Source organism: Ammospiza caudacuta, chromosome 7 (assembly GCF_027887145.1).
Source record: "Ammospiza caudacuta isolate bAmmCau1 chromosome 7, bAmmCau1.pri, whole genome shotgun sequence".
NCBI classification, from domain to species: Eukaryota; Metazoa; Chordata; class Aves; order Passeriformes; family Passerellidae; genus Ammospiza; species Ammospiza caudacuta.
In genome coordinates this window covers 24,094,913-24,238,165 of record NC_080599.1, presented here as the reverse complement: position 1 = coordinate 24,238,165, position 143,253 = coordinate 24,094,913, and the positions used below count along the sequence as shown (strand labels likewise).

The following is a 143,253-nucleotide window of genomic DNA, read 5'->3' as shown; positions in this document are numbered from 1 at the left end:
GTATTTCATTTCAGCCTGTGAGATGAACACACAGATGCTGTGCTAATACCAGTGAAATAAGGTTTTCCATCAGGAATGAGAGAAGGAATGTTTGAACAGGCTTCAGGCTTTGGATCCAGGCTTGCCTCATTGTGCTAAACTTGCTTACGCACACCTAAGCTGTCTGCTGGACAGCCCTGCTGTCTGCTTCTGGTCAAAGCAAGATTTGGGGTTGATGATTCACAGCAGGCAGAGAAATCAGTCGTGAAGGTGAAGCTTCTCTTAATTCCGGCTATTGATGCATGTAATCCATTGACTCAAAACAGGTCAGGAGCAATGGATGACATTTACATGTGTAATTACATTATACACATAATCCACTGCTCTCAGAAACCTTTCAGGTGGCATTGTTAGCAGTCTTTTGTTTGGATTTAAATTGAGTTTATAACATGCCCATATTCTCCATGATACATAGCGTTACTGCGCTCCTCATTTACAGTACTTCAGGTGGGGTGGTAATTGGTAAAAGTAAAGCAGAAAAATCACATTTTTCCAGGCAGCCACGATCAGCTGGGGTCACTACAGGCTTTCATTTTCTTGGGCGGAAGGAAAATCCTTGTGTGGAGCGTGAGCTGAGTCTGGGCGTGCTGCACTAGCACCACGTCACCGAGCAGAGCAGCGCATGGAAAACCCAACCGGCTGCATGCCTGTCTTTCCCAGGAACTCACACTTCTTCACCAACCAGGGCCAGGCGATGTCAGAGTCCAGGAATTGGGGAAAAAAAGGCAACAAAAGAAATCATTGGTGCTGTTCCAAAGTGCTGGAACAAGAGCGGAGTTACACCACTCCTCCGGAGCTGGACAAAGAGGGATGGGGCTGCGAGAAGTTTTCCAAGCACTGTGAAACAAATCCTGGCTCTTTAAACCTTTCACAAGGTCCTCCTAAACTCGCTCTCGTAGCATTTTGGCTGCAAACTGCAGCGATTTCACTTTATTGGGATTCTCTCAGTACTTCTGGCTTGCAATGAGGTGATTATGCTCTTCTTCTTTATTTACCCCATAAAATATTTCACTCTGGGTACTTTCTCCTGGCATGAGTGACAGCATGAGAGCACAAAAACAGTTTCTGCCTTCATAATTTCTGTCTTTTTTTGGTTATTTTATAAATTCAAATCTCTCTAAAAGCCAGGAAAGTTACAATTCCCCATTACGTAGAATCATAGAATCACAGAATATCCTGAGTTGGAAGAGACCAAAAAAGCTCATAGAAGTCCAGATTTGATGTAATTCAATGTAATGTAAGGAGGAACCATGAAATTTTCATTGTATTCTGTCACTACCAAGTGCTTCAGTCGATATTTCTCCCTCTGCTTTAGTGTAAGTCACAAATGATTTAGGCAGCCATAGGGAGCTTTACAATTTCAGACGATTTCAGAAAATTTTCCAAAAATTGCAAGGTTTTACACATCCAAGTTGGTCTGAATCATCCTCCGTAGGTGCACAGCTCTGTCCACTGACTACACTGGGGACAAAAGACTCTTTTTTTGTCTTCTGAGTCACAGCTCAGTTGTCTTTGCAAAGCAACCGGAGAAGGATCAGACAGGAGGTGGGCCGTGGGTTTGCCTCCTTCCTCAGGGGGAAGAAATTCCTGGGATTTGTCAAAAGGAGCCATGCTGGCCCTGACAGACAAATCTCTTTGAGAGAGCCACCAGAACCAAGGGCTGTTCCGTAAAAGGGAAAGTAAAAGAAAATAAAGAGCAAGGAAGAGCTGGAAAGCAGAGGCGGTGAAGCGAGGGCGGGAAGCTCCACAGTGGCTCTGCAGATGTGCCAGGTGAGCCGGCCCAAGGGGGCTGTCCTTGGGGCAGCTGGAGCTCCTGGGGGGACAGCTGAATGTCCACGTCATATCTGCCAGCCCTTTCTGCCCCCTTTCCTAATGGCCTTGCCCAGCTGGCAGTGTGCACATGGTGTGATGTCCACTGCTGACTGTTCCTGCTTGGTGACTGTTTGCCCACTCTCAAATGCCAAATGCCTCTGCTGTTTATTCCTTCCCAGAGCCTTCCCCTTCCTCCATTGCCCTTCCTCCTTTGCTGTCAGCATCTCCTTTTTTCTCTTCTTCCTATGCTTTCTCTTCATTGCTCCTGTTCCTCTTCTTTCTTTGCTCCATATTCGACTCTGTCTCCTTGTAATGTTTTTTTTTTCCTACTCAAGGAAAGCCACCACACTTTGGATGCTTTGTTTCTCTGCTGAGTTGTGTCTTTCTGAAAAGGAAGCCCTTCACATGAAGGTCTGTGTCGCTACTTATTGTTTCTGGACCACAAGAGCCGCTGTCCATGGAGGCCTCTGGGCACCATGAGAATATGAACAATGATAAATAATGGAGCATGCATGGAAGAGATGGAAGAACTGATGACACAGGGCTGATGCTTGAGCCCCTTAAGGAAAGGCTGCTGAGAGATGTTTCTCCAACAGTTGTGGAGCAGTTCTCAATGCGATGCCCTTTCCTATATCCTGCTTCTAGAATATCCCCACCTCAGAGATCTGGGGGTCATCCCCACACTGTAGTGATGGGTCTTGAGCTCAACTAAGTGAGCTCGTGGAGCTCATCCAAAGGCACTGAGCCAAGCAGTGAATGCTGGCCACTAAAATGTGTGTCTGATCAGCACAGCCTTTCCAGGAAACTTCTCCAGGTCTTTGTGCCTGCAGATAGCCCTGATAGAGGAGAGGGGAGTGAGGAACCACTGGAAAAGGCAGGAGGGAGCAAGGAGCTCTTCTGCCCTCATCCAGGAGGTGCCTCCTTTGTCCAGGGTCTTGGAGCAGTAGTCAATAATTCAAATAATTCAATTTCAAGCTCCACAGCAGTTGGACTGCCAGTCTTGCTGCCAGGACACCTGAGGACAGCCCTGCTGACTTTAGGCATCTGCAGGGCTTTTATCTGTGCTTCTCCCCCACTTTGCTGTTGTTCATGAACCCCTGGGTGATGTGCTTAACTAGGTGCCCTGTAGGGGTGACCTTTGAGAGGTGCATAGAAGGTGCCAGGGGTTTCCTCACACTTGGAATGTGCTGGGGTGACCCTCCCACTGTGCTGTTCCCAGCACCCACTGCCCTGTGGTGGGAATCCCAGGGACCATGGCATCATACAAAGGGCTGGGTTTGGTTAATATTCCCAAGGGTCTCATAACTCTGAGATCTTTTCTGACCCCACAGGCAGCTCGAGTCTCCCTTTCCTGTCACACCACAGACTGCCCTGATCCCTGTGCAGGGACCACTCTGTGACCAGGCTCTGCTTGGTGACTCCAGGGTTGGGCCCATGATTGGCTGCATCCCCCCAGCATTCCAGGGCTCTGGGAAGGAGGAGAGGAGGGAGCCGTGGTGCCATAGTAGAGCCTGCACCCCTCACGTCCTGCCCTCCTGGAGTGCGTCAGATGCGCCACGTAGGGCTCGAAAGTATGAACAGGTTGGTGTCTCTATCTTCACACGCCTTCACAGGCTGACATCAGAGTCAGAACAAACAAATAGGTAGGGTTTTCCCTACCCAATTTAAATTAATTTGGGTTACTTCCCAGAGGCAGTTTTGCTGTGCTCTAGCATGACTTTTTGTGCTTGACAATGGTTCCACTTTGCATATAGGGGGAATTTTAAAACTTTTCTCCTTGTCCCAGTTCATTTGAGGGCAGAATTAAATATCTTAATTTTCCTTAGGCTTTCAAACCCCAAACAGCTTATACATACCATGTTAAACATCTTTTTTTTCTATGATAATGGATGAAATATAATCCAAGTGGTGCAATCATAGTTTGGCCTTTTGTTTCCTTTTACAGCATCATGGTGCTGGGAATACATTGCCCAGGTGATGCTCTCTCTGCCAACTGGGCCAAAGAACTCTGCTCCAGGACTAGTGGTAAGCAGAAGATCTGTCACCCTACAAAAATGTTCCTATTTTATGATGGAAGAGAAATGGAAACCTAAAGTTGTGGGGTTTTTAAATGAAAGAAAGGAATTGATGGTGAAAGAGTGACTCTGCAACAGTGATTTTATTGGGAGTTAACGTACTTACCTGGAGGATTGAGGTGTCATAAAAGCTTATCCCAAGCACTGGCCCAGGAGAGGTTAAACCTCTCTGCTCTCTCTGGAAGATGGAGGGGAAGGGGAAGGCCTCAACTGTGTTTTGACCAGCACATTCCTTGCTAGACCTGAGAAACACTTCCCAAGGACACTTTAGTTGAACTTGGCTTTTCTCCAAAGTATTACATTCCAACAAAAGACAGATTTGTCTGAAAAATTCATGGGCTCAAGCTGAGAGGTTTCCTTGCTTCCCAGGACACAAAGGAGATGGAAATGAGCTCCTGTTTGCTCTGGCGGGGCGGGGGCAAAAGGGGATTCCAGCTCTGGGTGAATGCGGCTCCACACGTCCGCTCCTTACTCATCCTGAGGCCACTTGAGATGCATAATGCCAGAGCAAAATAAACTTCACCTTAAAGATGCTTTTGTTGGAGATCAGGAAAAGTCCAGGGCGCAGCTTGAGCCCTAAGGAGTTTCCTCAGCACTGGCTGTGGCCTACGACATCTGAACAGAGAACAGAGCAATTCTGTCCTTGTGTCTGCAGACAGTGCAGGGGATGGAACAAGAAGATCCAAATCATTCCATGATCCTATGACTTTGTGTTTAGGGATGGGAAGGTTAAGATTTTGGCTGGACATGCAGGGACATTTTTAAGGAGATAGTAAATATTTTTTTTACACAAAGGAAAAAATTAATTTGAGAGTAAAATTCCACATTGCTTTTCTCAAAGCTGCACTCAGGCAGGGGAACCTCAGCACTGCCCTCCCATGGATTTTTCCTATTGTGTTCCCCCATTATAATTTATGTATTTATTTATTTTAAAATTGGTTTCATTGCACCTCTTCTGATTTCTGATATCATTGTGAAGTAGGGCTTAAGCTGTTTATTGCCTGACATGCAGTTCCTTGTCTCAGTAGGTCTGCATTTCCTTCAAACTTAACTTTCATTCATTGCAAGATCTCCATGTTATATTCTATTCTAAATAAAAAATGTTCTTTTTCTTATAATATAGTCCTACTTAAGTTCTAAATATATGTTCTTGTTTAAATACTAAGCAAGAAGCCTAAAAGAGGTAATATCATAATCTGCAGAAGAGTATTTTACATTATGACGATCAAAACTTGGAAGATGTTTATTATAACTTTTAATACTGGATTTGGAGACACGCTCCAGCTCTTACCTAAAAAAGCAATAAACACAAAGCAGCTCTCCCTTTCCCCTGGGAATGGTCCCCATATTCCTCCTTTAAGAATAGATCTGAGGATAGAACTGGAAAAGTATTGTCTGGAAAAAAAAAAAAAAAAGAGGGGCTCCAAGTCCAAATTTTCACATTTTCAAGCTTTTAGATAGATTTTAGATTGGTGAAAATTAACTCAATAAAATTAGAAAGCAAAATTTGCAGAAAATTTGACTTGTGTGAACTTATTTTACAAGTAAATGCACTTTTTTCTTATCCCCTTGGAGTCTGTGCCCTGTCAGGGTAATGAGAAGCAGGGAGGAGAAATGAGCAGGGGGCTTGTTAGGGGAATCAAAGTGTGCAGTCATAATTTTTGATTAAACATCACCAGTGGAGTAAGAAGAGCTTGATTTGAGGAGAATTGAACCTGGCTGTGAACTGGAAGGTGGGGCTGGCTTTGTGCAAGTCAGGCAATGATGGATTGCTCTGTCAAAGTGTGTGCATTTATGGCCCTTTAGTAATAAAGAACCTTAATCATAACCTCCCATGTTGCCTACCCATTCAGGTGCTGTTCATGAGTAATGTAGCTTCTTTTTTAAAGGATGGATCTTCCTGTGAAAATGGGGCTAGAGGCAAATAAATAAAAATTTTATTAGTCACTCAAGATGATTTACCTGACTTCCAGTTCCCCCAGTAAATTTTGTAGTTACTGAGGATGAGCAAACAAATTTAATGTGATGGGGAACGGCACATCCTTCCCTCAATGTATTTTTTTCTCAGACAAACTATTATGAAATCATTCCTCCTTCTGTCTTCTTGTTCCTGGTTTCTAAGTGAAGAGGACAAAAAAGTTTAAAAATAATTAAAATTCTATTTTGGAGTTTATTCTTGAAGTATCTGTCTGAAATCAGAAGTGACAGAAATCTCATGGGAACCTTTTCTAGGGAGCTTCCCTGTTCATTTTTGCAACGTCAGGAGATGCAGACAAGCTCTTGAGTTTTTCAGAAGTCAGTTCTAAATCTGATACACAGCTGCAGAAGAGTTTTTCAGGTTGGTTCAGAGCACCGAGTGTCCCAAGGTGCTGGTTTGTGTCAAAACAAAATGGCACATTTTCAGTCTATAACAAATTCCATAGGGAAAAGGCTTTGCATCTCTCTTGCCATTGCATTCGCTGAAGAAGGAGGGTGGGAAGTGCAAATTATGTTTACAACGGGCCAATGTCATGCAAATCATGTGCAGGTTCACCAATGCCACCTCGAACAGCTGAAGGCACTGGAGAGCTGGCTGTGGAATAAACAAATATTAAGGAAAATGGTGGTAAATGTTTACTAATTTGCAGAGAAGTTTTAAAGGGATTTACGAGAAATATTTGCAACAAAGGGTGAATGAGGAAGTGACTTCAAAGAGGAAATCAACTTCCTAAAAACAAAAAAGGAACCCTGGGGATTTTTATTCTCGATTCACATGAGAAACGGTTTTATTTTTGCTGCTGCTTTTAAAAACATGGCTTGCTATGAACCATTGCCTGCCCTAATTTTTCTTCTATTTAAAGGGATATTTTAACTGAAAAGCCTTACACATTTGGCACCTCCTTCCTAAGGGATCCAGAAAACCTGCCTGTGCTCTGGGGGCGCTGTGGACTTCACTGTCAGACAGAAAATTTCCAGAGATGCTTTCAGGAGTTGCCTGGAGTTGCAGAAACCAAACCCCTGGGCTCTGCTGAAGCAGAGTCATTTTTCAAAGTCTCATGTCTCCTTGAGTGTTCTGATATTTGTTCTGCAGTTATGGGAGACATTAACTTCATGGATGATGTTCATATGTCCCTCAAATTTTCCTCAAAATGAGATAAGGATCCTTTTTCTTTCTTCAGACTGAGGAAAAACACACAGAAACTTTGGATCAGTGTTTTATCCATGTCCACCTACTGAGCTGGAGATTCAATTTATAATAGAATGAAAGTCATTCCTGATACAGAGTGAAGACTACGTAGAACATACAAGGTTTCTTACTATACAATTATGTCATCTTCCCTTTGGAATGATGCTAAATCCTTTTATTCATTTATAAATAGGTCTTCCTCTTCATGATTAGGTTGGGAAATCATTTTTCCCCATCCAGCCTGGGTCAGTTATGATGACTAATACTCAAACACTTGACCTAGCAAGCAGTGAAAAGATGGTTCACTGACCCACTGCCAGAAACACATCCTGAATTTGCCTGAAATTCTACCAATTCATTGGACACTCAGAAAACTCAGTCCATTTCTAATTTTAAAATGTTTTCTTTTTTCATGCCTTCACTGAAATTCTCCATGCTATAAAAATCCCAGCCCTGATTTAGTTGTAATGGTGTCTCCCTCCCTGCCTCTCTGGACGTAATAGCTCTGGATGTGATGGCATCACCGCATGGAATATCCCTGCCTTGTGTAAGAGCTGCTATTTCACCTCTGCGCCAGCTCAGCCACGATTTGCTTTAATGAGTACCCACCACTGCTACTTAGAAACTCTGCCATTATTTGTTAGGCAGGATTAATTAATCTCGTCTAGGCAACAAGCTGTAAAGCCACAACTGCAAGGACACTGAGCTGTCTCAGCTCTCAGGGCAGGGTTTTGGAGCTGCTGGAGAACAGCTGTGTTTTGTTTCTCTGTCATGGCTCACTGGAAAGTTTCAGTGCTTAAAATCATATTAAAAAATCCTTTTACTGGGTTTTTACCACAAAGTCCTGGTGCTTCTTGTGGTATTGGCTTCTCCTCCCACCTCTAAGGATATTCCAGCATAAATCTGGGGATATCCCTGTTAGCTGAAGCCTGTGTGGTTTGCACAGTGTTCCCTTGATGAATGCCTATGGAATAATTTCCTTGGGTAGATTTTCTAAAGGGGAAAGGAAGATGAGACTATTTGGGGAAAAGGCTTTCCCATCTCCACTGCTGCTCAATGTCCTCGGCATTGCTTTCAGTCTTTTAGCAATTTGGGGGGTGTGTGTGTGTGTGTGTGTGTGTGTGTGTGTGTGTTTCAAAGGTTTCAGGTGCTCTCAGAGGAAAATCAACCTCAAAAGCGGTGCTTTTGGGGCAAAAGAATGGGTGTTAAAGTTCCCTGTCAGCAGGGCAGGTTTGGACAGGGATGCTCGCACACACCTACATCCACCACGGAGTAAGCCTGGGCTACACCTGGTTACTATGAGAAAATAAAATACAGAGCAGGAATGCAGCTCCCACAGTGCCTTGGAAGGATTGTGGGCTTTGTCCTGAGACACAAGCATGAGCTACTACTTTGATCTTGGATGTCTTTTCCAACCTTACTGATTCTGTGATTCTATTATGTAAAGATCTGAGGCACTTGCAAGCAAAGCAGGATGCTCCTGGTTGTGTGACACTTTGTGTTTTGTCAGTGGCCTTCTGGTAACTGTTAAGTAATTTAACATAAAAAAAATTTTATATATATATATATATATATATATATATATATATATATATATTAGGGTTGCAGTTGGTTAGAAGATGCAAAGTATTTTCAGGTTTTTGTAGATGTGCCCTGCTATGGGCTGGGCAGAATCATAGAAACTCAGACTGGCTGGGGTTGGAAGGGACATCAAAGATCATCTCTACCCCCTGCTGCTTCCAGGTGTCCAGGTTGTTCCAAATCTCATTCAGCCTGGCCTTGGAAACTTCCAGGGATGAGGCATTGATGCAGAGATCCTCAGTCAGTATGCAGTGGGTTAGTTTGAAAGCAGATGTTTTGAACATTATTTGCCTTCTCCCCCCAGGTTTAGGGTTTCCCTGCCTTGCTTTCTCTCCAATGAGGAATGCCTGCTGGATGAAAAGTAACCAGCATGAGTCAAATTCAGAGTGCTCTGTACCCTGCCCTCTCCAATGGCAAACTGGTGAGATCTCACTAGCTTTAACAGGTTCCCTCTCCCAAAGCTGCTCAGCTCCCAACTTGCCCAGGCCACCTCTGGTTCTGCTTTCCTGAGCTTTAGCTGCACGTGATTGCTGAGATTTTCAGTGAGGACTCAGGATATTCAGACAAGAAAATCACAGAATGGAAAATTGGGTTGGGTTTGATTTTGGTTTTGATCTGTATCTTGCCAATATTAATAAAAATATCTAGACTTATTCTGTAAGTAAGCATGGAACTCCCAGGTTTTATGCTAATAGGAAAAAAAAACCCCAGAGGATCAGCAGAAAGAATTACAAATTGAATCCAATTCTGCTGCTCCTCAGTATGTTATTTACAAACTGAAATCCCAGATTAAAGGAAGAGGAGCACTCAGCTCTTCCCAAGGAGGGCTTTTTCCCTATGATATTCCTTTGGGATACTGCTTCATTTCTGCCTTGTGTGGCCCTTTTCATGCATTTTAGCAAAGGGGGTAAGATGTCTCAGATCACCTAATTTTCCACATTTAGAGCATAGAGCTACAGCCAGCTCTTTTCTGTCCTATATGTGCATTCCTACAACATTTTTGTGTTTTTCTTCCCAGTCTTCCAAAGAGAAGAGCACAGATTTGCAATTTCCAGAATTGTTCACTTATTTCATTGGCTGTGGACAGGCAGGGAACACATGACAGATCCATTCCCTCTCTCCAGCCAAGACATCTGTTGACTTCTCTGGATTGATGCTGAAAATCAAAGGATTATTTTCTTGCAGCTTCTTGTTACAGGAAGATCCCCTGGAATCTGGAAATTGGAATCTGCAAAGGAATCTGCCTTGGGAGCTCAGCTCAGGTGCAGAACCCAACCTGGTCAGGTGCCTGCAGGGCTCCAACTCAGCGCATGCAAGGAATTCCTACGCAGTGGGCGAGAGGGAGTGATGCTGGGGAAAGCCCTTGGCAGGGATGAGAGGTGGTGACCTGCTCCCAAAGCACGGAGCTCTCCTGAGCCTGGATGGGCTTCCTGCTGAGCCCCGTTCCTTTATCACACTTCCTAGGGTGCAACAGTTCCCTCAACCCAGGCTGGGGAGCAAGAATTTGGCAGGGCAGGGAGGGAATGTTCCTCTGGGGAACATTCTTGTCTTTTGTGTCATCAGGACATGCCCCTGCTCAGAGGGAAGGAGGAGCTCCTCCTTGATCAAACTATCTCAGCCATTGTGTTTGAATCCATTCGGGCTGGCCCTTCCCTAATTAGGGCAGCAGTCACCCAAACCATCTTCTCCATGGATGATCCTGCAGCCTCCTGATCCCTGCTCGTCATCTCCCACTGAAACCACCGGCCTTGTCTTCCATCCTCCCTTGCTCAGCTTCTCCCCAAACAGGGAAGTGGCAATTCACCTGTGGGGAAAATTAGCTGACTGGTGTCAAAGGAAAAGAGCCCCACATGTGGTCTGAACCTGCCCCCATTCACCCACAGCTTGGAGAGGCAACTGAAGTGATGCTTTTGCAAGGGTCCTCAGGATGTTTAGTTTCTGGGACTGAAGATGGTCACTGAAATGATGAGGAGTGAGCGGTGAGGAGAATTGCTGGAAGAGTTTAGGTGCCTGGGTACAGGAGAAATGCAAAGGAACTGCACATCTGTGGAGATGGAAGCGAGCTCCAAAGCAGAGGCAGAACTGTCACACTCTCAGGGCTGGAGAGCTGTTGGGAATATTGACCTGTGGGACACTGGGATGAGCCTGGACCAGAGAGGACTTTGGGTAGCTAGAAGGAAGGTGACTCTAGGTAAAGTACTGTGTCTCGGGGGTTGGTCTCTAGGCAGAAGCTGTGAGAGGACAGGGCACCAGTACTGTGATGGGGGAGTACTGGGGACAGTCAGCAGTGGGATGATTGAGGGGGACTGAGGTGACATTTGCTCAGAGGCTGGTGCAGGTGGTGACTGACAGGCAGTACAGTGATCCTCTGGGATGTCTCCTTCTCAGCTTCCCCTCGATTCTCACCAGAGGTGAAAATGTAGGGAAGAGGCTGGGTGGCCTCAAAGGTGCTTTCACTGCAAGAGAGGGACACATTGTCCACGCTCCTGCTCCAGATTTCAGGAAGCACAGCCCTGCTCTGGTCTAGTGGTCACTTGCATCCCAAAGCAGTTTCCCCTTCTGAAGAATGCCAAGCATGAAAGGAAACAGCTCTAGGCTGTTCTAGCCTGGGAAAAGGGAAGAGAGGAAGGGAAGTCAGTTACACCAAAGTGGTGTTGTGCAACTCCAGTATTGTACTTTCCCTTTGAAGCTGCCAGGGCTGTGCTGGCATCTCGAATGTAGATAAGAGGAGCTGGCTACTCCAGGGATGGAATAGTGACATCCCTTTTCATTGAGGCCAAAGAGAAAAAAATTACTGCATCTGGGTAATTTAAGCTACAGGCATCTTGGGTTTGACACATCAGAGCATTTAGTGCTGCTGGTAATGCTCTGTAATTCTCCATGTAATCAATTAAAGAACTGTTCCACCCTAAATACTGCTGAAGGAAAACACAAACAAAGGAGCACATAAAGGTAAAGTTTTCAATTTATTTATATAAACAATTGCATTTTAACAACATTGTTGTCCTACAAAAATAAAGTGAAAAACAATTCACAGAATTTTAAATAAATAATCTCAAACATCCACATTTAGCGGCTGCAGAGTACGGAACACAGAGTGCACAGGAATCCTTGCTGAAGCAGCCTGTAACTTAATTCAAGTGAGATGGTCTGAGGAATTCCTCTGTGCCTACCCCAAAATAACTCAGTCTGTCCAGACTTGTCTCCCTTTGACTCTGCCAAACCCTGCTCCTGGGTTGATGGCAGAAGGGTGCCCAGAGCTGGGTCTGATGGACAATTTGCATGAGGAACAAACGTCCAAGCAGTGTTCACTCGTTAGCACGTACAGTACTGACCACCTTTGGATACAAGGGGAGAGAAGGTTTTCCCTTCTTCGTGCTTCCAACACAGAAAGGAAAACAAATGCCCGTCCTGCTCCCACAGCATCCATACCAAGGACCACTCCAGATGAGTCACTGGTATCAATGGCTGCAGGAGAACTCGGTTCTGCTGTTCATGGCCACAACTACAGCCCTACCCAGCACGAGGCATGGCTTCCTCTACACAAATCCATGGAAACAGAAGCCACAGACAAACTACTCTGCTGCCAGAGCTGGTACAATGCACAAGCCTCTACAAGTGCTTAAGAGTTCAGATGAAATAGAAAACTCAAGTCCTTTTCCACAAGTAGTCAAGTAATTTTGGGCAGGGGCACAGAATACCCGGTTGCTGCTCTATTCCAGTCTGAAGTGACATTTTCTTTTTCCCTATAGTTCCCCAGCTGCTTTTTTGGGAGGATCATCTTCTATATTTCCTCTCTAGAAATTAAAAAAAGATACCCTTACATGCAAAGTCTGAAGTCCTATACAAGATCCTGTGTAACCTATGTGCCCAGATGAGACTAGATATTTTACTGCTGGATTAGGACAAATATGTCTAGAAGATTTTGCGCTGGCCAGTTTTAAAGAAGCTTAAGACACGTAACTTAAAATAACTCTGTTTATAAATTATAAATAAAATATTATCCCTCCTCCCCCCCCAATAAATAGAAGTATAAATTATATGTACAGCTTGTGCACACAGGCAGAGCTACCTCCTGTGCCTGGAAGTGCTGCTGAAGCTCTTGTGTTCAGTTCTCTGTGTATTTACAGAGCTGCTCAGTTTACAGCCCCCCTGTTTTTGGGAGCACAAAGCCACAACACACTCTAACCCCAGCTATACTGTCCTCCTGTCCTTGGAGTAACAGACATTAAAATTACATTTTCAAGTAGACCAGAGAACTGTAGCTATGAAAAGAATCTCAGTGCCTTTGGCCAAGTTTAAGACCTCCCCAGAGTTACATAATAAAAACATCCCTATCCAAATGCAAACAGCCTTGTATTGCAGCCTGAGAGTCAGTTACTGCTAAGCTCAGTATCTCATTTTCACCCCCTTACACAACAAATACATCTGTCACACTTCCTTCAAAAAGAAGTAGAATCCAGGAAAAGTACTATTTTCTTAAATATTTAAAACATTATAAATATTTTTTAAAAAAACTTGTAAAAAATTTTACTTTAAATACTTAAAACATTAAAAACATATTTTTTAAAAGCTGTAAAAAATTTACTTTCATCTAAATCCAGAAGTGGATTTGTACATAAGAGACAATAAGTTATGATACAAAGTGCCCTCTCTGCAGTGAGGGAGAGGTAGTATCAACAACAAATGCAATGCATTTTCTGACCTTATATAAAGAAGTGAATCTCAAGTATTTCTTTGTTAATTTTTGAGTGCTCATATGAAATCCATAATCTTTTCTGGCAGTTTTCATTAAGTCAGATTTTTTCTTGTACTTTTAGGTCAATAGCTGCTTTCAACTTGCTGAGAAAAAAAGTTGTTTTTGTAGTGTTATGTGACCTATGAAAACTGCCAGACAGAATCACCACCAGCCCCCTTCATCAAGTATTAAAACAAAAAGAAGTTGGAACCTTTATCCACTTTGGAATACATCATTCTGTTACAGAAGATTTTAAACAAGGGATTCACCACTGTCAAGCTGAAACACAGAAAATCCCTTTCGTAAATGGAAGCCTTACTTCAGTAAGGAATTTAAGGCAACCCCCACAATGAAGATGCTCAAGTTGTTTTTTTAAATACTAAGCCATAAATAGAATAAATAACACAGTTAAATAAATAAATAAATAGAGAGATAGCTGGATTCCTACAGCTCGGCAGAGCGCTCTTTCAGCAGGAGTGTGGGGTTGATATCTTCCATGGCAGTTTTTGAGGTACTAACGTTAATGGTGGCCTCGGTGGGCTCGGGAGGCAGGATGTGGAAGGCGGTGAAGGGACAGCCCTTCACGTTGTTGCAGATGAGCTTCTGCAGGGAGGCCGTGTTGACGATGTCGAAGCCCACCTTGCCCCCGAAGGTGCTGGGCTTCCAGTACTCGGGGGAGCAGATGGCGTTGCCCATCAGGCCCTTCAGGGAGAACGGGGCCCCCATCTCCACCATGGTCTCGCCAAAGATGGCCCCGGGCCGGGGCTTCTCCACCAGCAGGCCTGGGTACAGCTCCATGGCATCGATGTCCCCGTACAGCTCCTCCAGCTCTGCTGCCATCTCTTTTTCTCCTGCAATGATTAAAATCTGTAAGTGAAAAATCCCCATTTTCTGTGCAAGACTGTCCTGCTCAAGCCTAGCAATGACACTGCAGGACTCTGTGGGCATGTTAAGGCAATGTCTCTCATTTGCTGGGAGGGATGAGGACTGTTACCTGTAAGCTCTTCGAAGGATCGGAATGGTTTCAGCATGAAGCGTTTCCGATACTCGTTCAAGGACTGGTACCTCATCTGCCTGCTTTGGTCAATGGAGGCCTTAGCCACTTTCTGCACTGCAGCAGGAACATTCTTCCCACCAGCAACCTGTACATTAAAGAGGAAAATCTGTAAGATCTCCTGATATGAGTCACGAGGAAGTTGTGCCTTTCCAGTGATTAGTTTTGAATTGCTTTATCCCATTCCCTTGTCCCACCCACAGAGGCTCATGCCTGTCAGTTCACCATCAACTTGAGGAAGGACCTACCCTGCCAGCACTTTGCTTGGAGAAAGATTTGACCATATGGGAGAGTCCATGCTCCAGCATGATGGAGTTGTTGTAGAGGAACTGCTGGAAGGTGTACTCCTGGTCATGGATCTGGAAGGTGTCAGGCAGCAGCGGGTGCCAGTGGTACAGAGTGTTGAACTCGGCTGCAATGCGGTTCTGGTACTGGAACTTCTGGTTGAACAGCAGCTCAGGGTCAAACTTCAGCTTGAAGTGGTACCCACTCAGGTGCTGCACATAGTCCTCTATAACGATCTTGATTGTCTCTCCTGTTGGGCAAAGGAACAGGAGAGAATGTTGGCACTGTTTCTCCTCAGTGGCAGGGAAAACACCATTTCTGAACTGTTCTAAAATCTACTACAGTGATAAGGACAACAAACACTTTTCTGTAATCTCTCCTAGAAAGCAATTCGTGTATTTTATGTGACTAAGGGGTGGAATAGTACTTCAGATCCCAAGAGTTCCTGGCTGTGTGTAGTGAGGTATTTTCTACAGCCTGCTTTCCCCTCCCAAGACACAATTCCTTGCACCCTCCACAGAACAGCACACACCAGTATTTACACTGTGTTTAGCTATACAATATCTCTAGGACAGAGGGAAGGGATAATGAAGAAAGTTGATGTCTTAAAACAGATCTCAGCTTCTGAACTACGTAATACAATTGTCTTGGTTTCTGGTTTCAGCTGGGGCAAGGTTTTTTACAGCTTAGAGGACATCACCACTTACGTAAGATGAAATATCACTGGGCATGCAATTAAGACTGGAGAACTATGCAGAGTTACATTTTACATAACCTTCTGAACTTCAGCCTTAATCACAGCCTTTCTTTTAAAGCATACCTGAGCTGACCCAACCCTAGGGGAAAAAAAAACAAAACCCCAGATCAGGGAGCCTGAGGTCATCCAGCCTCCCAGGCTTTCTCTGAGAAAGGAACCTGAGCTTCCTATCTTTTCACTGCTTTCAGTTCTGCTTCCCTCATGAGGGAACTGACTATCCCTGAGTTTTCTTCAGTTCCATCTTTAGCAGAGCTGGGGCAAACTGCGCCTCAGCACAACCCCAGCGACAGGCCACGAAGGAGCCACTCACACCCCAGTTTAGGGGATAGCTTCCCCCTCACTCCAGCCATGCAGGCTGGAGCTGGAGCTGCACCTGGCAGCAGGGCTCTCACCGATGAGAATGAGCCGGGCGGTCTGGAAGAGCTGCTCGTCATCCCACTCGGGGTGCTGGTGCTTGAGCACGTCGCAGACGCGGTTGTGCTCGCGCAGCCAGATCGTGGCGTACATCATGAGCCCTGGCACCAGCCCGAACACCTCCTGGCCCACGGAGAAGCGCAGGTGCTCGGGCACGTGGGGTGGGTACAGCATCTCTGCCTGCGTGTCCCGCACCGTCGGAGGGTACATTTCTCCATCGATCATCTGTGCCAGGGGGAAACAGCAGGAGCTGTGAGCGACCATACTTTGGTAAAGCTCTGTCCACTCTCTCAGCTCTGATTCACACTTTAGATCACCACACCATTCACACAGCACTAATTTAGGAAATCTATGCCATCCAGTAAGAAGGTAGGAATTCTGAGCTAAGACATACCTGGTATTTTAGCTTTCCATCCTTTCGAAGCCTCAGTTTAAGTTGTCTCTCCAGAGTCTCTCCATAAATGTGGTTCAAGTCAACCTATAAAATAAAAGCATTTGGGACATGAAGCCAATCTGCATTTTTTGCTATTTTAGGATAAGTTCCTGTTCTATGGATACCAATAGGAGTCCACCTCCTAGATGTTTACCTTTCAATTATATTACTGCTACCTTATAAGTATCATGCACCGATATTTAAGATGAAGCCAAATTATTTCCTGGCAACTGGAGCCATCTCTGCATAAGAGGAGGTTGTTACATCAGCAGTATAAAAGGACTCTGTTTAAAGTGTCAGCAATTTTTTATTATGCAGACAGCTTTCTATATATAAACACACAATTTATAGCTTTGGTTTGGACATAAGAGTGACACTTACAGTACTCTTTGTCCAAAGGATGCCAATCTTGTAGGTAAAGATCTTAAATCCAAGTCTGCTTGTGAAGTTCTTTGTAAACTAAGGCTATTGGCAGTGCATAAGCAATACTTAAGTGCTGGATACAGCTCTTTGGAACTGACAGAGTCCAGAGAAGTTTTGGATACTCACTACACCTAACATGCTTTAGATGAAAGCAGATTTTTGGGAAGGATAAGAGATCACTGGGCAGGTATTTTAAACAGAACCACTTGTGCAGAGCATGTGGTTCCAACTCGGGAAGAGATGCTGCTGAACACTGGAATTTGGCCTGAGGAGCAGTTACAGGAGGGGTAATCCCATGGACTGTGACACAGTATGTGCACAGGTGTCCCCCGGATGCCATTCTGGCCACTCCAGGTGCTCAGCAGCTCCCGAAGAGCACGAGCCGTGTCCCCAGCTGTGACCGTACCCCGTGGCCGAGTGCTCTGGTGAAGGCAGGGCCCCGCTTCTGGTCCGTCTTGAAGAACTGGTGGGTGAAGTGCTGGGCAAAGAAGGTGAACATCACGTTTGTGCCTTGTGGGTCGGGAATAAACTTTCTCCTCAGCAAAAACTTCTCCACAATCAGCTTTGAATCTGGGAGCTCTTTCTTCCCTGTGGGAGAAACAGACAGTGAGATACTCAAGACAACTCTTTATGCAATACTGAAGTTTATTCCTAACAAAATGGCATAAGACTTTCAGTGGAATATAATACAGCAGCATACAAACAAAGAGAATTACCTACTCTTCTATGCTCACTTTCTTGATTTTATCAGAAATTTCTAAATTCCCTGCTTTTAGCATCTAACTCAATAGCAAGAACCAGAATAATCTCTTTTAGATCTTTAAACAATATATCCAAAACACAGTTATTCCTAAAGTCAACTACACTGAAAAAAGGCTACAGACAAGCAGGTTTCATAGGAACTACTACTTATTTTTTCCTCTTAGAAAAGACCAAGCAATCATTACGTGTCTGGTTTATTCCTCACCTTTAACACCCATTGGTGTTGGGCAGTCAAGTCCTACTGGTGGAAGGCTTCTTGTGTAGTAGGAAAGATTGGAATAAGCTTCCCAGGTTTTGTAATTGTAGTCACTATTGTAAGTTGGTGGGCTGTCAATCAAATGTGATCTTGCTGAAAGACAAATAAATATTTGGTTATTTTTAACTGTACATATTAGGCTCAAAGAGTAAATCACAAAGCCAGATCTTTTGCATATATTTGGCAGCAGTTGTAAATTCCAAACATACCAGTTACTGATGGTAAATCTGATTACAGTAACTGAATAACAGGACTGGATCCTGGCTGATCAGCTGGATCTCACTATTAACACAAGCAATGGGGCGCCAAGTTCACGCCAGCAAAATCCTGGACTCTTGCAGAAAGCAGAATCAAGCTGTACTTCAGCATGTTTCATACAAGCCTGCATCATGCAGAAGTCTTAAATTTTTATGTTTTCACTTCAGTGCAATTTAGGCTTCTTGGTTTGTCAACAGATCAATTCATTGCAATATTCTGGAGTAAGCTTTAAGAGGACTGGAAGAGACAACTGACACTTACATGTTAGTACATATCTCATAATAGTGTCCCTTAAGAAGGGAATGTTGTTGATGATATTCCAGACTCCTTCGAAGTGGGTGAGGATGTAGTGGACAGTGTTTGGTGATGGTTTCAATGTTAGCTTCAGCCACGTGAAGAATTCCGCTGCAAACGACAATGGGAAGGTTGTTATCAATTTGCTTATGGAAGATAACCTGCAATGCTGGAACTGGACTATGTGTTTCATCTGGGAGAGGGGTGTGGGACACTCACGTGTGGCACAGCTCTGCCCGTAGAAGCCTGTCCTGGTGCAGTCGCACTCGTAGCTATCTGGCCCTGTGGTCATGCAGACGCCTCTGTTCTGGCAGGGGTTCGAGCAGCAAGGGTTGGCTGCGGGGGAACCAGAGCTGGGGTTAGCATCTCTGCAATACAGTCCCACCTTCCCATGGCTTTAGACAAAGAACGAGAACGCCCTGGGAGTTTAAGGCTGATCAGGCATCACAGCGACCATCCATCCATCCATCCATCCATCCATCCATCCATCCATCCATCCATCCATCCATCCATCCATCCATCCATCCATCCATCCATCCATCCATCCATCCACAGAACCCCCTGGGCTACCAGGGAGCAGCTTGAAAAGCGCAGGAATTCACCTCTTGCGTGTTGCCAGCAATAACACCCCTCAGAAGGGGAGATCATCCCTCACAGGCCAGCGGGGACCTGGCACCCACAGACAGCAGAGAAATGCCAAGAGAGCGAGGAGCAGGAGAAGCAGAAAGGCAAAGCGCGCGTTAATCCGGAGCGCGGCGCGGACTCACCGGCGCGGCCGGCGGCCAGCAGCGCGGCCAGCAGGGCCAGGGGCAGCAGCGGCATGGCTGGGTTTGGCTGGGCTGTGCTGTGCTGGGCTGGCGGTGCTGGCTCGGCAGCTCCAAGTGTGCCGGCCCCTGCCGCACATCCCGTATTTATGGCAGTGCGGAGCGGAGCCGGCTGAGTCACAGCCGGAAGCATGAACGGAGAGGGAATTTCTCCGCCCGTCCCGCCCACCCCGGGCTGGCCCCTCGCGGGCAGGTGCGAGAGACGGCTGAGGGCACGGCACGGGGCTGCTGGCAGCGCCGGGCTCCGCTGAGTGACGCCTCACTGTTGGTTTAATTAATTTAATTCATTCCGCGGCAGCTCGCAGGGCTGCGGCGCGCACGGGCTGCAGAGCACCGCGCTGCGGAGCGCCCCGCGCAGCGGGAAGGAAGGAAGGAATGCTGGAGGGAATTAAATTCTAGTTTAGTTTTAGGGAATTCAGTGTGTGTGATAAGACCAAATTCTGTTATTTGGCATCTTTGGGACAAATAGTGGCTTTCCCCCCAGCACTTTTCTGTTAAATTCTCCATCACCATCCACCCCTAACCACCCACCCACCCCCCATTGGCTGCACTGTAAACAGATTTCCCCTCATTTCTTTGAGAGTACTTTATCTTTTGGTCATAGATTATTTACGCTTTGGTACTATTTTTAGTGCCTTAGTGCGTGAGGAGCGACAATGAAAACAGGAGGTTGTCATACGGTTGTGCAACCCAGTGTGGAGCTGCACTTTCGCCCTCGATGGATGCCAGCATTAAACACCAAAACCCCATAGTGGCATTTGCTGAACTACATAGTGGCATTTGTTTGAACTACAAATCTGTGACTTGACAGAAAATGGATTCAGACCGATTTAAAAATAATCTTATTTGTGGCCCCAAAGTATATTGTAGTTAGTGAGTAACTAGTGTGCATCAGTGGTGGGTCTGTCTGGATGTTTTAAGACTGGTACACAAAAAGTTGCATAATCAAGAGAAGGCAGATAATATTTCTTTATACATTTGCATGCAGAAACCACAGGCTGGGTCATACACTTCAGCAGAGGGTGTCTCTGTCAGCCCAGCTGAACCAGGGGCCTGTGGCCACAGCCACGTCTTGCTCAGTTTTATCAAGTGTAAAAAAAGTGATTTTTTTCTTCCATAAGCCAAATCAATTAAATATGGAATGTTGGTTATCCAGTGGATCAGGCTATGGCATGCATAGCACCAAGGGTCTACACACATGTTCATACATTTCATTTGTCCATCTCATGCTGATTTTGTTCCATCTCACAAAGCTTTCTTGGATGCTGTCACACGATAACTGCAAACAGCAGGCAAGTGAGACCTTGTGTTTAAATAACATGAATAGGAAAATGTTTCCAGAGTTGTTTCCAGCAACATTAAGGGGAAAACTGAATCGAGACAATTGCCCCTAAAATAATAATACAAAGGTAACTGTGCTATGATGTAGAGGACCATGGAGATAGAGATAACTGATGATGCCTAAAGTTTTCAATTATTATAATTAATCAATACGTAAACCAAGAAACAGGGCAGAACTCCAGGCTTTGGAGAGGATGTTTCCCCTTGAGAAGCAGTACTTCTGGAGCTGAAAAACCAGTCAGCACCCCTCACTTTCCACTCAATGCTGCAGTCAGTGTGACGTGAGCTCTCTCAAGTCTGATTTTGGCTGGGAAAGGTCACTCATGTCACTGTCAGCTGCAGTAGAATTGAAGAGGTCGTTCAGCTTTTCAAAATAATGAAAAGTCAGGGAAATACAATGGTGCTGCTTCCCAGAAGGCTGCCCTTATGTACTTTTTTCTTTGGGATTATCTCAGGAAAAGAACTGGTTATATGTTGGAAAGGGAATTTTTCTCAGAAATGAAAGTTTGCTGTGGCAGGATTCACCACCAGGTGGAGATTTTATGCATCAACAAAGTGCTCTTTTCGTTTTTAGCACATAAACCATCTTTGCTAAAAATTAATGTTATTTTTTTTCTGTTACTTGAAGTACCTTTTGGCCCAGGTCAGAGCAGCCTGTGGAATAGAGAACCTTCGTCAACCTCAGCCTTTTTGCATTTGCTGACATTTCTGCAGGAGGCAATTCCCTGAAGCTATTCCTGTTTCTGTTTTAGGTTTAACTGCATAAATTCACACTTTTCCAAGGCAAGGGTTCAGGACAGAGGATGCAGTGGCCTGTAAGGATTGACATGCTTCAGTAATGCCAACAAAAGAAAGGGAGATGGAGTGGCAGCAAGGAAAACATTGTCTCTTGGCACTGGTGCTGCTCTATTTTGCAGTGGGTCAGCTGAACCCAACTGAATTAGCTCTGAATTTATCCTTGAGCCTTTTTAATCTGTTTGAAATATTTTCCCTCCCTTTGTGACTGTGGCAATCTCATGTTTTACAGCGCAGTAGTTTCCTGGGATGTGAATCAGTTTCATTTGCCCTGTGCCTTTTTGCTGCTCTTTCATGGCAGAAGGAGCTCAATCTGAAGTTTGCTGTCAGCTTGGATACGCTGTTCCCAATGCAAGCACACTCCGAGGCTGATCGGACACGGATAGGACAACAATCCTGATGTTCCAACAATGTTCTTGAGAACTGAAGGACCTCCAGGGGAAGTTGGTGTCTTTAAGCTCCTGTTCTGTGTCTTTTGCAGTATTAGAACTCTATTAACAGAAGGGTTTGATTATGAAATTCCTTTGTGCTTTCATGGGATCACCCTGGCTAGACAGCTAGGCTCTACTTTCCTGTGTCTTCCTGCTGTGTCCTCATCGAGCACTCTGATCATTTGGCTCCCTGTTTCATTGGCACCCTGGGTTGTGCTGGAAAACAAAAGTACTCCTTACCTGGTTTGGAGACAAGGGAGGTTTGCTTCTTTTCCCCAGGAAAATTTCAGTAAAAAGGTGCCTTGTTTATGGGGTTTCCAGGCTACCACAATTTTGGAATTGTTTGGAACACAATTCCAGGCAAAAGTACGTATGAAAATAGAGGGTGTGAGAGCTGGGAGCTGGACTGCCTTGCCCTCAGGAGAAATCCCATGGACAGAGATTGGCAAGAAATGCTTGTGCATGGGCTGGGGCTGCTGGCACACACCTGTTGCAGGGAGACCAGGAGGGTGAGCTGGGAACTCACCTCAGGGGGACATCAGTCATTGTTTAGGGAAATGGAGCATACCTTGTTATTCAAATCAGCTTCAGTTGGGGTTGTTTTTATTCCTAGAATTATATTTTTAAAAAAATGTGTAAAAAAAAAGTGGGTGGCATAAAAATCTACATCTGACTTAGGCAAGACATAAGCAAGTTTGAGTCTCCCCTTTTTTTTTTTCCTTTTTAAGAGCAGCTTGCCTTTGGACTTCAGCTGCTAGAAAACCACATAAATCCACAGCTTGTGTTTTATTTGCAAGCCAGTAAGAGTTTTGAGGAATGCTTTCCAATATGATAGATTTTATTTTACCATTAACATCTGCATAGAGTAAACCCTGCTCAACAAACCCTTTCCAAGCCTCTGTTTTTAATAACATCTCTGAGTTCTTGTTTTAATTCCCTGGCATTCTTGACAGACTCAGTTACGAGTCAAAGGCTGTAATGAAACAGGTGAGAAGAGTGACTTTACATCAGATTTACCTGCAGAGATGAGATGTGAAATGAGATACCTGTGCAGTCATGTGTGGTGCCCAGGTTTCTCCCAGGTCTGTTTGCTTTGCAAATTCTTTGCCAGGTACCTGTATGATATCATGACTACAGGGCATCTGCACACTGCCTGAGACACATCAGTTTGAGAGGAAAAGAACACAAAAATTGCTCCCTTTTGCTCAGCCTAAATGCAGATCTCCACCTGATCCAAAGCAAGGCTGAGCTCTTTCCTTGGGAGGTGCCCAGACACTGAATCCCCATGATTTTAAATGAAAGGGAATGAATGAAGCCCCTGCAGAAATGGCTTTCAGAACTGTGTTTTGTTTGTTCAGATGAAATGTATTAGATGATTCCTTTCCTCATTGGCACTCTTGGTAGTCACAACTTCAGTCCTGCCTGACTAGTTCCTGACAAATAAGCCCTAAATGACTTAAACTCAGCTTGAAGCTCTCTAGGATGACCTTTTTCCAAGGAGTGTAGATGAATGGAGGATGAAGCATAACCTTTTTATCCTATATGGTAGTTTGAGGCAGAGACTGACTGAAAATTTCATCCCGGCTACAATCTGTCCCATTTTTAATTTTTTTTTTTAGGTCACAAGACTTTAAATTCCTTTTTATGGTGAATTTAAAGGGGAAGGCCATAAACATGAACTATTGGATAAACATAACATTTTTGGCAGCCACACTCTGGATTAGAGTTGTATGTTTTTTAAAACTTTTTTTAAAATTTCAAATAATTTTTCAGAGACCTTGTTTGGTTACACTAATCTATGGGTTTCTTTTTTTTCCTATATAAGCTGTACCTATTAAAATGGAAAATATTTTTGGTCATTTCTTGACTGAAGAAAAGGATGTTTTCTTTATTGGCAATTGTTATTGGTAATTGTTACCAAAGTTAAGCCATGAACCTCCCATGATCCTGTTGTTTGTTTTTTTTTTTTTGCAGAGCCCATTTTTCCCCACGCAGCCTCCATGTGTTTCTGATGTGGACATTTGATCACAGGCAGATCTGAAATACGTCATGAGATTTTGTAACTGCCTTACATAAAGAAACGTCAGCTGACATTTTATCTGCTTTTGGTCACCAGCTGCAACTCACATTAAGGTAATTGCTTCTGCTGTTCCATTTTTAGTAAGCATTGTATATTGAAAGGCTATCTTTCTGTGGGAAACCTGCACAGAATAACCCGTCTTAGAGAGATTTCCAAATACTTCCCTCCTCAATGCAGATGCTTGAATTTTCTTTTAGCAACTTCCTGCTTAATGTTAGTGAAATCTGTCATCCAGCCTCATGCTCTTTTGTTGTGCAAATACAATCATGTGGAATTTTCCTTTGCTTCAAGCACATGGACATTAAAGTGGATAAGGGAAATGGAGATAGGTTTTGTTGAGTGGAAAATTATTTCACTGTAATGCTTTCTTATATAAAACATGCCTTTGGGTATTGAAATGTATTTAGCTTTATTCATTAAGATTTTTTTCTAGAAGAGCATTTACCAGACCAGTTTACAACAGTGCAAAACCTGCTGTTCTACTAAGTAAGCTCTGCTCTGCAGGCTTTTGTAAGTTTGTCTGTGAATTCAAGGTTTCGTGGAATTACAAAATCGCAGAATGGTTTGGGTTGAAAGGGACCTTAAAGCCCATCTAGTGCCATGGACAGGGACACCTTCCACTGTCCCAGGTTGCTCCTGTCCAGCCTGGCCTTGAACACTTCCAGGGATCCAGGGGCAGCCACAGCTTCTCTGGGCACCCTGTGCCAGGGCCTGCCCACCTTCACAGAGAACAGTTCCTTCCCAATATCCCATCTAACCCATCTTGCTGTCTGGCAGTGGGAAGCCATTCCCTGTGTCCTGTCCCTCCATCCCTTGTCCCAGGTCCCCCTCCAGCTCTCCTGGAGCCCCTTTAGGCACTGGAAGGGGCTCCAGGGTCTCCCCAGAACAAGGCCATCCAGTGCTTTGAGAAGGGGGACTCTGCAGCTCCTTGTTGTGACCCTTCCCTCAGTGCCCACAGGGAAGGTGCCACCAAAGTACCCCATGGCCCAAAGGGGATTCAGATATTGATACTGAGACACTGAGTTCCTTAAAACTGACTCTGTCTCTTCCCAGCTGGAGGCTGGAGGAGTCATCTGGTGTCAGCCAGAGAAGAATGTTCCATGACACAGCTCCCGTGGCGGCCTTTGGATGGACAGTGCCCGCACAAATTATGGCTTTGGCTTGCACCAGGGTGGGGAGGCTCCTGTGCAGGCTCTGCCCACTGCAGCATACCCAAACTCCCAGGGCTCCTCTCTACTCATCTTCACTAACAGAATTAAATCAGGACTGTTTTCCAATGGCTTGTCAGTTTGCCACACTTCCGGCATACCCTTACAATTTAAAAAAAAGAATAGGAAGAAATTAAGAAGTAAAAGGGATGAAATTATTCTGAATGACTTGGTTACTTGTGAGGGAAAAGGACTCAGTCCTCAGATTAAAACTATGCCCCGTGATCCTTTTCCATAACAGCCCTCCAGAAGCTCAAATTATTTGTACTTACCAGTGGGAATTGAAAGCGCCTGAAGATATACTGTGAATTAAACTACTCAGGTCAGAACAAGATCAAGACAATGTACATCTCAGGAGATACAAACTGGAGAAATTCCTGCTTTATTCAAAATTAAATTAGATTACTGGGAAGGAGACATCACATCATATTTTGTCTTGCCAAGACATATGACTCTAAGCAAAAGCAAATCATCTGGAAGTTCTTCAAATACTTTTCTACTTTTTGAGATGGCCAGTTACTCAATGGCATAAAAACCTGGCCAGCCCACTGGGCTTAAAATCCAGCCTCCAAGGAAAACTGTGCCCTGGGGATGCTCATCAGGAGATAAAGCCTTGCTGGCTTTGACTCCTCTCCCTAGAATATGCAGTTAGGGAAAATGTATAATGATCAAAATTACAGAAATAGAAAATAATTAGGGATCTACAAGCCCTGCAGTGGTTGTTAGAGGTCAGACTCACAGCCTGTGTTTTTCCTTATATCTGTAAGGAAAAACATCTCATGTCTCTTTTTGCTGCTGGAGCTGTGTCAGTCATCCTTCTTCAGGAATGTAATCCATTTATTGTTGCTGTCTGGATGTCTTGGGGAATCTGAAGCCAGCCAGGTGCTACGTGTGCCTGCAGAAACAGCCCTTATGCAAAGAGCAGAACTGGCCATCACAGGATCCTTAAAGCTGGAAAAGACCTTGGAGACCATCAACTCCAACCATGGGGATGTGTTCTCACACAAGAGTGTTTGTTCCTGGAGATGAAGTGTCCAGGTTAGGGACTAACTCATGGCTAGATGAATTACTGTTTTTACAAGTAAAGTGTGTGAATTTATGGTTGTTATTATTGTCCTTCACACAACTCATCCTATATCATGAATTTTGATGGTGTTTCTTTGTGGAGTGGTTGTAAATTTGGTTTAATATTGATGAGTCTCTCTTCTACTATTTTTCTGTTTATCCAGAGGCAGTCCTGAGTATACTTTGGGATTTATTTCTCATCCTGACCTCCGGTGCAGAAGAGATAAGTCATAAAAGCCCAACAGAAAAGATCAGCTTGTCTGGTTCTGTGGTTTCTCTGGAAACTCTGTGCTGGTTGCCTCTCTGTTCATTAGGTAAATGAGGGCTTTGCAACGTTCTGGCCATGTGTTATTTTGGGGTTTCGTTTCAGGTGGCATTCTTCCAGGGATTGTTGTGGAGAGAGTTGCCAGCAACCTAGGGCCAGTGGGCTGGAGGCCAGGTTTAGGTGGAAATAGCAGGGTTTATATCACCAGCACAGAGCTCTGTCTGGGCAGCTAATTTTGGGCTGGTGCTTCTTTGAGGCATCGGCAGTTCCTGCGTGTCTGGTTCCAGCCATCACAAAGGCTGCCACAGCCTTGGCCAGGCCAGCAGGGGTGCCCAGGCCAGCAGCCAGTGGCAGGGCTGGTGGGAATCACAATTGCCTGCTGCTCCAGGGAGCTTTTCTGTGCCTGCAGCTCTGTGAGGGGTCCTGCTCTTCCTGGGGAAAGAACACCTGACTCTGTGCAATGCCTGTGTTTCGTCTTGATTAGATTTCTGTGGGAAGGGCCTGAGCTGCCACGCAAACCACTCCCCGTGGCTCCTCTCACCACAAACACCCTCCTCCACCCTCTGTCCTGGACCCCATGAACTGGGATCATCTGGGGTCGGGCCTGTGTGGGGTGGCTGGCAATAGAAGTGTGGATGTGGCAAGAGAGACCTTGTGAACTTCCACTGGCTGAACTCCTCTGAAAGGCTGGAGTTCTTGCCCAGATCAATGAAATATGGGTTGCTCCACACACTTCAGAATAATTCTGAAGTGTTGCAACTTAGTTCCTGGGGATTTTAAATGTTTATAGACTTTCCAGAGGGTAGGAAAGAGGGGAAATATTTATGTGTAGATAATTTCTGTTATACTTGAGCAATAAAAAATGCTGGGCCCCTTGCCCAAGGCTCCTTGCTCCCTGCTCTGCAGCACTAATGAATGTAAATGAATAAAGGCAGGCCTGTGAGCAATGCTGAGTGGAGAAAAAGCTCCCAACAAATGCAAAGCACAGTGGGAATCACGAGATAACCACCTTACATCCTTTTCTGTGTGCTGCACCCACTGAGCGTGCAATATTTTCATATCAGGTGATTTGTTAGCTGCCCCAAAACAAGTCTCTGCAGCCCCGTGGAGATTTACATTGCAACGATTTGGATGCTCTATTTATCCTTGGGCTGGAATATTTTAGTGATTGCCAATTACCTAGAAGTCCTCCTTAGCACAAGGCACTGCAAGATCAGTGTGAAATAAAGAACTTAGGCAGAGCATCAGGAACTGGACAGTTAAAATGTTCATGGTGGGCAGGAGTGAGACAAGCCTGTCTGCAGAACTCCTCAGATCCAGTGGTTTCATACACTGCTGGATAACACTTACCTAGCTAACTTGGAACCACTTCCTATGCAAAAAACCATATACAACTTCAGGCTTGCAGCCATCAAAAATGGTGTTGATTGAGATAACGTGTTTCATTCCATACCCTAAGGCTTTTGGATTTCATACAGCTGAACATTTCAAAACATCTCCTTCCCAGGTGTTCTGGTTCAAACTTAATTAGGAGGGTGATTTTAATTTTACTCTTTCTCAGCTGTTCCATTTTGCTCTGATACTTAACCAAAATATTCATAAAATCTTCACCTCCTCTGCATTAAAAATTGGCTTTTCCACCTGATACAGCTCTATCCTTGAGGTGAATCTTTTTCTCTCACTTTGAATTTCACATTTGATATAGCCATTTCTAACCTTCTTTTTAAATTACCAGTATGTGGAATCAGTCCTGATTTTGGGACTTCAAATACACTACTCCACACCTGGAAATGGATATGGATATGCCTGTTGTGCCTGGGATCAGGCATTCATAAACAGGAGCACTGCTAGAGAACATGTCTTTAAATACAGTCACTCCAGGCATATCCATATCCATTTCCAGGTGTGGAGTAGTGTATTTGAAGCTTGTGGCAAACAACGTATTCCATATTTGCAGAATTTTTGTTTAAAATACAATGTTTTTTCCTGAGGATATGCAAAGTGCTTTGTTTTGACAAGAGCTGAAATTATTAGGGGACTCACCCCTCTGCCCTTTCCATGCACCTGGGGTGGGTTAGAAGTGTGGCTTCCTAGAGAGGTTTTAGAATCACAGAATCTTTCAGGTTGGAAAATACCTCCAGGATCATCCAGTCCAACCTGTGACTGATCACCAGAGCACTCAGCCCAATGAGCCTTTATCAGGCAGACCACAGCCCTGAGTGCCACATCCAGTCATTCCTTGAACACTTCCAGGAATGGGGACTGGGCAGCTCCTTCCAATGCCTGCCCACACACAGTTTTGAGTTAGTAAACTTGCTGGGTACTGTGGCTAGGGAGAGATGCAGATAAAAACCTCTGGGGGAAAAAAAACCCACACGGAAAAATACTTAATTTTGCTACCCTCAAAACTGAAAGGTAATAATTAACATGAAGGTAACCAATGCTAACAGAAAAAAATAGTTTGTTTAGTTACTGAATAAAGTGTCATTAGGCAAATGAGATGACAAATTTGAATTGACGTGCATCCTAAAATAATCCATACAAATTTTGCAGGAGTGATAGCCACTGCTGTCGTTCTCTGAGGTCACACCTCCTCCTTTTATCCACATGACGTAACGTGGGCTGGGAGCTGTGTGAGCCTTGTTTGCCTTCCTGTTACAGGAGCTGTTCTGCTCCCCGAGTTCGTCATAAACCCCTGAAGCCTCCTGAAAAGTTTTTGGGGGATTTTGAGGAGCTGCAAGCTCTGGAGCGCCAGGCTATCCCTGTGTCACTGAGACTGTGTGTTCAGTTCAGAGACTGGTTTTAAGGAATAATGGCCATGGCTAGGTGATCATTTTTGGCTTCATGTTGTTCTTTTGTTTGACCAGAGAATAAAGGTGAAAATGTAGCAAGACCAAAAATAATCATCTATCTTTAGATTCTTACTCCCGTTGTCCTCCCACTTTGTTATCAAAAAGGAAAAATGTTGGTTTTCAAAATAATTGCCAACTGAAAATGCCTGGCAAGTTGCTCTCAGCTGGGTGTGGACACTCGTGTGATTCAGTCCATTTTCAGAACCCCAGAATCCCAGAATGTTTTAGCCTGGGAAGGACCTTAAAGCCCATCCAGTTAAAGCCCCTGCCCCTTCCACTATCCCAGGCTGCTCCAAGCCCCATTCAGCCTGGCCCTGGACACCTCCACAGATGGGGAGTCCAAAACCTTTTCCTGATGATGATGAGACAGTGTGCAAGCCATGGATAGTGATGTGCATTATGTGCCCTGTTCTGTCTCCTCTCCCTGACTCTCACCTCAGCATTCTCCTGGCCAGGTTTCCAGTATTTTTGTTTTATGAACTTTACTAGATAAATATGTTTAAGGCATAATAAAATTCATTTAAACAGAAAATAATACTAAACAGATCAACATTTTGAAGACACAAAATTTATCCACATATCTGGTGAAATAGGGACTCTTTTTGGGCTGTCTCCTTACAACTTCAAAAATGGGAAAGGTGAAGCAAAAACAATGTTGGGCTTACAAAGGATTTTGATTTAATCCTGTCTGATGAATATCTATATTGCAAGTGGCACAACCTTGTGCCCATCCTTTAAGGCATAGAATTATGATGAGGAAAAGTGGACTCTGATGTAGTCACCTCTAAAGAGCCATGCTGAGGAGGGGTCTGCAAGTGAATTATTTTTCACCTGTGGAAATATTGTACTCGTGTTTGTTCAGGTCTATCCATGCTCAGCCCCAGCTTATTGGGTTTCCAGACATGAATCCATGACCCCCTTCTCCAGGATGAGTCTTGCCCATGTGCTCTTAGTTGCTTGGCATGTCGTTGGCTGACTATGACCTCAATTCTCTCAATGCCAGCCTATTTCCAGCTGAAGTTTCAGGATCCTGATCCCATTCATTGATCCCTAACCATCCACCTAGCATGTTTTAGCTGTATCTTGTACCTCCTTTAGTAAAAACCACCACACAGTGTCATTTGTGTCTTATGTTTCTTTCTGTCACTACTCAGAAGATCAAATTTCCCAGTCTTTCCAGCAAGCAGAGACACAGGATTGGCTGAGCAGAATCACAGTTGTGAGTTGTCAAGATAAATCAGCAGATAAATCATCTGAGAAGAGCAGAGAATTAGAGCTGATGATTTAGTCAAGTTGGGTTTTTTTTTTTTTTTTTCACAGAGGGAAGACTTGGGCAGGTCCTGTGAAAATACCCAAGAATTACAGCTTTTGGTTAGCAAGGTGAAATTAAATCTGGAATCAACAACGATGCAGGGACATTTTTGCTGCATAGAGGAGCATCTGGCTCTGGAGTCCTGCCACAGGGTGCCCAGAGAAGCTGTGGCTGCCCCTGGATCCCTGGCAGTGTCCAAGGCCAGGCTGGATGGGGCTCGGAGTGACATGGGATAGTGGGAGGTGTCCCTGCCCATAGCAGAGGGTGGGACTGGATGGGCTTTGGGGACCCTTCCAACCCAAACCATTCTAGGATTCTGTGAATTTGTTAAACATGAGCATGTCCAATTGTATAGAGGAAACCTCAGTAGGTTGGTATTTCTGCTTTGGTTTCTTTTGCCTTTCTCGGTTGGCAGTAATGGATATTACCCCAGTGTGATGCAGGTTGTGTTTGCCTTGCTTTTTGTGCCTGTTTGTGGCTCATACCATCCTGGACTGATACATTTATATAGACACAGAGTGTGTGGAGGTATGCTTGCATATATGACACATCCAACCATATAAACCTTTATTCAAAGGGTTTTCTGAGAGCCCACTGTGAACAATTTATTTGAAGGTCTAGACTTAATTCCAATCAAGTTAGAAATGTATAGCATGTTCATTTAGAGATAAAATGTAGATAAAATTTTAGATAAAATGTAGATAAAATCTTACTTAACCAATATAAGAACTTGCAGACTCGCAGTCTTGATTTAGATGTAGATTATGTCAAGTGGATGGCATGGCTGCAGAGGCTTTGTGTGGTGCTGGTAAGTTCAGAATTTCACCATGCTCTGTGCACCCTGTTTGCACCAGGGGCCTGTTGCACTCAAAGAAGGTAAAAATAATAATGGCAGATGGAATTCCTGGTCTTCCTTCTCACCCTTTGCTCCTGCATTCCCATCCAATCACTTGAGGCTGTGGATGGGGAAAAGACAGGGATATTTCTCTAATATGGGAAGGGAGTTGTGGACTATTTGTGTGCCAGGCACAATCCTTGGGATTGCATAACTGCAGGAAAAACACGGAGCTGTTCTGGCACTGTCAGAGTTGGCATGGAGGACGAGCAGAGTCCTTTGCTAGAACAAACAGTTCCCAAGTCCGCCTCAGTACAGGGATCTCCTACTTGGGATCCTTTCAGTTTTGTGGAGATTTTTTTAACTGTGCTGAGTTGAAACTGGAAATCATTTCTCTCAGGGAAGGAGTAGTTAGTTTTTTCTACCCAATCTTTCCTTGCTAATGGCCCTCTGTGTCTGCTGGACTACTTGGGATTTTCTGAGCATTATTAACCTGGATTTTTGAACCTGAGCTCAGTTTGAACTGCAAGCACTGGGACCTTCAAGAATGTTAGAATTGCTGCTCACTTTTTAGAAACAATAAAGCATCTGGATGTTTTACACTGAAGGATAAAAATTTCAAAAAGAAAAGGTCTGGATCCAAGACAACATTTTTAGGACTTCCAAAGTGAATCAAACTTTCAAAACTTCAGGAGTTTCGTTCAATTTGGGATAAAAACAACTCTTTATACCCAGGAATAGCAATGTGCCCTTTCAAAATTCCAACATCCGTTCCTAGGAGAGTTTTACAAAACTAATGGCTGAAGGGATGGCAGCTTAGTAACAGACTTTGAGTGAAAGCATTGTCAAAAGGGGAAAAAATGAAATTCTGCCATCTCAAGTGCAAAACTCCTTGAAATTTCCAGCAGGCTGATAATGGGTTGATTAGCAGTAAATCAAAGATGCTCAATAATTATGGTTTCCTTACAGAAGTAACTTCCCAGTTATTAGGATGTTAACCCAGTATGATATTGAGGCTGGTCCTGTACCAGAGTGGGATGTAATGTTTTTTAGTGCAATTCCACCTAGATCCTGTCATTCCCTTCTGAGTATAGAAGAGCTGGAAGAAGTTCAGACCCAGAAATAAACCAGGTAAGTGCCTGGAAGTCTGGAGTTACGAGAGTAATAAAGTAGGTAAATATACAGCACAACTTGGCTCCATGACAGTTCACCTTCTATGGACACAGTGTTGGGGTGAGTCCATAGAAGAGTTTCAGGTGTCTTTAAAAATAGCAGATGAAGTAATGGAGGAAATATTCATCTGGATACAGGGAACAGAATCCTTAGAAATCCTTAGATCTTGCAGATCATCCCATTCTCTCTCTGAGAAGTGATAGAAAGTTTGGAGAGTGCTGAGCAGCACATGAGGAATGGGGAGGGGGTAGTAAGAAGCAAAGCAGGCACAAACTGCTTTGTGAGAGGCAGGAGAGATTGTAAAAACCCCTGTCCTGTTCTCTCCTTCTCCCAGGCACACTGGGCCAGTCCCCCCAGTGCTGTGCTGGGAGTGGCAGCTGGAGGACAGCATCCCCCTGAGGAGCTGGGGCTGTTCCTTGTGCCAGAGCCTCTCCAAGCACAGCTGCTCTCAGGGCTTTAGCTCAGCGCCTGAGAATCCCTGTCTGGAACGCACATTCCATCCCAATGACAATGGGATTGTAGGTAGCAGGACACACTTTAATTCCCTTTTCTTGCATGGTTGGTAGCAGAGAGTTTTGATATGAGAGCTTGAGTTCAGGGCTGGTCTAGGAGCAGAGGGGGATGTGTCCATCCAGAGGAGCCACAGCAAGGAATTCCCATTGTCTGCAGTGGCTCCCACAAACTGGGGAGTCACGCCCTGACAGGAGCCAGCCTGGGAGAGCTGGGGCTGTTCACCTGGAGAAGGCTCTGGGGAGACCTCAGAGCTCTTCCAGCTCCCAAAGGGGCTTCAGGAGAGCTGGACTTGGGACAAGGGATGGAGAGACAGGACAAGAGGCTTCCCAGTGCTAGAAGGCAGGGACAGATGGGATATTGGGGAGAAAGCCTTCCCTGTGAGGGTGGGCAGGCCCTGGCACAGGGTGCCCACAAAGCTGTGGCTGCTCCTGGATCCCTGGCAGTGTCCAAGGCCAGATTCGATGGGGTTTTGAGCAACCTGGGAGAGTGGAAGGTGTCTGTACCCATAGCAGGGTGTGGAACAGGATGAATTTTTAGATACCTTCCAACCCAAACCATTCCCTGATTCTGTATATTCCATAACTGTTAACATTCCATGTCTATTCTTTACTGATGGGTGTTGGGGGTTTTGTTTCTTTTTACTTTGGGAATTTTTTACCATAAGTTGCTCAGAAACGCTAACAAGTGGGTACTTAAGAGAAACAAAAGTGGTGGCCAAGCTGAGGGGAGGAGAACATCTGGTTGCACTTCTCTTATGTGGGAGTTTCTTTCCGAAGGGTAGAGATAGCTAGAGATTTGGGCTGGTAAAAGACAGGGCTGGGCCAGCTGCTCTCTCTGTCTGTTTTGGAGGAGCACGGTTGGAGCTGTGCTGAGAACCACACTGGAGAGGTGGAGTATGGGTGGAAAAGGCTTCTGGCATCAGGACTTTTTTGGTGACCTTTACCTCTCAGTAGTGTTATAATAAATCCTTAGGAAACACATAGGAAATTGGATGTTTGTAGCAAGTAATGGCCTGGAAGAACAGCCTGCAGCCTTAGGCAAAGCTGAAAACCAAAGACGTAGCAAATTAATCATTAAGCACAGTAATGGTTTGTTTCCAACACTTTATTGTAAGAAATGTAGGTTTTCATTGTCAGGTACTCGTGCTTTAGGATTTTCTCCTGGTTAGGCTTAGGATGGTTTTTACGTAGAGAATGCCGAAAGGATTTGGGCTTGGACAAATGAATGCGTTAATGAGAATTATTTCCCCTGATGGAAATGATCCCATAGAATTCAGAACAAATAGAGAAAATGGCCATTCGTGACCCATTTCAGACCAGCCTATAAGCATACAATTAAAATTAAGCATATGTTTGTATTTCTTTGACGTCAGTGGGACTTCAACAGGGCTTAAGCGATGTCCTGACTAGAGAAGCTTCCATCACCTCATTGTTCTGTTGATTTAAACCTGGACTGAAACAGATGTCCTTAAAGCTTCCATGCATTTTTATGTGATGTTCAATCCCACTGGCAAATGTGTTCACAATAGAATAAAAATGTAGTGCCAAGTTGTATTCAGAACCAGAGCTGGCTGCAGGATTGATGGCAAGGTTTTATACAGCTTTGTCACCATTTGTCTCCACAGGAAGCTTTGTTTGGGGGTGTACAGGGAGAGGTCTCATTAGGGAAAAGGCAGGAGGGAATATTTTTACATTCCTTGAATAAGATGCCACCCTCCCATGTTAAAGGGAAGAGGTAGCCAGCAAGGAAACAAGGGTTTGTTCTGATAAGCAAAGAGCTGGAATTAGCTCTGTGTGCTTGGCATCACATGAGAGGGGATGCCGATGTCAGCTGTGCTGGAGCTGCTCTCAGGGCTGTGTGCTGAGCTCTGGGTATTGACAACGATTGGTGAATGTTGATTGTAGTTTGTGCTACTTCTGTGTTTAAAAACAAAAGGCAAGCAGAGCAAAAGGAGAAAGGTTGGGGTCTGCAGGCCCAGGAGTGGAGGGTGCAGCTGCAGGTGAGGGCCCTGCTCTGCAGTCAGCACTGTTTCACCAGGGCAACTGGGATGCATTCCCCCAAACAAAAGATGGAACAGAGAACAGAAAAATTCTGCAAATTTGTCTCAAGCACAAGAACTACTTTGTTCTCCTTATTTTCTGCATCTTGGCTACTTCTAACAATTTGCATACCTGAGTACCTTGTTGCCACGATGACTCTTCACCAGACAATTATCAATATTATCTGTGACCTGTTTTCCTCATGTGTTTCATTCACTTGCCTGCTCCTGCAAGTGGAACAGGACTGTGTCCTTCTGCCACTAGCAGGCTGGTTTGTCATACTTAAACATTCCCATATCACATACTGACAAAAATAAAGTTTATGCTTCAATCGTTGGGTATTTTTTCTTCAGATGTTTTACTTGGCACCTCCACAGGAGTAAGCCCTGTTGGACTCACTGTAAGTGCAGAGTTATGTCCCTTCACATAATTTATTTTGGGAATATCCAGGAATTGAAAGAAGTGTAATCATTGAAGACTAAGCTCAATGCACCCATTTAGTCATTAATAAAAAAGGATTATGCTCAATCAAATAATAACATCCTCTAATAATTCCTGTATAAAGTTTGTTTTCTTTGGAAAATTGCTATGTGTTCTTTTCCAGTAGATAGTGATACTTGTAAGGGGTGAGTAGATAAGGCATGAAATTACCGGATCAGAAAATATCCTGAGTGGGCCATGGGATCATGGAGTCTGACCCCTGCCCTGCCCAGACACCCCAACAATCCCACCCTGTGCATCCCTGGCAGCATTGTCCAAACCCTCCTGGAGCTCTGGCAGCCTTGGGGCTGTGCCCATTCCCTGGGGAGCCTGGGCAGTGCCAGCACCCTCTGGGGAAGAACTTTTCCTGATCTCCAGCCTCACCCTCCTGTTCTGGTGTTCTGCACTCTGATCTTTGGTGCTCTCCCAAGGCAGTGGGGTAGATGAGACAGAGATGGAGTTAAATGCAGGATTGTGGAGAGAAGCCCTCCCAGAGGAACCATTGCTTGTGGGGAAGGTGCTCCCTTTTTTCACAGAATCATAGGGACCTCCTCAATTTTCTTACATAACAGAAAATACCTTATCCTGGGAGGGTCCAGTTCATTACTGTGAGAACAAGTAAAAATCCCAAGGCACAGCTCATGTTTAAGGAATCATCCACCACAGAGATTTTAATTCCTTAGGAATTTAGCTGCCTTAGACACCCCCCAGACTCTCTGTCCCAGAGCAGAGCATGGCTCCATGGAGCTACAGAACAGGAATCACAGGGCTGGAAGCCTTTCCTTGCCTCATACTGCCTTGAGCTGCAGCACCAGGGATGCCAGGCTGGGGCTAGCAGATCCTGAAGTTTAAGAGAATGAGGTAAGAGATAGGAAAATTACCCAGAGTATTCTTAAACTCAACATTGTGCAAAAAGTCTAATTGGGATAGTCAGGTCTTGAGACACGAAATTAATTTTTTTTCTTGCTGTATTGGAATGCCCAGGTATATTTGTAGAGTTGTAAAAAAATCCTTCTGCATGCACCATGTATTTATCCACTCTGCTCTGTGTTGTCTCTGTGTGATAGTGACTTTGAATATTTCCAGGTTGTACTTCTGTTTTTGAACTTCTACTTGCAAAATGATCTGTCAGCTTGTTATTGTGGGGAGAGTGATGGCTTGCTGCCAGGCAGGGTGGTGTGGGTGATGTTAGCTTCATCCTGATGCTTTCCAGCTATTTCTGGGAGCAGATGTCTTTAATCATAAGGATCCTCCTCTCCAGAAATAAATAATGGAAATATTCATCACTGAGTAAAGTGACTGCCAAGGATCAGCCAGATAAGGAACAGCAACTCACAAATTCGGCTGTCAGTGAGAAATCTTTAGGTTTACTCTTACTCCAGAGTGTCTCTGACCATTTATATGACACAGAAAAGATTTCATAGTTTCTCAGGGAGAGATGTGCAAGTCTGTACAGTACCTGAGAAATAGCTGGCTCCTGATTTCCTTGGTTTTATTTGTATATTAAGGCAAACATGTTTAACTTTCACCTGATCTATTCCTCAGTGTCAAACAAAAAACCAGGCTAGAAAAAAATACAATTTTCTCATTCTGCAGATGTAAAAAATTGTTCCCTTTTCTGTGAATTCTGAAAATTTGGACTCAATTCCTCCTGAAACAGCAGATTGGGAGATTGTTCAATATCAGACTTAATTTTTGATTATTTTTGATTGTTTTTTACTATTTTTTATTACTGTGCTTGGTACCAGACTGAATCAGTACATTGAGGTTCTGCTGCTCTAGGAGTATTTTGAGAACTTAAATTCAGCCTCAGCACACAAACATATCTTTTTTTCACCGATAGAAAAGGACTGAGGGTCCATAACTCCCACTGGTTAAAAACTTTTCCTGTTTGAGTTTAACTTGTTTTACAGAGTGTTTCTTTGTGGTTAGGAAATGTTTTTATGTGCTTTGCCTTTATCATAACAATAGAAAAGATTTAGGGCATTAGGGAATAAAGTTTCCTGATAGTAAAAAACTTTGATGGTATCTAGGAACTTCCCTGAATGTTAGGACATATTTAAAATAAACCAGCCCTCTGCTTGGTGTAGTGTCTCATATCAGCCTTTGATGTGGGGTTTTCATGTCTAACTTAGTTTATGAGTGTGAGACAGAGTAAGAGTTTGGAGAGTGAGGACAAAATATCCCAAAGAGATGAAGGCAGAGTTTGTCAACAGAAGATGCAAAACTCAGCAAACACATTTCTCTGGAGCTTCTCCTTGGTCTGTCACACCTGGAGTTTGGCACTGCTCCTGGATTTCCAGGATAATTTCTGATGTGGAGCCAGGTCTCTTGTGGTCACAGCAGAGCTCAGATGGATTTTAGTCAATGGAGAAGCCACAGAGCAATGGCTGCATGGAAAGAAAAGGAAGGCATTAGAACAGAAATGGCCTCATTTGGGAGAGGAAATATCCAAGTTACCCTTTAAATGGAGTGTTGCCTTTGAAGAGCATGAATGGACCATAAAACCAGCAACCCGTGGTGTTAATAACAGAGTGTGAAGTGAATGTTGATGGTGCCATTACTCTCAAAAGGGCAAACAAGGTTGTCTAAACACCTTCAGCTATTTAATGAAAATATATCTCTTCAAAAGTATATCTCCAATATAGTCTCTTGGTTTCTCTCAGTTTTCTTGTGATATTTGGGGGAGTTCTTTGCACTTCTTAGGAGTGGGGTTGACTTAATTTCTTTTGATTTATATATTGAACACAAGGATTTCATTAGTTACTGATTTTTAGTTTGAATTTCAAACTGAATTCTATTCCTTGTAGCTTTTTGTTTGCACTGACTTTTTCTCTATCAATCATTACAGGACAGAGCTGAGACTTCTGGACCTGTATGTCCTCACTTCTTCCAGGGAACATTAAATTATATCTAGAAATATGTGATAACCACATGATTTTTTTCAAGGAGAAATCAAGGGGAAACTGCTGGGCACGGTTATCAACAAGGCACTGGGCAAGAAGGCAGGTAGGAAATGACAGTGACGACAACAGATCTTCAGAATAATGAACTTCTTGGCATTCATGTTCTTAAAATGTTTGGGGTTTATTGTCTATTGCCTCTTTTAGTGACTGATTTTTGTTTAGATTGAGGCAACTTTATTTACATCCATAATGTATGTGGTAATCCTGGATATAATTTAATAAAATATTTGGTCCTGTACTCATCTCATTTTAAATGTCCTAATATAAATAGGATCAGTCTCAGTATAAAATTATTCTAATTTGTTGAAAAGCCACAAGTCAAAGTCTCATGAAAAGCCAGTTTCCTGTCATGGAAAGCTGGGAATATCAAGCCCTGGGCAACCTGTGACCCCAGAGCTGCCTCTGCTTTGAGCTGGAGGTTGGATGGGAGCCCCTTGAGGTCCCTTCCAGCCACTTCTCCTGTGATCCCATCATTTTATGGGGACAGACACCATAGATTCAGTAGCAGGCAATTACAGGGACTGACTTCTCCCTTAATATTAAGGTTTCCCCTGACATGCTGCACTTCAAGCACTCGGGATATTTCAGGATCACAGGATTGTGACTGAAACCTGCTGTTATTTCAGCTCTTTATGTTTGTTTCCATAAGTGCCATGGGTGGCTTGGCCACAGCCCCAGAAAACCACCTTGTAGGTGGAAGCAGGGAGAGAAAGAAGGAGAGGAACATCAAGGAATCAGACACCTGACTGAGAGCTCCCTCCAGAAGTCCCTTCTGATGCAAAGTTTTCTCATTCACAGTGGAAAGTCCTCCAGAATTATGGCTTATTTTTTATGTCATAGGGGAAATATTTCCATGTGGGAGTGAGGAAGTAAGGGCAAAGGCAAATTGGCTTGGAGGAAAAGTCATTTTTCTGCAGTCCTGATATATCTGATAAATGGTCTTAAGGACTAAAGTGGTAAAAAGGAAATGCATTTACTCTGCTAGATGTCAATGATAGGAAGCAGCAGCTTGAAAATCCTGCTTTAGGCAGAATCCCAGCTAAACTATGTCAGGATATGCAATGGATAAGCAAATGGCTAATTTTCACTTGGAGAAATCTTAATAGCAAGTTTACAGTCCCCCCCTCACCTTATGGTGCTGTAGATAATGATTTGCACCACAGGAGGAGAGGTATTTTATCTTGACAAGAGCAAATGTCAGCCTTCCATGAACACCTCATATTTGTGAGCCTGATCAAAGAATGATTTTTCTCTGATACATGGTGCAATGTCTGGAAAAAAGTAGTGGGTCTGTGTGAAGCATCTGACAAAATACCTCTTTTTGTTTACTTAATTGCGTGTTTGTCCTGCTATCCCCACTCTCCCTTTTCCATGGTTTGCCTGAAGCTGTGCCCTTGAGGACACACTACGAGGGGCCTTGTAATTTGGCATGGCTTCCTTTAAAGTTCTGCTTCAGGGGAGATCTCTTTGGTGCCTCTCAAGGCGCTTTTCCACACCCTGTCATTGCCTCACCACAGTCCAGAGCTCGTTCCCACTGCGGAGAATCCCAGGAAGGGAGGGAAGCCAAGGAGGCAGCGCAGGGTCTGGGGGCTCCGGCAGCTCTGGACACACACAGGGACACTGCAGCAGGCAGTGGGCTGAAACAGCCTGAAATTAGAACAGCAAACTTCACATAAAAGGCAAGGCAAAGAGGTTTCTTAACCCATTCCAAGGTTAGTTGGTGAGGCACCCCGCAGCACACTGCGTGGGGGAGAATGAGGGATGGGGGAAGGCAGTTGCTAAATGTCCTTTGTCACAGGGGAAAAAAATAAATCATGAAACCCTACCCATAATTTTCTTGAAGAAACAGGATTAAGATTAAAAGTAATTATATGAAGTAACGTGAACAGTCACAATGTAGAAAAAAAAAAGGTTTTTATTTCTCCTTGCGTCAACAAGAAGGGAAGAGGAATTTTTGACTTTTAGTTACTCAGCTCTTTATCAGGAGTCTGAGCTGTTTCCTTGACCAGGGAGAAATCAGAGTTTTGATAATCAGAACTGACTCTGGGAGTTCTAATGGAAATCCTGGAGTTCCCCTGCTTGCTGGGGGTGGTGTTTATTCCAGCATTTGCTATCTGTAAAACCACAAAATCTATAACCAGAGCCGTTCCCTGGGAATCGCGCTTTGGAGAGATTTTAAATGCCGAGAAGGAGAGTCAGAGATAAAGCCTGGGTTTGCAGATGCCCCCTCCTTGGCAGAGTTCAGGGGCAGCTGATCAGGCCTGCGAGCAGCACGTGGCTCCACACAGGTCTGTGGCTGGAGCAGCTGTGCCAGGGAGAAGGGGGAGCAGGGGGACCTCAGGAATGGGGCTCACACCTCCTCTGGGCACTCATGGTCACCTTGGAGCTCTGGGAACTCCTCTTGTGCTCAGCAGGGCATCTCTTGGGCACTTGAATTAAGTGCATTTGGAGGATTTAGAGCACAGATGATGGGGTCAGACTCCCAGACTTGCTGTCAAAGGGGAAAAGGTAACTAACTCAATGAGAACAATTTTATTCATGCTTTTGTCATCTCTACATGTCTCCAGACCAGCACTGAGCTTGTCTGACACATTTCAGAGTCCTTTCCTACCAAGAGATGAGGTGAGGTGGTCTGCAGACAGTGGTTGACGTGGAAGACAAAAGGACCCAAATAATGGCACCACCGTGGATTCTCTGCATTTTTCTGGTCAATGTTCCCTCAAATGGCACATTGAGGATGTGGAGGGGGAGGCTGCCACATCAAACAGGCGCTTTCTGAGCTGGCAGTCCTAGGCTGGCTTTCTAAACATACACTTGCCCTTCTTTGTGACAGTATTTACAGAGGGCAGCTCTTCCCTACCCTGCTTCCCTACCCTCACCAATGAGACAGACCACCAGATCATCAGTGGTGGCCAGGGCAGCTCAGCCCCTCAGTGCATCACAGCAGGGGACCCATAAGATAATGGAGAAAATGAGAATTCTGGCTTGCTCTGTGCCGAGGAGTGGCTTGCTGCCCTCTAATTGTGGCTACAGCTTTGCCAGACACTCGGCTTTGTTAATGCAATGTGAATGCCACCTACGTGCCCCTCACTGGCATCCTTCGGTTTGCTGCGCTTTGAGGAGGTCTCAGCTGAGTCATTTCAGCCTTTTCTTCTCCCCTTTATCTCTGCTTTTTTAAGACCACTGTTTTTCAAAGTGAGTTCCAATTTAGGCACTGAGTTTGTGCAAAGCCCTAGTGTAAAAATGGGTCTTTGGAAAGAGCTTGACGTCAACACTGAAGTAGAACTCAGTCTCATCTTTTCATGTCTGGAGAAGAATTGGCATCTTTGGGAGCTGTCATGTTAAGAGTGCAGGTTATGGGTGAGCAGCAGCTGAGGTTTGAGCCTGTCAGACTCTCCCACTGACTCACTGTGAGCTCCAAAAGCCCAGGTAGGAAATACTTGTTTGGATGTTAATCAAAGGATCATAGACTCTGGAATAGTTTGGGTTGGAAGAGACCCAAAAGAACATCCATGGACTACCATGAGCAGGGGCACCTTCCACTATTCCAGGCTGCTCCCAGCCCCATCCAGCCTAGCTCTGGACACTTCCAGGGATCCAGGGGCACCCACAGCTTCTCTGGGCACCCCGTGCCAGGGCCTCCCCACCCTCACAGAGAACAATACTTTCTTAATCTAAACCTGCTCTCCTTCAGTTTAAGGCCACTCCCTGTTTAGCAGGAAACAATGCAGCAAATAATACAATACAATTTAGAAAGAAATTTACCAATTTCGGTATATTTCAAAACACTTCAATTTCAAATCTGTTAAAGCAAAACAGAAAAACGTGAATGAGTGGAAGAGAATTCTAAGGTAATCATCACAAAGAGCAAAAGTGATAGAATTAAAAATGACTTCAAATTCCACTTTTTGGATGGAAGTGTAAAGTGGACCAAAGGGGACTGAGTGGTCAAGCCACACCTTGGTGGACCTGGCCGAGGTTCACAGGGCACAGTCACCGCTGTTTCAACACCCGTCCTTTCAAAACCAAGAGTCTGTAAGTGAAAGTGTTATGCGTGCAAACGTTCACGAGGTACTTGAAGAGCATGAAAGTGTTGTGTGGTCACATCTGCTGAATCAAACACCTTGAGAGAGGCACATTCCCACAGTAACATCCACCGCTGCCGCGACAGCAAGGGCTTTTTAACGCAAGGGATATTTTAATGCATATTCCATTTATCTGATTACTGTTTTCTACCACATCAGTCGCTCGCTCCGGCTCCGGCCAAGCGCTCCCCACGGCAGCGCTCGGGGCTCCTCCGTCCCCTCGGCCCGGGCACCGCAGCGCCCGGAGTGACGGAGCCGCCGCAGCCCCGCCGCTGTCCCCTCTCGCAGCCGCTGTCCCCTCTCGCAGCCGCTGTCCCCGCTCACCCCTTGTCCCCGCACAGCCCCTGTCCCCCTCTCAGCTCTGTCCCCACGGCCCCGGCCGCCGCCTGGATCCTCCTTAAGAGGCGGTGGCGGCCCGGGCCCCTCCCCGCCCGGAGCGCGGAGTGGCCCGCGGCGGGAGCGGAGCGGAGCGGAGCGGGACGCGCCCGGCGGAGCCCGGCAGCCGTAAGCGCGGGGTGGGAGCGGGGCTCACCGCGGCTCCAGCGGTCGCAGGGCGGGCGGGAGCGGTGCCGGCAACGGGGCCGGAGCGGAGCCGCCCCCGCGGCGGGACGGGACGGGGCTGGCGGAGCCCCCGCGGGGAGCAGTCCCTGCGCGGACAGCCCCGGCCCGCTCTGCTCCGCGGAGGGGGCTCCGAGAGGTACGGGGGCGGCAGCGCGGGGGAGCGGTGCGGGAGCGGGACCGCGGGGTCCCTGCACGGGTCCGCAGCTCCATCCCGGCCGGGGCGGGGGTGCGTGCCCGGCCCCTGTCCCCGGCTGGCACGGACACGGGTACTGGCAGGCGGTGAAGCGTTCGGCCGTGCGAGCCGTGGGGAAGTGCGGCAGGGCGGCTGCCGAGGGAACATTTCGCAAAGTGTCTGCGAGAGCAGCTTTTCTCTTGGGTCCGATGCGAGAGGAATGTCTGTAAGAGTTCCTGCTCACGGCCTTTAGCAGGTTTCTGTTCACTTACATTGGTGTGGTCACGGACCAAAGTCACGGAATGGTTTGGGTTGGAAAAGACCCTAAAGCCCATCCAGTCCCACCCACTGCCCTGCGTAGGGACACCTTGCACTAACCCAGGCTGCTCCAAGCCCGGTTCCATGGGGTTCCCTGTGCCTCTTTGGGATTCCCACACTCACAGGTGCAGGGTATTTGCTGTGCCCAGCCCTGCTGCACCTGTGCAGCGCTGCTGCCCCAGCGGTGGGATCAGTTCTGTGATCAGTTCTGTGCTCCCCCAGCTTTGCATGGGCTTTGTCCCCTTCTCTGGTGAGCGGGAGCTGCTGGGGCTGCCTGACCCCTGCCCAGAGCTCGACCTTGTGCCTTCACTTTGGGGAAAATCCCTTCGGCAGCCCGAACTGCTGAGTGCGGAATTTCCCATGTGGATGACGGGATGCAGACTCTGGTTCCAGCTCCAGCCCCAAGGGAGGAGCAGTGCTGTGGGTAGGACCTGTAACTGCAGTGGATGTACCTGGCAGAAGATGCTGTTCTGCAGCTCAGTAGGGTGAGATTCACGTGAAGCTGTTGATGCAGGGGATCAGCTGCTTTGTGGTTACCCAGAGCTGTTCAGCCTGCTGAGGATTCCAGACAGAAAGCATGAATCTAAAACTGATGTGGTTATTTTCGTTAGTGAGAGGTTTTCAATATATGGTGTAGAGATAATGCTCTTCTAGCACTGTCATCTCTTCAAACCTTCACGTTGGCCCTGTCCACCTTTCTGCACTCTCGTGTTCTCCTATGGCAGGGATCCATAACAAAAGAGAAATGCAAATATTGATTTGTGCTTGAATCACATAAATTAATCTCTCCTGCATGGCCAGTCTGCACTGGAAAAACACCAGTTTGACTCTTGGCACCAAGTGTTGTTTATGACTTGTTTTTCTTAAAAAAATTAGAAAAAAAGCCAAAAAAAAAAAAAAGTTCTCCAATGCTAGTGCATCACTAGGGTTGCATATTTAACTTGAATATGTTCTATTGAACATTGTTATCATGATTATAATTTTCACAGCACTTTAAATAGGTTACTTCTGCCAGTTGGCCTAAACCAGCTAGAATGGGAAGTATTTCAGGTTTTTCCCTAGTTTTTCCCTTCAGTTTGTGAATTTTCATCCTACAAAGGGGAAAAATCACGAGCATGGGGTGAGCACTGAGTGTTTCCCTCAGAAGTATTCCTGCAAAGCCATTGAGCAAACTTCAGTGACACTTTGGATAACCTCAGTTCTTCTGACAATGCCAAGGGCTGACACAAGTGCAATGCAGAAATGGCCTTCTGGGTGCACACAGCTGCAGGAGTAATGGGAATGGCTCTGTTGGGGTGTTTGAATTGATGTGCAATATCCAGGGATGTGGCAACCTCGGTGACTTCCATGGAGGTTGGAACGGGGCAGCCTTGGCAGTGGAACTGGAGATTTGGGAACTGAGAATTCAGATCACATGAAGTTAATTGAATGGCTTGGAAAATACCAGGGAGAGCAACAAATAGTATCCAGAGAAGGAGGTGTCTCCCTTGTATCCAGAAGTTCAAGTGTATTAAAAGTGACTACAATGTATGAGAAAATACTTTGTTGTCCCTGGAAAATTTCTAGCCCAGGAGGTAAAAGCTTTACAGTATGGTATGGCCTGTGTGAATATGGAGTTGAGAGATTACATTCCAATTTATTTTTTACCTGATACATAATACTGCTATGGAGCAGAGTCTCCCTATCCTTCAGGGCACGTATCCTCCATATCTGAGGAAGGGGAGTGGTCTTGAGGGAGCAAAACTGAATTCTTAACTAATTGTTTAGTTGACATTGATGGGCAAGTTGGTGTCAAAAATATTGGTGCCTCACAGTCTGGACATGATTTAAACTATAAAAGCGGGTCCTTCCCTACAGCTCTGGTTCAGCTAAGGATTCAGCTTCCAGTTAAAGCCTGGGGGCCACTCATGGAACACACTTTTAAACTGAGTCTGCCTTGGTCTGGTGTTATTTCATTTGTCTCTTTCCAAGGAGAAGCTGCACATAATTTGTGGAAGGACTTGTCTTTGATTTGGTGAGCAGGGGCAGCAGGATCTTGCTGTGAGGTGATGAACTCTTGTCTGGGTTTGCTGTGGCACTGATATAACTGTGTCTTTCTCAGTAGTCTGAAAAACAAATCCCAGAACCTGCTTTGGTAATGGAAATGACCTCATTGCTGCCCTGGGTTATAATAACGTGATGTAGTAACAGAATACTTTCAAAAGAATTCTTCCTTTTTTAAAAATAAGAAAAAATCAGCCCCTCATCACCTTGGTATTCAGACTTTCCTGAGGATTTTCATTTACTGTTTACCTCAGAGACATGACCCAAATTTCCTGACTGTACCAATTTCCAGTAGCCTGTGTGTCAACGTCTGGAGCAGAGTTACTCAGCCCATGAGGCAGGGATGGGAGGTGGGCTCTAGGACAGGGCAAAGTGGTCCCCAAAACAGGACCAAACTAAACACCAAAAGCTTCCAATATTTTTTAATAGATTATGGGGAAAACAAAAGGATCTAGTGAACATTTAAACTTTACTCTAATTTTTTTTTAAATGAAAAATATTGTGGTGATATTGCAAGTGAGACTCCATGGACATTTTTTTAGAAATATCTATTAGTTCTCCCATTTGAACATATTATGGAGGTGTCCAAGGCCAGGTTGGATGGGACTTGGAGCAGCCTGGGCTGGTAGAAGGTGTCCCTGCCCATGGCAGGGGTGGCACTAGGTGGGCTTTGATGTCCATTCCAACCCAAATCACTCTGGGCTTCTGTGATATTATATAGAATGACACAGTTTCTGTAAAAAATAAGCCAATATTTTTAATGAGGGGAAAATACCAACCATATATTGATAGATGTACAGATTTGACTAATCTTCTCATGGGTTCATTGTGGGCTGCCAGCAGTGGTGCTTCCTCAGCCTGTGCTGGTCCTGTCTCAGCTGGCAGCAGTGCTAGGGGACACAGACACTGCAGCTTTTCTCCCAGGTGTTTTCCTTTGCCAGAGAGTGGGCTGTGGGGATGGCACTTTCCTCTCTGCCTACGCTTCTGCTGCGTGCTGGTCATTCCAAGACTCTCAGCACATGTAGGGAAGGATGTTTTTGGGCTCTGGACTGACAAACAGCCAGAGTGGGAGTCAGCGTGGGAGTGTCCCAGACTCTTTAAGCGATCCCTGGAGGAAAAGCAGGTGCTTCCATGATGAAGTGATTCCAAAGAGATATCTCTCAGAGCACAGAGGTGATGCTCTGGGAGTGCCTTTTGCTCTGTGCAAGGGGCACAGTCTCTGGGGTTGGTGCTGGAGCTGGCTGAGGGGCCTGTGCTGTCTCTGAGCACTGGGCTGCTGTCCAGGCTGCACAGCTCTGCTGGCAAACCCTCTTTAGTTGTGATGTTTAATCTCCTTCCAGATGAGTGGTAGCACTGGTGGCTTGGAGAGAAACATACAGAGCTGCTTTTTCTCCTGCTAACAGCATTGCTTCAGCGTAGGATGCTGAAAGTATTTAAAAATACAGCTAAGCCTGCAAACAAAAATAATTTTCTTTCCAGCTTCCCTAAATATGCAGCTTTAGGAAGGAGACACAAAACAAATGGTCAAAAGCTTTCACATAGACAAGTTCTGAACTATTTGAGATGTATTAGTCGCATCTGTGTTTTTTTTGTGGTTACCTGATAGTAAAGCTGTTGAACTGACTAATTTTTGATATTCATCTGGTATTTTCCTTAGAATGATTTCAGCATAAATCAGTAAGACTAATTTCTTTTCCTATTAATATTATCAGTGCTCATATCCTTTGCCAAGATGGGTAGGAATGTGCACTTCTGTAATAAATTATCCTTTTCTATTTACTGGGATTATAAAGGTCCTTATTTATGCACACACACAGATCTTATAATAAGATATGTACAAATGCGTATTTCTTCCAGTTAGGGGCAGTCCCAACCCCCAAGGGATTGCATTTTACTAAACATGCATGAAGGACAGGACTGATAAGTGGAATGTTGGGATAGGTGGAGTAAGAATTGGATGCACATGTCCAGGCTGTCTCATCCCATCTGCTCCATGGCCTTGGCCAGACCATGAAATAGAAAGATTTAGCCTTAACATTTGTTGTGAAATTACTTCTAATTTGTGGTGCTTCCCTGCCCCTCTACCATGTCTATTTCTCAAGGGTAGAGATTATAAATAGGATTTAATTACTAAAACTGTGTTTCTCATGCATTTAACTCACTGTACTGTCAAGTGGATGTTAACAAACAAATACCCCCAAGCAGAGGTTTCATTCTGTCCCATCTCAGGGGAAAGCAAACAGCACCTGTGGGTGATTGCACTGATCAGGGAGCATTTCTGGCTGTGGCATGCACCAGCACTTTGCATGCTCCATCCCAAAAACTGTGCCTTTGGACCTCACATGCAAAACTGGAGCTCTATGCAAAGCCAGCAGCTGCTGCCTGGTCTGGCATTACTGGAAGGAACAACATATAACTACATTTTGGGGAGAAGGTGGTTGTGGAATGTGAATAAATGGAAATTTTATGGTTGATCCTCTTGTGTTTTGTTTTTCAAAACAGAAAGAAGCCTATAATTGAGAATTTTGAAAGACTTTTGAGGCACATCTGTTCTTTAATTTAATCAGTATGGGTGTGTGTTGAAGTGAACATTGCAATAGTGGCCCTCTCTTGTCCTAGACAATTTCTATAAAATACAGAACTAACTATTCATGTGCTGCTGTTCTGAATCCTTTTCCTCCTTAATCCAAGCAGATGGATAATGAATGTCTAATAACACCCCTTTATCTCCTGATAAAGGCAGGACTCTAATTTTCACAAGCCTGGTGGTTTTGGACTGTTGTATTGTGAAGAAAAAGTAGTTTTCACTGTGCCAAAGACCTACAGCTGTGATTTAAGGACAGTGCTGGTGAAAAACTTTAAAAAATGGGAGCAGAGCTTCTACAGCATCTGAGAGAGTGTGCTGGGAAGCAGGTCCTGGCTTTCCCTAAATCCAGAGTGTTTTTATGGGTGTGTGTTTGTTTCAGTGATGATATTCTCAGAGTCCCTGCTTTTCCCAGGCACTGTGAGGTTCCCTTAGGGAGCTGCTGTGAAGCCTGTGCTGATGGTAATGAGAACCAGCTCTTTGCTAATGGCAAAGCCTGCCAACATGTTGCATTTCTCTGGCATTTTCCACTTGGAACAGCACATGTCCACACAAGTTTTTTTGGTGATGATTGCATTCAGCTGGGACATGCTTCCAAGTGTTGTTTTGCTTTTTAAACTTAAATTCCTTTTTCCAAGAATCCCAAATTCATTGACTCAGTGTGCTATTCAATGAGCTCTTCAACTCCCCTGTGGCCTGGAGAATGCAGGTTAAATTTTTATGAGGGTGTTTTTGAAACAGAGAAAATTATATTGGATATTATAAATCCTTCCCTGTGAGGATGGGCAGGCCCTGGCACAGGGTGCTCAGAGAAGCTGTGGCTGCCCCTGGATCCCTGGCAGTGTCCAAGGCCAGGTTGGACAGGGCATGGAGCAACCTGGGATAGTGGGAGATGTTTCTGCCCATGGCACAGGGTGGCACTGAATGGGCTTTAAGGTCCCTTCAAACCTTCTATGGTTCTGTGAGATTAAATAACTTCTTCCAAGGCATTAAGTCAAATCTGAATGAAAATCACCATCTGAAAGGAATGGTGTGGGCAGGGCAAGGTCTTCTCCCCGAGCTGAGTGACCTTTCCTGGCCACTTAGTGGCTGTTTTCATTTAAGAGCTGATTTTAGGGTTAAACTCTCCCCCAAAGAGTTTTATTTAAACTGATGTAGCTCACTTCTGACAACTTTGTGCTTTGACAAATGGACATTTTATTTATAGAAAGTTTCTTGAAAAGTGGTCAAACACCTGCACTGTGAACTCTCTGCCCTGTAATGTGTCGGTCATTTCCCTTTCACCACAGAGCCAACACATCCATGGGTGTTTCATATGCTGAGAGAGAGTTTGAGTTGGCAAGGAAGGGAGTAAGCCCTCGGTGTCTTAAGAAATAGTTAAATTAGAAGCTTAGGTAGTTTGGTAAGAGAGTAGTCATAGTTCATTTAAGTTTCCTGAACCAATCCCCTGTGCCTCAGAGAGGAGCATGAAAGTCCCCCTTGTGTCCCAGATTTTGCAAAGGTCTTTTAACAAGGGGATATGTAAATTTGGGGTTTCTTCCTCCCTTTGATTACTGTCCTTTTACTTTTGAAGTCATTGTGGCTCCTTAGTGATTGAGAGTTATTGTATCACTCTCCTGAAATCCATGTTTAAGTTACTGTGTTTTTATGGGTTTTGTTACTTCTGTGGGTTTTTTCTGTTTTGTGTAACCACTGATGGAATTTACCTCCTGGTACTGGTGGAATCACATTACAGTAAAGAGAATTTTTTTTTGTGTGTGTGTATTATAGAGAAAATTTTCCAAGAATTGTGTAAAGATATTCTTTTCAGTCTTGATCCATCTCCAAAGCCTTAGTTGGGAATTTGTTTGTAGTGGCTTCAGTCCTTTATCCTCTCAGGGCTTGACTGTGTGTCGGTGTGGATAAGAGTTAGATAGTTCTCTAAAAATGAAGCAGCACCTGTCTCAAAGCTTTCATCCTAAATCAGCAGGGGTGGCACTGTAGCTCGTGCCACAGCTCAGTGTTCTCCCTGTTGGCACTCTGAATCCATCTGGAATGGTGGGGCAGGAAACAGAAGCCCTTGGAACAAAGCAGGAGCAGGGTCTGGTTGGCAGGGCAGGGCAGGGCTGGCAGAGCTTCCCAGGGACCAGAGAGCTTGGGGAAGTTGTGAGCCCACGGCACAGGAAGAGGAAGGAGCTGGGGCAGGGGCATGAGGCGCCGGTCGCAGTGTGGTCTCTGAGCAGGAAGGTGCCCCTGCTCGCCCTCTCCAGCAGGACAGGGTGGAGGAGAGCCCTGCCAAGCCTGGTGCAGAAAATCAAACCCCTGTGCAAATGTTGTGCCAAGATGAGGTCGCCTTCAAACACAAGCTGGCAGCTCAGGAGCTGCTTGCTCCTGAGAGTTGGGGCTGCCCCATCCCTGGAGATACCCAAGACCAGCAGGGATGGGGCTTGGAGCAAGCAGGGATAGTGAGTGGCATCCCTGTGGGTGGAATGAGATGGTCATTAAGGCCCATTCCAACCCAGGCCAGTCTGGGATTCTGTCTAACAGCTGGCTGAAGGTCTGCTTGGCTCTGTGGAGCCAGGTGGGGCTTGCTCCAGGTCTGGCTTTGCTCAGCAGCCAAGAGTTGGATACAAGACAAAGATCACTGTTATGGAAGTACTTAATTTCTCCTCTCAAAAATGTAATATATGTGTTGGGCATGTCTATGTTTGTCTTTGTGTCTGTGTGCAAAACATATATTTATGCTACTTACTCAGACTCCAGCTTGTCAATAGCCATGAAATATTAACATATAAATTTTACTCTCAGCATTCAAAGAGGTTGAAAAATGTCAGTGTCAGAAGTTTGTTCATCACTACTTTTACTAGAAAGTCCAGACAGATTTCCTTGAGTCACTCCAGTTTTGTCATGCTTTAAGTGCTGACCATAGAACCAAAGGAAGTGCTGCACAATTGTCCCCTTGGCTGCAGATGGTGACCAGAGTTCGTGTTTGGAGTGAGGAGCCCAAAACCAGAAAGTTGAGTCACGTTGTGCAGACATGACGAGTGGGAGATGACAAAACATACCTTGTGAGTGCAGCCCTTCCTCCTGCCTGGCAGTGCCAGCAGCCTGGCTGGGGCTGCAGCCTGTGCCAAAATGCCAGGAAATCCCCAGCTGAACTGAAAAAGATATTGAAAGGAAATATTGACCTTAAGGTCAGCTAAATTTGTTTTACGTGCATTGCTGACCAGAAGCTAGCTGTTAAATTTTACCAGCTTGTTCCGTTTTTAGCTGTTTTTTGGGGGTTTTGTGTGAAACCGCTGCATAACTGTAGTGCAGAAGGACTATCAGCTGCCTCAGGTGAAGCCTGAGTGCATCAGGCACCTTTGCATATTGGATTCTCCCACAAAACCCAATAAATACTTAAATAAAAGCTTATTCTAATGTTTTCCCTAGAAATTCTGTTTTTAAACCATCCCTACTTTAGAGCAGGGAAGGAAAAGAAGGGGAATGAAGGCGTGGATAAGTTAAAGATGTGCAAGAAGCAAACCCTCATGATTTTAATAGAATCTTTAAAAGGCATTGGCTCAGAAATACTTAGAAGTTGGCTGAGCTCGGTGCTGTCCCCAAGGAACAGGGATGGGTTTGGAATGAGATTTTTGGAGGCTGATTCTAGAGCTCTCAATCATGCAGCAGCAGTTCTTGCCACGGTACCAGTGAGGCTTCTGGAAGGGGGATCCTGAGGTTTTGGCAGGCAGCAGCTCTTGACCACAGTGCAGCAGAGCAAGTGGAAAGTTTTGCCAATACTCCAGGTAAGAAAGGCAGGCAGGGGAGGTTTTTTCCCTCTCTTTTCCCCCTTCACATGAGCTTTAAAGGAATATAGTCAACAAAAAGCTCTGCCCAGTCAGGTGTTGCAGTTGAGATGTCTATCTTTAGTTTTAGGAGTTCTTGCATAAGTGTTTGCATTCTTGGCAAGACTTTGGAAGCTGCCACTGGCAGTGAGTTTTTCCATTTCAGAGAGCCTGGCTCTAGGTACTTGGGGCAGCCAATATCTTGAAATTCAAAAGTGAGTCTTAAGCTGGGCTTCCAAAAGTGAAAATACTCCTCAAAAATAACTGTCAAACATTCCTGGAAGTGTCCAAGATCAGGTTGGACAAGGCTTGGAGCAACCTGGGATAGTGGGAGATGTCCCTGCCTGTGGCAAGGGGTGGCACTGGATGGGCTTTAAGGTCCCTTCCAACCCACCAGGATTGGAATTCCAGGATTATATGATGGAAAGTTTATTTGTAGAATAACTAGGTCCCAAATTCCTACTGTATAGAAATGTTGGGCATTTTCCCATCTGCTTTTCCTAATTGCACTGTGCTCATAGTAAATTACCTGCAGAGGTGGGTTTGAGTCGTGCATTCTGATTGGTTTAGGTCTATATCCTAATAATTGTTTTTAATGGAATTTGTCAGATTTTTCATGTTCCTCTTTGTTTCTTGGCTTTCTTGCTGGAAAACAAGTGAGCTGCTTCCCACATAAGCCTGACCCACGCAGTGGGGATTACTGGTCAGCTGCCTGAGGTTTTTTGACCACTTTTGAGACTCTGCCTTGTGGCTTTTATTTCTGTAGCAAGGATAGTGATTGTTGCCATTTTTAAAGAGTATTCTTGGCATCTCTCAGCTGAGTTTGTTGTTCTTTCTCAAGGCTGTTTTTTTATTTCCACTGCAATTTCAGTTGAAGTGAAATAGGATGTTGAAGAACAGTTATTTAAAGGTATAAACTCAAGGAGCTCTTTCATTCCTTGAATAAATGAACTCCTTACTTTGAATTTACTCAGTTCCACTTGAACATCCTTCTGTGAGTTTGCCATACAGCGAGTTCACATATGGGGACATGGGTTTTTCTCATAACCTCAAAGGCTGTTGCAGCGAGTGGTTCTTGTTAAGTCCCCTTTGTGTAAGCAGGATAATTGTAACATAAACCATTCTGCCCTGAATCAGTTGCCTCTTCCTCATTCTTGCAGATGCTGCCTATGGGGAAACTACAGCACTTGGCTTGGTTTTCAATCCAGGGCACTTCCATGGCCAATGAGACACAGTTGTGGGGATTCAGGCAGAGATGCTTCCAGCCTCTAGAATATTCCTGTTGAGGAGGCCATTCCTTGCAGAATATAAGATAAGGAGGATGGTTTTAATCCAGCCTAATTCAAGTTTATTAAAGGACCATGTCTGATGCCCTTGACTCACCAAGCCTTGCATTGTGTATCATGGAGCATATCTGTGGCCTGATAATTTTGCAACTTCTGTTTTCCTCACTTTTGACCTCTGAAGTAGCCTTCAGCACTAGAAAAGGAGAAACTTTACACTGGTGGTGATTGTTGGGACTTTTCCAGAGTTTCAGCCCTGCTAGAGTGTTTACAGCCCTCCCTCCACTGTTGCTGTGTCACCTATACTTTCAGTAATTGCTAGCAGGCTGACAAGTCATCTTTAAAAAAAGATTCACTATCTCTTCATCTATTACCTCCCCTATAGCAGGAAGTCAGATCTTAAAATCTCCTGTCTAGCTATGCTGTGTCAACTTCCTTGACAAGCTTCACCTCACAGTGTCCTTCAAAAATGTGGCACAAAGGTTGAACTTTTTGCCCCTCTGCTCAGAATCCTTCCTCCCACCCACACTTCCTTAGCATGGGGAGAGCAGTCACAGAACTACGGAATCACTGGGGTTGGAAAAGGCCTGTGACTGATCCCCACCTTGTCACCAGCCCAGAGCAGTTCCTTGGACAACTCCAGGGATGGGGACTCCATTCCAATGTCTCACAGCCTTTTCCATGAAGAAGTTCCTCCCGATGTCCAACCTCACATCCTGAGGCCGTTCCCTCTCCTCCTGTCCCTGTTCCTGGCAGCACAGCCTGACCCCCCCCCGGCTGTTCCCTCCTGTCAGGAGCTGTGCAGAGCCACAAGGTCCCCCCTCAGCCTCCTTTTCTCCACGCTGAGCCCCTTTCCAGCTCCCTCAGCCCCTCCTGGTGCTCCAGACCCTTCCCCAGCTCTGTTCCCTTCCCTGGACACGCTCCAGCCCCTCAAGGCCTCTCTGGCCACGAGGGCCAGAACTGGACCCAGCACTCGAGGGCCCTCAGCAGGGCCAGCACAGGGCACAGCCACTGCCCTGGGCCCGTGCCCACACCAGGGCTGGCACAGCCCAGGGGCCATTGGCCTCTGCTCCACCTGGGCACACCTGGGCTCTCTTGTAAGTTCTGTCCCCAACACCCCCAGGGCCTCTTGCAGCTTTCCAGCCACTCTTCCCCTCAGCCTGGAGCTGCAGGGGGTTGGGGTGACCAAAGGCCAGCACCCAGCACTTGTCCTTGTTGACCCTCATCCCTTTGGCCTTGGCCCATTGGTCTGCTTGGCATGCCAGCAGAGCATCTACTTTTCCATTTGTGGTGGAAGTGGAGTGATGGGGGCTCTACATGGAGCAGAGGTAATCCTTCCTCCTTGTGTGGGAAGCCCTAAATTAAGAAATAACATTACAGTGATTTTCCAGGATGCTAGACAAAGTCATGTAGAAACAGAGTATTTGTTATTTCTGTTATACAATCACAGGATCAATCTAACCAAATAAAATGCTGTAATCTGATTTGATAGAAATGGAGGGTGACATTCATACAAAAAGTCTGAGTCATTACTTAGCTTATTCTCTACCCCTTACTCTTCTGATAGATTGAAAGTTAATGACTGTGCTGGTGAGTCACACTTATTATATTTAAAGTTGTTCCTGTCTTTGATTTTTTAAGAAGAATTGGACAGCTTAATATAAACAACCTCCCTCTAATGATTTTTCTTACACTTGTGAAGACGTATTCTGGCAATGATATTTATATTATGCTGCGTTTACTCATTTTCAGGGCTTTTCCACTTGGTGAGACTAACTCCAGAGTAAGCTTGTGCTCAGCATGGGAAAAATCTCATTATTCTTATCTTTTGACATATCCTGTACAAATGAATTATCTGTGGGAATGTACTGAGAATGAAAATGTTCCAGTAATAATCTCTGTGTATGTGTATGTGTGTGTAGCTTCTTTTTGTGAGTTACTGTGTTACAGTTGGCCTTCCAAGAGAATAATCCCTTCTCCACTTCCATCTGTCACCTCAAGTGAGTGAGTATGAGCTGAGATCACAGAAGACTGTTGACTCAAGGAGTGATCCAGCTATCCACTAATAGCTTGGTACTGATGGTGTCTGAAAATGTGCCTGGCGATGAAACACCCTTGTCCTGGCAGAGGTTAGAGTTCACTCCTGGGTGTAAGTGAGATTTAGGCACTTCGGGAAATCCTGGCTCTCCATGACAAGGCTGGGATTTATGGCACTGGGAGAAAGGGAAAGGCTGCCTCTCCATGACAGGGCCAGGCTAAACTGTGGCCTGTTTGCTGTGTAATTTGTAAACTGGGGCATTGACCAATAAAACAGTGAGAATCAGAGGGTCATGGAATAATTTGGGTTAGAAGGGACCTTAATGTCCATCCAGTGCCACCCCCTGCCATCGGCAGGGATATTTTCCCAGGTTGCTCCAAGCCCTGTCCAGCCTGGCCTTGGACAATTCCAGGGATCCAGGGGCAGCCACAGCTTCTCTGAGCACCCTGTGCCAGGGCCTGCCCACCCTCACAGGAAAGAATATCTTCTGTATGTCGAATCTAAATTTCCCCCCAGTCAGTTTGAAGCCGTTCCACCTTGTTGTGTCACAATTTCTGATGCAGAGTCCCCCTCTGGCTTCCTTGTAGGCCCCTTCACATCCTGAAAGGCTGCTGAAAGGTCTCCACACAACCCTCTGTTCTCCAGTTAACTTAATCTCTTCTTTGATTACCTATAATATACAGTTAAACAGTTAATGGTGATGGTGCTGCCTTGAGGTGCTCTTTCTTTAGTAAGGAATGCTGTCAGCCCCAGGAACAGCACAGTCACAGGTGGTGTGACACCACCAGGTATCAGGGAAACAAAACAACCTGTGTTGGTAATGTCACAGTGTCCTTGAAGATGTGTTTAGAGGCACTGCTTCCCCTGCATCTGCCAAAGGTGGGGCTCAGCAACTCCAGCTCAAGGGCAGGACTTTGTGTGTGCTTGTGATACAGCCCTGAATTATTATGGTCAGCCTGGGGAGGAGGAGGCTGAGGGCAGAGCTCACTGGGGTCTGCAGCTCCTCCAATCTCTGCTCCCTGTGACCAGGGACAGGACCCAGGGAAGGGCTGGAGCTGGGCCAGAGGAAGGTTTTCCTGGATATCAGGAAAGGTTCTTCCCCAGAGGGTGCTGGCACTGCCCAGGCTCCCCAGGGAATGGGCACAGCCCCAAGGCTGCCAGAGCTCCAGGAGGGTTTGGACAATGCTCCCAGGGATGCACAGGGTGGGATTGTTGGGGTGTCTGTGCAGGGTCAGGAATCAGACTGGATGATCCTTGGGGGTTCCTTCCCACTCAGGACATTCTATGATTCCATGAAGTTTTTACCATTAGGCAGTGTGGGATGGACAGCATGTAGGGGAAAGTGTTAAGCAAGATAATTTTGGGATTACAGCTCTGTTTGCTGCAGATGTTTGCAGTAAACATTCTTCAAGACTTTTTTCACGGCTCTTGATGAGGATCAGGATTTCTTGGTTGCTCTGTATTTGGCTCCTCTGCCACACTACAATTTTTAGATCTAGAATTCTCTAAATTTGCTTTACCCAAACTCTGTGGGTAATGCAGTGTGAGCTTCCAGAGGGCGTGGTGTAATTACCTGATCTGAATTAAATCCACTGTAAGGGATTAAGTATTCAAGTCACTTAAACATCTGCTTTCTCTTGAGATGGGCTCTGGGAAGAGCATGGATAGCTGTCTCTCTGCCAGCCCTGGGCCCATGAAGTGGCACTGGTGCCTGTGCTCGGGTACCTGCCTGTGTTTGTCACATCCTGAGAGACTCTGATTAACACAGGCAGCCAGGAGCTGCCATTTGGAGTACCATGGCATGGGCAGGGCTGGATCTGCAGTGCTGGTGGTTGGAGCCCTGTGGGACCCCGAGATCCCAGGCTTTGTGAGCGAGGTCTCCTTGCTGCCTGGCCCTTCTGAGAGCCCTGCCCGTGGCTCTGCGCGGGTGTTGGGATGCAGTTGCTGATGACGTGGTCGTGTTTTTGTCCATCTGCAGGATCCTTGCCTCATCCATGGAGGGCAGATGGCGCTTGGGGACTCTGCTGGCCCCGCAGCCAAAGAAGCTGTTTTGTTGTCTGCAGCATCACCAACGCGCTTCCTGCAGATGTCGAAACAAATGAGGCGGGGGGTTGTAGGGAGAGAGAGAGAGCATGATCTCATGTCTGAACCAGTTGAGGGATCATCTGGAGAACTGGAACTCTGCCTTTAGGATGCAGCACGTTAACTCGAACCAGGCTTTTCATCCTGGGTCTAACCTGTTCTCTTATTTCCTGAGACAGAGCAGTATCCTTGCCTTGGTTTTGTGTATCCTCTCAAAGCAAGTGTGGTAGGGAAATGAGTATTTTCTGGTTTTGCAAATTTCCTCTCCGTTATGGTGATTGGGTAGCTCCTGCTGTTCCCTTTCCTGGATTGCCTTCCAAGATGTCAGCAGTTCCTCCAGAAATGATATAGCTGGGCATGTTTACCATGATTCTCCAATGCTGAAGTCTTTCTTATTCACACTTTCTCAGATAACAATGAATAAATAAACCCAGGGTTATTCCAACCCTCAAACTATTATTAGGGCTGACAGGAAAGGGTGGTTAGGCATAACCAGGGAAGTGATGGAATTGCTGTCTCTGAAAGCATTCAGAAAACGTGTGAGTTATGGTGTTTTGGGACATGGTTTAGTGATGGACCTGGCAGTGCTGGATTAATGGCTGGACTTGATAATCTTGGAGGGTTTATCCAGCCTTAATGATTCAGTGATTAAAGAAAAGACATTGTAATGTTCTAGTGATCATAATGAAACTAAATTTTTATTGTCATGCCTTCATGTAGTTGCTCAAGAGCAATAGTTTGGGAGTGATATATAGAATTGCTTGGGGCTTATCCTGCTGTTTCAGAATTGAGCATTAGGAATCATTGCCTTGTGACCAAGCCCCTAATGGTGCTTCACTTCCTTTCACTTTGAAATTTCTGCTGATGGTTCAGGTCTGACGATGGTCCAGCTGGATCTGAGAACTGATCCTGTTGAGCAGTTCCCCAGGTTTTTTAAAGATGCACACAAGAGTAACCTCTGGTACTTGGTTGGTTAAAAACAGTTCTGACTTTGAAGGCCTCTGGTGGCCCCTGATCTTCACTGAGTGCTCAGAAAGCAGTGGCCTGTGGTGAGCCTGTGGGAGAGCCATGAAGTCCTGATTTGCAGTTTGCCCCTCCAAGCCTCTGGAACATGTCCAGTCAGTGGAAGTTGGCCAGGAGGTTACATAGAGCTCCAGCTGGAGTTCCCTTCCAGGATTTACAGAGGGCAGTATTGCTGCTCCTGCAGAGCTCGCAGTCACAACTAGCACTGTAATGCATGGTAGCGTAAATACTACAATGTAGTTACAGAATAAATATAATTCCTCTCTTCTTTTGTTTATCTGCAGAGCTGCTAGAAACACTGGCATGACTGGAATTTAAGATACTGGATTCCTGCTCTTACCCTGAAGTAGAGGAAATAAACACGAGAAATTTCTCCAGCTCAGGCAGGTAAATACCTATATCTCCACAGTTTATGGGAAATTAAGTTCTTGGTAAACAAATTAATTGTGAAAACCTTCCTAAAGAGTAGTAACTGATTTGCTCTGTAAAATATAGTTCAGAAGGAACAGATTAATTTTAATTATATCTTCTTTTTTATTTATTAGTTAAAGGACCTTTCATACTGAACTCTGCTTTGAGAAGAGGGGAAGCCTCTCCTGTGTGGATTTGAAATAGATAGTTGGCAGTTGCCTTGAATAAACTAAGGCAAAAATGTCTATCATAGATCCTTATCAACACATTGTGGTAAGTAGCACTGAATTTTATATCTATATATATATATATCTATATACACACTATCTTCTCTGATATATATACACTGTCTTGTATAATGACTTCTCTGCTGGAAGTTACTCTATATAAGGACATAACATTAGAGTTGTTACTATTTCCTTGAAGAAATGGTATGTCTACTTTTCTTCTTCACAGTGCAGTTTTTTTTGGGGGGGAGGGGGGCAGGAGGAGGAGGTTGTACTCTTTTCCTTTTCATTAGTATGAATGTGAATGGAGAGATAAGTTGGCATTTTGGGATATTTAGATCTTAAACTGGTGTATGTCACTAATGTTGGTTCAAAGAGAATCCTCACAATATATTGTGCAAACTCAGAGTGAGATGATCTGTGCCACTCAGCAGCACACTGTGCCCCTGCTCCCTTCTTCCTGCTTTATTCCAGTTTTCCTGCTGCATCCTTGTCCCAGCTGTCACACCCTTGGGATGGCAGTGAGCCAATGGATCCTGCTGAATGAGCAAAAAACCTGTTCAATACAAAAATGGACAAAAATTTCTTAGGGAGAAATCTTTCCCTGTGAGGGTGGGCAGGCCCTGGCACAGGGTGCCCAGAGAAGCTGTGGCTGCCCCTGGATCCCTGGAAGTTGCCAATGCCAGGTTGGAAAGGGCTGGGAGTAGCCTGGGCTAGTGGAAGGTGTCCCTGCCCATTGCCTGGAGTGGCACTGGACAGGCTTTGGGGTCTCTCCCAGCCCAAAGCACTCTGGAATTCCATGGAAGGGTTAGAAATCCCATTCTGTGCTGTTGCAGCTGGCCCAAGGTGAGCTCAGCCCATGGATGAGTGGAAGTAGGAGGAAGGAAATGGGAGCAGAACTCCCTTCAGTGGCTCAGCAGCCTCTCAACCTTCCGGCACAGCTGGAAGTGAGTTTCCAGAGCCAACACTGGGATGGCAATTCCTGCCCAAGCCAAAATACAGAGGCACACTGGGGGTGCTCCTATCAGGGGCTTCTCGTGACAGCACTGGGCTGACAGCAACAGTGAGGTGTCCTCAGAGATAGCTGCCACACACTTGTCACAGTGTTTTACTTTTACACAGCTAAAAATACTCCCTGTGCTTCCTACAAGCGATCTCTTATCAGCCCTGTGGTTTGTGCCCCATGCGCTCACATCCTCCACGCCAGTGTGCAGCCAGCAGATGTCAAACTGGCTTGTACTCCCTGCCCAGTCCTGGGAGCTGCTGGGAGGGAGGACAAACCTCAGGGTGATGTCTGTGTTAAAACAATGCTGGCTTAATTCCTCCCAGCATCAATGCCCTCTCCTGGATGGATTGCTTGGAATGATCTGTATCTCTATGGGAGAGGTTTCTGAGGCACTCGGTTATGTATTTTAATAAATCTTACTTACATAAAAGGACTTTTTGATGCCAATAATCAACAAAATGGAGCTGTCCTATGTAATATAATAAATAAAAAGTGTGTGTAGTAAATGTAGTTATAGCTCCCTGGGAATGCTGAACTGTTGCTAATTCCAGAATCAACACTGTTTGTGCAAGAGCTGATCCTTTAATTGCTTGGAAAGTGAATGGGAATCTTTGAAGTTTTTTAATTTGAAAACTGAAATCCTGTGGAAAGTTTTTATTGCAATTTTGATCAGTCATGGGCAGCAGGCTTACATTAATGCAAAAATACTGGATTTAAATGATATTTGGCATTAAATTACTCAGAAGGATTCTGCATTTTCCAGAAGTCCTTGCGCTGGCTGTTGTGTGTTTTCCAAGCTTTTTTTTTTCTCATTTTATGAAAGACTCTGACATATAAATTAGGATGTTCAGAAAGCTGCTGCACGTGCAGACAGAACTGACTATTCCAAAAATGCAAAGAATTAAACTGTGTAATACCTCTTCATTTACTTTGATATGGGGGATAAATATTATAACAATGGAAAGAAGCACTTCAAGATAAAATTTGTGTGTGGGCACTGAAGTTTGTCTTAACTATAATACCCTGTGAAAGAAGAGCATGGGCTCCATGAAAATCAATTACTTAAGTAAACAAGCAAATATTTTCATTTGTCCAGCTCCATTGTTAGCTCAAGTGTCCTTAACATGAAGGACGTAAACCCATTTAATACCTGTGCAGTCTGCCTGCCTGCCTGGCTCACAGAATGCCCGTGTCCTGGTGGAGCTGTGCTCTGTGACTCAGCATTCTGGAATATGACAAATGTGATTTTGAGCCCATGCAAATCCCTGGCTGGCTGGGCACGGCCGGAAGGGCGGCAGGCAAAACCCGCCTGTGTGCCTGGAGATCCTGGGGCTCTGTCCCTGCCCCTGGTGGGAAGGGGTGTGTTGGTGTGCAAGGACAGCTAAATGAGAGCAGCAGAGCAGATAATCGGGGAAATTTTACTGAGGGCAAGGAAAGCACTCAAAGGTGAGAGAGGAACAAAGGAGAGCTGAGGTGTGAAAACAGGAGATGCTGAACTGTGGCTGTGCAGTCATGGAAAATGTAGATTGAATAGTGAACACTGTCCACCTGAGTTTCCATAACTCAGAAAACCCATATTCAGACAGAGCATGGTGAAAACTTTTTGATTTTTCTCTTTTCCTCTCTACATTTATGGAAAAAGAGGAAGTGAAGTGAAACATGTGTGAAGTGTGTCACTTTGGACAGTGTATTTGAGTTTTTTAAATCTGTAGAATCCCAGAATGGATTGAGTTGGATAGGACCTTAAAGCCCACCCTACCTCACTGCCATGGGCAGGGACAGCTTGCACTGGAGTTAATGGTGAGGTTTTGAAATTTGTAACCTGTCTTAGATTTTTAAAGGAATGTGGATGTTGCTCTTCTCAGTGTTGCAATATTTAAGTGATTTATTTACCATAATCTGTTTTTCAGAAGTACTTGATGTATTTGTACAGATTTTTATCAAGACTTAAGGTGAACGTAAGTCACTTGAGAAAACGCAGCTTAGTCATCTGAACTAGCAAGGACTGGATTTGTAAGGGCATTCAGAGTCAATACATTTCTCATGGTGTTTTCAGGGGCCTTCATCAGAGCTCCTTCTGAAAAACGAATAAAAAATGCTTCTGAAATATGGACATTTATGCCTTTTGATGTCCTTAGAAACTGCATCCTAAGTGGAAAATTGCTCTAATTTCCACTTGCATTTAATTTGCATGAAAAACATTTATTTTAGTGTAAGAAGAGATGTAGACTTTCAAGCTTCCTGTGTGTATCTGTGTATTTATTTTTTTTACTAAGAGGGAGATTTTTTATTTCAGTAGTGGCAAATTTCTTCCAAGTGTATGACCATGGCCAAATATTAATAACTGTGTAAAACTGTAATCCTCAGTGTGTTGTTTTGGGTGAGGCACAGGGAAAGAAGATACTGCTTTTCTGTTTTGCCAGGCCTCTGTGTTTTCACATGCCTTTCAGAAGATCCCAGTCTTAAACCAGACTTAATTTCCTTGGCAGTGCAACAGCTGGAATGATGGACATTGCTGCTTAAGTTAATAAAAAGCAATTTTTGTGAAGGCATTAGTAAAACAGTTATAAACTTGTAATAGAAATAGGGGTGATATCTGTGCTGCTGGGAAGAGAGCAAACTGGGAAGTGGTGTCTTGGCCTTGCTTTGATGGTAAGCACAAGAACTTAGGCATATGAGTTTAGCCATATGGGAGATGCAAGCAAATTACTTTACAGAGTGCTTGTTGTCAAGGAATATTGTGTAGTATCCCCCTTTTCCAGCCAGAGCTGTGGGACATCAGAATGGCGCATGAACTTCATCTATCAGCTGAGAACTAAGCCCAGCACACCCATGTCCCATCCTTGTCACTTAATTATAACTCCTCTTCACTGTTAAATGCTCAATGATCTCTGATTTGTGGTCTCCACCGAGGACAAGCTCTCTCTTGACAGCTGAGAAAAAGGAGGAGGGTGGTGTGTTTGTACTTTGGGCTGTTTCTTTTAATTACAAGGTTGGATATGATAAAGGAAATGCTCCAGTCTGTATGAAGAAACTGAGGCCAGTTGTGAAACCAACTCTATCAATCTGGCATACTTGGGAGATAATATAATGGGAGATAATAAACCAGCTTTGGACAATTTCAGACAGCAAGCTGGAAATAGGGGCCAGTGAGAGCCCATGGATTCTGGGGAGTCACAGCTTGTAAAAGTTTTTGGGGCAGGGTAAATGTCAGAGCTGGGGTGACTTCACACAGCTGTGTTCCTAGCCCTTCCCAGATACCCACCAAAATCCCCATTTACCCTTCTGTGGAGGAAAACTCTGGACTTCTTTTTCCCCTCTGGCAGAGGCAGAAATTTGTTCAGGGAGAAGTCTCATCCTCCTTCTCCCTCATTCATCTTGGAAGCTGCAGTGCAGAAGGGGATGGATGTCACTCAGTCATTGGGATGTCTTCATGTCAGCCCATGCAAGGCTGTGAAATACATGTTGCTCCTTAGGAACTCTGGGTTCCCAGAGCTGAGCCCTCTCTGCTGGGTCTGATGCTTTTGAGGTCCAGCATCCCACTGGGAGTGCTGGGAAGAGTCTGAATTCCCTTTTTCCTGTGGTGCTGAACCACTAGCAGTGCCATGACAGTTTCAGTGCACCACAGCTGGCATTGCCACAGTTTCTTCCTTGCCTGCTCATTTGGTCTTGGATCCAGATAACCCCTGTGGCTGCCAGGGGAAAATTCCAGAGCCAGGTGGACTGTCCTGGCCAGATCCTGGAGCAGCTGACACGGCGTGGGGGTGATTCCAGCCAGATAAAGCTGATAAACTCAGTGTCTGGGTCAGGCAGGGCTGCAGTGGAGTCATCTGTGGCCACCTCTATGAGAGTGTGGGTGTTTTCCACCCACCCTGCATGGCTGTGGGTGTTTTCTCCTGGAGCCTTTGCCACAGGGATGTGGCCGTGCCTTGGCACACCTCAGGCTGCTGCAGGAGTTGTGTTGCTGTCACTGGAGGTGCTTTTTATTGACTCCTGACTCAAATGCCACTTAAGCACTCACAAGTCACTTTGCTGTCTTTAGAAGATTCATTTTGGCCTTCCTTTTTTCCTTTTTTAAATTTTTTTTTCCAGAAAATTCTATGTAACCTATGAGATGTTAACTTTTTTCTTTATTCTTATGAGAGGGATCCAGTTTGGCTCAGGTCTCTGGGTGTGAGCTGTAGACACAAAATAAGGAGGTTTGGCTGAAACAACCAGTTCTGGGAAAAAAAAAAAAAAAAGGAGTTATCTAGATGAAAAAATACCAGGAAAACACCAGGCAGAGTGTGACTAAGCATGCCCCATAGCAAGGGTATTGTCTATGATTTTAAATTAATTTCAGTGAATTTCCTGATGGTGGCCTTTTCCCTGGTTGTTTTGGTCCCGGTGAGTGAGTTTATTTTAATGTACTTCACAAGGCCAGTGGGTGGTTAGGAAAAGATAGAAAATATACAGTGGTGTGAGACCTGATCCTAGCTTTAATACCTCACTTTTCCTTCCAATCTCTGTGTCCCTGTAAAGGCAGTATTGGCTGCCCTGCAGTCTGCACTGGTGATTCTCAGTGGTATCCAGCAGGCTGGTCAAACTCAGGGCCATGTAGATAAAGCAACACTACAGCCAAGTTAATGACCTCTTTTATTAAGGCTTTTGCTTTTTGTTTCTTAATTTCATGTCTTTTTCTACTTCCCTGGTTTGCTGAGGACACACCTGCTCCTAGGCAGACAGCTCCTGCTGTGTGTTTGAGCTTTGCAGGAAACAAGAACCTCCAGAAAGTGGAGGAAAGGTGCTGGTGGCTGTTTTAACAGCTTGCTTTGCATCTTCCTTACATTGTCTCAAGGCTGCTTTCACACTGAATATTGATGTGTACTAGAAAGTATAGCACTCTTACCCCTTGTGTGTGCACTGTGCGTTTATCTGCTCCAGAACACAGACTTTGAAGTAATTCCTCTCATTCTTTTTAGCAGGGGAAGGCAATTACCAAGACAAGCTGTAAAAAAGCCCATTTTTATTTTTCCCTTGCCGTTCTCAGTGGTTGCTGCCTGACTAAATGCCTCAGAGCAGGTTCTGTGGTGAGAGGGAGTGTTGTTGGTTGAGATTAGTAGGTGTGGCTGCAGGAAAATCCAGCAGCCCCAGTGCAGGTACCTCTTGGTAAAGCTCCAGGGTGCAGTTCAGCTTTAGGATGCTCTATCCAGTATGAGTTTCCCTTTTGTTTTGACTGGGTGATTTCTCTCTCTCTGTTTTTGGACAAAATGAAAGCTTCTTTTGAGAGATGGGGTGTTTCTTGGTTCTGGATCTTAATCACCTCTCACTCTCTGACTTTCAGGTGGAGCACCAGTACTCACACATATTCACTGTGACAGTAAGGAAAGCCACAAATGTCACCAAAGGAGCCATTGGTGACATGCGTGAGTATCTCTCTTTCTATTTTGCTTTTCTCCTGTGAGCCTGGGCAGGGAGGGGGAGCTGGTGACTCATAGTGCATTAAGTGGTTGTCAGTGGGCTGGTGGTGGAGTTCTGTCTGTCTGTCTGTCTGTCTAAAGCAGTGTCCCCGTGTCAGTGCTCACTCTCACTGAGAGAGCAGATGTGCCGCTCCTCCTTTCATTGATCCAGGAGGGCTGAGTGAGTTGTAAACGATTTGCCTACAAGCCAGCAACACCTACAATTAGCTTTTTGGCTGGGTCAGAAGTGCTGTGTGAGTGCAGTGAAACTGGAAATTGCTGCCACCTCACAGGGCTGTGGTTTGGTGGGGGATAAAAAGAGCCTCAGCTCTGCTGAGTCAGTGCAGAAAGCAGAAAAAAATGTAAGTCCATTAAAAGAAAACCCACCCAAACGGTCAAGCAGATCCTGTGGTGGGGAGATGGATGGCAACAGTACCTCTTCCTCTTTCTGGGAGGCTGCTGAGCCTCTGGACTTCACAGCTGAACAGGAAACCACTAGGAAGAACAACTCTGCTCTTAAGGAGGGAAGAGGGAGAGAATATTGGCTGAATTTTCAAAAATAATATTTCTCCTTCCTTAGATCTCCTTTGCTGCCAGGCCACCTCTCCCTTTTCCCAGTGCTTGCAGGCTGGGGCAGGGAGGATGAGTATGACCTTTGTCTCCTGCTCTCCCATCCAGCTGATTGGACATACAAGTGTTTCCCAACTCCTGGAAACTACTTTTGGGTCAAAATACATCAGCTGCTCCGACCCACCCATCCTGCACTTTGCTTCAGGGGGTTTTCATCACTGAAATCTGCTGTTGATGCTAAAATTGCAGGAGGGTTACTTGAGAGGGGGATGTTCAACAGCCACAAGTACAAGGGAAGAGAGGGGAGCCCTGGAAAAGGGGAAAAGAGGGAATTGTGAGCCTGTCATCCCCTGTGGGGTGAAGGGAAGGAGCACACAGGGAAGATGCAGTGGTGTGTGGATACAGATATATATAATTTCATACATGTGGTGGTCTTTAGATAAGAAGACTTCAGGAGAGGAGCTGGAAGAGTGGAACAAAGAGCCCATGAGTTTGTGTGTGTAAGAGGATGAGTTAAATGGAAAAACAAAGGCTTTACACAGGTCTTGGATGCAGGTGTCTGTCATGAGGCAGTGTGGGCAACATGGGCAGGGAAAAAAAGCCATGGCAACTTTGTGCACTAGATCAAATATGGTCCTATAGTATAAACTTTGAATATTATTCTTCAATATAATTGTATTTTTTTTTCTAGAAAACAAAAAAGTCCTCTTATCTTAGCAAGTCATCAAAATCAAGAAGCTGCTCAGGAAGAACATTTTATTTTGGTAAAACGTGCCAGAGTGATGCTGTAGGGCCACTGAAACCTGCTTGGCTTCTTGTCTGAGACAACTGCCAGAGCTCAGTAGCCTGAGGCACCCCCAGGCTGAGGCATCTCTGGGCGAGTTTCAAGGACCCAGGGCTGGTACTTGGGGTCCTGGCAGATCCCCAAAAATGAGAAAAAACAGATTGTTGCTTTTTTTTTTTTTTTGGGAAAATTAAAAGCATTTTTATTCCCTGTTGTGGGAGCCTGGCAGCTACTTGATTAAATGAATGATTGTGTTAATTACTGTGAGGAGGTGCTTGAAGCTGAGAGTGTTGAAGGGCTTTACAGTTGATTGTGCCAACCTATATATATATATATATATATATATATATATATATATATAGGTTTTATCTGATTTGCCAAAAATTAAACTTGTTGAAGGAATTGCTGAACTTTTCCATCAGGTTTTTTGTCTCAAGGACAGGAAGATGGCTGTGACAGACCATGTGTAAGCCCTGTTTGGGGTGGGTGCCTGAATTTCATTTTCCTCATGGACACTCCCAAGATGTTGACCCTTCTGATGAGTTCCCCTTAATTTTTTCTGTTGTTTTTGCTCCAGGTTATGAACCAGAAGTGCTCTGGGAACAATTTTACATTGTGGTGTGATGAAGGCCTGGGGCAACATGAGAGTTTTTGTTTGTTTTGCTGTTCTTTTTTCCATATCAGCATTTCCAAGACTTTCTGGAACAGCTCTGAGAGATCTGAGCAAATCTAAGTTTATGAAATATGCTGAAGTGCTTTGTGTGACATTTTCCATCTGGAGGCCCTGAACTCTACCTGTGCTCAAGGAGTTTTAGCTGGCAGGTCTGGTGTGTGTGGTGTCCCCCACAATGGGTGGCATGGAGGCACTGACTCCTCTGGCATGGCCATCCACACCTCTGTCTCCTCAAGCCCAGGCTGGGCAGATAACCAGTATTTCTAGAAAGTTTTCCAGAGTTTCTTGAGCTCTTCATGAATGGGCAGTGTAAATGGTTGTGTCATCCTCAGGCCATTTTGTCATTCCTTGAATCCATGTGTGGGAGTGATAAATAAGATTTCCTGTAAGAACTCCCCACCCAGGGTGATGGGAAGGGGGCAAAAGAGGTTTGAGGGTAGACCCTTTATTTCCCATCAGTTCATTCAAGTCCCTTCTTATTTCAGGTGTCTGCCCATTACTGTTGTCTCTATAGAAGCCCTTCCTTTATTGGTGTCACTTGTCTCAGTTTTAGTGTCCCTGGGAGTGGGAGTGATAAATGTGACTCCCACACCCTGGATACCTCCTGTCAGCATCCAGGTGGTGCAGCTGTAGCTGTACAAAGGTTTAAATCCTGGTTTGGAGGCTGCTGCTCTGCGAGGTGTGCTCAGCTCCTGAGGTTTATGAGCTGAGTAAGTGCAGCAGGTGGGTGCTGGGTGACCTTGGCTCTGTCAACAGCACAGGGAGAGAACATGACAAGAGGGTCACGTGAGGACAGGGACAGCTCTCACCTCTCACCACACAGGCAAACAGGCTCCCTTGGGGAAAATGACTGTAATTTATTGCCAGTTAATCGTAGCAGCCTAGGACAGTCAGGAATAAAGGAAAACCCACCTCCTGTACACCTTTCCTTCTGTCCTGCTGCATCCCTCTACCAGCTGTCATTGGGATTGGGGTCAGTCAATGCACCCTGCTGAATTCAGAAACACAGTTCAATGAAAAAGAAGACAAAAAAAAATACATTAAGAAGGAATTGTTCTCTGTGAGGGTGGGCAGGCCCTGGCACAGGGTGCCCAGAGAAGCTGTGGCTGCCCCTGGATCCCTGAAAGTGCCCAAGGCTGGGTTGGATGGGGCTTGGAGCACCCTGGGCTAGGGAAAGGTGTCCCTGCCCATGGCAGGGAGAGCTTTACAGCCCCTTTCAACCCAAGCCATTCTAGGATTCTATGCCCCTGCTGCCCCAAACCTGCTACATAAAGCTATTACAAGGTGAAAAATCGGGAAATCTGCATGGCTTTGGTGAGGATTTAATTATCTTAATTGCGTAGCTTGCTGCTGATTGCAGACCTTGTAAAATCACTTGTCTGACTGGACCTCCTGAAAAAGACTTTGCCTCTGGCCCAGTGAGTTCTTATACAGTAGATGTGTAGTTTTGAGTCTACTCAGATGCCACCCAAACTGTAGAGCCCTTCCTTACTGACATGACAGTACAAGAACTTGTAGGAAAAATCCCAGAGTCCAAAACTGCAGCATTGTGGAAGAGAAATGCTTGCAAACTGGATCTCCTTTCCATAACATCTCTCTCCCCTTCTGGACTTTCAAGGATCTTGGTGGAAAACTGGGTCAGAGGAAGCATTGTAAAATTTGTCTTCTATCTTTAAGTGTGTATTTAAGTGTACTGGCTTTCACAACAAACGGTGATATCTACAGAGGGAACCAGTTGTGTGACTCCGCTCTTAGCGATCACTCATCTTGCTTAATCCTGTTTGGGATTTGCAGCTTTTCCTTGCTTCATCTTCTTTTGATGCTGTGGTAATGAACAGTGTCATTCCAGCGTGGGGGTACCAGTCATTGGTTTCTCTGGGTCTGGATTGAAGGCACTTGAGAGAGTCGTTCATGTTTGGAATCAAATATTTATTAATTTTAATCAGTAAAACAGTCTCACTACTGTGAGTTGGGCAGCTTTTCATTAGAAGGCACAAAATGGCCAACAATCTCTTGTCATAAGGTCTTTTAAGACTAAACTATCCAATTAAGAACTGACACCTAGATTATTTTCCCTTTTAACCCAATAACTGATCCCAAAGAGCTGCAATGCGACTTTTCTGCCCAATTACAAAATGCCACCCAAACCCATGGAGAAGAAGGAAGAAGAAGCATGAAGAAGAAACCCAGGATGACACCCTTCTATCTTGCTTCCATCCACAACATACTAAAAACTCCAAAACCTAAATTTCTCGCCAAGTGACACACCTACACTACTCTCTATAATCTATTTCACTCTTTTGTGGATTCTAGTTTATCTTGTAGTCTGGGAAACTTTCTCCATGAATGAGGGTCAAAGCCAGTGCTCCCCTGGGGGTCAGGGCACCCCAGAGCAGTGCCCTGGGTTTCCACATTCTGGGTATTTTTAGGAAAAAATTCCCTTTTTAAAAATGTTTAAAGTTTGCTAGCTTGCAGCACTGGCACTCAGCTTCTCTCCCAGTTGCTGCCCACCCCGTTGGAATCAAGGATTCATCTCCACTGCAGTTTAGCTGCTCAGATGAACAAGAGCTGGGAGCAGTGCAGTCACCAGACCTCAGCTCTCATTGCAAAACCTGGCCAAATAGAGCTGGGAAGCAGCTCCTGGGTGGCTTTTGGCATGGTCAGCCCATGTCACTGCAGCCAGCTGTGGACATCTCCCCAAGTTCAGGAGATGCCCTTCCTCATGGCTTCCCACATCTCCAAAGGAAACTGGGATGGGAGCACACCTTTACCTGTCTGGCCCCGGGATCTGGGAATGAGGAAGGGATGTCCAGCATGCCCTGTTTGTCCCTCACACCCCTGTCCCTGGGGCTGTTCCCTGTGAGCCAGAGCTCCTGGGGTTGGAGCTGGCTTGTTTAACCCAAGTCATGGCAGTCCAGACAGGTGTGAGCAGGGTTTTAAACCTGGCCTAGCTGAAAGGAAGGAACTGGAGATCTGTCTGCTTGTGTTATGGTTTGTGCTACAGCAGCACAGTGCTGCAGTGCACTTGGTGCAGTGCCATCAGATAAGGCTCTTCCTGCAAGGCCCTGGAGCAGCTCCTGGTTTTTGCAAGGGGAAAACAAGCTAAACTGCTCCCCTTTTCCAGCCTAACAGCGTGGGAAAAGTAGGTCAGAGTTGGCCAATCCTCCACATCCTACAAGCTGCATATGCAAGTGTTCATGTGGCTGAAATATGGATCCATAAAAGACGGATAAAAGAAAAAAATCTTAAATGAACAGTGCTGCTAACAACTGCTCAAGATGTCTGCTGCAGATCTCAGCCTAACACTGAGGCAACCAAATGCTAGATTTAAGTTTCCTTGGCACACCCAGTATCCTTTCCCTTTTGTGTGGGTATCCAGTGCTGGGAGGTAGAAGTTGTGTTAGAAATGGGCTCTTGTGTTCCACAATTAAATTGATCCAGATAATGTTGCTCTTCCCAGCTGCAAAAATACGATTTTGATGAGACATTCTGTCTGAGAGTGCTTGCCATGGAGTTACTGAGGGAGGACGTGTTTCTGTGAGACGTTGGTGAAAACTCATTCCCATCCTTACGAAGCTCTCCTGTGACTGTTATGCTGTGATGGTGCCATGGAGCAGTGCTGGCTCAGGCCTGGGATCCATCTTGTGTGGCTGGAGAGCCCTCTGTCCCTGCTCCAGGCTGTGACCAGCCCCAGAGCTTGGCGGGGAGCTGCTCCTGTCCTGTAGGCACACAGTGTGTGGTGATTGTGAGTGGGGCTGGCCCAGCCTCATCCCCAGTGGGTGCAGCTGTGAGCAGCAGGTGAGCAGCACTGACAGCAACGAGCCATGGAGTGCCCAGGGGCACTGAGCAGCCACCAAAGGGAACAGAGGGCACACAGGGGCAGGGCACCAACAGGAGGGGATAAAAGGCTGGGCTGGAGAACAAGAAGGGTGGCTGCTTGCAGCCTTCTAAAGGGGTAAGGTGGTGCTCTGGATATCATGGCCATCTCAGTTGTGACACTGTCCCATGTGCTGTCCTGCTCCAGGCAGAGCTTCCTGGTGGGGCTCCCCTCCAGGACCTGTGGATGTCACTGTCCTTCCAGTTTGGGCCTTTCCATTTAGCAGGAAGCTCCCATTTGTCCCCTGTGATAATTTGACTTTTTCTTGCTTTCGATTCTTTTCCCTCTCATCCCCTGTCCCAGGAGTGCTTTGAAGATATGTTAGGGTTGGACTAATGCTTGATCCATGGGAGAATTGGGAAGAACATCAGTCATAGTGAGATGTAAAGGACGAATACAAACAGAGTAAGAGTGTGACACTTCCCACTGATCCTGTCCTCTCCTTGGCTGCCTTCAGTGAGACTCCCTGAGCTGGATGTGTCTTTGGGGTCATCAGCTGTCTCTGAGTTTCTCTTGCAGAAAATTCACTGGTTTTCCTTCAATCCACATAGGTCTTCTCATCCACAGCTCTTTGGGTAAGGACTTCTGCAGGTTGCTGCCTGAAGGAGACTTTTAATTCATTTTGAAAATGTTATTTTAAAAGGATGAGCTGAAGAATCTGAACTATATCATTTTGGGGCCTGTGCAGATAACCTAGAGAAGGCAGTGTTTCTTTTCCTCTTGTCCCTTCTACAAATGTGGCTTGACCAAAAGCTGACTTGTTTGGGATTTTTTGCCCTTTCAAGGCTGGATCAGTGGAAGCAGTGGTGTCCTGCCCCAGTGAACTGGGTGATAGTGCAGAGCCTGTGCTGGGAGCTGGTTCTTCCCTCCACTGAAGTAGTGCCAGAGATGAAAAGCACTGTCATAAAAGGCACAAATAATGTTTAATGAAGGTGTTACCTAATCCCAGGATTTCTCATAGCATAAGTGCTGCTTCAGAGGTGCCTTGCTTCCCTTGGAGTCACCTTCCGCTCACGGAATCTGGCACTGCATCAGCCCTTTGCAAAATCCCCAAAGCCACCAGCCCTGGCATTCCCTCTGGTACCTTAAACACGAGAAGTAGGGAGTGCTCCTGGGGTTTTTGGGTTCCTGTGGCTTTCTGGCAAGTCTCCTGGCATCTGTATTATTGCTAGACTATGGATTTGTTTGGAGCATTTCAAGTATCTGTTCCATGGTTGGATGGACAGTTATTGATAAGTACAGTTTGTAAGAATTCCCTTTTTAAAAACTGAAAAATCACATGAAGCTGGGAAAACCCATGATTTTAAAATTCATTACTTTTTCTCCTGACTGTGGCAGAGACACCAACTCATATTTCTGTGCCACTGTGAGGCCCCACAAAATTCACAATTTGAGTAGAAATTCTGTAGTTGTTTATCTTCCTTCCCCTTTGAGGAGAGAGAGGTCGTCCAGCAATTCCCATTATTGGCTTGACCTCAGCCAGGCTGCTCAGCTGCATGTGCTGAACAAGTTGTAGTGTGGGGCAGCAAGCCAAAAAAATGGTGGGAAATACACAAAGATGGTCCTTTGGGACCTAGTAAGTTTTTATCAATGGGATTGCGTTTAATGGTGGGTAAATTAAGGGTTATTACCACTTTTTATTTTGAGATAGATATGTGTCTATCTCAGTGTTATATTTGAACAGGCTTTCTATAGTTTCTTTATGGTAATTATGCTGTTGAAGTTATTGAAATTGGAATGACTGAAATATAAATCATATATCTGAACTATTAATCATATTACTATAGAGGCCTGATGACAGCCATCTCACCAATCTTAATAACACAAGATCAAATGGTTTGCAGTCATTGCAGAAAATTTTACAGGTTTCCCTAATAGCCAGATTGCTTAAAGCATTACTCATTTTTCACTGTGAAAATGTTTGACCCTAATTATTGTCCACTGTGTGTTTCACTTGGTGATTCACAATGCAATTTAAAGGGAGAATCCTATAGCCATGACTTAAATAAAGGAGATAAATCAGATGAGGAAAAGTCAGTGAATCCTTACTTTCTACCTCTCAGCCATTCCCAAGGCAGCAGTTTAAAACCAGCAGAGGGGATGCTGGCTCTGCTCTTGGTTTTGGATGTGTGTCTTCAGCCCCTGGAGCTTTGGGTGGGAGGGGGCTGTAAATCTGGATTATCACCAACATTTTGTTAATTACCCAAGACTTCATCTGCCTCCAAGCTGCTAATTGCAGCCTCGTTGGCATCAGTGCTGAAAGACTTGATTGTGTTTTTTAGAGGGCAGGTGGGGTTTGAGATACTCGTGCTTAACTGTTGGTTCAGCCTGCCTTGTTTCTGAGAAATGGTGATGGAGCAGCAGGCTTGCATAAGGAACAGCCTCAGGGCTGAGCTGCACAGAAACTCTGCTTTCCTCAGAAATGTCCTGGGAACAAGTGCAATTCCCCCACGTGGCTGCTGCTGAGGCAGCTGCTGCAACACAGGACCAGTTCCCCAAAAGAGGAACTTTCCTTAAGGTTGGAAAAGACATTTAGGTCATCAGGTCCAGACAGAGATCATTCTCAGACATAAATAATTCTCTTGTCGTGATTGAATGGCAGCTTTTGACCCATACACCATAATGATTCTTCCTCTTATAAACAAAATATGGATGGCAGCCTTCCAGTGCCTAAAGAGGCTCCAGGAGAGCTGGAGAGGGACTTGGGACAAGGGCTGGAGGGACAGGACACAGGGAATGGCTTCCACTGCCAGAGGGCAGGGATGGATGGTGTACTAGGGAAAAATCCTTCCTGTGAGGGTGGCACAGGGTGCCCAGAGAAGCTGTGGCTGCCCCTGGATCCCTGGCAGTGTCCAAGGCCAAGCTGAACAGGGCTTGGAGCAACCTGGGACAGTGGAAGGTGTCCCTGCCCATGGTAGGGGATGGGACTGGATGGGCTCTAAGGTCCCTCCTAACCCAAACCATTTGGAGGTTCTGTGATAACAGGCTGATCAAGCTGCTTTTAGTTACATTTTCAGCTTAGTTTTTTTTTAACATTACCTGGCAAATCGATTAGCAGAAACCCAGGCAGGAATGCTGAGAGTGCACGCTGGCTGTTTAATGTACATTTGATAACTTCAATGTTTTGAAATACATTTGGTGAATACTTCTGTGTTATTTGCCAGGTTGCTAGTAGTTTTTGATCCCCATCCAAGGATCCAAGGAGTTAGATTTTGATTCATATAATATATCTTAAAGAAGTATTTAGTATTGCTTATAGCAGTATCTTAATCAGAGCAAGCAGTCTTCCCATATATTTTCATCTAAAAAAGGAAGTTAAAAAAGAATAGATTTTCATTTTCTTAGCTGAAAAAGCTCCAAATAAACTTTCAAACATGAAAGGGCAGGTGATTAAATCTTTGCCTTTGGTTAAAAAGCTAATAAAGAGATGGAGTGAGGTGACTTGGCAGTACTGAACTACCAAGGCTGATTTTTCCAAGTTCAGTTGATCCATGCCTTGGGTTTAGTTTCTGTTTCAACACTTACTGAGGTTTGCCTGACAGAAAGGTAGTGATGGATCTGCATGTCAGAGGTCTGGGGTTTCTACATGCTTTGGGATTTTAAATATGGATATTGGAAACCATTTGCTGTTTGTAAAACAAAACCATTTTGTTTTAAGAAAAATTGGATTTTTGTAAGCATTGGGACTGATCACACAGCATGATCTGAATGGAGAGGGAGGCACTGATCTTTTGCCCAGAGCTCAGCCATCAAGATTTTGCCTAAAATCCAGGTTTCTGTAGGCAGCTTCAGTCTCTTGGCTGGGCAAGCCTGGGTGTTTATTGTTAAAATCATGCTGGATTTAGCATGATTTTAGCAATAAACAAGACTTAGCAAGACCTTGCCACTTCATGGGTTTTTAGTTTCAGAGATTCTTTTCTTTGTGGCAGAGCTTTGTGTAGTAGTTGGAAGGAATGGAAAAGTTGGCAAGTTGGAACATCTGCCCTTGAGGAAAGACTTGGGGCTTGATCCCCCAGTTCCCCTGCCCAAAATGAAGAGACAAGATCAGGCATAATTCCTCAGGAGCTAATAAAAGTTGCTATTTAAAGTCTTTCCTCACTGATCCCCAGCTTAAAATAGCTGCTTGTTCATTACTCAAGGAGCACTGAGACCACCTCAATGTAGCAATTAGCTGAGCCCCACAGGTATGGAGCACAGTGGAAAACTCCTTGACAAGCTGGATTAGGATAACACTGAATAGGATTTGCCTGGGGATGCATTCAGAACCTCCCGAGTGGTTTCCAAAAGCCTTTTTTTTGGTTGTTTGGTCAGGGTTTTTTCCCCAAAAGATACTTGATTTGATTTGAAATTACCCAACTTCTTTGTTATCTTCTTTTCCTTCTTCTCCCAGTAGGAGGGAGAAGTGATTCTGGTCCTCAGGAATCTCATGGATAAGGTCTTACTGAACTCCCACAGTTTCTAAAATTTGTCTTTATTGGAAAAAAAGTAGCTTTAGACTGAAAATGTGTACAAGGAGGAATGTTTGGACTTGCTTTTCCTCATTATAAGATTTAATCTGGGCACTGCCCAGGCTCCCCATGGAATGGGCACAGCCCCAAGGCTGCCAGAGCTCCAGGAGGGTTTGGGCAATGCTGCCAGGGATGCACAGGGTGGGATTGTTGGGGGGTCTGGGCAGGGCCTGGAGTTGCACTGATTGATGATCCTTGTGGGTCCCTTCCAGCTCAGGATATTCTGTGATTCTGTGTTTCAGTGTTGGAAAGATGTGGGTGTTTCACCACAGCAGAGGAGGAAACTTTTCCTGATCCACCATAACCACAGAAATAACTTCCCCTGCTCTCCTGGAAGGCTTCTGAGCCCTGGCCCCATTTGACACAAACTCCCCCCCTTGTTGTACAGAAAACCCCTGCTTTCACTGATAGAAAGTTCATTTTTATGGCAGCATTCTGTGCTCTCGGGAATGGCTATTTTTAGACACATCCAATGGGATTTGCCAATGTTTTCTTTTCTCCCCCAGTAATTCCTATCAGCTGCAGTTCCCATATCTCTGTTTCCAGTCAGGGTTCTGCTGTGTAAATGAGATGTCCTCATCCTGTGGTGACTCCCCAGGGCTGTGGTGGTGGCAATGTTTCAGAACTGAGTGCTCTTTATGCTGTGTGCAGCACTGCAGCGCTGGGACAGATTTCCTCCATTGCTCCCAAACCAGCAAAGGTGAAAGAGGATCCAAAACCCACAGCAAACTGCTTGTTTTCATTATTTTGTGGGATACTTGCTGCTGTGGCACGAGCCAAAGCCATTAAAGGCTAGAAAGAGAGGAAGAAGTAAAAGCTTTTAAAAACACCTCTCTCTGGCAGATGTTTGCATTTTCCCAATAAACTTGACTCAGTCCCTGGGCCCTTCTGTTTGCTCAAGGCTTTGCCCCTCTCCTCCTAAAGCCCTAATGTTTATTTTGGGGAGATTGTTGGTATTGTTTGTGACAGTGTTCACAGGGGTCTGAGGAAGAGGGAAGAGATGAGGATCTGACTCCATGTTTCAGAAGGCTTGATTTGTTATTTTATGATATATATTATATTAAAACTATACTAAAAGAATAGAAAAAAGGATTTCATCAGAAGGCTAGCTAAGAATAGAAAAAAGAAAGAATGATAACAAAGGCTTGTGTCTCAGACAGAGTCCAAGCCAGCTGACTGTGATTGGCCATTAATTAGGAACAACCACATGAGACCAATCACAGATGCACCTGTTGCATTCCACAGCAGCAGATAACCATTGTTTTTGCATTCTGTTCTTGTGGCATCTCAGCTTCTCAGGAGAAAAAATCCTAGCAAAAGGATTTTTCAGAAAATATCATAGCTACAGTTGTTGTATCATTTTTGTCATTGCATTTATGTAGCTTAAAGAGTTGCATATCTTTCTGTCCTTTCCCATGAGTGGTACACAGAATTGTACCAATTTTTCCAGCCCAAGCTGGAGTTTTCCCTTGCCTGACCTGTGTTGTACTCCACAGTTGACACTCCAGATCCCTACGTGGAGCTGTTCATCCCCACTGCCCCTGACTGCAGGAAGAGAACCAAGCACTTCAACAACGACATCAACCCCGTGTGGGATGAGACCTTCGAGTTCATTCTGGACCCCAATCTGGAGAATGTCCTGGAGGTAAATCCCATGGCTGGGCTGGGCAGGTGAAGGTTGAAACAACAGTGCCTTGCACATGTGTGGCATTTGATGTCTCAAGATCACCTCTTTGTTTAAAATGTTAAACCTGGGTTTAGCTGTGGTGCTAAGCAAGCAGTGGTGGATAAATTGAGTTATTCAAGGAGTAGCCTGAAGAGTCATTACCAGATATGCCTGTGAGTCACCCTTGGACAGCTCCTGAGGGATAGTAACTTCTTGTTCCTCACATCAGCTGCAGAGTACTCACTGCTTCCTACCCTGATTCAGCCCTTACAGATAGGGAATAGGTGGGGCTTAAGTCAAGTCTCTGCCCAAGCAGAGAGAGCAAAAGGCTGGTTCTGCTGTGTCCTCCTTGCCTGGAGCCCACCCAGGGCTCTTCTGCACACTCCAGCCTTGTTGGCCAAGCCACTGTTCAGTCTCCTGTGTTAAACTTCTCCAGGCTGCACACAAGAGCTGAATGTTGGCTGTGAGTGTTTTCTGAGTGGGCATGGCAAGGATTTAAGGTTAGCTCTGATCCTTTGTGAGCTCTGTTTTTCACAGAGGATGGCCCTGCCACCTGCTCTCTTCTGACCAGAGCTTACAGAGTTCAGTCTAAATTAGCCAATTGGGACAGAGGCTGCAGCCTGTGAAGGTTTTCGTTGAGCCTGTGACCATCAGACCTTGGGTCTGAAAGGGAATTGTGCTCCTGGGGAAGGCTCTGCTGTTTGAGCATAATACCCATTGCTTGTTGGATCTGAAGAACTATCCCGTGCATCCTAGAGACAAAAAGATATTAGGGAATTCACAATGATTTCATGGGCATCAGTTCCTGCCTGTTCCTCTCTGCCACTGCTGGGTCTCCTGGAGCAGAGCCTGGGCCCTGCTCTGAGCTCCTTTTCACTGAGGCAGGTTCTCTAGGAATGTTTGAATTTGTTGAGGATGAAATTTGATTCAAGGGTTTTGAAAAGGATAAAATTATTACAGTCACAAACACAGCAAGGTGGGCATATAGGTAGAAATGCATCTTTACAATAACTAAAGCTGTTGCTGCTTCTGAGATAGTGCAATAAAATTCCCTGATAATTGCCCTCAAAGAGTAGATGATAACATTCAATAATGGTTAATTGTGGACCTGGCAGAGTAGGAAAGAGCCTTTGGATTCTACAATGGAGTGCAGTGTCAGAAATATGTAAAGTCACCTCCCCACCCAAATACTATGTGAATTCTGAAGCTCAGACTCCACAATCCTTGTGACTCCTTGGATTGTTTCAGTTTGCATCTTTAACTCTATCCCAAGGGTAATTTGCCTTCTGAAGTGTAGGCAGCTCTTCAGAATCCCACTAAGAAGTTTTTGCTTTTCATTTTAAGAGACAGAACTCAGAGATTGCAGGAATGGGCATAAAGTTCTGCAAGGAAACAGAGCAATGTAAATACCATGAAAATAATGAGCTCTGTCCTAAAAGAAAGAGAATTCATAATTTCAAAGGGTTGCTTGTGGCACAGGATAAAGAAAATTCTTTATAGCTGAGAAGAGGCTGATCCCAGATGTAGCAACTAATTATTCAAGTGATTGTATCTTGATTCCTTTTGTTTTCTACAAAAGATGCAGTCCAAGCCATGAACATGTGATATTTTAGAAGATATAATGCCACAAAGTGGAAAAAGAACCTGTAAATCAAATTAGTTTGGAGATCTCATTTAATAAAAACCATGTAAATGAGAATTTGAAATTCTTTCTATATATCTTGAGGACTTGGAAAGCAGCCACTGGGGAAAAAAGACTTCTAAACATAGATCCACATGGATTAGAACAAAAGCATGGAATGGTGTTCTGCCATATCCACATCCTTCTTTGGATATTATCACATTTTTGAAAGGTCTGCTCCAGCATGGAGGGTATGAGAAGAGACTTGAAAGTCTGGCTGGATACAGAGAGCAGCTTTGTGTAAATTGGAATGCTGCACATTTTGCCAAATCACTGCTGTAACAATCTTGGTCTGTGGAGTCAAGGCTGGGGTATGTGGATTCCATCTTCTCTGAAAAGTTGCTGGATGTTTTTTATAGTTAGAACTATACAAGTTTCCCCGTAGGGAAATTTTACTGACTGGAAATATGAAGGTACTGTGCTTTGCTTCTACTGTATGTAGAATTTGAAGGTATTGGAAAGATGGTGAGATTTGCTGCCATAAAGGTGCTGAGATTAAAATCCTGTTGTGAGTAATCCTGGTGTACTCCTGCAGTTCAGTTCCTTGAAGTGCCACCTCCACTTATCCTCGTTTAAAAGAAATGTCAGCTGGCACTGGGCATTGGCTGGGTTGGGTCAGGCCCATTCTTCTTCCATATAATTTTTTGATAGGCTTGATGGAATTAAAAAAGGATTTCTTGCAGTGGAATTGAATATATGGATATCTCTTCCAGGTTACTCTCATGGATGCCAACTATGTTATGGATGAGACTCTTGGCACATCCACGTTTCCCATCTCTTCTCTGAAACTGGGAGAGAAGAAGGAGGTCCTGCTAACTTTCAATAATGTAAGTTGGACATTCATGACTTTAACCTGGTCAGAAGTTTTCTGAGCATTCACTGTTGCCCATGGATGCCTAAAGACACTTTTAAGCCTTAATTATCTATCTTCTTACAGCCCTGCTGAGAGGAGAATTAAGCAAAGCAGTGCCACTGAATGCCTTGGTGTCCCTGCCGGAAGAATCATCTTTAAATGTCCAGTTTGGGACTTCCTCTGCCTAAAGCAGTTTCTTGCACACTCAGTGCAGTTTAGTTTCATGGCCTCAGTCAGTGTGAGGTTACTCAGAGTTTGCTGGTCAGTGCATTGCCCCTCCTGCTGCTGCCTGTGGCTTCCAGAAAGCTGCAGGAATTCTTTTATCATTACATGTTTCACTTTCTGGAAGTGGCTTGTTGTAACACAGACCTGCTTAACATGCAGTGATGCAGTAATTGGATTATTCCCTTTAAACATGTCTGCAAATCAGATGGAGTCTCTTGAACAGGGCTTGTTTGCCTGCACTGTAACTCCTGGAAACTGTTGTTAAAGCTGGATGGAATTAAGCTTGTTCTGCACATATTGATATCTATAAATACCATCTGCATTTCTGGTTTGGGCTATGGTTTATTTTTTGATTAGAGATCTTGATTTGTCACCACTCTGCTGTTTTCCATGTGATACAATTTTAAAGCATAGTTAACAGCAAATAACTGGTTAAAGGCCTATTTATTGGAAACTAGAGAGCTTCATATGTTTTTGAAGTTTAGCATTTCATTTGGCATAGCCTTAGGGCAGTTGGAATTTTGATACATTCCATTATTTTTCCTTTTTAAAATAACAGCATTTTTGAAGTTTCTGCATATTTATTTCACTACATTTCAGTAACTCTTGGGCTTCCAGAGCATGGGCTGAGAGCAGGTCCTGGTTCTGCCAGGCATGAGGTGGGGCAGTGAGAAAGAACTGATGAATGCATTTTGAAAACACAGTTCACAGAGCTCATTCCATTAATACAAGGCCTTGCCTTGCTTGAACTTCTCATCAGTGTTCAGCAAAGCTTGGTAGGGAGTCACAGGGCAAAAAACCAGGGCATAAAAGGCAAATACACTCTGAAATCTATAAGCAAATGCTTAAGGGGAGATGAAGTCGGGTTGAGCGTGATGTAGACAATGTATACACAGAATTCCTGAAACTGAAAATGAAATAATATTCCTGAAATGTCTGTGGCAGTCTGTGTAAGGTATAGAAAATGCCATGATATCTCCCTGTTGGAATGCTTCCCTCCAAGGGTTTCTTTCATCTGCATACATTTTTATAAGCATTGGATCACTGCATGGTTTCAGGAGTGCTTTCTAAATTAGTAATGCCAGGTGGGGAATAGTGTAATTGCTTCCCAGCCTTTGAAGTGCTTCCTCAGTGAGTCTTCACTCTGTTTCTTCATGTCCTCCCTTTGTTGTTTCTCTGCCTGTTCTTTCTTTCTCCCCACACCTTGCTCATGCCCTGCCTCATTTGCAATTCCCATTTCAGGAACTGGGAGTCAGAGGCAGCTGTGCATCCCAGATCCTTCTCTGCAGTCTGAGGGTCAGGCAGCCCTTCAGTGTGGGCTGTTGTGGCTCCATCCCTGGTGCTCACATGCCCCAAGTGAGGAGGAGAATCTGGTTTTACACAGAGGACACACTGAGTCTGTCACTCCTCCAGGGCTGCACCAGCAAGGCCATTGCACAGAGGGAAGGTGAAAATACCCTCTCCATTCTGTCTGAGTTCCACAGCCAGTGCTCCTGGATTGTGCCTGACAGGGAATTGGTGCTTTAATCATCGTTTTTTAACTTCTTGCCTGCAGGCAATGCTTTCAGTGCTCAGTGAAAGGCAGAGGAGGCCAACCCATAGCTCATGGCCAGGCAGTTCAGTGTGGCTGGGAAGTGAAGCCATTGTGCAGTGACATTTATTGCATTTTCCAGCAAGCTGGAAGCAATCACCCTTCCTGACTGCTAATTAAGGCATGTTTAACTGTGGAGAGACACTTGGTGGCTCCTTTGGGACACAGAGCAGTGATTCCCTCACACAGGTGGCACTTAGGTGTGATCCCCTGGTTCTGCCAGCCATGAGTGGGTGAAAAGCATCAGATCCCCTCAGGACAGAGATGAGCTGCATGTCAGAAAGGGATTAGTACTGCAAGAAAGGCGAGACAGTGGGATCTGAGTAATGACAGCCAGCACTGACCAACATTTTCCACTGTATGCAATTCTAGTGATGTATTTTGGAATCCCACTGTGTGCTTTAAAATAAAAATCCATAGAAAAGAATCTCATCCGTAGGTGCCAAAAATACCCTCCTTTGAAAAAAAGTGAAGAGGAAAGAAAGAAAGAAAAGTTCTGACAGTAGTAGTTGGTGTTCCAGGTGTGTTTGTGAGTTTTCCCCTCTCTAAGTGCTATAACAATATTTAAATATTTCTTGTTTAGGTCACAGAAATGACTTTGGAATTGTCTCTGGAAGTATGGTGAGTATCTCATATATTTTTTTAAAAAACAGGTGAAAATATACCAGCAGCAAAGGATTTTTTTTTTTATTTTAAACTGTTCATTAAAATTTTCATGGAATCACAGAATATCCTGAATTTGAAGAGACCCATAAGGATCATCCAACTCCTGGCCCTGCACAGGACACCCCAAGAGTCCCACCCTGTTTGGATTTTCTTAAAAACATGTGAAGTAGAGTGCAAAAATTCCCTTTTGTAGCATAGCAATACCAGGTACTGTAAAAGTGAGGAGATTTTACAACTTTGGTTTATTTTCACGTTGTAATTCTGTTATTGACTAAACACCCTCACTGGGACTAAGAGGTGTGACCCTTCCAAATGTTTGCAGGAATGAGGCCATCCCACATGGATCTCCCAGCCTGGTTTATGTGAAGGCACTTCATTCTTTCATTCAAAAAAGGGCTTTGTTTCTAAAACAATCCACAGACCTCACTCAGGTGCAGCTCTATCCTCACTGTTTTACCTTCTCTGGCAACTTGGCCCCTTACATTAACTTTCAGCTGCTGTTACAGAGCTGCTCCTCAAGTGTATTTAAATGTAAATACTGCACAATGAAGCTTTAGGTGAAGATTTAGGGCTAGGAGTTCTCCAAGTAAAAGCTAAGCAGATGCCTACCTTAATTTGTCCCTTATTTTTTTTTCCCCTTCTCTAGCTGTCTTTCCCCCTCATTCTTCCCCTATCCTGGTGAAAGACCATAAATCATATTGAGGCATAAGCAGAACAATACATTTCAAGTCTGAAAATTATTTTCTGAGAGTAAGGAATTTAAGGAGTCATTTATTGTCTGTAGCTATAAATAGGAGCACTGAGCCCTGTAATAGTCAAGTTATTTCCTGATTACTCCGGATGACAAACATCCCCCAGGGATAATTTCTTCTCATCATTTTGTACTAGGAAACTGCATTTGTGGGTGGTCCTTGAGACCACCCTGAACATGCCAGGCTTTGTACTGTACAAATATTTCATATCTCTGACATTAAATAAACACAAGATGCTTGGCTCTGTCTTCTTAGGCTTTGAAATGTAAAGGATCTTATCAAGTTCTGCTGCTATTCCCTGATAGCCATGCAGATTATGGATATCTTCATGGAACATTGCTTCTAGGGACTCTTTTTACCCCTTTTCTTAATCCTGTTATTTTATTGCATAATAGGTTGTTTTAAAAATAGGATAATTATTATCTGAACCTAAATGGATCCATTCCACCAATCTGGGGAGTTATTTTCTGAGCCTAAACAGATCCATTCCACCAATCTGGTGAATTATTGTCTGAGCCTAAATATGCTAAATATTCACCACCATATGCTTTTCAGTGGGACCAGGGTGGATTTGTCCACTCCTCTTTGCTGTCCATGGGAAGTGGCAGCTGAAGTTGTACCTTAAGTACAGCGCTGAGATCCTTACGCAGCCTTGTGTACATTTTTTATCCCACAATGTAGAGAAAAATACTGAGAAAAGGGCTCAGTTTTTCCTGTGCTGTAGGTTTATAATTGTATGTGAGTGCAGATAATGCTTGCTGTATTTAATTATTTGCTTTTAATGAGTTTTACATAAAATACACATCTTAAAGACACATTGCTCTTTGCCTCCATCACTCTAGAGCAGATGGATGGTGTCACATGAAAAATACAATTTTATTTCATCTTCTGTGAGTGTGTGAGGATTTTGTGCTGGTTTCCCAGGGAGGTGTTAGTGATGCTGTTTGGGATTGAGCCCCTTGTGACAGGCTGTCCCTTTCCCAACCAGCTCCTCCACGGACCTGCGGTTCAGCATGGCGCTGTGCGACGAGGAGAAGAGGTTCCGGCAGCAGCGCAGAGACAACATCATGCACAGCATCAAATCGTTCCTGGGGGTGAAGAGCCACAACCTGACCTCTTCCCGTGATGTAAGTGTGCAGAGTTTCCAGCAGGAACTGTAGCATCCCCTTTGGAATCCTTCATTTGCCTGCCAGAGGAAAGAATGAGGCGTGCGAGGTGAAAGGGTTTGATGGAGAAAGATTATAGGTGATAAAAATCCTTTTCTTCTGTGAACATAAAATATTTAGCCTGGAGAGTAATTTTTCTTGGCTCTAAATTTAGAAATTAAAGTTTATGACTGGGGAAAACTATAAAAGGAGAGATTTAGATTAGATATTAGGAAGAAATCCTTCCCTGTGAGGGTGGGGAGGCACTGGCATAGGGTGCCCAGAGAAGCTGTGGCTGCCCTTGGATCCCTGGAAGAGTCCCAGGCCAGGTTGGACAGGGCTTGGAGCAGCCTGGGCTAGTGGAAGGTGTCCCTGTGGTGGCAATGGATGTGCTTTAAGGTCCCTTCCAATGAAATCATTCTGGGGTTCTGTGATTCATTTGTCCCTTAAACTGCTCTGATTTTTCCCTGTTTGTTAAGGTGTTGGCTGTGAGGGGAGATTGCCATCTGAAAAGTGCCCCAGGATGTGTGAAATACCTGCTGAATCCTGCAGTGGCTCTGGGCACTCACCCAGCACAGAATATGCCCCTGCATGCCCAGTACCCATCTCATGCTCTGTGACCTTCATCTCTGAAAGACTAGACAGGAAATGAGCTGGTTTAAATTTAGAGTCAGCTTGGAAATTAGTTTATTTCTTCCTTTCTTTTTTTCCTTGAGCCAGTTTGACTGGATTAGGGTTATGAAGTTCTATTTCTTGAAACATGAGGAACTGCAGCTTTCCTTGACTTGCTGGTGCTTTGGACCAAGCCAAGAGGAAGGGAAGCCAGCAGATCACAGTGGGCTGATGGTGGCTTGGGACATCTCACAGAATCAGGGAATGGTTTGGGTGAGAAGGGACTGTAAGGGTCATCCAGTGCAAGCCCCCTGCCATGGGCAGGGACACCTTCCACTAGCCCAGGGTGCTGCAAGCCCTGTCCAGCCTGGCCTGGGGCACTTCCAGGGATCCAGGGGCAGCCACAGCTTCTCTGGGCACCCTGTGCCAGGGCCTCACAGAATGGTTTCATAAAACACTTCATTATTTAGAGTTAATTAAGAATCCACTTGGTACAGATCTACTTATTTTGTTGGAGCTTTCCCATCCTCTTCCTTCCTTGTCCATTCCCTCTCCTGTGCTGCTTCCAGAATTGTGACAGGAACACTTTGTGCCTTTGGAGGTGTCAAGCAATGAACAAAATCCATGAATTAATCTGGATTAATCCCTTCATTGCTCTTGATTCCTTTTGTGCATTTTTAATATAAGGAGAATGTGACAGTCTTTTGCAGCCAGCATTGAAGAATATCTTTTACATTTCCCTGAAGTTTTGAGCAGGTGGTAAATGTTTTATTGTAGTGTACTTTTGAACTCTGTCTTGCTTAATGAAACTTTCTGCGGAACATGAAAGAATTTAACAAGAATTGTACATATTTTAATTGGACTGGGAAAAAATATGTGTGTATTGAGAAGGAACATTTTCAAAGTTTCTTAATTTTCAGTTCAGTTATTTTAATCTTAACACATGCAGATCCTATCAGAGTAGAAATCTGTCAGTGTGACATTGGTGTGACCTGGAGCAGAATAAGATCTTCCACAGAAAGGATGTGGTTACTCTGCCAAACTCCAGTTGGAACTGGAGTGATCCTCAGTGCCTCAGGTCTCAGTTCCATGCAGGTGGTATCTGTGCATGAATTACTACAAAGGACAGCTAAGATTTCTTATTCTTTGTCGTCGTCTTCCCTTGGTATCCCTCACTGACTCCAGTAGTGAAATTATATCATTTAAATTGCATCTGCCCAGACAGTAACTGTAGGTATCCTCCCATTTTTCATATGCCAAATGTGTATTTCTAAGCTTACAGAGCTTTTATCTCTTTCTAGCAATGAAAAAACCCTTTTTGTTCAAATTAAACTGTAGTCTTACTTTTATTGCTACAGATGGAAGGTAGCAGGAGGATTTATGTGATGTCTGAAGTCTTAACATGAAGTTGGGAGACATTGAGTAGTTTTAGCTGTCTGTGGGTCTTGTTTTATCTTGGATAAGTCGCATACTCAAAATTCACCCAAGTTGCTTCATCTGTGAGTGACTTGTGCTTTGCAGGGATGCTGAGAGACTTTAATACCTCTGAATTCATTATACATGTCTGCATGGGGAAGTGAGTAGTTCCAAATTTCCTAACTTAATCCTGAGGCACGTTCTGGAAACACAGAGGTAGAGATTTCTTGTACTTCTGTTATTGCTCAATTTATTTTTTAAATTTTTGTTGCTTCAAGCAATTTTCCAAAAATACCATAATCTTCCAGAGAAAGCATATAGTTCTCTAAGACTGGATTTGCAGAACAATTTTTTAATAATCATTTGTGTGCCCTATGGCATTCTTTTCCCACCACAGGTATTCAGATTTTGTGCACTGTGTTTGCAGGGCATTTGGATAAAGACATCTGCACTACTCATTCCCAAAACAAGATTTAGTATGGTTTAGCTTTTTCTTGCCTGATTACTGGAAGATAGGATTAAGAACCTTTTGGTTTGAGTGAACTCATGTGCTGGTGGCTCCATACAAAGGGTTTGGGGCTCAGTAGAGGAGTGTGCAGCCCTTGGTATCCTCTTTTTCTCTGTTCTTCATCAGGATGTGGTTTCTTGATTCTTGGCTTTGGGTGCTCTGGGTGCAGCTCATTCTCCCCCTCCCTGCCTCTGCCCTATTTATCCCGTAGAGCAACTTGCAGGGTGGGTGTCTTTCATTTCAGTTTTTATTGTTTTGTGCCCTTAAACATGTCAGAAACTGAATGGGAGTTAAAAAGCTGGTTTAACAAACCTGACAGGAGGGGACAGCTGGGGGTGGTCGGGCTCTGCTCCCAGGGAACAGGGACAGGATGAGAGGGAATGGCCTTGAGCTGTGCCAGGAGAGGATCAGGTTGGGTATTAGGGGAAATTTCTTCATGGAAAGGGCTGTAAAGCATTGGAAGGGGCTTCCCAGGGCAGTGGTGGAATCATCATCCCTGGAAGTGTTAAAGTGTGTGGATGTGGCCCTTGAGGACAAGATTTAGTGGTGAACATGGTGGTGGTGCTGGGCTGATGGTGGGACTTGATAATCTTGGAGGTCTTTTCCAACCTCTGAAGGATTTTGATTCCATAATCCACCTTCCCCTTGCTGTACCCACCCTTCCTAGCACAGGAGCCTGGGATGCCCAGAGTGCCTGTGGATCAGGAAGCATTTGCAGTCAGGATGTTGGTGACTCTCCTGGGCATTCCCAGCCCATCTCCATGGTGGATTCCTCTGCCTCCTGAGGGACTCTCCCATTTTCCCAGTGCCAGTGCACTGATGGGTGCAGCAGTGGAGCTCTGGGAATGTTCTCACATGCCTTCTCCAGGCTTGCACCTGCAGGTGACATCTCCATCCTGTTGGGATGTGTCTGCTCAGGTTGAGTGGGCAGTGCTCCTGAGGAGCTTTCAAAGCCTCTCCAGGTGATTAAAGGAGGGATTGCTGACATGGCTCTTCCTTCAAAGCAGCTGCTCCGTTATTGGGGTGTTGGCTTAACAAAACATATCCCAAATCCTTCCCTGGGCTGTGTCATTTTTGGGATAGATCCCTATCTCTGGAGCTGCACCATGAATACCTGTGGTTTCTATTACTAAAGCTGAGCACTTATGAAGAAGGGAACAGAATCATCTCACTGCATCAAGAATAAGCAGTTTTGGGGAGTGGAAGCCTCAAGAAACATCTTGAGTGCCTTGGTCATTGTTCATGGGCATTTCCTTGGGACAGTCAGTCCTCAAGGGAGTTTCATGGCTTGGAGCATGGAGTCTGCAGAAAGAACAGGACTCTGTCATCACATGGATCCTTTTCCTGTCACTGATCCTGTCCATTGGCACCTGAAATTGCCTTTCAGGGAGATTTTTGACAGATTAGCAGTTTGATCAGATAGGGGCTTTCTGCACAGCTGTGTAATTCTTTTTGTGCTCAGTAACAATCAAGAGGTCGTTCCTTTGTCACCCCTGAACAGTGGAAAATCCTCCTGGATTTTGGAAACTGGGCCAAAATTTCTGGGCTGTTACTTAGGCCAAAACACATGATGGTGGGAGAAAATGAATTTTTATTTTATTTTGTCTACTTTTTAGATACCTGGGGAAGCTGTGCAGTTGAGGGGAACAGCCTGGATGTCAGGGCTGGGCAGTAAGAAGGAGAAAGTGTAAAATGAACCCCTGTGGACGCAATTTTAACCTGGTGCCGTAATAAACATGGTTCTGCTCACTCCTCTCTTGATGGCTGAGGAGTTGTCCAGATCCCCATGAATTCCCATTATCTCTCTGATAGGTTTTGCAAAGTGGTGGTAAAACTGAGACTGTCTTCATGCTTTGTAGTAATAGTGGATGTTTTTGTTATAAAACTTGTTTATAAACTCCCAGTCAAAATATTATTTGTCTCTGTTCTGTTTCTCATTAGTAAATGTTACTGCCTTTGGCTCTGTCACAATGATACAAATTGGATTAAAGCTGGTGTTTAGATTCCTTTAAAATTCCCAGTGGTTTTGTAAGTGAAAAGTTAATTTAATAACTAAATTTATAACTCCTCTATTTCACATCATGGATAAGAAGGACAGATTTATTTTATGCTACAAGTGGTGATCTGTAGCATAAAATCAATAAATTCTAATTCTTGTTGGGGTGTCCAGGGGCTGGGCTGGGTGCTCCCAGGGTGTGTCCCTTGTCCCTGATGTGGTGCTGGTGTTGTCTCCTCCCTGCAGGTGCCGGTGATCGCTGTGCTGGGCTCGGGAGGGGGGTTCCGGGCCATGGTGGGCTTTGCTGGAGTCATGAAAGCACTTTATGAGTCAGGAGTCCTGGACTGTGCCACCTACATTGCTGGGCTCTCTGGATCCACCTGGTAAGGCCTTCCTCTTGCTTATCCTCACCTTCCCTGCTGCAGGTTCTGAAGGAATTGTCACCAGAGCTGGCTTATTTCTATGGTTATAATTCACAGCACATTTTACACATCCAGGTCTGCTGGGGGAGGTGTTTTGGATGCCCCAAAGCGCAAGGACAACTCCAGGTGCTTTCCCAGGAGCTTTGAGAGCAGGAATGGATGGAAAGAGGTGCCACACATATGCACCCATATTTCTATATCAACACCTAATGTGTGTTGTTTCATTTTCCTTATGAAAAATGAAAAACCAAAAAAAAAAATCCCTTGTGATTTGAAGCTGATGACTCAATCAACACAAAATCTGTTGTATGCTTCAGGAGGGCTTTTAGAGCTCCTCAAAATCACTGAAAGATCTTCTGCTTCATTTTACAGCCAGTGTAAAATCCTGGTGGATTGACTGGGGATGGCTGGGGCCACCCTGCAGGGCATCCCTCTGTGGATTACCCCCTGTCTCAGTCCCACTGGCACTGTTCAATTTAGACAGTGCATCAAGTTTTAAAATAGTTCATTTAACCTTGAGGAGCAGGCACAGGCGTTGAAAAGGGAGATCTTATAGTTATCTTCAGTTCCTGATGAGTAGATGTGAAGAACACAAATTATTTTTGGAGATCCTTAGGGAAAGGACAAGGAGTAATTGGATGAACTCTTGGGGGAATTGCTGCACTGAGAGTGGCCAAGCAGGGGAATGTGTTGAGCCATCCTCAGGCTGACTCAGTGCTCGTGAGAAAGCTGAACTTGACTGAGCACCAGGAGGCTGGAGCAGAGACCTGAGGGTCCTTTCAGACTCAGGGATGGGATTATACAATTGTCTCAATTCTTTGAGAGAAAAAGACTTGTTGTAGTATGAACAAGCAGGGAATCTGCCTGGGATAAACTTTATCACCTGGTTTAGCTCTAAGGAAGCACATGAATTTTAATTCCACACTCTAACCCCAGAGTTAACTCTTGAAGGAGATGATTATCAGTTCTATTCTATGTATGGGTTTTTTTAATCAATTATTTTTCATTGTGTGAAGATTGCTTCCCCCTCTCCCAGACTAGAGGTAAGCTTTCAGAATGCCAGGAGGTTTTGAAATGCCAGAAGTGTCTGTGAACTAGAGTAAATTTCTCATTTGGATTGGACTATAAAAGGTGGGAACCTGTGTTTTCTGTCTCTGGTGGTGGGGAAAGATTTATCACGGTCCATTGAGACAGATGGATGGACCTGTGTCACAGCTGTGAGAAGCAGAAGGTGGATGAAGAGCACTGGAATGTGGTGTTAAAACATTACCTGTGTTTCTAGGGGAGGGTTTGCAGTCCCTGCTCAGGACAGACGTCACTTTGCTGGCTGTGAGGTCCTTTTTGGGAAAAACCCAGGGGTGAATGCGTAGGTGATCTAATGTAAACCTATAAAATCTGAGTTAAAATAGTGAGATTATCATTTATATTAGATTATCTGAACTGCTCCAGTCAGAAACAGATTGGAGACAGTTGTGTTTGCACAAATTTGTCTTTGGTCTCTGATGTCATCCTTCAGTCTTTCCTTGCTTGATGAATAAATAAATTGACACTTTGGCACTCCCTTCCTTTTCTTTCTTTTCCATGCAGTCTGTCTTTTTGGAATAATTCTCTTTTCTTTTTTTTTCCTGGTGGGACAGGCAGGTTTTTACTTGTCCCCTCAGCTGCATGCCTAACCTTGGAGCGATGCTTTCCTGCCATCTTGCTTCAACCTTGTGCTGACTCCTCCAGCTTCATCCCCCTTTCCCTGCACCCAGGAGCTCACATGGAGCCCTGGCAGCCCACGTGGGACAGGGCTGGCTGTGCTGTCACACAGATGGCTGGGCATGACCTCAGGGCCAGGCTGACCCTGTATGTGTCTCAGAGCTGTGCCAGGAGTGTAAGGCATGTGTACCTGGGCCAGGTCACTGGGTAAATAATAGTAAATGAGCCTCTCACAGATTAGAAGGGCCTGTCTTGGTGTGGCCTCATGCAACCAAATGGAAGCCAGGGCTGCCTGCACGTGTGTCTGAGCTTTATTTGCAGTAAAGCTAAGCTTGTTTCTTAGTGACAAACTCATGATTTACCTCATCCTCACAGCCAGCCAGCTCTCTGTGCAGGTTGTAGTTACTGTGCTTCTGTTGATTATGGAAGCAACATATCCTGGGAACTGGGGCCATATTCAGGCCAGAACCCCCTGCCCTGGGCTGAGCCCCAGCCTGGGCAGCAGGGGAGGGATTGGGATCGTGCCCCTGTGCCCCTGAGCATGGTGAGACCCCACCTGCAGAGCTGCCCCAGCACAGGGAGGAGCTGGAGCTGCTGCAGAGAGCCCAGGGCAGGCACCAGGATGGGCAGAGGGATGGAGCAGCTCTGCTGGCAGGGAAGGCTGGGAGAGCTGGGGTTGTGCAGCCTGGAGCAGCTTTGGGGTGACCCCACTGGGGCCTTGCAGTGCCTGAAGGAACTGACAGGAAACATGGAGAGAGACAATTTCCAAAGGATGGAGTGACAGGACACAGGGAATGGCTTCCCACTGCCAGAGAGTAGGTTTAGATGGGATATTGGGAAGGAATTGTTCCCTGGGCAGGACCTGGCAAAGGGTACTCAGAGAAGCTGTGGCTGCCCCTGCATCCCTGGAAGTGTCCAAGGCCAAGCTGAACAGGGCTTGGAGCAACCTGGGACAGTGGAAGGTGTCCCTGCCCAAGGCATGGGGTGGGACTGGATGGGCTTTAAGGTCCCTTTCAATCCAAACCATTGTGGTATTCTGTGATACACTGAGATATTTTAGGAATTTTTCAGTAGTGATAATGAACTGGAGGGCAGAGAGGTAACTCTTACAGGGAGAGAGCTGCATGTGTCCTTGTAGCACCTCCAGTCTGCCACACAGCTATGCTAACTGAAGAGCTTCTTTCAGCTTAGCATGTTCTGTCTGCTATCCCTTAAAGAGAAAAATGCATTAATCATTTGCTTCATACACATTATGGAAAATGCATGTTGAGTGTTTGATCCTGTGCTTATATTTAGAACATATTGCTCAGCTTTCTGTGCTTTGAGAAAAAGGAGACTAAAATTTCCTGTATAAATGGAGAGTTAATGAACCTGATTTAATCAGTACCTGTATCAGCTCATGTATGAGCTTCATGTTGCTTCCAGGCAGCTGACACTGCAGCAAGTTTGATGCTCACAGAGCCTGTTTGCCCTTGCAGGTATATGTCAACTCTGTTTTCCCACCCTGACTTCCCAGCCAAGGGCCCAAAGGAGATCAATGAGGAGCTGATGCACTCGGTGAGCCACAACCCCCTGCTGCTGCTCACCCCACAGAAGGTCAAGCGCTACATTGAGGCTCTGTGGAACAAGAAGAGCTCAGGGCAGCCTGTCACCTTCACTGACATCTTTGGCATGCTCATAGGGGAAACACTGATCCATGATGTGAGTGCTCATTTAAGCTGTCAGACTCTCATATAATTCCCATGTTACTATTTTTTTTTTATTACCTTAGTTGCAATTAATAAAGGGTGGACATTTTGCTATAAGAAGCAACATTTGCTTAAAAAAGTACTGTTTGATGCTGTTAAAGCTGACAAACACTTATATCATTCCCATTGTTACTATTTCTTTGAAATTACCTTAGGGACATCTAATAAAGGGTGCGCATTTTGCTATAAGTGTGACGGTGTTCACAGGGGTCCCAGGATGAGGGAAGAGATGAGCATCTGACTCCATGTTTCAGAAGGCTGATTTATTATTTTATGATATATATTATATTAAAACTATACTAAAAGAATAGAAGAAAGGTTTTCATCAGAAGGCTAGCTAAGAATAGAAAAAGAATGATAAAGTTTGTGACTGACTGAGGCAGTCCAAGCCAGCTGACTGTGATTGGCCATTAATTAGGAACAACCACATGAGACCAATCACAGATGCACCTGTTGCATTCCACAGCAGCAGATAACAATTGTTTACATTTTGTTCCTGAGGCCTGTCAACTTCTCAGGAGAAAAAATCCTAAGGAAAGGATTTTTCATAAAACATGTCTGTGACAATAAGAAACAACACTTGCTTTAAAAAGTACTAACATCAACGTGAAAGATCCCCTTGGTTTTGTTTGAAAATAAGACAACAGGAGAGCTTCACTGTTGTATTCTATAATTGAAAATTCCTAATTGGCTGAATCAAGCACAAAGACTTCCAGTTCAAATGAGTCAGGTGAGCAGCAGCTGGATTTGGTCTTGTGGCGAGATTGAAATGTGTCAGTAGATTTGCAGATGTGTTTTATACACTTCTATCCCTACACTGATAATGAGTTTTAAACAATTTAAAACACTGAAAAAGAGGCAACACAGCATTTAGTGGCAGATGTATAGAATTCTGATGCTGAAGGGGTGTTAAAGATTGTGTGAGGTTGGTTAGAAGTCCCTGTGTACCAAGGGATGAAAAAAATGCACAGATGTTTAATTTAAATCAGAACCTGACGCATCAGTAAGAAACTTTTCTTATCAAATTTCATTGACAGGAGGAGACTCCCAGATCTTTATATAAAATAAAAAAAATTGATATTTACCTTTATATATATATGTATATATATGAGCAGGCCTTTCCAGGATGTGTTTGGGACCAATGTCTTTCTTTCCCTGCAGAGGATGGACACCACTCTGAGCAATATGAAAGAGAAGGTCAACAATGCCCAGTGTGCTCTGCCACTCTTCACCTGTCTGCACGTCAAGCCAGATGTCTCAGAGCTGATGTTTGCAGGTGTGTTCCCAATCTGTGTTGAGTCACTTGTGGCAAGGAGGGAGGTGTGTGGCTGGTTAAAAAACCCTTTTTCTTTTTAATGCATCTGAGACTAATTGCATCTGACTTCTGGGAATCTGACAGGGTGATAAGAAGTTACTCAGGGATAGGTGATGACATACTCAGGTAGGAGTGCCAAGCCAAAGAGAAACCTGGTGACTTCAGCAGGGGAAAAGGTGTTTAAATTAGGATATCAAACAAGAAAAGGAAAATGTCCTCAGTCACCTTCTTTCAGAGAAGGGTGACATCAGCAGTTAGACTTGAGGATCTTAGAGGTCTTTACCAACTCTAATGATTCTGTGATTAAAATTGGACAAACAAATTAGGTATAATGCCTCTTTTTCACTTCTTGCCCAGTGTGAAATGCTGTTGGTAACACAAAAAAAACCCCTTTCACTTGTATTTATTCCATAGGTTTTAATCCCCTCTGGTAACTTCAGTTGAGAGTGGGTCCAGTTGTGGGAGATGTACACTAAGATAAGGATGTGTACATCTATAGTTATATACAGGAAAGGGAAGTGCCAGGTGGTTTGCCTCATTGTATTTCCTAAAATATCATTTCCTAAAATATCATTGTCATTTGCTTAAAATACAATGTCACTGTATTTCCTAAAATAGTTATTTGGAGAAGTGGCTGTCAAAATTTGGGTTGGAAATGAAAATGAGGAATTGTAAATTAGGCTGAATATTTCATGGGAAAATGTGTCTTTAATTTTGCTACTTAGGAAACTGATATCTTTTTGTTTGAAAGTAGGAGTATTTTGGGTTTTAGATGAACTTCTGTTTTTCAATATATTGTAACTGGATTACTGTTTTAAAACCAAAATGATCTTCTGTTAATAATGTCTTCCTATAAGCAAGATCAGGAGCTTTACTTTGCTCTATAGAAAGATATTCCCTGTGCAAGTGGACCTTGGGGTTTGCCTTTTGAGGCTGACATCTCTCATAACAGAGGGTGCTAGATCTTGATTGCTTCTTATTTTAAGCTTCATTCCCCCTTTTAGCTTTTCCTGATGTGAGAGCTCTAGTAAATTTTGAACAGAAATATTTACACTTCCTAATTTACATTGATTCTAAGGCAGAAGTTTTGTTTCCCTGAGCAGGCTTTGTGATGTGAGAAATCTCCTTCAGTGCAAATGCAAGCTGGAGATGGTCTAACACAAATTAATTCTAATTCTCAGTTCAGCTTTGCTGTCACCCTGGTTCTGCACACATATCTGCCAATTCATGTTTATACAGCTAAAAGGAAATATGAGATTCCTGGACTGGGACTTCAATGGAATTACCTTCTGTTCCAGTGAATGTGAAGATTTGTGGGTGACTTATTTGGAAAATAGGATGTTGTATTTGACTTAGCTCAGATAAGCATTACACTTACCTGAAATGAAACTCCCAGCAGTCATGATGAAATCTTTCCTTTTCGGGACAAGTGTTCACCTTCTGCTCCACACGTCAGCAGGAATATCCTGATGGTGGATGACATGTGGGGATATTTCCAAGCTGTCTCTTTCACCTTTCTGTTTCAGAATTACTTCTGGTTTATTTCCAGTCAAATCAACCCCTGCTAAAAATAGGGAAGGTGAAATAGATGAATGGGTGAAATGATAAAAAGAGAAGATACGTTTTGTTTGTTATTTGCTCCCTTTTTGAACTGAATTCTCTGATGGAAGCAACTCCACTGGTATTAAAAAAAAAAAAAAAGTGTTTCCAAGTCAGCTAAGATCCATTTTCAAAGGCCTCCATTAATAGAATCCACATCACTTTTGATATTTTCTGCTAAGATGAGAAAATGCATTTGAACATCTTATTCCATATTTTTCTTGAGCTCTCTGTTCAATAAAATGGACTTCTAAGGAGATCTTTGGCAATGTTTGAATTGATAAGTTTATCAGCTGCCTCTCAGCCTTACTTTTGATATGGGCTTTTGCACGAAACTTTAGGTTTGGGTAGAATCCAAATGCCTCTGCTAGAATATTTCACAACCCTTGGGATATTCAGTAATTGGTTTTGTGCCACCTCTGTCACTGCTCTCCATTTTTGGTGGAATTGCAGTGAAGGAAAAGCAGCTTGGAGCTGAGACCCACATGTGGCAGGGAACCATGCTGAAGCAGGGGATGAAAACCAGATGTTACTGAGTGTTCCCTCATTTGCAATCTCTCCTTTTATACCTCGGGTTTCCAACTTCATTCTTTTCACCAAAGTTTATTGTGATAAGAGAAATGAGGATTCTTTCCCTGCTGGGACATCACTGACCTTGATTTGATATTCCTAATGGTTATTTGGCTTCCTATGTCACTAAAATTTCTTTTCTTGGTTCATTTCTCCATCATTTTCCTTCATCCTGAGATTTCTGACTGAGCAGTTTTGTTTCTGACTTTGCAGACTGGGTGGAGTTCAGTCCATATGAAATTGGAATGGCCAAGTATGGCACTTTCATGTCTCCTGATCTGTTTGGAAGCAAGTTTTTTATGGGGACAGTGGTGAAGAAATATGCTGAAAATCCCTTGCATTTCCTGATGGGTGAGTATGTGACAGAAAGAGACTGAAAATGAAAAGCAATTTCAGTAGTTCATGGACTTTTAAATGCAGTCACACAAAGTGTGGAGACAGGAAGTGGAGCTCTCAGTTTGTTGGAAGACATTCATTTGAAAGCTTTCACAGATATGGATTGGCATTGTTGATTTATTTCTAATTTCCGTGGGGTTTTCTTTCTAATTTGGACAACTGAGCTTATGACTTGGCCTGCTCCAAACTCAGAGGTGTGTTCAAAGAGCAACCAACTGCTTCAATAGTGCTTATTAAAATATGTGGAGTTTATTTTCCTTCTGCCCATCACCATTCATTGTTTATTTTTTTCTCTTTCAGGTGTCTGGGGCAGTGCATTTTCAATATTATTTAACAGAGTCCTTGGTGTCTCCAATTCTCAGAATAAAGGGCCCACCATGGAAGAAGAATTAGGTACTATTAGTAAATAATTCCACTATGCAGAGCAATTACTAGCAAGATTCTCCCTCTGTGGAAGGATGGCACTGCTTGTAGTCATTTAAGAATGTGGAATTAATTACCTTTAATTGCTGGCACTGCTGGATGCTGCTGAGGTGGGGAAAGAGCACTGGGAATGTTCATTCTTTTCTTTCATTTTTGTTTCTGGTCTCTCAGAGCTGCTGAAAGTCACATGAATCTATCCAGCTCTTTTCTGGTAGTTAATAGAATCTTCTCTTCATGTTGTTATGTGATTTTTGAGAGCAGAAGCTGACAAGTATTTAATAGTTACTCGTGTAGTCTTTTGACACTGGGCTATTGAAGGGTTTAGCAAAATGCACCTGAATTTTCTCACCTCTGGGTTGTTAAATTTCTCCATTCTAACCACAGCCTGTTGGTTATCTGGTCCTTTGCTTGCAAATTGAGTGGTTTTGGTTTCACTCCTGGTAGAGAAATGACAAGGTGACTGTAAAGAAAGAGTTGTGGCTTGGTTTGGATGGACTTCATTGAGTTTTATCTGAGAATGTAGTTAACAATAAAAGGCTTTTCATACTTTTGCTTCCTGTTGAAAAAACAGCATTACAGGGGAAGATCTGACCAATAAATAAATTGTCCTAGACAGCCAGACCTTTCTGAAGAGCAAGAAGAGCAAATGTAGATTGAGATAGTTTTTAAATAATAACCTCTGTCTGCCTCCTAATGGATGGAATTCAGCTACTTGCTAATCTCTTCTTTGTGGATGAGAATGAGACCAGGTAAATCCAGGTTCTGATTTCTGATACAGCTCCTGGGTGTTAACACCTCCTCATAGAGGATCCCTGTCAATAACTGTGATCATGGAAAAGTTTGGTTTTGAAAGATAGTGAGACACAGAATGTTATTTGTCATCTGTGACTCATTTCACATATCATTTAAAAAATACTCTTTGAAGTGGGATCAGGTGTGAAAATATTTATGTGACTTGAACTACAGTCTGGAGCAGAGCTGGAGATGTCCCAGTGCCACCTTGGCACCACAGTAACATTTTCCTAGTTCAGTAGGAGCTACTGAGAGGACAGAAGCGAAACATTTACATTTTAATGAAGGTGAATAAAGTGTGTCAGGTATGCAGAGGGGAGTGGGAGGTACTGCTTTAGGGTTGCATCTTCTTTTCCAGGCTAAAAGTTGCAGGCTGAATCCAATACCTGCTGCTCACATTCTAATGTCCACAGCAGACCCAGTCTTCTTCAGATGTATTTTCTGTTACAAAGACTGAGAATTTTATGACTCAGATTGTTTTGAAATTCTTAACTCTTCTGCCAATTAAACCCCAGCAGTTTAAAGGAATTTATATTTCTTTCAACAGAAAATATTAGGCTAAAGCACCTTGTGAGCAATGACAGCTCAGACAGTGAAGATGAGTCACAGCATCCAAAAGGTAAGGAAATGCTCAGATTTCATTTCATTGTTTCCTTTTTCCATCAGCTTTTGTGTGGCTCAGCAAAATAGAGAACAGGAGACCCCAGGAGGTACTGGGCTTCTCTTCATGTCTCCTGATTCTCTCAGCTGTCTGGAATTCCACATACATCCCAAAAAATGTGGTTTGCTGGGCCAGAGTTCCTTAGAAGTCTGTTTCCAGCAAACTGCTGAGCTCAGAGGCACCTTGGAATTGCTGACAGCCCCCTAAACCAACACTGTTCATTGTTTTCAAGGGTTTAGTGATCAAATATTTACCTGGGAATGGTTTAATGTGTGTTTCCATCATTCACAAGTGTCTTCTAGCACCTTTACAAATGACATCTGATACAGGAAATTCCTCATGCATGGCACAGTGTTTGTAACAGTGCCCAAATCCAGGTGCCCAGAAGAGGCACAGCCACAAAAGGAATGTTGGGCAGTGGGAAGAAAAGATTCTGTTGACAATTACCTCTAAGAATCTAAAGCACCTGGAGATTTCTGGTGCCTTAGTCAGCTTTCTGTATTTGATTATATTTTTGGGGTGATTTTCACCTGCAAAATGGAGTTTTATTTCTAGCAAGTAGAGCAAAGTTGAGAATGCAGCTGTTTGTGATTTCAGGATCTACAGAAGAAAAGACAATCCTGTATGGGGAGACAGGGAATTGTGTCATTAGCTCAGCTCAGTGATTGCTTCTTCAGCTCCCGTTATGTGTAAAACCGTAGGTGGTACCAGGTTTTGTGTTTATTTGTGGGTTTCCTGTTTAAACACTACAGCCAGCACCAAACACATTTCTCTCCTAGTTTGTAGCCATAGTGAACAACCAACAAATCTGGGATTGTAAACACTTGGAAATCCTTCTCACTTCTATAGAATGTGACAGATGTTGGACTTCTCTGATGCTTGTTTTCTCTCTACTTATGTAAAACTCAGCTCCTTTAAACCCTGGCTTAAAGAGGCAAATTTAAAAGCTCAATTTAATGTATCAAGCTTGAGCCTGAATTATTTTCTTATCCAAAACACCCTCAAAAACTCAAGTATTGGCAGGTAAATGAATGGAGAGTGGTGCCAGTCCAGCTCATTTTTACTGTGAGAGCTCCAACTGTAGACATCTAAGTCTCGATCTTTCATTGTATTCTTTAGTTAATTAAAGCCAGATATTAATTGTAGTCTACAGTTTACTATAATGATAATTTCAAGTATTTTAGAATTCCCATGCTACAGCATTATCCTTTATGCTGATTAACTCTGCTTTCCTGAGCAAAGCTGGATTTCTAACAGGCAGGAGAGATGGAGAAGGCTGTCAATGCACATCCAGATGAATTTATGTCTACATCAAGTATGGATCTTATCAGCTCAGGTCTATCCCCGAGCTTACAGAGAAAGCCATGCTCTGGTAGATGAAAGGTTTCACTGGGCTGTGAAGTTGAAAGGATGAATTCTCTGCACTCCCGGCTCATTGAAAGAACTTTTGTATTTTCGTAGCTCCTTTGTTTTATAGCCACTACAATGGTGGGGTTACACTGCTGGGTGTTTCCATTTTTGTGTGCAGGCACGGAGGGCGCCGAGGCCAAGCAGGAGAGCCAGGGGAGGCTGCAGGAGAGCAGCCAGGAGAGCTGGGTGCAGCGCATGCTGATGGCCCTGGTGGGGGACAGCGCCCTGTTCAACACGCGCGAGGGCCGCGCTGGCAAGGTGCACAACTTCATGCTGGGGCTGAACCTCAACAGCTGCTACCCCCTGTCCCCTCTGGCAGAGCTGCTCACCCAGGAGTCCCTGGAGGAGGAGGAGCCGGCAGCAGTGGCAGGTCAGTTCCCAGAACACTATTATTTATGAAGGCAGAGGCAGTGCATTCCCAGTGTGGTAATGTCACACCGGGAGGGCCACAACAGCTCCGTGGGAATTGTCCAGCAGTGGAGCTTGTGAGGGGAGTGGGAGGCTCAAAGGGCACCACGTGGTGACTTCTGTCTGCTCCCTGCCCTGTCCCTCGGCACAGTGTGTAGGACAGCCGCTGGAGGGACAGTGGCTCTTGGTTTGGTAGAAGGGAGGCAAACTACTTTTGTGCATGGTGCCCTTTGTTACATCTGCTTTCTCACTGTCTTGGCCTTCTCCAAAGGGTATCCAGGTTGTTCCTTGGCTCTTATTGATGCTAAGCCTGCTGGTGGAAATTAAACCTTTCCTTGTTCCTCTGCAGGGCTTCCCTGTTGCATCACCTTTGTAGCTCATCTGCTTTGTGTTTTGAAAAACCCCTGGAGGTAACACACTTCTTCACTTGTAGGATCACAGAATCGGTGAATTTTGGAAGGGTCCCACCAGGATCATGGAGTTTGACCCCTGTCCCTGCCCAGACACCCCAACAATCCCACCCTGTGCATCCCTGGCAGCATTGTCCAAACCCTCCTGGAGCTCTGGCAGCCTCGGAGCTGTGCCCATTCCCTGGGGAGCCTGGGCAGTGCCAGCACCCTCTGGGGAAGAACCTTTCCTGATCTCCAGCCTGACCCTGCCCTGGCACTGATAGATTCTTACTTTGCTGCCACCGTGTTCTTCCCAGTGTGACTCCCCCTGACAAACTCTCCCATTCCAGGGTCCCTGATGTGCAGGTGCATCCATGTTTCATGTTGGCTTAGACAAGAATGCTGATAGAGAATAAGAATTTCAGAAAAATAGGAATTTGCAAAAGAAGTTCATAGTTTTCCCTCACTCCATGAGGGATGTGGTGTGTGGAACAGTAGCTGTGAAGAATTATTGTGCTTGGTTAGGATTTTTAGAGCCTTTGCTTTAGTGTTCACTGCAATCTGCTCAGTGAAAGGCAAATTTCTCAGTGTTCTTCTGGCACTGGAAGTGTCCAAGCCCAGGCTGGAGAGGGCTTGGAGCAACCTGGGATAGTGGAAGGTGTCCCTGCCCATGGTAGGGGGTTTCCCTGAGTGATCTTCAAGGTCCTTTCCAACCCATGATTCTGTGATCCATCAAGCAAATAACCACTACACCTCTCTGAAGGGGGTGTCCCTCCAGGCTGTTCCTCCCAGCACAGCCCAACCAACTATCCCTGGTGACAGCACCATTCTCCTCAGCCCTCATTTGCTATGCAGAGGAAGGAGATTTTCCCAACTGCTCGTTAAGCAACAGTAAATACCTGATGTCATTTAAAAGCTTAAGTAGCAGCCATGCTCTAATGTGTATTTGTTAATGTAACAAATCCCTTGCAGGGCTTGAAGAGTAATTTCCATCTGGACTCCACTTTCTAAATATTTCTGTCATCTCAGTAGTGTTTACAACTGGGTAGTCTTAATATTTACAGTACTTGGAAAAGAGGCAGGAAAGTGGGTAGGAAATTCATGGTTGGAAAAAATGACAGTTGATGAGAATTTTGCATAATTAAGACACGTGGATAGTCTTCAGAATCAACTGTCAGCTTCCTGGGATTTGATTTAGATGGAAATAAAATGCTGGTTTGACAGAACTCTGCACCTCTGACACAATTACTTTGGAGTGCCTGAAACTTCTGTGGGTTAAAATGGGAAAAGTTTGACATGACTGCAGTTTTTTGCTGTTAGCCAAAGCCCACATTCTTAAACCTGCAGTTACAACTCAGATCTGACAGCTGTGAGTGGTTGCAATATTGTAGTCAAAAATAGTTAAAAACCCCTTGAAATGTCAGTAGTTAATATAAAATGTAATCGTTCAGTAGTGTGATGAGTGTATCCACATTTTAAGGCTGGGAATTTTCCTAATATATGGAAGAGCTGGGAAGCCCAGAGGCTCAGATAGAAAGGAGACTGTGGTGTAAAATTTAAATCCTTAGATTACTGTGGCACTGGATGCATTTAAGTTGTGCACATTTATTCCTAGCACTGGCAGTTTACCTGTCAGCTTGAGTGCAGAGGGAAGTCTGTATTGCTTTAAGAGTTACTCTCCTTTATTGCCATACACTCCAAAGGAGAAATAAGTGAATCAAAAAGGATATCAATAATAGTTTCCATCTCCAGCTGTCCCAGACACTCTACAGAGAATGAACTGTGGCTGACCTTGGGCAGTCTTACAGTCATTACTGAATTTAGGGTGTGCAGTGCCTGCAGCAGAGATCCCAGCTGCTTGGTCTGGAAGAAAAACCCTTGGCTTTGCTTTTCCACAGATGCTATTTGTGGAAATCATGCTAAACATTTTCTTATTTCATCAGGAGTGATTTCATTGTGAACTCTGAGTTGTTCTGTTTCTTTTCTTGATGTTACAACACACTAGAACAATTTGAGAAAATGCCAAGTGCATAACAATGGGGAAAAATAACCCCTAATTCCTGCTTCCTTATTTCAGTATTTATGGAAACAGTTGTAGTGGATGGACGTCAGTAGCAAGTGGCCTTCTGATCTGCCCTCCTCCCACTGGAGCTGCCATCTGTGGCAAATTTGGTCTCTAGGATGTGCCCTCTTTATTCCTAACAAATATCTGTCTGTGAATCCCATTGCTGGGAAGCTGACAGGACTGAGCTGGCTAAACATGGAGCTGGGCTGCTAAACACAGACCCACAGAGTTGTTAAAGCTGGAAAAAGCCTTTAAAATCATCAAGTCCAACCATTAACCCAGCACTGCCACTAAACCCTGTCCCCAAGTGCCACATCCTCCCATTTTCTCCCACTTTGCTGTTTGAGGGACTGGAAGGTGCTGGCAATAGGAATGCATCTTTCCTAAAAGGCTGAAAATTCATGTCCCAGACTCTGGGGTTCTGGGATTCTAAGAAGACTGTGATTAGTAAAACCCATTTATATGGCTGTTATAAATTTACTGACAGCATGAAAACATTTTCTCCTTTAAAATACAGTAAGATTATTTTGATAAATTTGATTTTAGGGTCATGAGGGCTGTAAGCAGTAGGATCCATCTCACTCTTCAGTGTTGGGAGGAAGTTTGTGTGGCAGTAATAACACTCCCATCACAAACACTATTATAGCTAATGCTGTTCTTGATTAAAGGATCTTTCAAATTCAATTTTTGTAACATAAGAAAAGATGAAACATGAACAAAAATATTCTTGCAATTTCTTAGAAGTTCTAGTGAGAACAAGGGTTAAATTGTGTTTGACTTGTTTAAACAAGAAGAGGAAAAACAAATTGGTCTACGTATGATAGAGGGAACTGTAGTCAGTGTGGGTTTTTTCCTGTTTTTTGAGTTGTGATGAATTTGATAAATACTGATACATTTTCATTCATTTATGCTCATTCATGATTATGAAATACATCTAAAGTAAGTCCTAAAATAAGTTTATAAACACACTTAGCCCTTTAGCAATAGGCAATGATTTAAAAGTGTTCTCTCCTTTAGAAATCAAGGCAAATAGTGGGAAATGGTGCCTTATTATTTAGGAAAGGATCCTCTTCTAAACAACAGCAGAAATAAAAAAGGAAATAATCTGTTTTAAGATTTTGTTTGGTCCTCACAACATACTGCTTCTGAAATGACAGGGACAAGAGTTAATTATTTTTGATAGATTTTCTTTGCTTCAAAAATATCCTTTTATTTCCCAGATTACTATAATTGTCAATAAGTAGGTACCAGGACATTCAATTATAGCAGAAATAATTATATTTTTACATTTTTCTATCCAGCATTCCTTACATTACACTGCCCTCTAGAGATATGAGAAATAGATTTTTTGTTAAAAAGCAAAACCATGCACTGGAAATATTTGTAAGGTCCGGAACAAGAAAAGACTGTCAGGGGAAAAGTTTTTAAGTACAGCAGGGATAGTTTAGTAGTGTCCAGAGACCTGGACAACTGTGAAGACAGTCAGGGAAAATGGATTGGGTTTTCCTGAGCTGTACCTGAGGCAATGTTGGGGTTAGAGGGAAACATCATCAGGTTGGGCTTAGAGAAAAGAGTGGTGGATACCACACTGGGACAGCGCCAGCAGCAAACAGCTGACAGGGAATTCTGTCCAGTGCCTGAATTATGGATATGGGTCACTATTTCTCTTTGTTCCTGCTGGAGTGGTGAGAGTGAGGTCATCAGGTCTGGTGCAGGTTGGAAAACAAGACCTGATAGTCCCAATTTAATGAGCAGAAGCAGGCACAGACAAATGTCACAGGAGGGCAGAGCCACATTGAGGATTTTTGGGTAAATTTGGGAGAGCTGCACAAGATGTGGGGTTGGGAGGGAACCTGGGAGAATAGGTTTGGGCCAGGCAGCTGTTCCAGGGCTCTGCACCCTCCAAAGAAAGAAGTTCTTCCTTGTGTTGAGGTGGAGCTTGTTGTGTTTCAGTTTATGGCCATTGCTCCTCATCCTGTCACTGGCACCACTGAACAGAGTCTGGGACCATCCTCTGACACCCCCATATGTCTCTTGACATCCCATACACCTTTTCCTTTGTGTATGGATTGTTTGGGATGATGGAGTGAAGGTGGGAGGGCTGGGATCAAACCTGGGTGTTTGTTCCCTTCGGTTCACCTCCTCTGGGTCTACCTAATGAACTTTCTGAGGGCCCTTCCAGTTCTGGCTTTTCACCTCATTCTCCAGTTTTCAAGAGTTTTAGTTACACTTGAATTCATGGTGTGTTTACCTGGGATACACTGTGCAGTTCAAACTGCATGCTGTCCCCAGAATCTGGGGAGACCTCATCAGAACCTCAGTTCTTAACTCAGATGTCCCTTCTTGGTTTGGATTTTCCATATTCCATGCAGATCCTGATGAGTTTGAGAGGATCTATGAGCCTCTGGATGTGAAGAGCAAGAAGATCCACATTGTGGACAGTGGTCTGACCTTTAACCTGCCCTACCCGCTCATCCTGAGGCCCCAGAGAGGTGTGGATCTCATCATCTCCTTCGATTTCTCGGCCAGGCCAAGTGATTCCAGCCCTCCTTTCAAAGTAAGTGACACAGGCCCTTCCTTTCCTGCATTCAGGGGTTTAGGGTGACTCAGTTCTATTCCACATGGTCCCAGAAAGGCCTTGGTGCTGTTGTATCTGCAGCTTTGGAATATTTCTTTCCACGTCAAGGCAGAATATTGCCCTGTACCTCAGTTCCTTTTGACATGCCTTCCATGAGGCAACTGGCACAAAGAGGGATCATGAACTTGCTTTGAAGCAGAAGCTCAATTGTTTTTATGGAAGTTTTGCTTTGGCACTGATTGCAGAGTTTTATTTTCTGTCAGAATTAAACAATTAAGTCATTTTCCCTGCCGTCCTCTCCCTCCACCCAGCTGCTCTCCTCTGTGTGCTGTGATGTAAATGGATGGTTTCATGTCAGCATCTTGCAGAAATGTCTCATCTCATGATTGCTAAATAAATAACCTTTTGGAATCAGGGCTAACTGTTCATTTACATCTCACCAGGATAATCCTGGTTTAAAATCCATCTTAAATTCATCCATGTTAAATTCATCCAGACCAGAGCAAAACGGCAACAAGAAAACAGGGAGTAAGTGCCATGGCTGTTTTCTGCAGCAGGTGTGGAAAGCACAGCTGTCAGTCTGTACCACCTGCACATCCACACAGCTCCAGCTGGTCCCAAAGCCTTTACATGGATCATTTTTAGTAGCTGCTACAGAAAAAGCAGCGCTTCAGAGACTGCTGTGAGGTTCTTAGTTTGTGCTGTGGTTTAGTGGGTGTGGTGGGATTTGGTTGATCTGTGTGATCTTGGAGGTCTTTTCCAACTCTAATGATTCTACCATCCTCGGAAAAGGGGCATAGTTTGTTTCAAACCCAAATGGATTTTTAAAATAATTTTTAAGGGAGCTCACTTTTAAGGGAACTCAAACATTCCTGTTTGAAAAACAGCAGGCATTCCTTGTTGCTTTACAGACAAATTTTAGTTACAACAAATGGAGAATTCTTTTCCTTCAGCTGCTATGGAGTGACAAAACTCCCAAAACAACATTAGAAAGCAACAGCTAGGAAAATGAGCTTGAGATCAGTGCTGCCAACTGCAAAGTAAAATTACAGGAGAATAAAAAGGAGAAATTCCTGTAATCTCTAGGTCTCTTGGGGCTACTGGGGAAAGCAGAGCACTGAGAAGACTTCCTAGTGTTTATGTTCCTTTGTTTTTCCTTAAATGACTGAATCCCAGAGTCTGTTTTTTCCTTTAATACTCTGTTTGCGTAAGAATGTATCTCCTTTTTGTCAAGAGTGTTTGCCCCAGCAGCTAAATTTTGCTGACACAGCACTGCCATTGCCTCTGAAACATCTTTTTCCTCCCTTTTTTAACATTCCACAGGCGGAGCCCATGCAAAAGGCAGTATATGGTCACCCCTGCTACCCTTAGCATTCTGTCATTGTCAGCTGCAATTTTCTGGGTTGTTTTGGGGAACATGGAGAGATTAATGAGCACTCAAGTGGTATCCTGAAGGTTTTTCTCTAAACCATAATTTTCAAAATGCAAAAAATCCTTTAACATGATAAAAAAATGGTGGGAAAACTACATGGTGCCTCAGGTTTTCCAGAACCTCTCTTGAAGGGAATTGTTTCTGGAGTGCAAGTGGATGTGTGCTGAGGTAGACACAGGTGTATTTCTGAGGCAGAGGACAAGAACAGGAACCAGTTCTGTCCCATTGGTGCATTGCAAAGAGCAAATGCCACTTCAGAAGTGGGCCTGTATCTATGGTAGCACTCTAATATTTTACTCAATGACTCGAGCCTTGGTTTACCATTTTACACCCACTATCTCTTAATCTCTTGCGTATCAAAACAGCCGTCCAAAAAAGGGTCCTATTTCATTGAAAACCAAGATTAAAGATGTTTAACCTTCCCTCTCCTCCCTCTCACACACCCTCATTACATGCTTTTGAGTCATTATTTACAAATTATCTTGTTTACTGGGTTGTCATGAGGAAAAAGAAGCCTGTTCTCCAGAGCTCTTCACACAGTGTGCTTTGAGAGGCCCCTGAGTGTGGGAGTTAATTCTGAGTGCAACAATGTGTGGCAATGTGTACAACAAGTGTTTAGGAGCTCTCAGTGGTTGCCACAGCACTGGTGCTGCTTTGCAAAGTAAAATTATGGATGGCTTTTCCCTCACTGTCAGCTCTGTAAATTCACCCTCAGGTTTCTGGGGCAGACCACGTTCCTTCCTGTGACTCATGTGGCAGGTGGCAGAGCCTGGGCAGGGTGAGTGAGGTGCTCACTTGGTCCTGCTGAGATCCACTTGATTAATCCTGAAAACCACAGAGTGGTTTGGGCTGGAAGGGACATTAACCTCATCCAACCCCACACCTTCCACTAGCCCAGATTTGCTCCAAGCCCCATCCAGCCTGGCCTTGAATGCTCGCAGGAATCCAGGGGGAGCCACAGCTGCTCTGGGCACCCTGTGCCAGGGCCTCATCACCCTCACAGGGAACAATTCCTTCCCAATATCCCAGCTAAACCTACTCTCTGCCAGTGGGACGCCATTCCCTGTGTCCTGTCACTCCATCCCTTGGAAATTGTCTCTCTCCATGGTTCCTGTCAGCTCTTTCAGGCACTGGAAGGCCACAGTGAGGTGTCCCCAAAGCTTCTCCTCTCCAGGCTGTACAATCCCAGCTGTCCTTTTCTCCCAGCAGAGCTGCTCCATCCCTCTGACCATCCTGGGGCCTCCTCTGTCTTCCTGTGTTGGAGATCTAATAATTTATGGATTACATTAACCACCCCACATGATCCCCGTCTCTGCAAACCTCCCGACTTTGCAGTGGAAGCTTTTGTGCCACCTGAGTCTTTCTCCTCTTTCCAGGAAAAGAAAGAGTCAATGCTGCATAATTTAAACATTTTCCTCTTTCCAGGAGATCCTGCTGGCTGAAAAATGGGCCAAAATGAACAAGCTTCCTTTCCCCAAGATAGACCCCAACGTGTTTGACAGGGAGGGCATGAAGGAGTGCTATGTTTTCAAACCCAAGGACACCTCCTCAGAGAAAGACTGTCCAACCATCATCCACTTTGTGCTGGCCAACATCGACTTCAGGAAGTACAAAGCTCCAGGTGAGCTCACAATTCCTGATGCTGAATCTACCTGTTCCTCTGGAATCACTTGGTGGTTATGTACTGGGAATGTTTTACCTCTGAAACAACTCAAAGCAGCTTTGTCTGCAGTCCTTAGGGAATTAATTCAGAGGAGCCATTAAAAATAAGGTAATAAATCCTCAGCCCTAACATTTGGATGGAATTTTTGTATTTGTCCTGTGCAGGTGTTCCCAGAGAAACACAAGAAGAGAAGGATTTTGCAGATTTTGATATTTTTGATGATCCAGACACACCTTTCTCTACCTTCAACTTCCAGTATCCCAACGAGGCTTTCAAGAGGCTCCACGACCTCATGGAGTTCAACACTCTCAATAACATGGATGTGAGTATGGGGGTTAAAGGGGCTGGGAAGTGGGTGATGTGAGGAAAGCCCTAAATCTGCCCTACTGAAGATACAGGGCTTTGCCTCAGTGTTTGCCTGATTTTCTCATTCAGTTCATGCCTTGGTTTTGCCATTTTACCATCCCAGTCCATTCAGGATAACTGAGCAAAGGGCACTGTTAAAGATGTAAACATGATGTGCAGGACTTTCCACTCAGGGTTTCTTTGTCTAATTGGACAAAAAGGACACTGTAAGTTTCCTCTGAAGGAATTTTCTTTATCAGCTAACTCAGTAATAATTATTTGTAATTGATAGTTGTTGAGACATGACATCATGATCCCAACATCTGTGGACTGACAAGTATAATGATCATCCCAGATAAAGATACAGGGGTTTTAATCAATACAGTGAAGAAAACTTGTTACATCAGCACAAAGGATTTAAAAGTGAAGATTTAATCTTTCTCAACATAATAATTACTCTCTACATGCTTGAAATATGGATTTTCTCAATGTTTGGATTTACCTTTCTGAGTTTCACTGTGGCTTTTTTAAATACTGTGTGTTTTTGTGTGACTTTGGTGTTAGTGGCCTCCCTCATATTTTTACTAACCACATTAAAATTAGTATTTTATACACTCAAGAAATACTATTTGTGCTAAAACTCATCGATCCCTCTGCTCAGTGATGGAAGGGAGCTAAAAGTGGGTGCAGCAGCTGTTAATGGGAGAAGGGGCTGTTTCTGTCCATTTCAAAGTGTTCAAATTGAGCTTTGCTGCTGGCGCTGCAGGTGATCAAGGAGGCAATGGTGGAGAGCATCAACTACAGGAAGCAGAACCCCTCGCGCTGCTCCGTGTCCCTCAGCAGCGTGGAGGCCAGGAGGTTCTTCAACAAGAGCAACCTCAACAACAACAACCACACGTAGAGGCTGTGCCTGGCCCTGCCCTGCCCAGAAACTGCTCGTGCCTTTGGAACTGCAGGCAGAAGGACTTGAGTGGAGCATCCCTGCTCCTCACAGGGCTGTGCGACACTCCTGAGAACGTCTTCTTGTGAATGCATTTTGTACTGCTTTTTTGAGAGCTGAAAACATTTCAGTAGGCTGAGATCCTTGTTTTTAAAACTGTGGATCATTGGGTTCAGTGTCTTTGTGTTTTCTTATAGAATTGTAAACACTGGTTTCTTTTGGGAGGGTAATTGATTTTTAATTGATGTAAACTGGGCATAGCTTGAAGGGTAAGATGGAATTAGAAAAAAAAAATTTGAAATCCACTTTACTGCTATATGAGACTGTCTGTACCACTCAGCAGAAAACTAAACCTCTGATATTTTCTTATTTAATCCTCAAAATTACATTGCTTGAACTCTTGAGCTACTGGCAGCCATATGTTAAATTACTGTCAGTTTGTGTGTTTCTGACCTGAATGTTTCTTCATAAATTGACAGTGATTTTGCATTTGAGCATGACTAGAACAACACATTTCTGCAAAGGGACAGTGGCAATGTTTACTGGGGATTGGTAGAATGTGCTCAGGTAAGAATGTGAAGCCTTAAGGGCTATTTTAAAAATATATTCTTAGTACTTTGATGAATGAAAGACTGCATAGACAGATTGTTTTAGTACCATCGCAATCAGTATTGCTGTAACTCTGCAAATGCACAGAAAATGCAGCTGCACCTCTGAAAACTTTAATTGCTAAAGTCAGTAAATCCTGGGAAGGGAAATAATTACAATGCATTTCTTTAATGGCCACTGTACCAAAGAATTGTGGAATGGTTGGGGGTGGAAGGGACCTTAAAGTAGATCTCATTCCACCCCCTGCCATGGGCAGGGACACCTCCCACTAGCCTAGGTTGGTCCAAGTCTACATGCAAAGTTCTGTGGTTAAATAACATTTCCTGTATTGATCAATAGGTTTTATTTCTGTTTGAGTTAGTGCATGTTTAAAATCATCAGAGAAAATAAAAGTAACTTATCTTAGTGCTGCATAATTTAAACATTTTCCATAAATTCTGGAATACAGAAAGGAACTGGTACCATTATATTATTTAATATTTTCTTTTAAATGTCATCTTTCCTTTTCCTAATGTAATATTTGTATTTTTTATTTTATAATATGTACCTACTCTGTTTCATGGAAGAGTTTTATCATGCTTTATACAGTTTATATTATCACAGTGTTACCAGATGATAAAAAAATAAAACTATATTTGTCACCTGCTGTTTCCAGACAGTTTTATTTTGATAATTTATGGGCTATTTTCAGTTTTTTGTGGAGATATGTGGAGCAGCTCGATGGTGAGGGGCAGCTCAGAAGACTGACAGTGCACAGGATAAGTCTTTGCTACCTTTAATCTTGGATTCCTTATAAAGCAGGGAAGTTCCTTAAACGTTATTAAAAATAATGTGGAAGGAGAATAATAAAGCAGGAAAACCCCTCTTCTGATACATAATGTGACACCAACAACACAGAGTTTCCCCATACCTAGAAATGTAATCCTTTGTTTCTCATTTTCCCTCCCTTTAATCCAGGTTCTTCTGCTTTGTATGTACAGTATTTTTTCCCAACCCAGCTGTGATCCCTAGGAGGCATAAGAAGGTGGATTTAGAAAATGAATTATTTTAGGCTTCAAACATTGCTGTAGGGAGAGCACATGGGAGAACCTTCATGCCTGAAGGACATGGAAGTGCCACCCTGCACTGGTGAAGGGGGTGAAGCCTTGGGGGTGAGTTCAGTTCCTGGAAAACAGCTCTGGTATGGTCTGGAAACCAGCTCTGGTGGGCTCTGGAGAATGGATGTTATGGGCTCTGGAGTCCATCTCTGGAAAACAGCTCTGGAAACCAGTTTTGGTATGGTCTGGAAACCAGCTCTGGTATTTTCTGGAGACCATCTCTGGTGGGCTCCAGAAAACAGTTCTGGAAAACTTCTCTGGTGGGCTCTGGAGACCTGCTCTGGTGGGCTCTGGGACACCCAGCACTGAGAGTGGCCTTGAGCTTCTCTTCCTTGGGCCCTTGGGGCAGGCTGTAGTGCCAGGATGGCCGCTGGAAATCTCTGCCTAGCTTTTCCTTTACCAGCAGAAGAGAATGCTCAGAATAAATCCCACTGACCTGGGGAGGTCTGGAGCAGTGGCCTTGGCCTGTTTGTGTTGGTGAGAAGAAAACCCATTTTGGCAGGGAATGGGGCTGCAGCCAATGCCCTTTCCCATTCCCCTGGGCATGTTTTGTCAGTGGGATGACACCTGAGCACTGAGTGATCTCCTACAGAGCACACAGGGCTGGTTTTCCAGGAGATCTGCCTGTGCTCAGGGGTGGATGTGGCATCAAACAGCAGATTGTGCAACCCCTTATGGTGACATAACAGGTTTTGCTCTGGTGCTCACTGGAAGCAAAGCCGAGCAGACGTTTCCTGGAGCTGTAAATTCACCCCTCGCTGGCTGCTGGCTCCTGGGGTGGACAGGTTTGTGTGGGGATGTGACTCAGCCAGGAGGTTACACAGGGCCCTTCTCACGAGGAGGGGTGGGAGGCAGGGGCAGGAGGATTCCCAGGAGTTCCCCATGGCAACACAAACACAGCGCTGCTGAGCACGCGAGGAGCAGGCCCTGGGGCACAGCCAGGACACGGCAACTCCTTAACCTTTAGAGAAACCAAACCCCACAGGAACAGCAGTTCTTCCGATGGCTGTGTAACCCATGAGGGCCCCACAAACCTGAAATCAGGCAACAAAGGCCAAGGCAAAAGACTCCTGGTTTTGTCAGGAGATGTTTGGGAACAGAGCTCCCTGAGCAGGCAGCCCTGAGCTTGGAGAGATCCATGTGGTAGGGTGGATCTCAGGGGTGCCAGGAACACAGCCAGGTCTGAGAAACGGGGACAAATGGGGCACTGAAAGGGGAACCCCAGCTGTGGTGGCGTCACTGGTGCTGGGCTGGGTCTGTTGTCTGCAGATGGAACTGTCCTCCACCACCTGGGGCTTCCCTGTCATTCCATCTCACCTGGAGCCAGCAGCCCATTCATGAGGCCATCCTGAGACCTGTCAGAAAAACCTCAGGGAATTTAACATCAAACCACCTTTATACTTAAGTATTTTGTCTTTAATCAGTACAATGCTCTTCCAAGTGTGTCCTCCTCAAAGGTTGTGGCCAAGCTGGCCACAGAAACCTGGGAACCTTGAGGTGGTTTTGGCCTTTGTGTCTCTCTCAAATTCTTACCCAGGTATATGGTTTTAGGCAAATCAAAACTGAGCAAGGGAAAAATAGGCAGCTCTGGGCTTATTTGGGAGTGAAACTGTAACTTCTGTCTTGAAGAATACACTAGACTGGTAAAGCTACACCTCCCACCCCTGGCAGTGTCCAAGGCCAGGTTGGACAGGGCTTGGAGCAGCCTGGAATAGTGGAAGGCATCCCTGCTCATGGCAGGGGATGGCACTGGCTGGGCTCTAAGGCTTCTCCCAACCCAAACCATTCCATGATTTTATGATTCTAAAGTTACATAATTTGTTTGGTACCGTTCTGTATTTTAGCTGCATTTCTGCTCCTCACCCAACTTTTTGGATGGATTGGGGATGCTGGGCCAGCACTGACAGCAGGGGACACGGGACTTGTGCCAGGCAGGCTGCAAATTCTGGGATGAGGAGAACGTAGGAGACACCCTCCACATTCCGCTGGTGCTTAACACCTCCCAGACGTTTTCTCACAGCTCATTTAGGGCGTGTGCCGGAAAACACAAACCGGAATTAACGCCACGGCTTCAAAAGAGACTGAGGGAAATGTTTCACTAGCGTGTTTGGGAAGCAGAGACTCTGATGCTTTGCAGCTGTGGATTCAAAGCAAATCCTTCTGGTCCGGTTTCACCAAACCCCAGGGATTTGCCTGAGGGCATTTTTTGTGTGACGGGTCAACCCCTGCTCCTGGCACTGATGAATCCCAGGATGCTGCCAGCACAGAGGGCTGGGGTCGGGAAGGTCTCTGTTCCTCCTTTGGAACTGCTCTGCCCCTTTATAACCCTGCGAGGAAGCTGTTTTGAACTGATGCCTTTCTGACCTTGCAGAAGCCCAGAAGTTAGCAGTGCTGTTTAACTCTCATTTGCTGTTCCTCCCTCAGCTTCAAAGCCTCTTTTAACACCTTGTTTGAAACCACGTTTTAAACCCATTTTTAGGTAAAGAAATTTATTCCAAGGTGACACAGAGCAGGTTTCAATACCCCACCAGACCACAAGCCTTTTGCTGGTGTTGCCTCTATGTCTTTTCTGTCTCTTCTTTCAAGAGCTGCCAGAAAACAAATTAGAGAATAATTTGACATCTGAAATCCACTCTGTCTTTATTGCTCTCTTCCTTTTCTTTTATTTTGGAATCTTGGGATCATGGAACCATTAAGATTGGGAAATACCTAACAGATCACCAAGTCCAAACACCAGTCCAGCACCACCACCAGGTTCAGCATTAAACCTGGTCCCCAAGTGTCACATCCACATGGTTTTTGAACACCCCCAGGGATGGGGACTCCACCATGCTCCATGACATGGCTGTGAGCTGGGACAGCTGGAAGATCCAGCAGCAAGCAATGTTTCAGTGTAAATTGTTTGAAACACAGGAAACACAATCTTCTAGATTAAGAATACAGGTATTTATACAGTTAAATATATGTATTTGAAATTTATGTTCAACTTATGAACTGTCATTGCTCTAGACCAAACTCACCCCACTTTTCCTCTCACCCATGGGGTCAGTGAATGTTTCCAGCTAAAGGAAGTATTTAAAGTCCCAAAGATCATTGTCCTGCTGTTTGGTCCCTGTGTGAGGAAAAGGCAGCTGGATCTGGGTTGGTCTTTTTGTTTGTAAATGATTGAGTACTAGTGGCAAGGAGGGTGAGTTGTGCAAGCAGCAAAACGTGATGAGAGTGGCCTAAATTTAATAAAATGGCTAAAAACGGTGAGGATGTGAAAAGTAGGTGAGCACTGAGAGACACTGAGTTGCCTCTGTAAGCTTTACACACTCCCAGAGTCAGAAAGCCTCTCTGTCATGAAGACTGCAGCATCGGGTGTTTTGTACAGCACACACTTTAATGTAGATGTTTTTCTTCCAGGCAGTGATAACTGCTCACAATATCAGCCAAATTCCTATCAATTGGGAGAAAATTGGAAGGTACAGAGTTTAGTCTAACACTGAGTTTTGTACTAAACCCAACCATCCTTCTGCTGTGAATTCTCCCTCTGCCCAACCAAGGCAGTTCTGACCTGTTGTAACCTGGGACATGAGTGGTCTTTAATCCCTTTTATTTTATTATTATTCCCTTTTATTTCATGTTTTGTTTTAGAACTTGTGTTTGGTGCGCTGATTTAAAAGGATTTAGCAGGAGAGGTCTAGACTAATGACATGGCTGATACACAGAGTAGAAACAGGTCAGCAAATATTATAGAATCACAGATGAGTTTGGGTTGCAAGGGACCTTAAAATTTCATCCAGTTCCACAGGCAGGGACACCTTCCACTAGCCCAGGCTCCTCCAAGCCCTGTCCAACCTGGCCTGGGACACTGCCAGGGATCCAGGGGCAGCCACAGCTTCTCTGGGCACCCTGTGCCAGGGCCTGCCCACCCTCACAGAGAACAATTCCTTCCCAATATCTAATCCAGTGTTGGTGGAGCTGATTGAAATGAAATAAACCCACCAGATCCGTTTGATTCCTTAAACAGATGTTAACAGGAAGGAGCAAGGTCCAAACCCAGCAGCCCCCCTTCTGTGTGTGTGGCTGGAAGGGTGAGGCCAAAACTCCTCCTGTGGAGCTCAGTTTGGTGAAGTTTGAACGTTTCACTCCAATGTAAAATTCCAACATTTGTGCTCTGCAGTGTGACCAAGGCCAACTCTCCTGCTCTGTTGTGTAATGCAATAAATGTCAGCTTGACAAATTCAACTTCATTGAAAGAGTTTTTTATAATTGCCTGTGGTGTTGTAAGATGCACTTCACAAATATTTGTTGGCTTAAAGGATGTCACTGAATCACTGTTCTCTGGTGGCAAATCCTTGCAGTGGAAAACAGCCCTTGTTCATGTTTTCCCAGTTCCCTGTGTGGTGGGACACCGAGGAAATCTCTTACAAAACAGAGAACTTGGTGTTATGAATCCACAGGTAATAGCCAAGCAACGTTATTTCACCATCTAAATAAACACAGGGTGCTTAGGAAAAATAGAAATAATGTGAAGATTCAGCCCTTGCTTCCCAGCAGGAGCAGCACAAAGAGCTTGAGTGGCTTCCAGATGGGTTCCTTGGTGTCCCCATGTCCCCAGCCCCCCTGACTGTGGGCTGAAGGTCTTGGCAGAGCGATGTAACCCAGAGAGGAAGGGCAGTTCTGGCATCCAGGGGCTGCTTCCTGCAAAACCTGGACAGTTCCAGGCTCCTTCAGCCCGGCCAGCACCAAGTGAGAAATGCAGTGATGTACAAGGCCAGTAAATGGGGATTTAATGATTCTTGACATTCCTCCCGGATGTACAAACAGCTTTTTGCAGGACATTAACACCAGGTGCCTCTGAGCAACCTGGCTGTCCCTCAGGCAACCTCTGCAACCCAATGAGTGCCTGAGGGACATCACAGTCAGTTCTTCAAGCTGCAAAAAAAGGTGATTAACCTTGGAATAGAAATCATTTCAGTGGAAAACTGGACAGGTTTCATTCGTCCCTTACAGGAAGGCTTAGCTGCCCATTTATCATCAGATTTTCCTCAGCAATCTTACCCCAAAACTTGCTTTTCTTTTTTTTCTACTTCTCAGTGCTAATGCAGGAAAAATAATTGGAAGTCTTCTCTTTTCTTTTTGCCTGTACAAGGCAATATGTCTCATATTTTGCTCTGTGCCTTATTGGTTTTCTTGCCTTTAGGTATTTTCACCTGTAAATACCTAAGAGCTAAGTAGCTCATAAATTCTTATCTATCACTCTGAAAAGGCAAGAAAGTAAAATGAGACTCTTTACTTGGGCTTAATTTTAAATAGTTTTTGATGCAGATAATCACCTATATTTATTTATAGCAGTTGTTCTTTAGAAACGACACAGCCAATGTAACATTCAAGATGTGTCAGATTTAACAGCAAATTTGAAAGAATCCCTGGCTTTTTGTGAGCTTTGGGTTGTGTCTTGGGTAATGTTTTCTGGGTGTGCTCTACTGTAGTACTTCAGCTGCTGTGGTTGACATTCCATACATTCATCCATAAAAACCCCAAAATGGTTTGGGTGGGAGGGACATTTAGGCTCAATCTTGTTCCAACCCTCTGCCATGGGCAGGGACACCTTGTAGTGGATAAGATCTGTTGGTTCACTGTTTTAGGAGGAAGACTCAGATGTAGTGTAGAGCATGCACCTGTGCTGATAGCATGATGATGGGAGATTTGATCTCAACCCTGATTTTTTTTACCAAGAGCAAAAATTCCTGCCACTATTTCCTAAAGTCCCATCTTTATGAATGTGAAAGTCCTGAGGGTCACCCATCCCACCACAGAGTGGCCTCTGGCACATTTTGCGTTTTGTAAGCAGCAAGGGGAAATCTCAGGTTAAACATTTTCTGTGTCACAGTTCCATAGTGAGGGGACTCACTCAGAGGCAGGACTGGGGGAAGGTCACTGGCACAGGGTGCCCAGAGCAGCTGTGGCTGCCCCTGGCAGTGTCCAAGGCCAGCTAGGACAGGGCTTGGAGCAACCTGGGACAGTGGAAGGTGTCCCTGCCCATGGCAGAGCTGGAATGGGGTGAGTTCTAGGATTCCTTCCAACCCAAACCTGTTCTATGAAGAACAGGAGGAATGGAGGCTCCAGGAAAAGACAAGACATTTCAGCATCTCTTCCCCACGTTGCCATGGACATCCCTAACAGCCTGACTTCCATCAAAACACCCCTGGAAGCCATCCAGCCTTTTTCTGCAGCTTTCTGTGGCTGGCAGCACTCCCAAGCTCCCTGACCCTTCAGCCAAGCAGGAGCACTAATGAGCCATCAGGTTTTCCCCAGGCATGCACAGCATTGTTTTAAGTCTCCAGCCCTGAACTAAACAAACCCCTCATTCCTCCTCAGTTAATATTTACCTGCACAAATGAGGCTGGGTTATTTCACAGGTTAGTTTGTAATCATTACCTGCTTTATTTTGTCTTCCTGACAACGAGTCACAGAATCCTGAGGCTGGAAGATATTCAAATACTGTATCAAAGTGTGGCTGAGATTCATCAGCATTCTGATTAAGGACAGTTGTGCAGGATCTGTAGTTTTATCCAGAGCAACCTGTCTCCAATTAGTGGCTAAATTTGTTTTGCAATTCAGCAAATAAATCCACAATGAGATTTGGTTTTAGGAACTCAAGGAACTTTTCAGCAGTGTAAAAACTACTAGAAATGTCTCTTTGGAAATTAAGGAAACTTTCAGAACTATGTAGAAACTATAAGAAATATCTCCAAAAGTCATGAATTTGTAACAGTGAGGATGTTAAAAATTAATTTAACACTTCCTTGGTTTAGAATTAATACAGGATATATTTCTTTGATGTGAGAAGAAAGAAAAAAGATCCTGGAGAATGTTTTGTTGCTACTCTGAAATGGACATGTCTGTAAATTTTCAATGACAGCTCCTTCCAGCACTAAGCCAACCCTGGTAAGTGGCACTGTTGAAATGGGGTGGTTTCAGTGGGCACAAAATTGATGGAGTGGCACAGAAGTCCAACATTTTTTTCCATGTTTTCCCCTTGCAAGTTCAGTTAGAACCTGTGTTTGCAGCAAAAAACTCCTATTTTGTTCTTTGTTCCCTAAAACAAAATATTTACTTGAAGCTCTGTCCAAGTTACCTTCCCAAAAGTGTTCGGCTGTCCCCTGTATGTTGTCTCTAAATCAGAATGACAATAATTATTAGGCAAATGCAGAAGCACAGGGGGGAAAATGTGTAATTCCAGGCACTGTACAGACATTTTTAGTTCTAGCAGGTGAAGTGTTTAAATTCAAATATCATTTTTCAGGGAGTACTTTGAAGAAATTTGATGTTGCTCTGCTTGGCACTGACAAGAAATGGTAAAAACAAATACAGAGTATGCAAGGGGCAGAGGAGGCTCCACTGGGTTCAGTGCAGAGCAGAACTTCAGAGTTTTCTCAAAAGTACCTTAAAATGTTGTAGTGCCCTCCACAATTTTTAATTTTTTTGAGGAGAGAGCTGTGAGGAATTATGGAATCCCAGACTGCTTTGGATGGGGAGGGACCTTAAAACTCCTCCCATTCCATCCCCCTGCCATGGGCAGGGACACTTTCCTCTGGACCAGGTTACTCAAGGTACAAATTCAGACTATTTTACTAAAGTGGTTAGAAGGTTGCTTAACTTTGGCTTCTTTCCATTGGGTTTAGAGGATGTCTTCCTTGCTGCTAATTGTTATGTCCTTCATCAGTGTTCAGAAAGGCTTGAATGCATCAGCCATAAAAACCTATAGCCCATAAGCTATAGCACTCAGTCAGTGACTGGGTACTCTGAAGTACTGGCTTATCAATTTCTCAAAATGTAAATATTTTCCTTCTTTTTTTGGTAAAAACCCCTATTTTTTAAAATGCTTGAAATGTCTTGCCTCAGTGAAATCTCTTTGAAGTGAATTTAAGTGACAACTTTAACCCCTCTTCTCTTTTTTTCCTCTTTCAATGTGTTGCTGATGAACTTGTGTTTGTAACATGAAAGATATGATAGACTTGTACTCTGAGTTTTTTTTCCTAATTCAATTAATTTCTACAGTAAAAGATTTGTTTTTCTTCATTCAGTAGTTTGTGCTCAAAACGTGTATATTGACTATTCACTTCTCACTTTAAACCCAAGAAAATTTTAGCTTAAGGAAACTGGAAAACACAGCAGGGATTTTCACTATGGAATTTTGCAATTTACTCTGTTACAGTGTTCCTGAAAGGGTTTATAAAAAGCTGAGGCCGGGAGAAGGAGTCAAGGGTCTGTCTGGAATAAATTGATAGCAAAGATGAGGAGAAAGAACAAATTGCTGATTTGGTGTGTGCACAGCTGCAGCAACCTGAGCTTGGTGCTTGGAGCATGAGGAGCCCTGGAAGTCAGGAATGGGAGCTGGAAAGGGCTGATCCTCATTTTGTACAGTTTCTGTGTCTGTCCTGATGTGTGTTTTCCCCTGTCCTCCTCACCCTGATGCTGCCTCGCACAAACCAGTCCCATTCCCAGCATCTCCTGGTTTCTGGGCGCCACCTCTTGGTGCTGGGACAGCTCCTCCCTTTGGTGCTGGACAGGGACTGAGGGATTCTGTGCCCGGATTTGTGCTCTTCAGCGGGGAAAGCCAAGGATGTGAGGGGCAGCAGCAGCAGCTGGAAGTGCAGTACCACCACCCGAGGAAATGGGAAATCTCATTTCCAAGAGAAACCCATTCTCTTGTGAATGACACAGTTGTGAGCTGAAACAGATTTTAATATTTTGGGTCAGATGAGGTTTGTCCAGTTGGATTTTGTTGCTGTTTTACTCCTTATTGTTTCTGTGCCCATGAGTAGCCCATGCCTGATCTTCCAGAGAAACCTACTATATCCCATAGGGAGACAGTGATGTGAAATGGAAACATCACAGGATGAGGTTCAGCATCCTGTTCATTAGCTCACAGGTACATTTCTCCATTGCCTTTCCATCCACATGCATCCATCCATGCTCTTCCACAACTCATAAAGTTTCACTAACTGATTAAGACATTGCACTGCAGCACCCTGAGAGGTGCTAGTGAATAAATACCCACCTTGCTGCCTGCCTGGAGCCCTGAGGAGGAACAGGAAGGGAAGGAGTGAAGTGCTGCTGCATTTTTTCCAGCAGGGATTTGTGCCACAACACCCTTGGATGATTTAGTCTGTCTCTGGTCCCAAGTTTTATGCTGCTACCCAGGATTAACTGATTTTAGCGTTCAAGGGGGATAAAATGATAAAACTAAAAGGCAGTCTGTAAATTCCAGCAACAAGGGCTGCTTTTTGCAATAGATGGGGCCTGGACATTTTTATGTTCCTCTTTATTTGCAGTTTGGCTCTACCTGGGGGAGCCAACATTAATTGCCAGGAGGTGGAAAGAGAACAGTGCTACAACCTGGGTCTGTGGGATGGCTTGGAAAAGCACAAGAATATTCCTTCATTTCAGCCCATCTTAGAGAGGTATTAAGGAATAGTTAACAAGAAGCAATAAAAAGTATTATAGGAATGGAAGGGTGTAGGGGGATAGAATATAAGTAAATAAAGGTAGTATAAAAAGTAATTGTACCCCCTAAAGGGTTGTAGCTGGGTTAATGATTAAAGATTAGGAGCAGGTCTGATGTTAACAGGCCACAGCTGTAGCCAATAAGAAGAGTGTTATAAAAGAGTGGATTGGTTGGCTGAGGGAAGAACTGGAGTCAGTGCCTGGAGGAGCTGCCCACGAGAAACATCAAGGAGGTATGAAACTCTAGCAATATGGAACCTCTGCAACGTAACGACAACAGAGGGGGGTCCATGAGTATTTAAAGAGCAGGTTGGAAAGTGCAGGTGGTGAAGACAAAGCAGAAAGTAACAAGATCAAGCTGCACCAGGGAAAATCTGGTGTAAATTCCCTCCTTCCAACACAAGAAAGAGTTTTTTTACTGTGAGAGTGGTGTGGCCCTGGCAGAGGTTGCTCAGAGAAGCTTTTTGTGGCTTTCTTTTTTCCTCACTTTCAGAAGACAGTTTTGCACCTGGAGTCAAAGGGATCATTAGGAAGGAAAGGAACTGGAAATGGGTACAAGTCTGAGTGGTCAGTGGTTTGTTCTCATTATTGGATTAAATAATTGCAATCCCAGCAGGGCAGGAGCAAAACATGGGAGATCAAAGTGCCAGGGTTTATTTCAATTTTTTTAAAAAATTTTTCTTTAATGAGAATGTGGTGATCTCTGTCACCTCCGTTTCCTCCCCAGACAACCACAGGATTTTGACTCAATGCTCTTACAGGTCCTTTCCAACCTTAATGATTCTATGATTATAAGTGCATCATGATGACTACCAGCTCTATAAAATTTTCTTTTATTACTTTCTGCTGTCCCAGCCATAATTCAAGGGCCCAGCTTTGTTCCATGAATCTGAAATGTTGTGAATGGGTTATGTTTGGAGTTGAATACTGAGATGGGAATTGCAGACTCATTTCCAGCACCAGAGAGGAGCTCGCAGGGATCATTACTCACCCTGTTTACCCTACAGGCCACCCTTAGGATGTGTGTCATTGCCCATTTTCCATATGGCATCCCAGGGACTGGTGTTCTCCTTGGCTGGCTGGCCCAGGCAAAGCTGGGAGGCTCAGGGACATCAATCAGGCCACCCAGATACTTGTAAGGCTTCTAGCACTGCACTATATTTCTGAGTATTTGAGTTTATCCTCCTCTTGCTCCTGTGTGCCAAGCAGTAAAACTGGAATTATTCCATCAGATCTCCTTGGTTTTTTCTTTTGCTAGAATATGGCCAGGTTTTCCTGAGCAAAAGACAAGGGAAAGAAAAGGAAAACAGGCAGAAAATGAGTTTGCTAAAAATAAAATAAGTGGTTCCTATTTTCTCTCCTGTTTGGTGGGAGCCTGGAAACAAGCTGGAGTGAAATCTCTAATTATAATGGTTTTGTCTGGAGTTAAATGAATGGATGAAAAATATTTCATTTGAAATAGAAATTTCAGGTCAGTTTGACAACTATGGGATATGGAAGTGCCCAAGGCCAGGTTGGGCTTGGAGCCACCTGTGACAGTGGAAGGTGTCCCTGCCCATGGTAGGGGTGGCACTGAACGAGCTCTGAGGTCCCTTCCAACCCAAACCATTCTGGGATTTTGCATGATGTCTGTCGAGCAAATGGGAGTCAAGGCACAGATTGAGGAAATAATTTTGGTAATGTGGGATTCTGGGAAGTGTGGATGCATGTTGGGGGCTGAAAAGAGACTGAAATCTTCTACTCTTTTATTCCTGTGAGGGATCAGGAAATCTGCAAATGGCTCGAAGGACAATTGGAGTGATCGGGGCTTTGATCCCAGCTGGATTTTGAAGGGGGTACCCCAAGAGGCCAATATGTGTTTGTGCATCCAGAACACAATGAAAATGCGATGAATTCCCCTTGGTAATCTCACCCTTAGCTGTGACCCGTGGTTACTGTTTTATGCAAACAGTAAATGAGAGGAGATGGATTAGCATTGAAAGAGACCAAATAGCCCATGAGAGCCGTAAGGAACAAAAGGAATAAATCTGTCTCTTGTGGGTAATGCTGGCTCTTAACACCTTGTTCACGTTTTTGTTTCTTTGAGGGGAGGGAGTGAGGGAGATGGAGATGGAAACGATGCTGATGTGTCACTTGGGCTCCAGCAAACCTTCCCTGAATGCTGGGACAGAGAGGCTGTCTGATAAATTCTCACTGCACATTTATGGTGCTGAATTGCTCCTGCAGCTGAAGAGAATTCAGCCTCTCCTGGAGATCATATCAGCCTCTAAAGGTGGAGGAGTAAAATGTGGCACTGCTGTCCCTCAGGGCTGCAAGCATTTCAGTGGAGAGCCCTGAAATGAAGTCAGAGGGCCCTGAAATAAAGTGCTGGGGACTTTGGCTTAGGAAGCTGCATTATCCCCAGCTGCATGAGCTGCCCCAGGTGATGACAGAAAGCTTTCCCAGGGGATGGGCTGCTGCAGGAGCTCTGCAGGAATAGATTGACTCATGATTTGCTTGCTTAGCACACAAAATTTCTATTTTCCGTGGGAACCTGGAGCATGTGCAGCCTCTTCCTGGGGCCTCTTTCTCTCTTCTCTTTAAGCTCTGTGTATCACCAAAGGGGCATTGGGGACAGACAAAGGTGATACAGAGACTCCATCATCAGAAGGCATGAAAAAACCACATTATTATTAGAAATTCACAGTTCTTATAGAAACAATAGTAGATGTAAGACTTGATTAGCTTTTAAGAATCTTCTCTCACCTATTGGTCAAGAAGAGAACTCCTTCTTGTAAACATCTTTGACAAACAGAGATTGCCTGCCAGGTGCAGAGATTGAGATAATAATGGTTTTAATTCTTTCTCTGAGCCTTCTCACAGCTTCCCAGGAAAATCCTGGGAGAGATTTGCCTCTCTCTGTTCAGAGGATATGTGATTACCACATCTGTGCTGTTTATTTCCGCCTCTTTTGGGGGCCCTCAGGAGTTCCCCAGGCCCACCAGGTTGGTACATCACACCCAGGTGACAGCTCTGTGTCCCACAGTGTCCCTGGCATTGCTGGTTGCTCTTTCTGAATGCCGCTTCCAGCTCATTCCCTGCAGGAAAATTTTAGTCGGAAATTTAATGAGGTTTTCTTTATTTTTTGTACTCTGGGAATTTTTATTTTTTTTAAGCAATCGCTTATTCACAGCAACTCCAATGTATTTTCAGGGACGGCAGGAGCAGAGTAGAGGCAAGGAAAAGGCACCCAATGTGTTTTGAGCTGGTGGGAGAACCAAACCACGGCGGTTTGACCTCTCCAAAAGTGAGAAACTATCAAGAAGCAACAAAACCCACCATCAATTTGACCCCTGGCAAAATTGGCTCCCCATTCCTGATCTATTTAAGAGTTAGGATGAGACACCACAGGTGGGATCCAGTTTTCAGGAGAAGCTGCTGGAAGCTGTTAATCTTACAAAAACACTTGTGGAGGAGATCCCAGCCCTCCTGGGCTTGATATTCCTTTGTCACAGCTGGAAACTTCCCAGCAGGAGCTGGAGCAAGCCCCGAAGTGGGCAATAAGAAACATTTGGGAAGAAGAAGAAATGAGCCCAAATCTGACAGCCCTGCAGAATGTGCCTCAGAGAGTGTAAGCTGAATTATTCAGGTGTAGTTCTTTAGCTCTTTAAACAGTATTTCAAATGACCATTAATTCCAGTTGGTTGGGAGTTTTAGTGGGTGATTGGGAGTGAGGAAAAGAATTTCTTACAAAAAGAAACTGAAGTAAAGTCAAGAGCTGCTGGTACTTTTGTCTTATTTGCACATGAATCCATGTGAATTATTCTGCTCCCTGATCCCTGCTCTGCTTGAGTGGATCATTCAGCAGCGCCTTGGAGAGGAGATCTTTGTGGAAATAACTTGTGCTGGTGACTTATTAGCACTCAGAAATAGAAGAATGCAGCAGAGAGACCCAGAATGCTGCCACGGGAAGCTACAGAGGGTGTGGGGCTGGTAAGCACTCCCCAATACACCTGATACTGATTTCCCTCTAATGTATAACCCTCCCTTTTAATTTTTAATTCTTACGGAATTTAGGGGTTTTTCTTCATCATTGTTTCTTTCATCTTTCAATGTGTAATTTCATTTCTCAGCAAACCTCAAGTTTATTTGTAAAAGCAAATATCTTTTTCCATTCATCAGTCAGTGGAATTGTTTCCATTGTTTCTTTTATCTCCCAGTGCCAGTTTTATCTACCAGCAGACCCACAGCTTGTTTGTAAAGACAAATCCACCATTTCTCTCAGGAGGGACCTTAAAACTCACCTTGTTCCCCCCCTGCCCTTGTGGGGACACCTTCCACTGGACTATCTCCTCCTTCCTGCAGTCTGTCACCTTTCCCCACTGCTGTGGGGTTTGTGGGATGTTTGTGTGTGTATGTGTCTTATTAGCTTACCTCTTTCATCAGCAGAAATGCCATAATAACCCATTTAAATTTGGCAAAGTGGGGTTTGACTGGGGTTGTTTAAGCAGCTCTAAGAGCAATGGGGAGGGGTAAGGGCACGCCTTTATTTTCTCCATTATTCTGTTCCCATTCCCGAGGATGAGCTTTCCCTGCTCTGGAAGTTCTCCCCACATCCTCTAGATGCTCCTCGTGCTCTGCAGGAGCTGCAATTCCCGAGCAGAGCCCTGAGCCGAGGTGTGGCGCTCCCTCTGTGCCAAACCCAGCACCAGCATCTCCCTCCCCTCCCCTCATTCGGTTTCTCGATTGTTCCTGTCACAGCGAGAATTTACTAAATTGTCACTTAAGAGGAGAAAGTGACAATTTCCCTCGAAATCTTCTGGTTGCAGGGACCTCTGCTGCCCTTTTCCTCAGCACATTAAATGCATCCCGTGCAAGGCAACACTTTGGAGAGCAAACCAGCAAATAGTGAAGCTGCTCATTTTAACTCTTCCCCGAGTCTGAGTTCGGTCCTGTGAGGAATTTCTGATGAGCTTTGCACTCTCTGTTATTAGTGCAGGGATTAAAGGAATGTGTTGTGAAGTTTGCCATTAATTTTAATTTTGGATTCTTGTGTTTTCACCTGTTGTTGTTCTGTTACATTAGCACTTAGGAAAATGTCTTTTTAACAAGAATTTGGGTGTCTTTGTGTCTCTTCTTGTTGTGTTTTTGCCTGACCACTCCCTGGGGGAAGAACCTTTTTCTGATATCCAGCCTAACCCTCCTCTGACACAGCTCCAGCCATTCCCATGCTCAGATTAATTGTAAAACTGAGTTTTATTCACAGCCCTGACTTCTACTCTTTTTCCTTCCACTTCACTGGGAGACCTCCAGCAAAACATCCCAGTGCAGACAGTCAGGAGGAGGTTTTCAATCTGCTATCACACTGAGGGGTCTAGGGAAGGTAAAACCACCCACATATCCTGCTGAATGGCCCCAAAATCACCTCAGGCTGCCTGCAGGTTCAGCAAGGTGACATTGCACGGGTTAACCATAAATCACAAATCAATGGCAAACTAGAACTGAAGCAGGAGGGAGCAGCTATGGCTTCTGGGACTTTACAGAGAGATCCTGGCCTTCAGAGGGTTAGGATGTTTAAATCCCAGTTGCATTCCTGAGCCAGGGCTTTGCTGGGCACTCAGCCTCTCCTTGCCTCCCCAGTCTGATTTTAACTTCCCTTCCTTCTCAGTGCCTGCAGAGACCAGGGAGAAGGGCTCAGCTGAGTGTGGCATGAGTGTTAATTAATAACAGACCACTTATGCTGTGGAAGAGCTGCTTGTGTGCAGTTTTGGGTGTTCTTTTCAAAGGTCAAAAGACATGAGCAGCAAACCCTGCATCCATCCTCTCAGAGGGGATGCTGTTTCAAAGTGACTTTGGACAAAAGCCACAAAATTCTCCCTAAGTTGTGGTGGCTGTGAGGGTTTTAGGACAAGGGAAGAGATTAATTTGATTTTATATTTTTAGAAGGTTGATTTATTTTATTATATTATATTAAAAGAAATTTTATACTAAACTATAGAGAAAAGATGCAGACAGAAGGCTAGAAAAGAATGAATAATAAAAACCTGTGACTGACCACAGTTCCAATACATTTGGACTGGGATTGGTCATTGTCAACACAATTAACATGGAACCAATCAAAGATGCACCTGTTGGTAAACAACCTCCAGACCACGTTCCAAAGCAATCAGATAATTATTATTTACATTTCTTTTCTGAGGCTTCTCAGCTTCTCAGAAGAAAAATTCTGGGCAAAAAAGATTTTTCAGAAAATATCATAATAACACTCAGTAGCCACAGCTACATAGGTGTGGTGTGAAACCTCTGTTCACATGTGAATGTTTTCAGAGGAAAAATGCAACTTTTTCAAAGCAAATCCCTGTGGCTTCAGCTCTGAGTTATTCCAGCTCCTTCTGCATGAAGCATTTTAAAATGTTTATATACAATCTAGTTAATATGAAGCCCTTCATAAATTTTAACTGTCTGCGGCAACAGCTCAATAAATTTTCTTGGCCCAGCTGACTGTGTCTCTTGTAGAAAGTATTTAATGTCTGTAAGGAGCCCCAGGCAGGTGGGGTTTGGTTGGCTGTGGACAAGTAAAGGGAGCAGCCTGGGAGTGCTTGTCCTGCCCCAGCCCAGGTTGTGCTGGAGCTACCTGAGGATGGCAGAGCAGGGGACAGCAGGATGATGATGAACTGGTGTTAAAATGTGGGATGTCTTTCCCAGGAAAGTCATCCAGGGCTCATGGAGATCAAAGCTTGGACCTTTCTGGTCCAGTGGGAGGTGTCCCTGCCCATGGTGGAACTGGATGGGCTTTAAGGTCCTTCCCAACCCAAACCACTCTGGCATTCTGTGGTGACCCATGTTACAGCTATCTCTTTTCCCTGAAGGGTTTTAACTGACTTCTCCAAGAACAGGAGGTTCCCCAGCAGGTTGGTTCTTTCTTGCTGCCTGGAAGCTCAGCTTTCTTTGGGGGTAACCTCAGAATCGGTATTAGCTGATGATCCCCACCCCAGTGGTGTCAAAGGCGCATTCAATTTCTTGAATTCCATTCAAAAGCACAGAAATTCTCATGCTGAACAATTCTTCTGGGTCACCAGCCCCAGATAATGAATATCTGCTGGGTGAGGGAGGTGCTGAGCATGACCCCACTGCACAGAGCTCCTCTCTGTAGTTGTGTTCCAAAACCTTCCCTTCCTCTCTCACAGCTCAGCAAAACGGGAATCTGCACAAATTTCTCACATCTTGTGTTTGCACAACACTTGGTTGTGTGCCCTGTCCCAGCTTAAAATGTGCAGTGTTGAAAACCTTTCATTTTTCTCTCCTTGTAAGATACTGATTTCTATTTTTCTACCTGGCTGAGAATCCAGTGCTTTTCTGAATGCTCCTGGGGAAAAAAAATCTATGCAAAAGTGCTGGATCTCATCCCATCCCCAGTCATTTACTTCCTTCAGCAGATCATGAAAGAAAGAAAACAGAGCAGTTCAGAGGTGGTTTTTATGTCAGAAACAATTCCCTTTTCTGCTCCAAAGTGCTGATGGCACTGTGCACGTGGTCCCTGCACGCCCTGGGACCAGCACCTGCAGCTGCTGGTCTGCCCCAGACAACCCAGTTGTCTCCAGAGGAATAAAATGAACAATTTTGGAGAGTGCCTTGGGGATGCAGGCTGTCAGCCTTTTTCAGATTGTTGTGCTTTTGCTTTCACTGAGGCTTTTCCTGGTTGTGGCTGTTCCAAATGATCCCAGAAGGGATTTTACACAGGGTGTAAATACACTCTGATGGGTGAGGGCTTTGATAGTTTGGAGGTGTTTGCTTTCATGAAGGTGTTTTGCAGGTTTAATTTCCATTTGGTTCAGTTTGGTTTGTGTCAGGAACTGGAGTTGGATGGGGATTCCATTGCTACAGATGGTGCCTTGACAGAAATCTTTGGTCTAGTACAAATGGAACAGAAATTTCAAATTATGCCCACAGGCTCAGAAGAAGAGAATCCAGATCAGTAATGCAGCAGGTGTTGGCCATTTGTAATTCCTGCTTCCCCATTTGGGCTACATCAAGCAGCCCTTCAGTTCTGGGACTTGTGCAGCTTTAGCTCTGATGTATTGATGTCAGCAATACCTTTTATTTTCCCTGAAACACAATGACTGTACATGTGATTCAACCAGGGTTCAAGCTGAGTGCCAGCCAAGGCTTTGTTAACTTTTTTTTTGCCCATCCTTTGGGAACAGCTCGATTTGCACCTGAAATGAGCATGCTGAGCTTTCCTGGTGCCTCTGCCTAGGATAATCCTGATTTAAAAGCCCTGAATGGAAACTTCAGCAGCTCTTAGCTCTGGTAATTAGAAACATGGAGTATTTTGATGGGCTTGGTCAGCTTGATTTTTCCTCCTTGAGAATTAAAGGGGAAGTTTGAGGATAATGATTAGTCTTGTGCTTTTCTCGTGTTGGACCATGGTAAAATTTCCAAAGCAAAGGAAATATCAATCTTGGTGCCTCGCTGGAGTTTATTTTAGATGGTGCTGGTTGTACATTTGCAAACATCAGATTTTAGCTATACCACATTTTTGGTATGGAAGAATGGAATTTCTTAAAGCAAGGTTCACCCCATGGCAGAAAATACTTACTCAAAGTTGACCATAATGGGCTAATAATGGAAAGCTTCTGAACATTGTGGTTTTATTTAAAGTCACTCTAGGCCAACAATTCTTCCTAACCTGATGTATAGTATGACACGTTTCATTTAAAAATAAAGTATATGAGGAAATATTCTTACCTTTTAGTTTAACTTTAAAAAAAGGGTAGAACATATTTGTTTAAAAAAGGGGGAAAGGGGGTTTAAAACGATTCAGGTATAAGACATTCATTTGAAAGGGCCAGCACCAAAACTGTTAAAAGACATGAATTTCATCTTCTACCTTGGTTTGTTTGATGACTGTTCTTGTATCTTGGAACCTTCTATGGGTTTGGTGGCTACAATTGAATAGTCCAGTGCCATATTCCTCATATTGGTGCTTTTGATGCGGAACTCCAGGATTCAGGACAAAGTGCTGGCCTGCTCAGATGTGATGTGTGTGCTTTGGCTTTATGGCCAGGCTTCAGCTTTTTCCCAAAGCTTCACTGGAGGAGGATGTTTATGTGTCACAGTTGTCTGAGAGGTTTCCATTCCATGAACTGCTTCATTAGCTGAAATTAGTTCAATTTAATTGTTTCTGGCTTGTGCTGCCTGGCTGCAGCTGGGAGGTCCTTCCTTTTCAGACCCCTGTGCCTCTTTGAGGGATAATCCTCCAGGCTTTACCTGGAACATGCTCATGAATTCTGGTGGTTCTCTGTCTTGCCAAACTGCCTGTTCCCCCATTTTTCACCTCTGCATGGGTACAGCCCTGTGAGATACAGGGAATTTGTTCTCTCTGCTTTCCAGTCATCACTTGCCATACAGACAGAATGTTTTCTTTGGACAGTAACTGTGACTTGGAAACTGGGATTTTATTGCAGATATCACAGAATCACTTCCTGCTTTGGGTTGGAAGGACCATCCCTCTCACTAGGGAGCCTTCCAGTGTCTCAGGTTGCTCCAAGCCCCATCCAGCCTGGCCTGGAACTGTCTAAACCATCCTGAAAACCAAATCATGGCAGGTGGAGAGATGATTTCTGAGCTCTGAGTGGAGCAACACCCACAGGGGAGCTCAGTACAAAGAAGGATCAATCATAGGAATGTAAACTTTGAAATAAAAGCAGAATATTGCTTTAGGTCTCACAGGAAAGTGAAACAAAAATGCCCTGAAAGCAGCAAAGGAGAGGGTGAGGTTGACACCAGCTCTTTTTGGTGTAGACACAGAATTCACTCTGTCATTCTTGCTTGTTTTTTATTATTCTTGTTATTTATTATTCAGAGGGGATTATGCAAATAGATTATGGCACAGATCCAGCTGAACTGCTGGAAAAGAACACCCTCAAACCTCTGAAGGAAAGAAGGAAGGATTTTTTCCTCACCACTCGCTCCATCTCCTGGTATCTGCTCTTTGCAAATTATTTTGCACAAAGGTGAACAGTACACAATGTCTGATGTTGGAAAGTGGAATAGAGCTCTTTTTCCCATGCTGTGTTACCAAAACTCAGGTTTTGGTTCACCAGGTGGATACTTATCCTTTAATGCTTGATATACAGCATTGTTCACCAGGTGGATACTTATCCTTTAATGCTTGATATACAGCTGAAAGAATAATGGAAAGCCTCAGTGGATTTCTTGGTTCCTCTCTTGATGTGAAAAAGTCCTGCCAGGGATGGCATGGACTGGCCAAAGGACTTTTCTGAGAATAACAAAGCTGCAGACAAAAAATCTCCTTCTGTCTGTTGAGGTTTAACCTCTCCTCCCATGGTGGGGAGGAGGATTGGGAAGAAAGCAGCAGTTTCATAAATGAAACAAAATAAAATATGATAATAATTGCAGTGAAAGGGAGAGAGACAGCGGAAAGCAGCAGGAAAGGTGAGTGATGCCCAATATCTGAGTCCCCCAGCAATGATTGCTCCCCCCAGTTTATGCACTGGGCATTCCATGGGATTCCTGGCCAGTTGTGGGTCAGCTGTCTGGGCTGTGATCCTGCCGTCCTCCTCAAGGAGAACTGCACAACCCATCCCAGTTTTGGGAAGAAGAATAAATAATGCATTGGCAGATACACAATGCAGGTAGCTGTATGTAATTTTAATGAGTGTGGAGCTGGAATTTAAGTGCTGTTTTCTCAGCACATTCTGTGAAACAGGTGAGGGATTGTGCAGAGTGGGCCACTAAAGGAGTGCAGTTATGTGATCTTGGAGGTCTTTTCCAACTTTGATTCTGAGCTGCTGTCTTGCAAATCAGAGTGAAATTGCTTTCTACAGTCTGGAAAAGTTGTGTGCATGACTTCCTAACTGTGCCAATTAACTCAACCCAAAGCATTGAGCTGGCCTTTATTTGCATAACCAACAAGTATTTTTTATGGAGAGACCAAGACTTTAGAAATGCTATCATATCACTGGGGCAAGAAAAAAAATATTGCACTTTTAAAACTCAGTGTCTCAGAAGATGAAAGTTCACATTCCTGAGGTAGGGGTGGGATTGGCAGCACACACAGAGCTGATGCTGTTCAAAGTGGTTGAACCCTGTCACAGTCTCAGATGTGACTCAAGAAAGGACAGCAGAGCTGACCTACATCCCTTTGAGTTTAAGGATGTTGACGAAGAGTTTGGATAAACGAGGATAAAACTCCTTTAATCTGCTGGCAGGTTATTTGATTTTTTTTGATGTTTTAAGAAGAATTCCTTCTCTCTTTCTCTGACTGCTTAAAACTAAGTTGCCTGGGAAACACACAAACCAAAACTGTTCCATGCATCCCTGGTGCTCACTTGGTGATCCAACAAAAAAAATGTGCTCCCAGGAAAAGCAGTCATTCACTGTGCGGTTGGATTTATTCTGCTGGGTGTTAAAATCTGCAGAGCTGCAAGATAAAAAAACTTGGAGAAATCAACCTTTAGTCCAGCATGGTTTTTATCTCACCCTAAGCATGAAGGTCTTAACAGCCCCATTTTCCTTTGTATTACAAGTTCTTTCCTATGGTTAATCACCTTCAAATTCCTTAGCTGTTGATTAATCTTCTTTTTTTTTTTTTTTTTTTATGAGAGAGAGGAAAATCAATATAAAAACCTGATATCTCAAATTCATTTTTATTTTTGGAAAAGCCTTAAAACCCTCAGTAAACGAGGCTATAGGTTGAGGCTGAGCACCAGCCTGTCCTTGCCATGCTTTATTCTTAGAAGCTCCTGTTCTGGGCTTTGCCATTTGTGCCTCAGATATGATCTAATTGTCAAAGACAAAGAACTGCTCTGGCAGCCTCTCCCAGGGATAATCTCTTATGCTGAGAAAATCTTTAGACTTAATTAAGACAGTTTTATCATTCCTGTGAACTTGCAGAGTGGCACAAAAAGGCCCTATTAATGCTTGGAAAGTCTCTCTATTCTAATCCAGTGATATTAAGCAGAGGTTTATTTCAATGAAGGTAACAACCCTCTCCAAGTGGGACTTGTTTTGCACAGGGCTGTGGATCATTCCTTTATCTCCTCTAGAGATGTAACTTGAAAACTTACTCTGCAAATAATTATTTTTACATCTTGAAAGTGGTGCTAAACTCCAGACCCCGATTGAGCTGTCATCGGGAAAGTATAAATATCCTCTGAGTTTACCTCTTAGAAGGCTTTTTTTATTTTTATAACAGTTTAACAAGAAATGTAAAGTTATGCATCTGATCAAAGAAAGCCCCCTGATGTTTTATGCAACGTGTCTGCCTTTGACTGGAACAAAAAATAGATCTGAGAGTACTTTAATCTGTTGAAAGCAGAACTGTACTTAACAGTGAGTGTCACATCTCGGATTGTTTGAAGTGACTTCGGGTTCTCTCATCTGACTTGACATTGTTTTACTTCATTGTTCGTGCATTTAACATAAAAGAAGATCATTACTATTTTAAAGTTAACACAAAGAAAGTAGTCATGATCAACAGCAAAGGTTCCCAGCTCCTTGTCTGTGGGTTTTGGGGACGCTGCTTGTGAGTGACTCTGTGTATATGCTCTGTGTGTACAGTTATGTATTTATGTTGAATTACTAGTGCTCTACATTGTGGTACTAAAGAGCTGGAGGACAGTGCTGTGTAAACAACAGAAAGACTCTTTCAGGTCTTCACTTGGGTTTGCAAATTTGGGCTTGGATTCTTGCAGAAAGATTAGTGCTGTTTTCTGGTGGAGTTTACACACCGGTTGAACATGCAGCCTTCAGTAAAAGGGAAAATGTGTGAACTTTAGAAACTTGCTTTTGGCTTGAGACTGCTCATCACTTCCTCTCCAGTGATCAGAGTCTATTTTATTGACTCTCAAACAGAGCAATTTGGAGGATTTGCTTCCACCTGGATACCCTGCAGCTCACAGGCATAGGGTGCTCAGAGCAGCTGTGGCTGCCCCTGGATCCCTGGCAGTGTCCAAGGCCAGGTTGGACAGGGCTTGGAGCAACCTGGGACAGTGGAAGGTGTCCCTGCCCATGGCAGAGGGTGGAACAAGAGATTTAAGGTCCCTTTCTGGGATTCTGCTGCCCATCCTGGACAACATCAGGCTATAGCAGAGGGGTTTGCTGGCAGGTGAGGAATGGAAATGGCACAGAGGTGTTGCACTCCTGGGGGAGGCTGAGTGTGCCTGGGGATTGACTCCATCCCATAGATGTCCCCTGCCATGGGCCCTGGGGGATGGCTGTGTGCTGCCTGTGAGGCACCTTTGCTGCTTTTCAGATCACAGCTTTCTTACAGTTCTGGGTCATGGTTGATCCAGATATGCCAGCCATGATATTGGGAAGTTCAGCTCCTGCTTCTTCAGGCTCTCCCCTTCCTACTCCCTCATTTTCTCCATCAGCCCTTCATTCCAACCAGCCATTTAATCCTGAAGAAAAAGACTTCTGGACAAACCATTCCTTGAAACTCATCCCCCCTCCAGTGAAAAGTTCTGACCTCAAATGATCTGCAGGGAAGGAAGATGCTTTGCCAAACCCCTCCCCATTTGCTCTACTCCATGTTTACTCCTTAGGAGTAAAGTCTTAGGAGCCTTTAAGCACAGACCACAACAGTCTGTGGGGTCTGTGCCTGCCCAGTGCAGGGACACTGCCCCCTGTACTGTGACAGTGGCTTCCTTTGAGGAGAAGGATTTGTCCATATACAGCCTTTGACCATCCCACTCTGACTGCTGCAGATACCAAAGGGAAAGACCTGGTAAGGAGTTGCTGACCTGCTACAACCAAAATCTGCTGTAGCTTTAGGTATTCCAGCAGTTCAGGTCCAGTTTTGTGGCTAAATTCCAGATGTTGGACAGGTAACAGAGAGGTGGTGGGGAAAAAACATCCTTTAGTGCACAATTAGAATAAAACCAGAGCAAATGAAGACCAGTCAAGTTTCTGTCCCTGCACCTTGTACCTGGCTCATCCTGTGGGTTTTGCCATTGCTTTTTTTGATCTGCTTGAGCTACCATTGCATGGCGTGAGAATTCTCTTTTAACTTGAGAATTCTTCCCAATCAGGAAGTAATTATAATCATAGACTGAAATATTAAATGGAACAACAATCACAGTTGTATTTATTTTTTATTGCAGCATATGTTTCTCTCCTGAGTTTTGGAAGATGTTGCTGCTTCCTCTTCAATCACAGAAAGGAATGAGCCATGACATTTCTTTTTAATGAAAATGCTGATCTAGCGTTATCTTTGTAGAGCTAAATGAAAAGCTTCTAAGGCTGACTTGGTTGAGTACATTTATGGTTTAGCCTGGGGAGTACTGATTTAGTGCTGGTGAGAAGTTTGATATCTTTCTTCATGTTGAGGCTGATTTTTAAGAGCCAGGGAAAACTTGGTCTGCTTGGTATTTGGTAGGATGATTTTATATTGTAAGAAAATCCAACTGTTGAGCAGTGACATGTGTCTGTTTAAAAGGATAGTTTTCTGCCAAAAGGGAAGCAGTGCTCACGTTTACCTTTATGGAAGGGAATGGATCATCCAAGATGATGTGTGGATTGTTGTTTGGGGTTTTTAGGGTACTCCAGAGTGGTTCCTGTTTGGGTTTTTCTTTAGTTATTACATTTTATTTTTAGGAAGGACAATAATATAGAGATAAAACCAGTTGTCCTGTTTTTCCCAGCTCTCCCTCAATCCGCAAGAAAAATCTGGTTAGTCTCTCCCACATCAGGGATATGATCTTTCTGAAGAAGTGGGAAAGACTCTAAGAGTGACACCCAATCTCTAAACAAGCCAGTCTCCATCAGAGGTTCTTAGGTGATTTAAAGAGAGAATATTTAAGTGTCTGGCAGGAGCTGATTTTCTGCTGTTTGCAGTAAAGTGACTGCAGCAGTCCTTTCTCAGGGCCCAATGTTCAGAGAGGTGTTAAATACAGAATTTTCCTTGGCTTAGTGGCTCACAGAGAGTGGGTTTTCAATAAATAAAACACTTTTATTTCAATAAACAAAACAAAGCACAGGACTCCAAATAACGTGTGGTTGGCCTGGGGAAATTGCCATTTTAGAGAGCAGAACAGTGCTGCTTTTAATGCAGGTGCCCAAAGTCATTGAGACTGGCTGGGCTCTCTTCAGTTAAGTGGTTTCATAGCCCATTATCAAATAGTAACTGGGAAGGTGAAAAAAAACCACAGTGGTATGTTTTGTCGCTTGAAATTTCAAAGCTTTCATGCTTAAAAAAAAAACAGATTATAGAAATAAGGTTAATTAACAGATTAATTAACAGAAAAAAATAACAGATTATAGAAAGAAAAATTGACTTCTACAGATTTAGAAGCCTTAGAGGTGTTTTAAGAAAAGACCAGCAAATCCAGTGCAACAAGGAGAAAAATCCTTCCTGCAAATCCTTCAAACCCTTTCCTCTCACATATTCAGCATATTTCTATTTAGAAACTAATTTTGGTGTGTTTCAAAGACTTTCTGGATTGTTTTAAACTAATTGCAACAAGTTGGGGTAGTACCTTTAGAGGAACACCCAGGTTTTAGTAATTTTTTACTTATCCAAAGCATCTCCTTGAACTTAAAGTTCCTCATGCAAATGGGTAGGTGGTGAGACTTTTTAGCCTTTCAGAATTAAGAGAGAAACATCTATTTCTAATTTTCCAGTTCAAGCAGTTTTACCTTCCTTCAGGTGATTTCAGTTTTTGCCTCTGCATTTCAAATATAATAAAAGTTTTCTTTCATTTTGGTTCTCTGCCCTTCTCTTTTCCTATATTCGATTTTGCTGGCATGGATTTGGTCACTGGTGTGTGTTGCCAGGGCAGCTTTTCCCCTGGATGTGGCTGGAAGGAGCTGGAATGGGATGGAGCCAGGCTGGCTCCCTGGAGAGGCATTTCCTGAACTCTGTGCTCCCAGCCAAGGATGCAAAGTTATGATAATCTGGCTTTAGGATGGGAACAAAATCCCACCAGCCCCTTGAAGAAATTCCCTGCCTGAAAAGGATAATATATATAATCATATAGGCAGTGTAGCCCTGGAACATCTTTTCCCCCTCATATGGTAAATAATGGAAAAATCCCTCCCCTACCTTCCTGGAATTTCAAGTCATGGGGTTTTTCATCCCATAAATCTCCTGGTTGATGTGGTTGTTGCCAGTTAGAATGAGACAAGCTCTTGTACATCCTTGCTTTTCTGCCCATCTTGGCATCATTTTCTTCAGATATATGTCAATATTTTTCTATTACATTATTATCTGCCTCCTATTTCCAGCTGTTGTTCCACGTGGCCTTAAAACATTCCTGTTCCCACACATGTTCTTTTAGAATAATAAAATCATGAAGGTGAGAAACCTCTCAGATCATCCAGTCCAAGCAATCTTTCCAGACTCCTCAGTCCTGAAATGACATCAGTAGGGATACAAGAACATGTTTTGGTGTGGGGTATGTGTGTTATAGAGGTAAAAATTATACAGATAAATATTATGCTCCACAGGAAACTTTTGAACTGCATAGCTTTAGCCATAAGTCATAAAGTAACCAATTATTACCAGTTTTTCTCATTGCAGCTAAAAAATTCCAAAGGAAAAACAGGAAGAAAAGAGAAGTGCTTCTGTTTGGACAGGTTCAGCCTATTTTAGGGAAGTTTCTTTGACTTTCTTTCACTGACTCTACTCCACTAGCTGTTACTGGCAAAGATGTGTTTCTAAATGCCATATTAAATACATAAAATATATATATATATAAATATACATGGCACATATTTCTCGTGAGGTTCTGCTCTGGTATCTGCTGGTTTCATGCAGCAAGTTATTTTTCTGCTCTAGATTAACAAAGCTGCAACACTCAGTGCCAGGGGCAAATCCTGATGTATCTGCACTCCTGGGTCAGGGGGGTGATGAATGGTGAGAGCTTTGCAGTGCACAGTGTCCAAATAATCCCATTCCCCAGCTGGAATATAGAGAATATCACTAAAAATACACAATACTTCATGCTGGTTTGCCCTGGGAAGATGTGGGAGTTTTTTTGGCAAATGAGGGAAAGGGGATTCTGGTGGGATTAATAGGTTTGTGGATGATGTAAACTCGACAGAAGGTTGTACCAAACTCTCTCTTTTCTCTCTGGCTGTTGTCCTGGTCTGAAATGCCTCTTCCTCTGCAGCCCATGGAGTGCGGGGTGATTTCATGGGATGGAAATGCCCTGAGTGATCTGGAAATGTGTTTGTTCTCCCCAGCTCTGGGTGTGGAGTTGGGGGACCCTCATCACCGTCTCCTTGCAGGCCTAGTAATCCCACAGGAGCTTGGCCAAACTCCAGAGAGCTCCCTGGGGGCAGATTGGGACACTTGACTGGGCTGAGGCTGAAACTGGACTGACAGGACCCTCAGCAAGACAATTCCACTTTTCCAAGGTCCTTTGTGCTCCACAGGTGCTCATAGTTGAAATGTCTATCCAGAATCCCTTCAGATCCAGAGAAGCAAAAAAAAAAACCCAACCAAAAGCAAAACAGAAAACAAAACAAAGGAAATCGCCCACAAAACAAACACAAAACCAAACCAAAAAAAAAAAAAAAACCCAAACAAAAACCCTCAACCTGTTACTTTTGAAATTCCAGCAGTCCCGTTTGTATGATGTCCTGAAGTCCTAAATTTTGTCGTATTTGCCATTTATTCCCTCCATCCTTGCTCTGATGTGACCCTGTTGAGACACCATTAGCAGAGCAAGGATGTGAGATGGTTTTCCTGATGGGATGTCAGGAGGAAAAAGGGAATACACAAAGGAGGAGGGATTTTTGCCTAAATAGAAGCTTCATTTTCATTTTACCTTTCAACTAATTTCAATAAGCACAATAAAAAATAGAAGGTAAAATAAAGAGGGAAAAAATACATTTTACCAACCACCTTAAGTCTGAATTTAGAGTCTTTTATATCTGGTAACATAAAGTACAAGCGAATGGCAAAGTAGCAGCAAATCCCTATAGCAGGCCCACATTGCATGTTTTATGAAAAAGGTATGATGCAAGCAAGCATCTGATTAATAATTAGTGGAGGTGATTTGCATTTGTACAAAAAAAAATCACCTTTACACAATTCTAGGGGAAGGAAAATAATTATAAAAATTCAGTTTTAGGGCTGCAACAACATAAAGGCACCTCAGTGCAGATATGAAAATGTTGTCTTGGTTGGTTTATCAGCCACAGCCTGAGCTTCACTTCCCTGTTTGGCTCCTCCTCATGTTCAAAAGGTTGGAAATTCCAGGAAAATGCAACAACCCCACTTGTAAGGAAAAGCTACAAATATAGGTCAGGACCTAGTTTAGCCAAAAGATGGTGCTAATGTATTTATGGAGTTGGTTAGAGCCAAAACTGAGCAGGGAAAACACAAAATTCACCAAGCTCTGCTGCATTTTAAATAATGAATGAGCATTTTTATTTACAGTAAGCCATGGTGAATGTAAACAATTTTGTTTTTACAGATAACATTCAGCTTCTCTGAATGGATTATTAGATATTAGCAGCTTGGTGGGATATTACAGAACTAAAGAGGATAAATGAAAATATACTTGGATGGTAACCCTTAAATTTCACAATTATATTGCAAATTCTGGCCTCTCATTAAAAAAATAAAAGTGATTGAAACTGCACAGAAAGTACCAGAAATGTGTAAGCAGGATAAGAGACAAACTGTACTTTCTGCCTGGCCAGATTTTCATTTTTACTTTGATTTATATTAGTTTAGAGTTGACTCACATTTCATCCCTGAGATGCAACAGTTTTGGAAATCCTGCTAAGCTCCACATTTCCAAAATCCAAAATTCCCTCATAATACTGGAGAGGAGCACTGTCACTTGTTGGCAGAGAGTTGCAGCCTCTCAGATTCTCTGTGGGTTGGAATTTTTCCTGTGTCCTCCAAGAATTCTGCTGTCAAATCCTAGAGGAGGAAATGCTGGCACAATGTGTTCTCTCTCCTGTCACACAGAAGGTTCTTCAACCATTCCACCTGCACATTTCACTTTCTGATTTTTAAATTTCACCAGAGCACACTAAAATTTAAGCAAAATATACTCCGGGGGCAAAATAAGCAGAATATAATCCTATAACTCCTCCCCTCTCATAGCCTGCACTGAGCTTCTAGATTTTTCTGCCTTGTTCTTATTTATGATGGCCAGGAACTGATGCAGAGCTGATAGCAAAAACAGGGAAATATTTTATGGAAAACAACTCCTCCACATCCTTTTATTTTGGGGGCATTTTGTGGGGAATCCTGCCTGCCTGTGTGGGCATTCCCCAGCTGATCATTCAGAAGTTGTGCCTTGCATTGTTGGGTTTCACCTTTGATTTTTAAGGTAATTTAAACTCTAGCAGGTGACTTCCCAACCTTGTTTTTTTCCCATCCCTTTGGTTGCTAAGCAGTGTCAGCATCTTCTCAGACATGGTTGCTCTACTTTTTTTTTTTAATTTGGAAAGAGGGAAAACCCAACACTTTCAAGATTTCCTGGTGCCTTCCTCTCAGCAGGAATGTAACCCCCAGAGCTGGTCAGCAGCCATGGAATAAAAAATGATGAGCCATTTCCCAAAAATTTGGCAGCATCACTCTGGGTTTTGCTTGGTTATTGCTTCCACTCTGGGTTTTAATTAATAGCTGCATTTTTGACAGGGAGGAAGGGCAGACAAACAGTTTTGAATCATCTGAGCCTTTAAGGATGAAAAGTGGTCACATAGACTGATTTGTGGTAGTGACTCACAACTTTTTGAGATTTCTGGCCTCAGAGCAGTAGTTCTGTGTATTTAGCAAGAGGGCTAATTGCTAAATTTGAGCTAAATTCATAGATATCTACATCATAGACCTGTGTTTTCCTCCAGATCTGTGTTAAACCAAGCTGACCAGGTTCAGGAGGTGATAATTTCACACCCTGACTTTCCCTCTGGAGGTGTGGCCTCAATTGTTATTTCTGTTTTGTTTGCTTTGCAGACTTGTCAGTCTTTAATTGCAGTATCTGATGATAAATATAACCAAAACTGCTTCTACAGCTTCATATTAGATTTTTCTTTTAATTGAGTGCACAGAAACTGTCTCAGCATCTCTACCCCTGTCAGTGTTATTAATGGAAGGAAGAATTTGTGTGGAACAAACTTTGACTTTTCCTCATTATGGCCCAAAGGAATTGTTATCACAAACAGGCAACAGAAAAGATATTGAGCATCAGGAAAATAAAATGTGAAGGGATATCTCAGGTTTTAAGGCTTGTACATGGCAGAGACTAAAAATACTCATGAACATCTTTTTCCTGACTGCAAAGGGTAAAACTTCCCTATCTGACTTCTCACAGACCAGGTCAAATGCTTATAATAGAAAATGAACATAAATTCTAAAACAGTTTGGAAATTGAAAAGATTGATTTTCTTTATGTATGTGGCAATTTCTTGGGATAAAGAAGCCATAAACCATAAATATGCACTACTAGAAATGGTGTACATTGTTTTCTTGTGATGGCATTTTCAACAATGCAAAACAAAAGCAGAATGATATATGGAATTTAAATCCAGGGGTGTTATTAGGCTTTTCAAATGAAATTATGGCTGACTAAAACGCCCTCAATTCTACCTAAGGACATTCACTCCCTTCATTTAAGTATTATTACTTTTGAAACACATATAAATGTCTGCATAAGTTGAGTTTTTTATTATTTAAATTCCTGTAGATGAGTGGCAAGTTTCTGGTTGCTACCTTTAGATTTCTTCAATCAGAAATGCAGGGATTTGTCACAGACATCTTTTATGAAAAATCCTTTCCTTAGGATTTTTCCTCCTAAGAAGCTGAGAGGCCTCAGGAACAAAATGTAAACAATGGTTATCTGCTGCTGTGGAATGCAACAGGTGCATCTGGGATTAGCCCATGTTAGTTGTTGCTAATTAATGGCCAATCACAGTCAGCTGGCTCGGACTCTCTGTCCCAGACACAAGCCTTTGTTATCATTCCTTCTCTTTCTATTCTCAGCTAGCCTTCTGATGAAATCCTTTCTTCTATTCTTTTAGTATGGTTTTAATAGAATATATATATCATAAAATAATAAATCAAGCCTTCTGAAACATGGAGTCAGATCGTCTCTTATCTCATCCTAAGACCCCTGTGAACATGGTTTTTCTTTCCCTGTGTGCTGCAGCTCCTGCTCCTCTGCAGCCTGACCTGGAACAGGAGCTGGGCCTGCACAAATGAGATGGAATGGCAGCAAATCCAGGTGAGCAATGGGCAATGTGTGTGCACTGAGAGCCATTCACACAGAATTACAGGCAGTACTGAACCTTCTCTTTTAGGCTGTGTTTAAGCTGATTTAGGAAATACAAATGGTGACAGTGTGTGCCCAGAGACTTTTGCTGGATTTCAGAGAGGACTGTGACTGCAGAGCTGATTTGGGTCCAAAGCTGTGAATACACACAGAGCATTTCTGCATCCTTGACATCTTTATAGTCTTTTTAAGTCAGGTGCAATGTGTGCCCTGTATGAGAAGGGAGTGAAATTGTAACCAAAAGCTATTAAAATGACATTCTGATAATTTTATTGGACACAAAAGCTCAGGGCAGTGGTCAAGGCTGCCAGAGCTCCAGGAGCCTTGTCTTGCCCACCCTGTGAGGAGAACTCTTTGCAAAGAGGATGTTCAGGAGCCCCCAGGCAGGGTAAAGACTTCTCCAAACTATTTGAGGAAGGTTTCCTTTCTTTCCTTGCTCCACCAGAGTGCCCCTGACTGCCCTCTCTTGTGCCTTTGCCTCAGCCCACCCTTCTCAGAGCTGTGCCATCCCAAGCACTGCCTGCAGTGGAGTCCAGCCTCCCTCCCTGTGCCCACCTTCCCTGCTCTCCTGGTGCCCTGTGGCCATCCTGCCTGCAGCCAGCCACTCCCATCTTGTCCCTGGCATTTTGGAGACGCTTCAGCCCCTTCCCAGGCTGTGACCACCTGGATGTCCCTCTGTCCTGCCCTGGAATCCCTGCAGTCTGTCCTGCTGCTGCTGCTGTGCCTCCTTTGATGTGAGAGTGGCAGCTCTGCAGTGAGAGCTGTGGTGGCCATGGCCATGCTGGGAGGGACAGCTGCTTTCTGTCACAGCCTGCAGGTGTTGT

General features: G+C 44.2%; 2 protein-coding genes across 2 annotated transcripts; one reads left to right on the top strand and one right to left on the bottom strand.

Moving 5' to 3' along the window:
- Nucleotides 1–11,685: 11,685 nt before the first annotated feature.
- PTGS2 (prostaglandin-endoperoxide synthase 2) lies at nucleotides 11,686–19,200 on the bottom strand. Its single transcript, XM_058808681.1, has 10 exons — nucleotides 19,115–19,200; nucleotides 18,567–18,683; nucleotides 18,315–18,458; nucleotides 17,745–17,888; nucleotides 17,184–17,365; nucleotides 16,316–16,399; nucleotides 15,900–16,146; nucleotides 14,714–15,000; nucleotides 14,406–14,553; nucleotides 11,686–14,262 (listed from the first exon to the last, which is right to left on the bottom strand). Exons 1-10 carry the CDS (start codon nucleotides 19,167–19,169, stop codon nucleotides 13,856–13,858), a joined length of 1,815 nt encoding a protein of 604 aa, XP_058664664.1. The 5' UTR covers nucleotides 19,170–19,200; the 3' UTR covers nucleotides 11,686–13,855.
- Nucleotides 19,201–43,074: 23,874 nt separating this feature from the next.
- Nucleotides 43,075–111,201, top strand: PLA2G4A (phospholipase A2 group IVA). Its single transcript, XM_058808567.1, has 19 exons — nucleotides 43,075–43,115; nucleotides 58,809–58,911; nucleotides 59,070–59,208; nucleotides 65,492–65,573; nucleotides 77,515–77,663; nucleotides 80,079–80,192; nucleotides 82,618–82,655; nucleotides 84,441–84,579; nucleotides 89,376–89,512; nucleotides 92,731–92,953; nucleotides 94,162–94,276; nucleotides 96,698–96,835; nucleotides 97,181–97,273; nucleotides 98,643–98,714; nucleotides 100,285–100,536; nucleotides 105,401–105,585; nucleotides 108,464–108,659; nucleotides 108,866–109,023; nucleotides 109,813–111,201. Exons 3-19 carry the CDS (start codon nucleotides 59,176–59,178, stop codon nucleotides 109,945–109,947), a joined length of 2,259 nt encoding a protein of 752 aa, XP_058664550.1. The 5' UTR covers nucleotides 43,075–43,115; nucleotides 58,809–58,911; nucleotides 59,070–59,175; the 3' UTR covers nucleotides 109,948–111,201.
- Nucleotides 111,202–143,253: the final 32,052 nt, after the last annotated feature.

Excerpts from the sequence above, each read along its gene's own strand:
- PTGS2 (XM_058808681.1), bottom strand. The coding sequence starts at position 19,169 with ATGCCGCTGCTGCCCCTGGCCCTGCTGGCCGCGCTGCTGGCCGCCGGC. Across the intron at positions 17,889-18,314 it reads TATGAGATATGTACTAACAT|CAAGATCACATTTGATTGAC; the intron begins GTAAGTGTCAGT and ends TTTGTCTTTCAG. Across the intron at positions 15,001-15,899 it reads CGCCCGGCTCATTCTCATCG|GAGAGACAATCAAGATCGTT; the intron begins GTGAGAGCCCTG and ends TTTGCCCAACAG.
- PLA2G4A (XM_058808567.1), top strand. The coding sequence starts at position 59,176 with ATGTCTATCATAGATCCTTATCAACACATTGTG. Across the intron at positions 65,574-77,514 it reads AGGAGCCATTGGTGACATGC|TTGACACTCCAGATCCCTAC; the intron begins GTGAGTATCTCT and ends TGTACTCCACAG. Across the intron at positions 80,193-82,617 it reads TCCTGCTAACTTTCAATAAT|GTCACAGAAATGACTTTGGA; the intron begins GTAAGTTGGACA and ends TTTCTTGTTTAG.